This window comes from Peromyscus eremicus, chromosome 6 (genome assembly GCF_949786415.1).
Source record: "Peromyscus eremicus chromosome 6, PerEre_H2_v1, whole genome shotgun sequence".
In the NCBI taxonomy this organism is placed as follows: Eukaryota; Metazoa; Chordata; class Mammalia; order Rodentia; family Cricetidae; genus Peromyscus; species Peromyscus eremicus.
In genome coordinates, this window is record NC_081421.1 from 58,881,902 (window position 1) to 58,984,972 (window position 103,071).

The window sequence follows — 103,071 nt, forward strand, 5'->3', positions numbered from 1 at the left end:
TGGTAAGTATTCAGATCTGAGTGGTGGAGTCTTGGGGAGATTTCTATATCTTCTTGTTTTTAATATCTTACAAATCTCAAATATAACAATAATTTTGTTCTTAATCAGGAATTTTAAAAACGAATCTCTTTTTAAATGTCTGTAACTTGATTGTGGGCCTGCTGCAGGGTTCTCTGTCCGACTATGGCAGGGTGAGGTGGGACACTTACCCTGCTTTTCATGTGTCCACTTCATTTGATTTTGATGTCATCCCTTGTTCTCCCTCTCTGTGACTCAAGGCTGGGCCCTTCTCTGGCCTGATGGAGCAGACAAAGCTGGTGGGATTCTGGATCCTGTGACATCCCTGTGCAGGGCAGTGACATCATGGATAAATACACAGTGTCTTCTCAGCTTGAACTACCAACACTCATTTTTTCTTTTGCTACCAACATTCTCAGTGTGAGGGGAGGCATCAGGGGTCAGAGAGATGGATCCGTGGGTAAGAGTGCTTGGTGCATGAACAGGACTGAGTTTGGATCCCAGCATTTATGTAAAAAGCTGGGTATGGCTGTGTTACCCCAGTCTCTTACCGCAGCACTGTGGGGAGCAGAGACAGGGATACCTCTGGAGTTTGTTGGCCACTAGAATGGGGCTAGGATCAGTGAAAAACAATGTCTTAAAAGAATAAGGTGTAGGGTAATACAGCAGGACACAGCACTTTTCCAAATTTCATAATGACTTCTAAGTCAGGATGCCGTCTAGTTCCCAAGTCTGCTCCCCGCCCCCACTTACTTCTCATGCAGAGTGGTAGCCAGGGCTGGTGTCTAGCCACTGGGCATCAGAAGGTCTCAACTCAAATCCTCCCTAGAACTGGAATTAAAGTCACATTTCCTAGTTACAAACCCTCATTTTTTCTGGCCATGGTGAATAGCAAGAATTAATATAGGAGAGCTCCAGACTGGCGTTCTCGTAAAGTCTTTACATGTTCTGTATGTGACTTACTGCCCCAAACTGGCAGATAAAGTCCTTCTCCCCCTGCCATGTCCGAGAGAGAAAGAGAGAGAGAGAGAGAGAGAGAGAGAGAGAGAGAGAGAGAGAGGAGAGAGGGAGGAGAGAGAAAGGGGGAGAGAGAGACAGAGATAGAGAGAGAGCTGAAGGGCAAAGAGGTCTGAGGTTGGAGTGTAGGAGCCCACAGAGGCTACCTATTAAGACCTTACTCAGGGTCAGAGAATCTGAGCTTGCTTTACCCAGCAGGGCTGCATAAGGATATGATTTGGCCATGGACGTGTTTACCAGGTGTCTGGAAGGGTCTACACCTGGCTGTACAGTGTGCTTTGATCTTGTAAGGGGGAGGTCTTTTGCCTCTCCCCTTGGCATATTATAAAAAGCCCTTTTGAGTAAGCCTCTGGGCTGTTGGGTATTGACCCAGGTCCTCCCGAAGCTATCCTGTGTCTCTGTCTTCCTTCTCATCATCTAGGTCTCTCTTTCTACCTGTTATTTCCTCCTTCCTCTCTCCTCCACCCAAGAACCCTTCAAAAGGTGGGAGCAGGTCAGAGCTGGACTCCCACAGACTCCCAGTGAGGTGAACAACCAGAACAGGTCTTTCTCTTTTTCTTTGGCTGAAAGCAAAGAACATCTAGGCGTGCCTCTACCTGAGTCACTGTGAGCTGGTTTCAGTCTCATGCAGATTTCTGTCTTCTTCATCTCTTGTTTCTGCAGATGTGGTGGACAACCCAGTGAATGAAGAGTAAATGAGTGGACAGAGAGAAAGATGCCTGGGTGGAGAATTCGGAGCGCAAGGTCGACTTGCCTGAATTCCCTCATCTGTCCGTTCCTTGATGTTGGCCAGGCAGAAGGTCCTCACTCACCCAGGCTCTTCATCTCAACCCCTCCCCTCCCAGCCCTGAAGCTGAGGCCAGAGGAAGCTGTCCGGTGCAAGGGAGCCAAGCTACGTTTTCCTTTTTAAAAGACGTGAGTTAAGAGGGTGTTTTCCAAATAGAGTCACATGGGAGAAGGACAACAGAAAACTAGTGAAAATTTCCAAGCAAATCCTCTCTCTAGAGTGTGGGCATCAAGTGAGCTGGGGTTCGGTAGCAGTCAGCCCTGGCGGAGGGTGTGTGGCTCCTTTGCTCTCAGGGACTCTGGTATTCCAGAGTAGGAAAACCAGTTTCTGGAGATCTTTGGGTTTGGTTGAGTGAATTGCAAGCCAAAGTATGCCATGGAAGCTGGGCATTAGGCCACCAAGTCATCCCTTCCAGGGCCTGATATTCTGACCAGGGCTACTGACCTCCCACACAGGAGTGCTCCACGGGATTAAGATGGCTTCCAACTCAGGACCCTCCTGACCCGGCCTCCCCAGTGCTAGGATTACAGGTGTGCAGCACCAGGCACATGTACTTGACATTCTCTTGCTGTTTCTAGTCTAGTAATCGCTTCCTCCAACTCCCCCTACCTGTTGCTGAGAAGGGAACACAGGGCCCAGCAGGCATGTGCTGGATCTCAGCCTTCCTGTCTCAGTGTCTCATCATCCCTGCTCCATTGCTTCCTTCTTCACCTGAATACCCACATGCCAGCAGGCTCTTTTAGAACATCCTAAACCGGGGCTGGCCAGATGGCTCAGATGTTGAGAGAGCTTGCTGCTCAATCAGGAGGACTCAAATTCAGATCCTAGCACCACAGAAGGTGACTCACAAAACCTGTAACTCCAGTTCTAAGGGAAAAATGCCAGACATCCTCTTCTGGCCTCCTCAGCGCGTGCACACACACACACACACACACACACACACACACACACACACACACTTAAATTGAAATTTTAAAAATCCTCAATTGTTCTCACCTTGGACTATCAGAAGTCATTTTTCCTTTTACTATCAACACTTCCAACAAAATAAAACATTACATTTGAGATCTACCCCTCTCTTCAAATAGACCTCACCCCTGTCCTCATATAGCCCCACCTCATCCTCATATAGACCCCACCTTATCTCATATAGCTCCCATCCCATCCTCTGATAGACCCCACCCTATCTCACATAGACCCCACCCCATCCTCATATAGACCCCACCCCATCTTATATAGACCCCATCCCATCTCATATAGACCCCACCCTATCTCATATAGACCCCATCCCATCCTCATATAAACCCTATCCCATCCTCATATAGACCCCACCCCATCCTCTGATAGACCCCATCCCATCTCATATAGACCCCATCCCATCTCATATAGACCCCATCCCTGTCCTCATATAGACTCCACCCCTGTCCTCATATAGACTCCACCCTATCTCATATAGACCCCACCCCATCCTCTGATAGACCCCATCCCATCCTCATATAGACCCCACCCCATCTCATATAGACCCCACCCCATCCTCTGATAGACCCCACCCCTGTCCTCATATAGACCCCACCCCTGTCCTCATAACCATATTCCTTTCCCCTTTCTCTAATACTTCTTGACTGAAATTGCTTCAAATTTTCTAAATTTCAGGGTAACTTCTAAGTCACCAAGTCTGTCACTTCCACCTGTTACCCCCTTCCTGACTTCTGACAACACCTGGCACTGATGACAGGTATCCTCAGGGCAGCTGACTTTCATGCCTTCTGTCCCTGGACAGTTCCCGCTTCCTTCCTCCATCTCCTTCTCTGTTCTCACTGTCTTTCTGTCTCTTTCTATATGTGTGTGTGTGTGTGTGTGTGTGTGTGTGTGTGTGTGTGTGTGTGCATGTGTGTGTCTGTCTGTCTGATCTTTCCTGTTTGCAGAAGTCAGGCATTTCTAAGGGGACAGCGCACAAGAGGTCATAAGTCTCGTTCTCACTGTCCCCTGCAGAGCCTGGCACATCACAAGCACTCAAAAGACACTGTGGCCACCCGAGAAGAGCCTCCTCACTCCATGCCCCATCCCCAGTCCTCCTGTCCTTCCCAGAGCTTTCCTCGCAAGGAAATAAAAAGTCCGTGGGGGGCTGTGGGCACGCCTGGGCACCTGCTCTGGCCCACAGCCTGAGGGAAATGGGTTTCATCACAGGAACAGTTTGGGTTGGCTGCAAGAAGCCCTGGCACTAGGAAACGGAACTTCAGCCTTTCATGGCTTGAGTGATGGGGCCGTAGTCATCAAAGTTGTTTTCTGGGCTTCGTTTCCACTCTCCTTACATAATCACATTGTTGGTGGGAGTTCTCAAAACTATTCTCGTCTGAGAGTTGCCCAATTGACAAATCCAGTTTGCTTCTTTGTACAGATAAACTTTTAGGTACAATAGGCCTAAGAGGTTTTCTGTTTTTAAAAGATTATTTATCATTTATTTATTGATTGATTGATTGTGTGTGTGCGTGTCTGTGTGTGCGTGCACGTGACCCATGTGTGTGCCTGTGTGTACGCGCACATGACCCACGTGTGTGCATGCCCTTGGAGGCCAGAAGAGGCTGAGTCAGATCTTCTGGAGCTGGAGTTACAGGTGGCTGTGAGCCGCCTGATGTGGGTGCTGGGAACCAGACTTGGAATCTTTGCAGGAATGGTAAGTCCTCTTACCCACTGGTCCACTCTGCTCCAGCCTGCAGCCTGGGGGCTTTCTTTTCACCAGCGGGCCTGCCATCTCTGCTGACACGGGGAGGGGGCGGCCTTCAGCAACATGAGAACACAGCGGAAAGGGGCCCAACCCCTGCCTGGCCCTGTCCCGCATAGCTCCGGAGGGTAGGAAGGAGAGTGTGGAGCGTGAGGGCCCCATGTTCCCGCTTGCTTGTCTGTGAAACAGATACAGAGGCACCCTATGGGTCCCTCGGGGTCTGTCTGCAAGAGGCACTGTTTCCAAAGCTCCAGACCAAAGCCCCTGGGTGCAGCTTCATCTGAGTGGCTCGGTTTATAATGCAGCCTAAATTCGCGGTTGGGAGCTGCCACTCTCCCAGGAAGTCTCGGAGCTGGAGTCCAATCACTGCTCTCGCTTTGTCTTTGTCGCAAAGCAGGCGCCCAGTCCCTGCTTCCTTCCACACTCCTGCCCTCGGACTTTCACACCTCACTGGACATGGCAGCATCCTAGCCTCACGGACTCCAGCAGGTGTTTTCTACCTGTAGCCAAGAGCCATGTCTAACCTCTTGTGGCTGCAGATAGCTAGGAATGTGGCCCAACACAAAGTGATAAACGGACTCAAAACGTTATGAGATTTTTTTTCTGTAATATTTTTTTTGTAACTGGTTTCACGGTTACAGAGCATGAACTTGGTAGATGATGAAGTTGTTTCGCAATGTCAGAAGGTTGGGGCACGCCTGAATCTCCTCCATCCCAGCATACTGCCCATGAGTCAGCCTCAAAGCAACATCGCCATTCTGTCACCTTTGTGCCTCCGACCGGCTACAAGTATAGTTCAAGGAGTATCAGGATCCAGGCCCTGTCTTATTAACCCTCCCTCCTACCACTTCTGTTCCTCCAGACAGGAGCGAGCGAGTTCCTTCCCCCAAGACAGTGTGGGCGTCCCCTCCCCATTTGCTCCAGTCACTCTTGCACTGGGATTGTCCTCTCTGACCAGTCCTCAGAAATCTGTCATTCAGGTGTCCTAAGCACCACCAGCTGCAGGCTGCCGGCTGGCCCCTAACACATCCAGAATGCTCCTCCAGGATAGGAATGAGTACACACATCAGCTCTCCCCTGAGAGAAGGGGCTGTATCCATGGTGCCTTGCAAATTACAGGAGATAAATATTCATTTGCATGATTAAATGAATCACCTTATCAAAGCCTTATACCCGGGCATCCTTGATTTCCGCAGGTCCCATTATCAGCTCATTTCCTGCCTGGAAAGGTCGATGATGGTTGGTCCCTGGGAAGAAAGATTCCCTCAGAGTCAGCCCAGGGAATTTAACACTTACTGCACCAGCGGGCCTGACAAGGCCTTTGGAACATTGTCCTTGGGATCAGATTTTAAACCTACAGCATATCTGATGTTCACCATTTATTCCTTGGGCTCCTACAGGATCAAAATTGAGAAAATAATTGATTCCTCCTCATCACCAGTGCCTTGGCTTCCTTTTCTCTCGCTCAGCTCCATGTCTCTCTAAAGCAGGCTCCTGCAGAATCTCAGCCGCAAGCTGTCTTTTCTGGGGACCAAAATGCAAGGTAGAGAAAGGAGAGAAGCAGCAGCAGCTTTGTGTGCTGGAATCTTCCAGCCTCAGGAGTGTCTTGGAACGTTCTAGGGCCCTGGTAGTTAGCAGTAGCTACAGGGCATCTCTGAGAGAGAGGGAAGTCTGCATTAGCCTGCACTTAACGGAGCTTTATAAGCAGCGATGAAATGTTTGTTCAAAAGCAATCATTAATTAAGCAGCCATGACTGGCCCCTCACCAGAGCATGGCCTGAAGTTGAGTAATGCTGAATCTTCCTGGACCTGGCTAGCGATGGGCAGGTGTGGATTCCTCAAGCCTAAAGAATGGGAATCTTCCTTCCACAAGCTCCTCTAGTGATTTGTAGCTACGTCAAAGATTAAAGTTAAGGCCACTAAAAAACAGATTCCAAGAGCCAGTGTCATAAAAAGAACTGTCCGTTGTCCTCTGCCCTGCAGAGACTGTCTCAAAGTACAAATGGCCTCCTCTGAAGCCTTCTTCCATCTCACAGGCCTCCTCTGGTCCCCTCCTCCTGGGACAGCTGTGATCTGAAAGGATGCTGGGGTCAAGGTGCAGAGGAGGTGATGAAAAGGAGGGGTGGAGGAGGAGAGGGACTCTATGAAGATGAAGGCTCTTTTTACACCGACTGCATCTGTGACAGTCCAGGAGCCATTACAGCCCACACAGAGAGCAGCTCCGCTGTCTTCCCAGGCCGCCATCCTGGTTGGCTGACGAGCAGGCTGCTCCCATCTTGGAACACTTTTAGAGTTTCACCCATGATGGACTGATAAACATTTTGAGGTACAACCCTGTGACATACAGCATACAACAAGAGAATGGAGTGAAACATTAATGCATGCAACAACGTTAATGCTCACGGTAGGCATGTTTTTTTTCAAAAGCAGATAGTACAAAAAATTTTTTTTCTAGATTTCATTCATTCATTCATTCATTCATTCTTTCTTTCTTAAAGCAGGATCTCACAATGTAGCTCTGACTGGTCTAGAGCTCAATATGCAGACCAGGCTAGTCTCGAACTCATAGAGACCCACCTGCTTTTGCCTCCCAAGTGATAGGAATAAAAGTGTATGCTACCAGGCCTGGCTGAATATAAACGTGATGGCATTTTATTCAGCCATAAGAAAATAAAATTATGTCATTTACAGGAAAACAAATAGAACTGGAGATCATTGTGTTAAATGGAATAAGCCAGTCTCAGTAAGACAAATACATCTTCTCTCCTATGCAGAATCTAGACATATATGAATATATACATTTATACATGCATGTACCAGGGACATAAAAGTAGAAGGAAGGATGCATGGAAGAGGGGTATAAAGGAAGAGGAGAGATGAAATGAGAGGTTAATGGGGGCAAAGAAAGACAAAATCTTATATGTTTTTCCTCATGCAGAATCTAGACTTTCTCCCCCACCTGCCCCGTGTGTGTGTGTGTGTGTGTGTGTGTGTGTGTGTGTGTGTGTGTGAAGGAGACACACACAAAAGCAAAAGAGTTGGGCATTGGGAAAGGGGGGTCAGCAAGACTGGAGAGGAGGAGCAGGGACGTTAGTGGGTGGGGGAACATGACCAAGGTAAAATGATATATATGTATGGGAACGTCACAATGAAACCCATTGTTTTGTACATTAACAACAACAACAACAAAACTAATGAAAAAAGAAACTGTGCACTAAGAAATTGGTGGGAGGGAGGAGAGCCAGATACTGAGCACAAGGGGGTTCACTGCAGTGTGGGAAGGCAGCGGGACTTTCTCGAGGGAATCTACAAGTGTACATACACAGGGAGAGGTGGTCCTGGGGGAGTGGAGGTGTATGGCATTTTGTGTGCAGAAGGTTCGTGTTTTGCTATACTAGGAGAGCACCAGGGAGACACTGTTTCCTCGGGCCTCCCAGGGGAAGTAGGAATCATAGTGGGCCTTCTAGACGTGAAACATGAAGCATGATGCAGGAAGCAGACTGTGAGTCGAAAATGGCACCTTGGTCTCCAGAGTTTAGACTCTTGTCAAGTATCTCCATCTTCTTGCATCCCCTCCCTCCGTGGAAGTGATGTGTGGGACAGCTGGCGTGGGTCCCCAAACTTCAGCTGTGTTTAGAAAACACCAGGGCCGTGCCAAGAGATGGCATCTGTGGTGCTGACTAGACCCTCACCCCCCACCCCCGCCTGGCTAGTTATTCCTGGGGTCCTGCCCTGCCCTCATGTCTATGGCTTGGGTCAATGCCGACCCTCTGAGGAAGGGTGGAAGACAAAGGAGAGTCACAGGAAAGAAGTTCTTGTGATAGAGACAGGAGACATGGCATGCCACCCAAGCCACCTGGAGGAAGCCAACAGTATGCCCAGACAAGAGACAGGAGCATGGGAAGCATCAGTCTGGAGTCTGTACTGTGGCTTCCTTGGGAAGGCGTGGCAGATGAACCACTTGGGATGCTCTGATTAGCGTGGTCTGGGGGTGCTGTGGGCTCTTTGCTTTGTCTGTTGCCTCAGCCTGGGCGGCCAGAAGTGCAAGTACAGGGTCTGCTAGGAAGGAGTCTGCTCTAGATTGGTTGATTTGTCTTTGAAGGGTATGCATCCTCCCCACAAGAGGTTCTTGCTACCTCTGAGAATCAGCTGCTCCTCTTTTTAGCAGACGTCTCTCTGGCCAGAAAAAAAATAAGACATCAAAACACCAGAATATACAGAAAAATAAATAAATATTTGCAGCACAGAATGGAACACTTAGCCTGCTGCCGAAGAGTTGAACCTAAATATGAATTTAAGTTTCAATAGGAAGGTAGGCTGTTGTTGTTTTTGCTTTTTGGGGGCCTGCCACCCAGCTCCCAAATAAATCACACACAGAGGCTTATTTTCAATTATAAATGCCCAGCCTTAGTTTGGCTTGTTCCTTGTCAGCTTTGGGGGGTTTTGTTGTTGTTGTTGTTGTTGTTGTTGTTGTTGTTGTTGTTTTGAGACAGGGTTTCTCTGTGTAATAGCCCTGGCTATGCTGGAACTCACTTTGTAGACCAGGCTGGCCTCGAACTCACAGAGATCCACCTGCCTTTGCCTCCCAAGTGCTGGGATTAAAGGCATAAGCCACAATGCCTGGCTCTTGTCAGATTTTCTTAACCTAAATTATCCTAATTTTGGCCTCTGGGATTTTACCTTTCTTTATTTCTGTATACCTTTCTTTCTTACTCTGTTGTTGGTTGTTTAGCTGGGTGGTTGGGTGGCTGGCCCCTAAAGTACTCCTCTTTCTCTGGTTACGTCTTTCTTCTTTTGCTCCTAGATCTCCCAGATTTCTCCTTCTATATACTCTCTCTGCCTGCCAGCCCCGCCTATCCTTTCTCCTGCTTTGCTATTGGCCATTCAGTTCTTTATTAGACCACCAGGTATTTTAGACAGGCACAGTAACACAGCTTCACAGAGTTAAACAAATGCAACATAAACAAAAGTAACACACCTTAAAATAATATTGTACAACAGCAGGCTAAGGCCAAGAGCAGAGGCTTTGCACACATGCACACGCACGCACACACGCACACACGCGCACACACACATTCAAACACACATGCACGCCCTAAAAGTTTGCCGTAAACACCAGGCAGTGGTGGCATGTGCCTTTAATCCCAGCACTAATGAGCCAGAGGCAGGTGGATCCCTGAGTTCGAGGACAGTCTGATCTACAAATCCAGTTCCAGGACAGCCAGGGCTACACAGAGAAACCCTGTCTCAAAAAATAAAAAAGGTTGCCTCAAGGAGGAAGCAAGACTGAAGAGGTCAGTTCAGCAAAAGGTCCAAGACAGAATGCAGAAGAAATTTTTTTCCATCATACAGAATGGAAGTAGACCAATTGGTGCCTGGCCAACAGGTGCCTCGACACAGTGGACGTGGAGCCCATGAACCTGCAGGGCAGACACAGGGAATCAGTTTTCCTTTTTTATTCCACTCCACGGGACCATCTGACTGAGAGATATCCCCAAATTGTTTTATTTCTGCCGCTCTTCTGGGGGCTCGGTAGAAAACAACCCTGTTACGCCACTAACCAGTGTCAGGCCAGCAGCCTCTGTGGGCTCCATGAGTGACTTCTTTGTTTTCCTGGGTGAAACACTTCCAGGGTGGGTCCTGCCTGACCTGGGAACGGCTTTCACTTCCCTGGTCCTGATGAAGAGACTTCTGGAATGTTATCTGCAGGCTTGGGGGATATTCTGGTTTCAAATATTTCTTTTTTTCTCACTGCTCCTTAGAAGTTCCCTTCCCCCAGCCTTCCCACACATTCCCAAGAAAGGTGCTCCTTCCCTTTCCCACCCCCACAGCACTAAAGGTCACAGATGTTCCTATTGTTGAGAATACAGGGGAAAAAAAAACACTCCCTTAACCTGGATGCATGCTTTGACAAAGAACACCGGGTGTGGCAGAGCAGGTTCACTGGGGCGGGCACTCTTGTGGTTGATCTTTCACTATGGAGTGGCCTCCGAGAGTCCTGGATCTGAGCCTTGATCCCAGAGACCCTGGCTTGGCACTTCAGAGTGTTCCTCCTGCGAGTCCCCAGCCGGAAGCCTCCACTGTTCCAGGGTTTCCTACGGACTTGCCTGGGGAGTGCTTTGCTAGACAATCTACCGCTCTGTTGTAGCCTCCAAACTCCAGCTATTAATTTTTGAGCGTGTTTAGGTGTTGCTGCAACATAGAAGTTTTGCTCATTGATTTCTTGAAGCACTTATTATGCTATGTATGCTGTTTGTTATGAATCATTTAGATTTATGAGTCTGTATTCCACTCCCTGCTACCCTGCAGAGCCCAAGGATCCTGAAGAAATCATTATATACACTCAATCCTTAGATGTCCTTGAATGGGGTTCTCAGCAAGCATACGAAATGTGAGCCCCAGGAGAGGTAGCCAGCTTTATTTCCCCTTGACCTGGATGTGGCAGGGAAGCTGTTTTACCTTCCTGCTTCAAGGAACTCTTAGAGAAGAACAGAGAACTAAACACTGAATTAGGAGTGTAGACACCAGGAACATGTGTAAAGTGAACAGTGTGAGCCGGCGGCTCTCAGTGCCAACAGTTCTGGTAACTTACTAGAAATGCCAATTCCCAGACCCCACCCAAGACCTGCTGAGTCAGGACTCTGGGGTGGAACCAGTGATCTGTGTTGCAACAAGACTCTGGTACATGCTAAAGGATGAGTGTGGCTAGCACGGCAACAGGACTGAAACCAAGAATTACTCAGCCTGGAGTAATTCTCCAATTCGACAGCTTCCTGTAGACCATACCGAAGTTCCCCTTCTCTATGCCTCTGTTTTCTTATTTAGAAAAAGGGAAGATAATGTCTTCTTGTGACCTCAAACAATTGTTTTATAGACCAAACACCTTCATCAAGATGAAAGGTATTCAGATAAGAAATTATGTGAGTGTAAAATATGCCTGTTATTCCTTGTACTAGTAAATAATAAGAGACCCAACAAAAGTTAGGTACAATGGAAATCAGTGTTTAAGATAGTTTAACTATGACACAACAAAAATATATAATTCGCGCGCATGCATGTGTGTGTGTGTGTGTGTGTGTGTGTGTGTGTGTGTGTGTGTGTATTGCTAGGAATTGAGTTTAGAGCCTGGTGTATGTGAGGATAGTGTTTTATCAGTAACATAAAATCAAGCTCCCAAAAATATTTTTTAGGTAGCTATTTTAAAGGTAGATATTCTACTTCTCTTTAACAATTTAATTTTGTGTGTGTGGGGGGGAGTGTGGGTGTGGGTAAGGGTATGAGTGCATGTCACAGCTCACCTGTGAGGTCAGAACACAGCCAGCAGGAGTCAATTCTCTCTTCCCACCGTGTAGGTTCTGGAGAGCTAACTCGGGTCTGCAGGTTCAGGAACCACTTCACCAACCCTTTAATAATGCAATCCTAAAAGTCAGATGGGAAATAAATAAAGCATCCCTGTTAGAGAAAAGTGCTTCTGTTTTTATTGTGTATTGTGCATTAGAAGAATCGTCTCTAACCTGCTGCTCTACAAGCACCAGGGCACTTTCTCGGTTTTTTCTAACCACTGTCAAGTGGACTCCGTATCTCACGGACACAAGGATGAGTGCATCTTGGGAGGCAGAGTTTTCTAGAGAAGTGAAAAGGTCTTACACAAGTGGGGTGACATTTATTTGTTTTCCTGTTTCATCCTTAGTGAAAATGGAGATGGGCAGATCGGCACCGTGTGTGTGTGTGTGTGTGTGTGTGTGTGTGTGTGTGTGTGTGTGTGTGTGTTGCGCCCTCTACAGGAGTACTGTGACCGTCTCCAGGCTGAACCGTTCCGCTTCCTTTTGCATCCCCTCAAAGGTCCCATTGTCCTCTTCTCTAGCCATCTTTGTTCTCTCCTCTGAACTCTTTCCAGATCCTTCAGGCACAGCCTCTGTTGGCGTTCAGACCTCTCACTCACGGAGCTCAGGGCTGTATACAGAGCCCCAGTGTCCATCAGAGATCAGAGAGGATTCTGGGAGGATGACCTCATAGTCTAGCACCCTTCCCCTCCGACTTCCCAGCAAAGCTCCGCCCTCTTACCAGGGTCAAGGCTGTGGGTGTGCCTGTCATTCCAGGGGTTCCATCCAGACCAATGGTTCAAAATCCCAGCTGCACATTGGGATCACCTAATGAGGCCAGTTCCCCAACCCAGGGATTCTGACTTGTTGGCTGGGTCTGTGGCTCTAAACTGTAGCCAGTGTAAGAACCACTGCTTTTAGTTAATGGAACAGCTGAGGAGCCGAGAGGGCCTGGGAGTGCCTGTTGACATCAGACCTAGTTTTCCCAACTTTGGGGGAGCCACCCTGGAACCTTGTTCCCTCTCATCATGCCTGTCAACTTCAAGTTTTGTGATTCATAATGTTTTTAAATACTCAATGTTTTCTTTCAGATTCTCAAATTTCCAGCTACACTATAATCTCTGGGAGAATTTATTAAGGCAGATCGCTGACCCCGCCCCCAGTTTCTGGTTCAGCTGCCCTGGTGTGGGTTCCCAGATTTGCGTTTCTAGTTACCCCCCAGGCTGCAGCTGTTGTTGCTATTCCAAGAACCATTCTTTCAGAATACCAATCCTAGCTTTTTTTGTCCCCTTGAGTCTGGAAAGCAGGACACACCACTGAAGTAGTAAAAATGAGACCAAGCCACAAACTCAACCAGACCAGCAGGGAACCTTCTCCACTTCTCCGATGGAACCTTCTTGAGAGCCACTGGATTCAGGCTAAATAGAGCTAACACGAACAAAGATGGCCGGGGTGCTTGTTTAAATAAAGGAGGCAGTAAGCTTTGATTTTCTAGGAGACCTAAAGTTTGATACTTGCCCATTAGTCAGGAGTGTGGTCTTTGAAGATGTTCTTTCTCTTACACACAAACACCCTGGCAGTGTGTGTGTGTGTGTATGTGTGTAGGGAGTGTTTAACAGGTTGTCAAGTTCACTCAGTGCTGTGTTACAGGTACCATCATCTTGTGTAACTGTCCTGGCCTCATGGTCTGGTCTGGGTCTTACAGTGAGTCTAGGGGACTGTAGGTGCTCAATCATTGAGAAAGCACAAGGGCAGGGTAGAGGAAGCACATACTTGCTCCAGTGGTCAATAGGCCAGGTCTTGGGGAAATGTTTTCTGTTTTAACCATGTTACACGCAGAGCAGAGATAAACTATGAAGACAGAGGTACCAAGACTTTCATCCCATTTTAGCCAACAGTCAGGTACAGCGAAGCATCAGTATTTTCAGCAAACAAGGTCTTCAAATTTCTGCAAAAGCAACTGCTATGTTCAAAGGAAACATTTGCTCAAAGCTATTGGGAGACTCATAATGCATGCTTACCTATGTGACCTCCAAAATTAGCGAGTTTTAAGCGAATCAAGAGTGAGCAAAGCCAGAAGGCTTGTGTAGGGTTGGCTTGTGTGCTTGCTTTGGTAACAGTCCCTTGTCATTTGTGTAGTCATCTTGAACCTTGCTAGTTCTAGTTTGGTTTAGTACTATTGAGCTAATAGTCTGTCAATATTCTGACTCTGGCCTAATCTGGTGTTTCATAACATAGCTGTTGAAGGCATGATTTTAAGGGGCAAGAGGTTCATGGCCCAGAGTTCATCTGCCTCATGGTCCCTGCCTATCTCATGGTCTGTCTTGCTTTTCTGTATTTAATGTTTCAGTGGGGTCTTCGTTTTCCTCTATTCGTTATGTTATTCGACATCTAAAATGTTTTCTTAGTCTCTTTTTTATCTAGATTTTTCTCATCATCTTTAATTCTGATTTTTTTACTCCATGTTATTTTGCTAGCTTTCCACCTTTGCAAAGCAGTTTTCAAGACTCCAATATGTTTGTTATTAGCTGTAGTCACTCTACTGCATAGTAGATTGTAGTCACCCTGTGTACAATGGATTGTAGTTACCCTGTGTACAGTAGACTGTAGTCACCCTGTGTACAGTAGACTGTAGTCACCCTGTGTACAGTAGACTGTAGTCACCCTGTGTACAATAGACTGTAGTCACCCTGTATACAGTAGACTGTAGTCATCCTGTGTACAGTAGACTGTAGTAACCCTGTGTACAGTAGACTGTAGTCATCCTGTGAACAGTAGACTGTAGTCACTCTGTGTACAGTAGACTGTAGTCACCCTGTGTACAGTAGACTGTAGTCATCCTGTGAACAGTAGACTGTAGTCACCCTGTGTACAGTAGACTGTAGTCACTTTGTGTACAGTGGACTGTAGTCACCCTGCTGTACAGTAGACTGTAGTCACCCTGTGTACAGTGGACTGTAGTCACCCTGCTGTACAGTAGACTGTAGTCACCCTGTGTACAGTAGACTGTAGTCATCCTTTGTACAGTGGACTGTAGTCACCCTGTGTACAGTAGACTGTAGTCACCCTGTGTACAGTGGACTGTAGTCATCCTGCTGTACAGTAGACTGTAGTCACCCTGTGTACAGTAGACTGTAGTTACTTTGTGTACAGTGGACTGTAGTCACCCTGTGTACAGTAGACTGTAGTCACCCTGTGTACAGTGGACTGTAGTCACCCTGCTGTACAGTAGACTGTAGTCACCCTGTGTACAGTAGACTGTAGTCATCCTTTGTACAGTGGACTGTAGTCACCCTGTGTACAGTAGACTGTAGTCACCCTGTGTACAGTGGACTGTAGTCATCCTGCTGTACAGTAGACTGTAGTCATCCTGTGAACAGTAGACTGTAGTCACCCTTTGTACAGTAGACTGTAGTCACCCTGTGTACAATAGACTGTAGTTACCTTGCTATACAGTAGACTGCTGTCACCCTGCTGTACAATAAAACAGACCTTTTGAATTTATTCCTCCATCCAGCTGAAATTTTGCATCCTATTACCAACATCTCCCCAGAATGTCCCCAGTAGAATTTTCTCCCTTTTAACTATATAGCAGACATCTGTAGTTGGTTTTCTTTCTTTTTTTTTTCCTCTTTGGGAGCTCACAACCCAGCTCCCAAATAAATACACAGAAACTTATTCTTACTTATGAATACCCAGCCTTGGCTTGGCTTGTTTCTAGCCACCTTTTCTAACTTAAATCATCTTGTCTACCTTTTGCCTCTGAGCTTTTACCTTTCTTTATTCTATATCTCTTCCTTTCTTCTTACTCTGTGGCTGAGTGGCTGATCCCTGGCATCTTCCTCTTCTTTTCTCACTCCTCCCTCTTCTCTCTTCTTCTCCTTCTATTTATTCTTTCTGCATACCAGCCCCACCTATCCCTCTCCTGCCCAGCTATTGGACGTTCAGCTCTTTATTAGACCAATCAGGAGTTTTAGACAGGCAAAGAAACACAGCTTTAGAGAGTTAAACAAACACAACATAAAAGGATGCAACACATCTTTGCATCATTGAAACAAATGTTTTACAACATAAACAAATATAGCACACCTTAAACTAATATTCCACAACAGACATCCTTAGTTGTCCACTCAAAAATCATTTTGCACCATATCTTTTCATTGGTGATTGTTTTGTTGAAGTAGTCACATTCAGGACCCCTCCCAAATCTCAGGGGAGATTTTTTTTTTGATTTGTCATAAGAAGGGAGGGGTCTCACTATGTAGCCCAGGCTAGTCCCAAATTCATGATCCCAAGTGATCCTATCACCTTAGCCTCCTGAGTAGTTAGTTGGGATGGTAGGCATGTTACCACCCCTGGTGGGGAATAACTCCTAATTTTTAATACAAATTTTTATTACTTTTATTCATGTGAGAGATGGGAGTATGCCATATCACACACATGGAGTCAGAGGGCAACTTTCGGAAGTCAGATCTCTCCTTCCAGTATGGAGATCCTGAGGATGAATCATCTTATAACAGAAGACTGTTTTAAGTGATAGTCCTATAACCCAGGGCCTTGTGTATACTGGGTCAACACCCTACCATTGACACACACATTCTCAGGTCAGGAACATTTCCCCCTGGATTTCTTTTACCATTGTGTTAGAAAGAGAAACGACCATCTGGCATCTACCAAATGACTAGCCTCAGGACCAAGTCACCTTGGAGACAGCAGAGCAGGAAGCTAGAAGAAGCTCACATGCTTGAATGGCCCAGCTCATGGACCAGACAGCCTTGGAATTGTTTTATCTCCAGACTTTTCATTATGGGACTTGTTGTTGTTGTGATTATTTAAACCTTCAAATTTACTTGAAGTCAATAATATATCTCAATATAATCTTAAAAATACACTCTTATCTGTAGATATTTGTGGATATATCTCATAGAAAAGTTGTTCTACATTCTTGAATGCTAGGGTATTTAAGAGAACAAATTAATTTCATTTTCATAAGCATTAAGCTTGTGCTAAAGACTAGGGACATGAAAATGAAATTGAGCATGTAGCCTTTTTGATTGGCCCAAACAAAGTAAGTTATCTGATCACCATAAGGAAAAGGGGCTTTTCTAAGGTTTTATGTGAACCTTGAACCCTTATGGCTCTAGGGCCAACTCCCTGCTTGTCCCAATCTTGCCCTGCCCAGGGTGTGTCTCTTGTGAACTTCCCCTTTTGTCTAGGAACTTGTGAAATCATGCTGCATGTGGTCCTGGGTTTGATATCACACACACGCACACACGCACACGTATGGATATATAAATTGTACTTAACAGGGGAAGGGCAGTTCCTTGCACTAATTGCCACTGTGACATTATGAATAATTAGCTGCTTTCCTTTCTCATGCCTTCTAGGGTGATGGTGTCCATTCCAGAGCTGACAAATGTGACTCCGAGTGCCCTGTGCATACACCGCAGCCTATTTTGGTCCATTTGCACGTGGAGTTGTAGTAATAAACCTATTTGGGTCAGTGTCAAGTGAAAACTACTCATGCGAGTATTTGTGCTATGACTTCACTGTGTGCTTAAATAGGCACCCAAAAGGACAGCCTGTGCAAGATGCTATTTTCATCTGCTCCCACTTTCTCAGTAGGCTGTGCCATCCAAATGGTAGCAAAACACTCAGTCTTCAATGAAAACCCTCCAGCACCACATGCTCTGCTGTTAAAAGCAAACGATGTTATCCCGTGAGCAGGAGAGTGTTTCTTGAAGGAGAACACTATGCGTGGAGTGGACACCCCAAGCTCTAGCCACGCCATCAAGTCCCATCTGTCCCTTCATCTCCAGCAGCTCGGCCCAGCATCCCTTCTCAAGTCTGTTGCCCACCTGTCTGTCTACGAACTACCTGAGATGGTCCCTTTCCAGGCAAGCCAGGCACTTTTCAGATTTGTGCATACCCCAAAGTCCTCCTCCTGTGGGTGTGTGACAAAACGTGACCCCGGCCACTGCCAGAGAAAAGATTCGCCATCCTATTGACTCTTCTTTCATTTTTCCATCTGTTTCTCCCAGCGACTGTGCCCTGGAGTGTGACTTTTCCGCTTTTGCTCCTGCACAGCCTCCTTCCCTGGGCATGGTCTGGAGTGGAGCACATCTTCACCCAGCCACACAGTTCAAGTGGCTGCAGTCATGAGGACAGGGTGTAGAAAGGAAGTTCAGGGTAGCGAGTCCCAAAAGTAAACAGCTTTTCCTTTGACTGAAAGCTAAACCCGTCCTTGGTTCTGTGCGGGGCCAGAGCCCAGCAATGCCGGGAGAGCTTTGGTTCTTCGTACTTTTTCTCCTAACTTCTGCCTGGAAGCTATATATATATAGAGAGAGAGAGGTATGACTGCAACTCCCATCAGTCACCGGGCCAAGAGATCGCCCTACAGAAGGCTGATTCACCTAAAGCCATGCTAAAGAGGTGGGGGGAATAATTATACCTTTATTGTCCTTTTCCTTCCCAGAACTTTTTTTTTTGTTTTTTTTGTTGTTGTTGTTGTTTTTTGTTTTTTTGTTTTTTTTTTTTGTTTTTTTGTTTTTTTTTTGGTTTTTTTCGAGACAGGGTTTCTCTGTGTAGCTTTGCGCCTTTCCTGGAACTCACTTGGTAGCCCAGGCTGGCCTCGAACTCACAGAGATCCGCCTGGCTCTGCCTCCCGAGTGCTGGGATTAAAGGCGTACGCCACCACCGCCCGGCTACCTTCCCAGAACTTTTGCCGTTAGTGCAATTGCTTAAGTGGCAATGGCCTTGCAGCTCTGATAGGTCTGCCCCCACCCCCATCCCCCTTTCCTCTTTTCTACCTCTTTCTCTTGGATAATAGCTAAAGCCTAACCATGTCTTCTCTGTCACTTTGGGCTTTCTCACTCTTCCTCGGAAGCTACCTTGCTTTTACCATGTAGCTGCTTGCTACCGTGACTCTGCATTACTGACCACCATTGCTGACACACTGCCCTGGGTCTCCTTCCTGATTCCTCTTCTCCATCTCTCTCCTCCTGGTGGCTGCCAAAATCTACAGCTTCTCTGCCCTGGGGCTTTCCTTTAAACCCTAATAAAACTGTCCTCAGGCTCCTTCCCGAATCTCCTCCTAAAGTCTTTTATCAAGGAGACAAAGAAGCCAAGGAGGGGACCCCAGTTCCTCAGCAACAGAAGCATGCTGTGCTGGGATTCCTCGGGAGAGCTAGCAGATGGTGGAGCTGAGGCCCGAGGCCTGGGTCCCAAGTGTGACACCCTTGGTTAGTCCCGGAACTTCCACTACCTCTGCTCTCTCAGAGGATAAAGAGACCTGCCCTGCCCACTCCGGGGTTTGTGACAAGGAACAGATGGGTGTAAAGATGCATTTCTTCACTCACATCAGCCACCACAGGGGTTCTCCACCTCACACTGCACTATCGGTGTTTTGAGCTGGATGACTCTTGGTTGTGTGGGGTGGGGGCTGGACCGGGTGTTGTGGAATCCCTCCTACTAAATGCCAGCGGCATCACTAAGTTCTGGCAACCAAAAAATGTGCCAAACACCCCTGGAGGTAACTGCCTCGGCCAAGACTCACCAGCTTTGTGTTCCTGATCACACAGCCATTTGTCCCTGCTGCCCTGCCGTAGTCTTTCCTGGCTATCCGACAAATGAGGCTTGTTTTCATCGCATGTTGGCATGCTTCCCTGTACCGGCCAACGCTCTTTTTTTTTTTTTTTTTTTTTTTGGTTTTTCGAGACAGGGTTTCTCTGTGTAGCTTTGCGCCTCTCCTGGAACTCACTTGGTAGCCCAGGCTGGCCTCGAACTCACAGAGATCCGCCTGGCTCTGCCTCCCGAGTGCTGGGATTAAAGGCGTGCGCCACCACCGCCTGGCCCGGCCAACGCTTTATAATGAGGGGTTTGCAGCCATCCACACACAGACACAGTAGTTTCTCTGGATTCTCGCCACAGAACCTTCTGCAACAGAACTTCATTTCCTGACACCGAGTTAAACAACGTTTCTTCAGACTGGGGAGAACACTTGCCCTGTAAGCCTGAGAACTTGAGTGTAGATCCACAGACCCACATTTTTAAAAAGCCAGGCAGCACAAGTGTCTGTAACCCCAGTGCATCCCTCCCAGGAGGGGGGCAGAGACAGAAGAGCCATGGAAAGTTAGTGGGCCGACTCACTTGACCTATGAAGCGGCAAACGGAATGGAGAGCAGGGGCCAACACCCAGGTTGTCCTCTGACCTCTATTCGGGAGCAGTAGCACACACACCTGCACATACATAGAACTACCACCTCACGCGCGCACACACACACACCTGCATATACACAGCACTACCACCATACACACACATACACACACACCTGCATATACACAGCACTACCACCACACACACACACACATATACACACACACACCTGCATATACACAGCACTATCACACACACACACACACACACCTGCATATACACAGCACTATCACACACACACACACACACACACACCTGCATATACACAGCACTACCATCACACACACACACACACACACACACTTTCACATTACACACACACACACACACACATACACACACACACTACCTGGTATTATTATTATATTTTTGTGTAGTACAGAAGAGTTCTGAGGACACTGTGTCTCCTGGTTTTTTTTTCTCCTTCTTGTGTCCCTCCCCCCAACATTCCATTACCCTGCACAGAGATGCTGTCTGTCCTGGTGGGCACGATCTTGCCAGGATATTTTTTCCCATTGCTTTTTCATGCTAACATTTGTATGCAGAGACAATGCTTTCCTTCTATTCCATCCCCAGGCAGAACTCTGTCCCCACAGGTGGTCAAAGAAAAGTGCTGAGTGCTTCCTGAGCATCTAAAACAGGCCCCGCCCCCAATGGCAGCAGGTGCTGGAGTGGGCAATAGTCTGCCTGACCTCCACTCACTGCAGACCAAACTCCAGGCATTCCCAGACAAAACCCGAAACAGTAAAACCTCCATCCTATGTGCCAGGTTATTTTTCAGGATGAGATGAGGAGGTGTTCTGCAAAGGACTCTGACGAGAGAAGACAAACAGGCTTATGCAGTAGAAATAAACTGCTCTATTCCCAGGAAAAAACAAAACAAAACATAGACCAGCTGTGCAGTGGGGCTCATTCTGGTGAATGCCTCCCTTGCAGAAACTCAGGATTAAACTCCCCGCAGGAGGATGGTGAGAAGCTTTGGTTTCAGTTCATTTATAAATTCAGGTGTGCAAACACAAGGAAAAGATCACACACACACACACACACACACACACACACACACACACACACACAGAGGCATGTGAATAAAGGCCAGTTTCGGATTCTTTAATTTTTCTTCATTATTTCTTTTTGCAGCACGGAGGACTTAAACCCAGGGCCCTATGCATGCTAGGCAAGAACTCTACCCCAGATCTACACCCCCAGGCTCTTTTGTTTTGTGCATTCAGTGTGTGCTAATCAACTGCCGGCCCTGCTGTGGGCCTTTGAGTAGAAGGAAGTGATCAAATTATCTAGACAAGATCCCGCTTCCCGAAGCATATGGCCGATCGGTGCAGAGTTTGTCTAGGTTACACAACCGGAGTATGAGGACATAAAGGTCAGAAGTACAGCTTCAAAGGTTCAACATCACTTTTGTGTCCAGTCACCACCTCTGGGAACACAGGTCCTCCTGCAACTGTCCAGGGACTTAGCAACCGGGGACTGCCATCCACTAACAAAGCATACCTCCACTGTTTGAAACAGCTGGTTCTGGGTTGAGTAGGGGGCTCCTGAAGGAGGAGGGTGACATTGTTGAGTGTGAACAACATTCTTTAAGTCCATGCAAGACATAACCTAAAATGCCTCCAGTTTGTCACCATCAGCATTTATCTTCATGCTCATGATCAGCTGAGCCGGGCTGCCCTAAGTTGGATTCTAGATTTCTCGTTGGAGTCAGTATAACATTCTGGGGCTCATGTTGGCAGCTCCCAGAAGGACAAGGTCACAGGTACACAGCTGGGAGGAGAATTCTTAGACTTTTGCCCACACTGTCTCTTCCACTCATAGTTCAGTGATGAGAGCAAGCCTTCAGCAGCCTGGCCCAACATGAAGAAGCCAGGGCCCGGAAGAGCTAAGGCTCCACAAGGGGATGCATTTGAAAAGGGAGCACCGATCCACACCCTGGAAGGGGCAGCGTTTTCCAAAGAGAGAGGACTTATCACGACATATATAAGCCACTGAGTCCTTGCCGCTCAGGAGAGTTGCAGCTGACCTTTGGGTGCTGAAGCACGGTGTCGCCACCAGGGCTGGGCAGCCTGGGTGGCTGTAACGGAAATGATCACACTGCCCGACTTGCAAACTGGTGTTCTCGGTTTCAGATAAGCTCTGCACCTGTTGCTTCACGAACCGGAAAGGACTCACCTCACAGCTCCTTCTGCTCTGTTTGTTTATTTCCTTCCTCTTCCCTTGGTTTCACAACTGTGAGGTTCTCGGACCCACCGTGTTTATGGTTTTAGGCTGCTTGACTTCCTCCTTTCTCTCGCTTTTATTTCGGGGTGGGGGAAAGCTCTAGATCTTGGTGATGATGGGCAGGCTCAAGAACCTGGCTGGGGCCATCAAGGTGGCCCAGCTTGTGAAAGTGCTTTCACAAACCTGAAGATCTGAGTCAGGTTCCTGGGACCCATATGGTGGAAGGAGAGAACTGACTCCACGTTGTTCTCTGAACTCCACATGTGGGTTATAGTGTGTGCTCCTACACACACACACACACACACACACACACACACACACACACACACACGGATAAAAATATCAAGAGGTAGAGGTAGAGGTGGAGGAGGAGGAATCTGGCTAGCAGGGGTTTGCAGTAAGCCTGTCTAAGCTGAGGGCTTCCTTTCCGCTGAAAACTCTTCTCTGATGACCACATAGAATGTATAGAACGTACAGAACCTATGGAACCTATAGCACCTGGCTGAGGCTCTGGGGTCTTAGCCAGCCCTGTCATTGTAGTTCCAGCTTTGACCTTGAAACACTGCCCCTAGTGTGGCAGCAAGTAACTGCCACACCTGCCTATGACCTGCCCCTGGGGTGTGGCCAAGAGGGACCCCTTAAGACCCGAGATTCGTATGTGTTCACTCTCTTAGCTCCTCATGGTCCTGGAGGCTGGATTTGCAGACCAAGTCAGAGTTCCTCAGAGAACTACGCTGGACTGTACCTCATCTCTCCCAGATCCCGTAATCGACCCCTTATTGGTTGTAAATTACCCCTGAAATAAACCTCTTTTAATTACCAGATAAACTACACGGAATTGCCTCATTAATTATAGCAATATGTCATTTTTCCTTTTTTCAAGGTTTATTTTTATTTACGTGTATGTGTGTCTTTATGAGTATATATCATGTGTGCATGTAGGTGCTCGTGAAGGCCAGAAGAGGATGTTGGATCCTCTGGCGCTGGAGTTACAGGCAGTTGTGAGCCACCTAGCATGGATACTGGGAACAAAACTTGGGTTATCTTAGTAAGTGTTCTTAACCACTGAGCTATCTCTCTTCAGTCCCGCTGTTCCTCAGAAGATCTAGTCAGAGAAAGGAACTAAGACTGAGGCCATGGACTTGTGACTCTCAGTTCTGTGGACCAACAGTGTGTCACTACATCCATTCCTTCCCTGGAAGGAGTTTGCTGGGTTGCTGCAGAAATGACCACAACCACTGTAGCAGGGTGGTGTAAGAGATCCCATAAAGATGGCATGTACTTGGGGGCCCCTGGACACTTTGTTTATACCCAAAGTAGCAAGTGACACCATGTGGTCCAGGGAGAGAAAGCCACAGATAAAATACAAGGATAAACACAGAGTTCATTTGGGCTTTTGCTTTTGATCGTCTAAGGTCGAGAGCTCCATTTTGGAAACCACCTCCCTTGCTGATTCTTTTAATTCCCAAGGCAATCCTAGAGAAAACACTCCTAGGGGAGTGGAGTGTGTGAGTGGACCCCTGAGATAAGTGAAGCTGATTCTGAAACATGGGAAATCAGTGCTCTGGTTGTGTTTGAAAGGGACCCTATCGAACTCATCATTGCAGGATGTGCTGGAGTTCAAAAGGGATGCTGTCAAAAAAACATAGTAAGTTGCTATTTCCCCACACTTGAGCTGTGACAGGTGAATATTGTGTGTAGTGGAGCTGTAATACCAACTGCTAACGGCAGGAATGAGTGCAGAACTGTTACATCACCTGCTATGTACAGGAGAAAAACCCACAAAGATTAAAAGAATGGCTTCGGGGCTGGAGAGATGGCTCAGCAGTTAAAAGCCCTTGCTGCTCCTCAAGAGAACAAGAATTCTATTTCCAGCACCCATGTCCTGTAGCTAACAACCACTTTTAACTCCAGCTCCAGGGAATCTGTTGCCCTCTTCTGGCCTTTGCAGGTACTGCACACACACACACACACACACACACACACACACACACACACTCACACACACAGAGAGAGAGAGAGAGAGAGAGAGAGACAGACAGACAGACAGACAGACAGAGACAGAGATACAGAAAGAGTTAAAAAGAATGAGCTTAGAATTTATGCATTCTTACCATTTTGTTGCAAATATGTCTTATATTTCTTTAAGGGAAAAAAAAGTTTCTTTTATTTCTTCTGCAGTGTTGGAGACAGAACCTAGGGCCTCTTGCATGCTAGGGAAGTGTTCTGCCACGGTGCCACACTCCCCAGTATATTTTGATAAAAACAATCTTCATTCACTACTTTCCACTCCCCTGTCTGTGGCTACAACATCCTCTGAAGTGTGGCTTATTTGTGGCGCTGCCCACACAAGCACTCTGACATTGGAGGTGTTCCTCGTAGCTGCTTCCTTAATTCTTTTCTCGTTTGCTGTATTCCCCAAGCCTTGGCATCTTTCTATTTTCGAGTTCTGTTGGTGTTGAGGATTTAGCTGGCTGGGATGCCCTCAGCTGTAAATGTGGAATGTGCAAAGAAACAGAAACAGGGACTGGGGCAGAACTCTTGCCAAGCATGCACAACATCCTGGGGTCCGCCCTCCCACTGCACACCACACAAACGTTGACAAGAGAAGAAGAAGATGCTGAGATCATTGATCTGTACGCATGTTCCAGAGCAGACTTCGGTATCAATCCTAGGGATGCCTTACTTGCAAACTCATTTTAAGAGACGTGGGAGTCGGGGGAAGACAGGAAGATACAATCAGAAAGGAAACTGAGTGGAAGGAAGCTTAATTCCCTCTAAGAGGTGTGGGAGGCCACGGGTGACTAAGACTGCTGGGGGAGGGGGCGGGTAAGAGATACAACCGACAGATCTTCTTGCTGTATTCTGATGGGTCTCACAAGGAGGGTAGAGGAGGGGGCACGTTGGCCCAGCTTGGAGGCTGGAAGGGAAACTGCGAGGGGGTTTGGGGAGGGAGTTGTGGAGGGGGTTTGTGGAGGGGGATTGTGGAAGGGGGTTGTGGAAGTGAGTTGTAGAGGGGAGTTGTGAAGGGGAGTTGTGGAGGGGGACTGCAGAGGGAGATTGGCAGTGAGGTTATAGGGGGGATTATGGAGGGGGTTGGGGAGGGGAGTTGTAGAGGGGCTTGTAGAGGGGAGTTATGGAGGGGGTTGTAGAGGGAGGTTGGGGAGTGGGGTTGTAGAAGGGGTTAGGGAGGAGGATTGTGGAGGGGAGTTGGACAAGGCTTGGGGAGGGGAGCTGGGGAGGGAGGTTGGGGAGGGGAGTTGGGGAAGCACTTATCTGAAAGTCTCTCATCTTGAAAGATCGTCCAGTAAAAAAACGTGGGCAGATGACAGTCACGCACAAAGTCTCTTTTAGTTTCAAGCTCCCTTTAGTAAAGGCAAACGGGGAAAGAATGGCGCCTATTTAGTTCCTGCTTGTTGAGAAAAGGGACACATTTTTTTTTTTTCCGGGAACTAAAAATGAAACTCTAGAGCAGGTTTCTCAGATTTATTTTTAGTGTACAAAAACCCCCTCAACATCATTAAAAATGCAGAGTTCTGGACTGCTGCCATGGAGATCGTCACTCAGTTATTTCTAGGGTGTAGCCCAGGACTGAACTCTGATAAGTTACCCAATATAACTCTAATGTAAGTGTCCTCCCTAGAAAAGCCCACTTTTAAAAACATACTATCATAAAAGCAAACTTATTCACTTACTCATTTGTCCTAGTGCCGAGGACAGACTGGAGCAGACAGGAAGTCCCAGTCCTTGGGAAGACTAGCAAATCTGAGAGGAACATCAACTTTTGGGGCCAGCTCCCTGATACCCTGCCATGCTGCCCAAGGGCCCCCTGGACCCCAGCTCTGTACTCCACTCCACAGGCCAGCCGCCCCCTTCACCCCTGTTCACAACTCTTTCCCTTTCATTTCGTGGTAGCCAAGCTGTCCTCTCTGCCTTGGAAGATGTTGTACTGAAGGAGGCCAGGGCTGGGGTCTGTGGGGGAAGCCCGGGTGTCCTCAGTGAGCTGCTGTGGGTGGGAGAAACAGTTCCTTTGTGATCCCGGGTAGTGGATCTCTCCAGTTACCACTCTCAGTCTTGGGCCTGAGGTCCTTCTGATTCGGAAGATGTGAGATCTCTCTGGCACCACTCCAGAGACTGGGGCCTGCGGGTTCTCTTCTCTGGCTCCTGACAGCCCCTTACGCTTTTTTAAGCTGTCCGCTCTCTCCTGTCAGCTCTCTGCTTCTAACCGTGTGAGCACAACCATGCACACTGCACAGTAGAGTGTCAGGGTGCTGGAGTCCCATGTGATGCCTCCAAGACCTTTAGCTGTCCAGTGGGAAGGAGGTGTGCCCGTGCCCACACAGCGCGTCCATAGTGCCTACACACCCAAGCCAAAGCCACCACAACTTTGCTGGATGCTTGTTTAGCTGCAAAGCTGCATTCTCTGCCACTGTTTCTGTCTTCTTTACCAGCGCAGCACGCACCATTGAAAGCAGGGAAGGCAAGAGCACTCCAGGCCCCAAGGCTGCAGCGCTGGGGGGCAGCACAGGAAAGCACTGGGCAGCAGACTGAGCTTCAGGAGCCTGCTTTTGTGGCCACAGACTGTAAGAGGGAGAGGGAATGCTTACTCCTCACACTCATTTGTTTGGCCTGTCACAGCTGCTGGTTTAGAACCAACCGAGGTGGTGAAGGCTTGTGTTTTGGATCAATCATGGCCTTGTCTCCCCCTCCCCACCCCCTCACCCCCGCCCCCGAGTCATAGTAGTCCCTCTACCGGGGAAAGTGCTCCCCCTCTGGCCAAGGTGGGAATGGTCCAAGAGGCTTAGTCCTCTGTGGAATGTTCAAGATCACTGGTGCTAGCCTAAGGACGGCCCAGCTGGCTGGAAAACCTATAGTCCGTTTGCTCAGGGCAGCTTAGACAGCAAGAAAGGGTTCAGGACCTGCTAATTAGAGATTCAAATTGTCCCCTGTGTCTTTGCTTCCTTATGGAAAATGAGCTTTGGAAGGCGTGCTTGGAGGCAGTAAGAAAGGGCAGCTTTAACAGTTTTAAAGAATGCTTCACAAATACCTAAGACATGCCCAGAGCCCCGGGAAAAGTTAGTCCCCCTCATCCATCATCTCACAAGGAGTCGGCCACCTAGATGACCAGCAGAGAGTGTGGGACAAGAGGACTGGCAGCCAGGATGTAGGGACAAGGACTCCAGCGGTGCAGCTGGACATGTCAGGAAGAAGCTGGCCATGCAGGGTCAGGTACTGCCCCTCCAAAGGCAGGGAGCAAGCCAGCCTCATCCCCCGCAACAACTCTCCCACCTCACCCCCCCTCCCACTCCCTGCACACGCTGGGGTTTCTTCTCCTCTTGTTGCTCCAGCCGTTATTCCCACCTGTCTTCTCTGACATGTCTTTGGTTCCTGGGGCCTTCATTGCCCTCCCCCGCCCCCCAGGCCTCCTTTCATGCTGCCTTCAAGAGGATTTACAGCCTCTGCTGCTGTCAGTAGCCTTGTCTGAGGGCCTGCTCCTGATTAGGAAGTACCAAGGAGCTGCCAGCCCCTTCTCTGGACACAAAAAAATGGTCTGGAAAGCATGCATTAGTGTGCGTGTTTTGGAGTGTGAGAACACTGCAGAAGTATATGAGTGTGCATGGGATGATCGTAGAAAACCAAACATACAAATGGCAATACCAGATCATATGTGCAAAAGCACTTGGACCTGCAACAGCCCAGGAAACCTCCCTCTTGTCCCCAGCAGCCAGTTCAGAAGACAGCCTGCTATAAAGCGAAGTTGCAGGAAGGTCACTATCTGACGGAGACTCTGATTTTTATCCCACCGTCTGAGTCTGGAGACGCCAAGGGCAGGCTGTTCACCAGTTGCTGAAAACAACAGCCTGAACTTGCTGTTGTCCCTGTGGCCAACAGCCTTCCACACAGCCCGTCTGCATGCAGCCTTTCATTTGCTACGCTGGGAAGCTTTCCCAGCCCCGGCCTGTCTGGAGGTTTCTGCCAAAGATCGGAGCCAGCTCCCTTGCTAGAATGAGCTTGGAATTAATTGGCCACTGTTGGTTCTTGTTTGCTCTGTCCCACGGTGTGCGTGAATGTGTGTGGAGGGGGAGCTGTGAGTGCAGTTATGAGGATGAGAGGGGGAGTGTGCACAAGCATGGTGTGTGTGGTATGTGCACCACTGTGTATGTGCATGAGGGTGTGAGGTGGTCCAGCATGTGTGTAACACTGCATAAAGGTGTGTGTGTGTGTGTGTGTGTGTGTGTGTGTGTGTGTGTGTGTGTGTGCATGCCTGTGTATGTTAGCAAGAGCACAGTGTGGGCAGAAGGGGACTGTGGACAGAAAGCTAGCACGCACAGTGAGAGAGCTCCGTGCTTCTCAATTGTGTCCTTGGGCCTCCTCATCCTCTATGGTCCATGGAGTTGAAGTCAGGACACAGACAGGAAGCAGTGACAGTGGCAGGGAGTCACCTCTGCAGACTGAACGGATGGCTGGAAAAGCCACTCTCTGGGGAAGGGAGTAGGCAACCTTAGAACCAAAGCGAGATGCCGGCCGGCTCACCTCTGTGAGCCCTTGAGCCTGGTGAGGCCTCAGGGCATCTCCTGGACACCCATGATCCCTTTCTTCTTGCCGTTCCACAGCTATCTACAGGCACCCGTGGGCCTGCCAGTCACAAAGATCAGGGCCTCGGGGGTGAGGACTGAGGCCCTGATTTCCTGCCGAGAGTGTACCAGAATTTAATCTGAGGCCCTGGCAGTCACTTTCCAGAATGAATGGTTGGTGAACTGAGAACAAACAGAGGTAAACAGCCCTTTCCTGACACACAGTCCCTGGTGATTTTAGCTGCAGTGGGCGGCTCTCTGGGCTGTTACCACTTTCCGATCAATGATGGTAATTTTCTCCCCCCCAAGATCCAATGCATCATGCTGAGGGTCTTCGTGAGCACAGAGGTCAAAAGAAAACAATGAGCTGTGCAGGGGGTCGCTGAAGTCTTGCTTTACATTGTCCATCATTCTAACAGAGAAACTCTCACGCTGCTCAGAACAGACACAGAGCAGCCTGCCTGTGGAAACAACCCTCTGCCCATGCCTGGGGTTCGGTGGGAGACCCGTAGTTCAGCTCAACACTGACTGGAAGGAGCCGGGCAGACAGCCTCGCCCTTGTCAAAGGCGTGCCTCAGCCCAAGAGCCAAAGCTGTGTTTAAGAGGATGGTGACGGCACAGTGAAGCTCAGAACTCCCGGGTCCCGGGCCTTCTCTTCTGCAGGTGTGTGTCACAGATGAAGAAAACTCACTCCCACAGGAATAATTGCCACCCAAACCCTGCACCACAGTGTCTTGGAGCCAGGGTCCTATTGACTCTTAGCCAGACTGTGATGAACAGTTCCTTCTCGGCCGCTTTCAGATCGACCCTCCGGTTCCGAACACATCTCTTGTCTTTTGCATTGTTCCCAAAGTGCAAAAGTGTGGTGTATCAAGAGAGGCTTCAGTTGTCACTTTAAGACATTAAAACGCATACTGTCAGTCCATGAACACACCGATTGTCATGTGAACCACCACTCTTTATGGAGACAAGAACTGAGGTAAACACTGAAAAGCAATGGGCTGAAGAACAAGTTCATGGCTGTGCCAGGGGCTGAGGAACCCAGGTCACTTGGTATGTTCACACCTAGCAGCCCACCTGGGACAGGATGAGAAGGAGGTGACACTGAAGAGGGATCTGATGCTTGCCCTTCCCTGTCTCTAGGAACCACAACAAATGCGATGAGGAAAGTAATCAGCAGTGTGCATCGGAGCTAATCGACCAAGGGAAGGGCTCCAGGGCATTCTAGCCACTGGAGTATGTAAAAGAGCTCCCCCCCTCCCTTCTTCATTGTTTCACTGGGTAGGATTTCCAGCCTTATCCTAATCCTATCCAATCCTGTTTTGCTGGTTAGCAGCCCCATAGAAACGCATGGCTGTGTAAAAGAAAGGTCAGGAGGTACAGGTCCACTTCCCATGTGCATGCCCCATGTGCAAAGCCTTCCTTGCAAAGATATTTCTCCCAGGGAAGCAAGGTGCAGTGCTGTCTGTAAATCCAAATGGGGCCTCTGGGGAGCAGGCACTGGAGGGCTGAGGCAGGGGAAAGAGCAATTTTCCCGTTTTTTTTTTTTTCAACCTGTGTTGTCCATCCCAACAGCCATTAAGTGTGTGAAGTTGTTCAAATTTAAAATTAAGTTTACTTCATGTAAAAGTTCACTTTGCACAAGGCTCAGCCCAGTGCCCAGGACAATGTGGCTAGTGCCTGTTCCCAGCCAGCGCTGATCTGAGACAATGCCATCAGCACCGAGTTCAGGTCAGCGCTATCCGGGGCTCTGGACAGCTCCAGAGATCGGCCAGAGAGATGTGCAAACCTGCCAGTTAGAATGTCTTTGTGGTCCAGGCCCCCTCCTGATGCTGAATGGCACCTGAGCAACGGACTGGGTTTCTCAGGGACCGAAAGGTGGAGGCCCAGACTCCCGAAGGCTAGGGAGGTGCTAACTGAATCAGTGCTGGGCCAGCAGCTCCTCTGTTGCAACCCTTGCCAGTCTGACAGGCTCCTGCAGAGGAGTTACATCACTTCCTAAAAATCAGGCAAACACCTCTCCTTCAAGTGAGCACCGACCCAAAGGAGCAGGAAACAGGAAATGTGCGCGTCGGAGGGAGACCGGGGCTCCGCAGCATCCTGAGCGCGGGGCGAGCCAGCTGACATGACCGCGCTCTGTGTCGCCCTGGTCTTGGCCCTGGGACTCGCGCTCTGTCACTCCGACCAGGGTAAGCGACCTCCAGCTGGGAGCGAGGATACGGAAGCCTGTGGGTGCCCGCGGCTACCTACGGGACTCTTGCGGGAGGGTCCCACCCAGAAAACCTAATCCTTTGGGTGAAACTTAAAAGCGAAGAAAATGAAAACTGTCTTTGGCAGGGCAGGACTGGAGGATGGATCTTACTTTCCTCCCAGCCCTCTCGCTTGTTCTAAACCCCCGGCTATCTTGGCCTTTTATGATCCTTGTAATTAATCAGCTTTACTGGGCATATTAAGACAATCATAAACTTTTTGGCAGTCCGTGGAAAAGAATGTTCCAGTCTGCTAAAAGACAGAAGTAATGATTTCACTTTAATAGCTGAGAACTCGGCTGGTTCCAAAAACCTCTTGGAGGAAAAAAAAAAAAAAAAAAAAAGCCAAACAACTAGGGCATGGAACTTTACTCCTGGAAAGGATTTGGAAAAAAGATGTAAATGGGAAATAATTATCAGGCGTCCATTCGTCCACTCTCTAACATCCAGATAATTCTTTGATCTGGTTTTCTTTGATCTTGGTACCACGGGGGGTGTTTTCTTTGCACCCATTGTTACTAATGAACATTTGCTTTAAAGGCTAGTATGACTGCAGGCAGTCAAGGTATTGGGAGAGACAGCACTACATCTCAATACTTAAGGCAGAGCAGCCGTTGACCGGCTCTCTCCACAGTTGCTACAACAAGCCAACACTCCCTCAATCGCCTCTGAAGGTTCTGTTGACTTGCCCTTTGTAGATACACTTGCAGTCCCTGGTTTCTGTGGTTGGGTAGATAATGCATGCTTCTAGGGAAGGGCTGTATCTAAAGCAGAAGGAAAATGTGCTATTGTCATTTAGATAGGGTGGTGACATCAGACACTGATGTCACAGAGATGGCAGCTTCCTAGAGGTTGGCAGATACGTCTTTCCCAGCCTCTCAGGCTCTCTGGCAGGGCACTCTGTGTGGTGTGCCCAAGCATCTGAAGCAGCATGTGAGGGGTGTGTATGTGTGTTACCTTCAAAGTGAGATGGGAAGTCCATACTTGAGTAGTGCACTGTGCTTTGGAGCTGGGGGGAAGCTGGAAGGAGCCATGAGCATATGCAGGAAAAAAAACTTCTTTAATTTATCTTTGAATTTCCTAAACTCTGCCAGAGCTTAGCATACACTACGGACTCTGTAATCGTTAATAGACGTTAAAGCCATCCCTGGAAAGACTATGAGGCTGATTTTTAAGAACCACAGAGCCCTGAAAGCAGGCGGTACAGAAGAAAATCAGAAGTCAGAGATGAAAGCATGGTTGCAGTGCTGTTCAGAGAGAGTCTCCATAAGCCACCACGCTGCTTGGGCCCTGCCTGTATCCTCACTGCCTAAAAGATGCAAAAATACCACTTGCAGAAACTAGATGATAAAGGCTGCATACTTGGACATTAGTCCAGGGAAAGGCTATTCCACATTAAAGCTTAGTTTTTAAAGCAATCAATGAAGACTATATTTTCAGGGATCATTTCTATAGTTCGTTAAAGCAATCAATGCATATCCTTTTGAGCCAGTGGTGCTTAAGAATATGAATTAGAGCACAGGTTATTTTTTATGCCTTTAGTTATTAAAAAATAAATTGTCTGTGGATGTTTAGTAGAAAAGTCCAAACTCCTGAACATTTTCACTCTCTCTACTGCAAGCATCTTCTGAGGTCTACCCCAAATGAAGCCTTTATAACAACAAAATATATAGTATTTACTCTTGCAGGAGGTCGGCCTCATTCCCTGTGTGTCAGCCTGTCTTTTGATGGACAGCCAGGGTCAGGATTGAGAACCATCTCAAGTGAAATTATCCCCTGGGAAACAAACAGGAGGCAAGTAGGAAAATAGCTTTCCTTGGATTTTGACCAAATCAATGAGCATAGTTGAAAAGAACTCTGGACAGCACATCTCAGCCAGTGTAGGCTCTTCAGGAGGCTGGAATTAAGGTCTGTATATAGGAAGGCCAAGCTTTGTGGTTTCTGCATGTTAGTAACAGAATGGTATTTGTTTGCTGTGGCCAAGACCTGTCCACAGGAAATGACGGTGAGAGCTGGGTTTATTGTAAGGGAAGTAGGAGCTGAAGTAGGTGTAGAGTGATTAGAGAAGCTGGGGGCTAGCAGAGTTAAGAGCAGAAGCCAGAAGAGCAGGGTTTTAGAGCCGTTAGGTGAGAGGCTTTGGGGTGTGGAAACTGGGAGAGAAAGAATGGCCATGCCCAGCCGAGAACTGACTCCAGGGATGATTAGGGATATAAAAGTACAACAAAAGAAAAGAGGGGGAAGAGAGGAGAGAGAAGATTTAAAAAAGGAAGAAAAGAGAGTGCAGAAGAAAAGACAAATACTGATACTGGTGGTGAATGCCTGTGACCCCAGCACTGGGGTGGGGTGGGGGCTCAGAAGGACCGAGGTCAGTGTTTAATGGGGCCATACAGAGAGAGCCAGCCTCAGCAACAATAGCAACAGAAACAACAGCAAGCAGACCCAACCCAGCAGGGGATGGGGCTCAAAAGTGTCTACAGTTCCAGGTTCCAGGAAACCGGGAGGGCCTTTCGAGATGAGTTCAGTTCTGTGAAGACACAGCGTGCCCCGTACTTGGCCCGCCTGCTCCAGCTTGTACCGCCCTCACTCAAAGGCTGCCCACGATGTGGGGAAACAGGAACTGTGCGGAGCAATCTGCAGCTTAACCCGCCCACTGAGCTTTTGATTTTAGTGATCACTATTTGCATTTCTAGAAAGTCTAACATATATGTGTTTTTCTTAGTTTTTACTTTAAGCTTGGCCTCCTGTTCACTTTATGTCTGCTGTTATCTACCGGATGATTTTCTTCTGATGTTTGTATAGACTGAATCTTGCTACTTGCTACATGGCTTCCCAGTCATGAGGAGAGTCTCGAGGGCACTGAGGGCAGAGCCTGGGCATGCAGGGAATGGCTCACCTGTTTAACTCCAGATTCTCTCCATCAGCCCCTAACTCCTTGAAAGTACAACATCCTCCTCTATACTACACACGAGGAATGAAGCCAGGGCTATGTTGAGTTTAGAGGAAGTTATAACTGGACCTCAGGCTTCACCTCAGCCATGGGACAGACAGACAGTAGGACTCAGTCTCTGAGTTGCATGAGGAGGGTGTCAGCACCTCTGGAAAGATGTGAGTCATCAAAGCAGAGCCAACAGTGAGGCCAGTCAATAACCAGGAATAACCATAGGGACAGGGGAGGCGGCCGGTGAGAAAGGTAAAGATTACTAACAGGGTCGGGGTTGTCCCAGCTGACACTGAGTGCTGAATACTGTTATCCACTCTGACATACCCTTTAGGCCATGGCCTGGTGTTGTAGCTTTAACTTTTGACTCAGTTGTTGGAGAGGGGTCCCTTAAAAGCATTGCGTAGTCTCTCATATCCCCGGAGCCCAACTCTTTGTTTGACGCCATTCCCATAACCGGGTAGGCTCTGGGTTTTCATTTCCTCTATGATCTTGTCTGTATTTAGGGCTTTTTAGTTGTTGTTTTGTTTTTATGAAATAGGGTCTGCCTCTAGCTCAGGTTAGCTCAAACTCACAGTCTTCCTACCTCAACTTTCTTAGTGCTGGGATTACCAGTGACCTCTGCCCCTCCAGACATGGTATCCTTGCTTTCTTGAGATTTCTTTAGACATTTAAAGACAGTTTCTCTTGTTTCATCTGGTATTTCTAGCTGTTGCCCACTGGGAACGTTTTCTTAAATGGATCGGGTTGCTGGAGAAGGGAGGTTTTCTGTGCAGCCTTTCTGGAGGGTGGCTTGGAAATGTTCTTACTCTGCCATCCTGAGGGTTTATTCCAGATCAGTCAGGAATGTGCAGCAAAGAGACCAGGCCAACAATGTTGACTGTGCCATTTGTAAAACTAGGGGAGAAAAGAAAATCTAATGTCCATCCGCAGAAGAAGGGGGAATAGAGCTTTGGGAGCAAGGGATAGAAATGAAATCAAGTCTGGCCACGCCTGTCTTACTGAGCTTTCCGTCAGTGTAATAAAACAGCCGAGGAAGGGCTAGGGATAGAGCTCTGTGGCAGAGTTGCCTAGCACGTGTGAAGTCCTAGTTTAAACCCCCGTCCCAACCAACCGACCAATAAACAAAAGATACAGAAACCAAAACAAACAAATGAGCAAAACCAAAGTAAAATATCCAAAGAAGTGAATTTCTAAGGAAGAAAGACTTACTTTAAGTCTGAGTACAGGGTCAGTTGGCCCATGTTGTCTTTGGGCCTGTGGTGGGAAGATACACTGTGCCCAGGAGTCTCCGGTTCAGAAAACTGCTCACTGTGGGCATCTGGGAAGCGGAGACGGGAGTAGACTGAGTCCCAGCATCTCCTCCAAGGCCGCGCCTGCAGTGACCTAATTTTCTTCTACTGGGCCCCACCTACTAAAGGTTCCCTCACCAGGTGATAGTGCCACAGCCTGGCGACCAAGCCTTTAATGCATGAGATTTGGGGAAACATTCTAGAGCCATACTGCAACAATATCTGTGGTACTGTTTCCTTCAGACGGAAAACATGACAAAGGCCTGGAGAGATGGCTCAGAAGTTAAGAGCTCTTTGTTTGTTTGTTTTGGTTTTGGTTTTTTGAGACAGGGTTTCTCTGTGTAGCCCTGGCTGTCCTGGATCAGGCTGGCCTGGAACTCAGAGATCCTCGTGCCCCTGTCTCCTGACTGCTGGGATTAAAGGCATGTGCCACTAAGCCCTGACAGAGCTCTTGCCTTTCTTGCAGAGGACTGGAGTTTGGGTCCCAGCACACAAGTCAGATAGCTCACATTTACCTGTAACTCCAGCTCCAGGGGATCTAATGCCTTCTTCTGGCCTGTGTGGGCACCCAGCCAAACACAACACCACACATACACACACACACACACACACACACACACACACACACACACACACACACACACACACACGCGCGAATAAAAAGAAAAAAAGAAAAGAAAAGAGAAATTTAAAGATGATAATCCAGGGCCTAGCAAAATCTGAGTAATGGGGGCTATTTGGGATCCATCCTACCCCCACCCCTGCTTTTTCCCCTGGCCATGGAGCTTCAAGTGGCCTTTATACTCGTAAATGTTATATGACTGAAGACAGCCTTCTTCCTTGGGTCTTATGATGTTATTTTTCTTTTTTTTTTTTTTGGTTTTTCGAGACAGGGTTTCTCTGTGTAGCTTTGCGCCTTTCCTGGGACTCACTTGGTAGCCCAGGCTGGCCTCGAACTCACAGAGATCCGCCTGGCTCTGCCTCCCGAGTGCTGGGATTAAAGGCGTGCGCCACCACTGCCCGGCTTATGATGTTATTTTTCGTAGGTCTCCTTTTCAGTTTGGGATTATGAATCTTTCTTTTCCAGTTGCTCACTTCACACTACTGTTGCTCCCCGCTCCACTCTGCCCTGCTCCATGTTCCTGGGCCATCATACCACTGTGTGACTTCATCCCACTCTTAGGCTGAGGTACTTCCTGAATACTCACCTCTACCCAGGCATCTCCATCCATCTGTAAACTTGATTTCATCCTCAATTCCCCTTGGGTACAGCATGGGTGTGGTCAGCTGAGCGTGTTGGAAACAGGACTCATTCTGTGCTCCTGATGGCTTGCACCCACCCTGCATCTTATCTGGGATATCCTGCTGACATCTTATGCAGCCTCATTAACTCTGGTATCATTTCCATGCCATCTCACATAAATCCAGAACAATCATTCTGCAACACAAATGCAGCCACCTTCCTGTACTCACCCACCCGCTCGGTGTTTTTCTCCAGGGCTAGACCCCACATGCTCTGACGTCGTGACAGGACACCATGTGAACTGGGCCTGAACTCTTGTCTCTCTTAACCCTCGTCACTTCCCACCATTTGCCTCATGGGGCAGCCACTCAATGGTGCCAAGTTGTGTGAGAATACTGGGCTTTTCTGTGTGCCCGGCCCTCAGCTCTGCCACCTTTCCCTGTGGTCTTTGCTCAATGGACGATTCAGACGCCATCATTCGCAAGGATGTCCTGAGTGCAGCCCCATATGCACCTATCTCTTTGCCTTCCGTACCCTCATGGCTCTCTGTACACGAACACAGTCCAGGCTTTGTTCTTTGGCCCCATAATTCCCGATCTGGATGTTATTGTCCTGACTTAGTCATTGCCCTGGGAGGCAAGGGCCTGGTCTGCTCTCATTTACTCTAGTAGCCCAGATTTAGTTTAGTACTTGCCACTGGTCCAGCAGACATACAATAAAATGTCATGCCTGACTGGCCGGGTGAATGAACGACATGAAATTTATCTTGTAACCTAAGACATGCTATAATCAACGTCTATACTAGTAATACCTGGCTCAATATTATTTCTAGCTTTTCCAGTTTCCTAATTCTATTCCAAAATGTTAATTATCCTCAGTCTCAGCCAGATGTAGTACTGCATACCTATAATCTCAACAATTGAAAAATTGAGGCAGGAGGATTGTTGGTTCGAGGCCAACCTTGGCTACCCAGAAAGCTCTTGTCTCAACAAGATGGTTGACACTAAAACAACAATCTCAGGGCTGGTGACTTGGATCAGTGGGTGAGCTGCTTGCTGGGCAAGCACAAAGCTAGGCGAGCACGAAGCTGTGTGAGCATGAAACTGTGCAAGTATGAAGACCTCAGTTTGGGTCCCCAGCAACCATGTAAAAGCCTGGCATGGAGGCATGTGTGTCTGTAACCTCAGCGATGGCAGCTAGACACAGGTGGACCCCAGGGACTCGATGGTGAGCCAGCCTCTCCAAAATACAAGCTTCAGGTTCAGTTGGAGATCTTGTTTCAAAAGATAGGGTAGAGTGATAGAGAAAGACTCCTGACATTGACCTCTGACCTTCACACATACGTACACTGGTGAGGCACACACATGCTTACAACACACACACACACACACACACACACACACACACACGTACAACACAACAATCTCAACTCTTCTAATGTGTGAGTTTCCATTCTGCATCTTCAGCTCGGAACAGTTATTGCCTCCTCCACCTCTGAGTTGCATAGAACAAGCCTTTGTACTCACCTCCTTGAAATGGGAAGAATTTCGGACCCAGAGCATTTGCATTGAACATTTTTAGAAAGGACAGTGGCTATTGGCATTTTAGGGGGAAACTTTTGCAAGAACCACACTGGGGTATAAGTTCCAGAGACATTGTGTTCAACCTAGTAAAAGTTGTTTTGAAAACTTGAAATAAAGTGTATGGAACATGAAACGGATGGGAAAGTCTGCCTGGGTTGGTGAGGCATCACAGACATCACGCCTGGAAAATAAAGGGAGATAGAGGAAGAGAAGGACCTCGGTGCCGGGCTCTGTCTCCTGTCTCACTGCGTTTTGAGACAGGCTCTCTTGTACCCCGGGCTGGCCTCCAACTCACGATGTAGCCAAAGATGACTTTGAACTCCCGATCCTCCAGCTCCCACCTTCTGAGTGCGGGGTTTACGGCATGCTTCAGCATGTGCAGTTTCATACAGGGCTGGGCCACAACCAGGGCTTCGTTCAGGCCGGGAGAGCGTTCTACCAAGCCTCATCCCCACCTCTGCTCTGTTTCTTTTCCTTAAAACAGAAGCCATTGGTCTGTCTTGGTTTTAGAATTTCTCTGTGTTAGGTGAAATTAGCCCCCATCTTCCTTATTCCTGCTCCCTCACCCCACTGTGATTTTCAGAAATCAGATCCCAGTGGTTGTCAAGGTTTACCATCAGGTCGTTTTTGTGCCAGGACACCAGTGACTGATTTACTTAAAAATTAACTTACTCTCTCCAAAAAATTGTGCATGTTCATTTATGATTAATATTGCCAGATTTAGAAAATAAAAATCTGAGAGAACCAGTTAAATGACTCTTAGACAGCGTAGCCCAGAGCTTATTACACAAACTAGATTGGTGTCAAACTTGTGATTTCCCTGCCTCAGCTTCCTGAGTGCTAGGATTGCAGACACGTGCCACCATGCACATCTGCACCTTTCCCAAGTGGAAAACTCAAACAAGAGTCAGCCTTAGGTTCCAGGAAAGTCTGGTTAAATATAAGCAAGCTTTCTCAAAAGAAATAAATAACAATAAAATACTGAAAATGAAAAAGGCATCGTTACACTGTGGGTCTCCTGTGTGCCTGATCAGCTCTCCACACCTGACGGCAGCTTCCACACTTCTACCTTGCCTCTCCTCAACTGACTGTGTATTCTGATCACATCTTCTTCAAGGACATGTGTCAGGGCAAACATATTGAGTGACTACTGTCACTTCATAAAAGTTATGGAATCCACAGAACTCCAGAGTGTCCAATGAAAACAGCAATGCCTCTGTACCAGAGGGGAGGGATCACACGGCCTTCACATGGGAGTTTTCTAATGAAGCACCCTGTCTCTCTCACCCCCCAGGCACAAAAGCCAAGGATAACCTTTCATCACAGGGAACTTAATGTTGCTTTAAGCGTTTGTTGCCCGTATTTTGTTTTCTCAGTCCCGGTAGCTTTTGAAAGAAAACCACCCTCAGGCTCTGTTCCTCTGTGATTAGGGACACACCACATGCTTCCAGGAGGAAGGTTATTAGAGTGAGGAAGGCATCCAGCTTGGTAGCCAGGAAACAGGGGTGACTAACAATGCCACCCCAGCCCCACCTGCCCTCCCTCTTTGGCAATGCTGGCCATGGAACCCAATGCCTCACACATGCTTCAAGCGCTCTACCACCAAGTAGCAGTCTCAGCCCTGTGGACCTATTGAACATTTCCTTCAGTCATTCAGTCTGCAAACAGCTATTTATACCAGACTCCCGGGTGCCAGGAAAGTACCAAACAGCCAAAGAGCAGACCATAGAGACATGCATAGTGGAAATCATTTCAGATAATAATAATATATATTATATATAATAAATATAATACATATATATTAAGATAGGGTTTCTCTGTGTAGCTCTGGCTGTCCTAAAACTTACTCTCTAGACCAGCCTGGCCTCGAACTCAAAGATCCTCCTGCCTCTGCCCCCCAAGTGCTGGGATTAAGGGCGTGTGCCACCACCTCCTGGCATGGATAATAATAACTTGGTGCTGCTTTGTGGGCAGTGAACCGGGAAAGGGCAGGGCACTTTGGGCACAAAGGTGAGCTGAGGTAGCCTAAGGGAGGCTAGAAGTGAGAGACTTTAGAGGTTGGTCTCAACTTTGGCTGCAGCCTGTGGCCTGCTGGTGAGCATCAAAGCCTTTACCCCAGCCTTGGGTACAGACACCATGGGTTGGGGTGAGATCTGGGCATCAGGCTTTTAAGTGCTCTGGCAGGGGGAATGTGCAGCTGAGACAGAACTGCCAGAGGTGCCCTTGGATTTTAAACTTTGTTGTTCAAGATAGAATCTCCTGGAGCCAAGGATGACCTTGAATTTGTAATCTCCTGCCTCCACCCCCAAAAGCTGGGATTGTAGGCACGCTTAGTTTCTCCAGAGCTGAAGTTTCACCCAGGGCTTCATGCCTGCTAAGCAAGGACTCCACCAACTGAGCTACATCCCTACCCGCACCCCCCCTCGGTTTTCTCTTCTGTTTTCTTTTTTACTTCTAACACAAATTGGGCTCTTTGCTCTATGCAGATGTCAGGGGTAACACATGAGTCAAGTCTCGGGTTTAGTTTCTTGAGCATCCTCAGATTCACAGAAACGGTCAGTTACTCCAGAGCAGGAGAGAGAGCACAGGGCACCTGGTGTGCATTGTCCCATTTCATTGTCTGTGTTATAAGTACCTAAATCATTTGGGCACACACTCTTGCAGAATCAATAAAGGCAAGAACAGGGCATCTGGCTGATAGCATCTCATGCTATCCTGAGTTAGGAAACATTCCTTTATCAGTGCCTTATTTCACAGGACATCAGCAGTGTGGTATTCTGTCGGTTGGTAAAAAAATACATCCCCATTTCAAAACCAAGAAGGGTTGGGGTGTAACTCGGTGGTAGAGCATATGCTTACATGTACAAGATCCCCAGCACGACAGAACCAAATATTCTTCATCCCAAGCTCTCAGCACCAGTTACACAGCACAGCAGCAACCGCAAAACCTACATCTTGATTACACATTTGTTCCACTTTCAAAAATGAGAAGTTAACTGGCTTGCTTCACCAAGAAGCCAAGTCATTTCCACTTAGTGGCCATCCTCAAAATGGTGACGAAGGCATCCATGTGGCACAGCTGCTGGAACTTCCACATCTCATCTCGTTTCTTCCCCCACTCATGAAGATTTTTCCCCAGGACCCTCACCAGATGTCTGCACGGAGTCCCAGATGTGTTGGCATGAAGACTGTCAACAAACATTTGTAAGGGAGCCTGCAGGACTACCTGGCGATTCGGGGCTTAACAGTCAGATGATGAAATGTAGCTTCGCTTCATCTTCAAGTGACTGACGGCTCCTGTCACCTGGGAAGTTTGTGATGGGGTCACTTGAGATAACCATGACTAGGCCACCCAGGTTACTCTGAGAGCTCCTGTTAGACCTGCAGACGAGTGACAGGCACGGTGATCTCCACAGGGCCTACTGCACTTCACACATTACTTCAGGATTTCCTCTGCCTTGAACTTGCTCACACCTCTCCTTCCTACACCCACTCTGTACTCGCCCCAACCCCGACTTTGCCTATTTTATCTCCCTTCCCTATCACTCAGGTCCTGAACAATATCCAAATTTAGACTATAAATGAGGAAGTTATGGCAGGCAGATGGGACTCCTGGGGGGACAGCTAAAAAGCAAAGAAGGATGGGTAGGAGACAAAGGTAATAATATCAGATAGGCCACCCCTGGTGTGTGTATACTGCAGGGCCAGAAACCACTTGACTTTTCACACTTCACTTTTACCAATTTACCTGCCTTCAGTGGTGTTATGAGAAGGGCAGGGAGAAGGACTTTGGAGGGTGCTTTTAGGGAACAGATTCTAAAATGGAAAGGACTTTTACCAGGACCCATGGTTATAAGCATGGAGTGGGGAAGTCCTGCGTGCACAGGGTATCTGAGGTCAAAAGCTGTAAGCCCTGGGGAGCTTAACGGTGCCCACAGCTAGACTCACTTCCTGAGGATCCTGCATCCTCCCCCAGGGTGCTAGACCCTGTTGCTGGGGAAAATGTCACTGACACCAAGCACAGGCAAGTGTTCCTTAGAAAAGACAAGTGTTCGTGGGGTGCATGAGGCCAAGGAGTGCTTTAGGGGCTCCCCCATGGCCATTGGGTTAAAAGCAGCTTTAACTCAGTGGCTGTGGGAGAAAAACAAAACAAAAAAACAACCCTGTAACACTTTGGCATTGAAGACACGAACCACCCCGTCCAGCTGCACTCATTTTAAAGAAGAAAAACAAACAAAGAAATAAACAAACAAAACAAATCCCTTGTGCATCTTGAGAATGTAGCCCAGGTGACAGGATTGCTTCCCAGGGAAAGACAGTCTCGCCCATTCGTCTGCAAAGTGTGGACAGCAAAGCTTTAAAGTTCAGGTTAGATGACGTCGTGGGGTGGGTGGGCCATGTGTCTGTGAGAAGGGGGTTAGCATACAATAAGCCTTCCTTCAGTGCTGTGGGATGTCTTTCTGTATGCTGTGACTATGTGTGGCTCCTATTGGATAATAAATAAAGCTGTTTTGGCCTATGGCAAGAAAGCTTACAGCCAGGTGGGAAATCCCAGCAGAGATACAGAGAGAAGAAGGACGTTATTGGGGGAGACACCAGACCACTGCCAAAGGAGCAACAAGATGCCAGCAGACCAGTAATGCCACAACATATAGATTAATAAGAATGTGTTGAATTAAGTTGAGAGCTAGCTAATATAAGCTGAAGCCATAGGTCATACAGTTTGTAATTAATATAAGCCTCTTAGTGATTATTTTATAAGCAGCTGTGGGATCACGGATGGGAGAGATTCGTCCTGACCACCGGGGCCAGACAGGACCAGAGAACCTTCTGGCTACACTTCAGCTCATCTACTGTTATTTATTTGGCAGGGGGTGGGTGGGGTAGGGGGGAGCACCATTCATGAGGTTAGGCCTGGCTAGGGCAGGGGGGGAGATAATATGGGAGTCTCTGAAAATGAAGGCCTGCAGAATAAAGAAACAAAAAGCAGAGAGAGAGAGAGAGAGAGAGAGAGAGAGAGAGAGAGAGAGAGAGAGAGAGAGAGAGAGGCGAGGGGGTGGGGAGAGTACAGTGCTCTGGGGTATAGCTTAGTGGTATAGCATTTGCTTAGCATGCAAGTGTCCCCGAGTTCCACGAAATTAATTTAAAAAGCAGAGAAAGAGACAGAGGCAGAAAGAACTCTCAGCTCTCATTTACCTAAGTAGACACTGGAGAGTCTGATGGAAAACATGCTTGAGCCTGTTGCGGTGTGCTGGTGGGAGAGCCTGCCGCCCCTTTACACTCCACAGTGCCACCAAGGGCCACCCGAGACTACGCAGCAGCCCAGGGCCTCCTGGGACACTTCTCTCCCTTTTTCTTCCTTCCACTGCCTTATTGTCAGAAGCCTCTCGTTATTCTTGCCGGCCTGTATCCTTCCCTAGTTTCTCTGGGGCTACAGGTCAAGTGGGACGAGGACACTAAGTGTTCTACTGGGGACTTGGTTCATCGACTCCCTTTGGAGAGAAGCTGCAGAGATGCCGTGCATTCGGGCAGAGCTGCCCGCGGTGCATCGGGGTGAGGAGTCGGGGAGAAGCTGCAGCGATGCCGTGCATTCGGGCAGAGCTGCCCGTGGTGCATCGGGGTGAGGAGTCGGGGAGAAGCTGCAGCGATGCCGTGCATTCGGGCAGAGCTGCCCGTGGTGCATCGGGGTGAGGAGTTGGAGAGAAGCTGCAGCGATCCATGCATTCGGGCAGAGCTGCCCATGGTGCATCGGGGTGAGGAGTCGGGGAGAAGCTGCAGCGATGCCGTGCATTCGGGCAGAGCTGCCCATGGTGCATCGGGGTGAGGAGTCGGGGAGAAGCTGCAGCGATGCCGTGCATTCGGGCAGAGCTGCCTCAGACATTTCTTCATCTGCCCTTGTTCCAGAAAGCCACCCCCTGTTCTAGGCTGAGGGACAAGAACCCGGGCAAGAACCGGGGTCCACGCTGACTCTCTGCCTGCTAGCCAAAGTCCATGGTTATCAGCATCATATTCCCTCCGACTAGAAGGAAAACACGTTACCAGGTTACAATCTCAGGTTCCACCATGAGTTTGTGGGGATACAGATCTTCCCTTCTTCATGTATGTGAGCTCTAATCTTGAGCAAGTTGTGTGAACTCGGTCCCTGTATCTAGCTGCAAACACAGAAAGGATAAAGTGGAATGATGCAGGTAAAAGGCTTGGCTCTTTGTGTGTGTGTGTGTGTGTGTGTGTGTGTGTGTGTGTGTGTGTGTGTGTGGTTTCAAGACAGAATTTCTTTGTGTAGCCCTGGCTGCTTTGGAACTTGCTTTGTAGACCAGGCTGGCCTCGAACTCACAGAGATCCATCTGCCTCTGCCTCCTGAGCACTGGGATCAAAGGCATGTGCCACCACCACTGGACAAGGCTTGGCTCTTAATAAATTCTCAAGAAGCAGGAGTGTAGTGGCACATACCCGCAATCCCAAAAACTCTGGAAGCTGAGACAAGGGGATCCCGTATGGAGGCAAGTGTAGGCTACGTAGCAAGACCTTCTACAAACAAACAAACAAACAAATAAAAATTAGCCTGAAATAGGTTGACCGTACCCACAGCTGCAATAGGGTAGGCAAAAGCAAGGAAAGCAGGCCTGGGACATAGCTCAGGGGTAGAGGACATACGTTGCATGTGCATGCTGCTTAGTGTGGTGCCCCCCCAAAAGAGGGGGTGTGGGGAGAGAATATGAATACCTCTGGTTTCCTTCTTTTCACACAAGGGTACTAACCTCATCCTGGGGGCCCCATCTCCTAACACCCTCACATTGGAGACTAGAGATCAATATAGGAATTGGAGGGGGGTCCACAAGTAGTCCGTAGCTGTAGGTAAACAGTTATTTTCATTGTTGTGAATCAGAGGAATTCACTGTCATGCAATCACAAAGAAAGATGAACTATTGAGAGGCTCCGTGCTGTCCGGCTTGGTCATCCTGTGGAGGCATGGCCTAGCCAGAGTGCAGTTTAAAGCCGCTGACCTCTCCCTGGGCATCACACCTTTCCCCTTAGAAAAACTTTTCACCTACTGATGTGTCTTCTGCCCCTAATATTTTTCCTCTCTTGGACCAGGGTGAGTATGAGGCAGTTCCACACCATGACAGGACCAAGTTCCTCTGTTGTGGATGGCAATTGTAAGATGTGTTAAGTTCATTTATGCTGTGGAATATTTGTTTAATGATGTAAAGCTGTGTTGCATTATTTTATGTTGCATTTGTTTAACTCTGTGAAGCTGTGTTACTGTGCCTGTCTAAAACACTTGATTGGTCTAATAAAGAGTTGAACAGCCGATAGCACAGCAGGAGAGGGATAGGTGGGGCTGGCAGGCAGGGAAAAATAATAGGAGAAAAGAAGAAGATAAAGAGAGAGGATTGAGGGAAGGAGAAGGAGAGGAGGATGCCAGGGTCCAGCCACCCAGCCACACATCCAGATGCGAAATAAGAAGGAAAGAAAGGATATACAGAAATAGAGAAAGGTAAAAGCCCAGAGGCAAAAGGTAGATGGAATAATTTAAGTTAAAAAAACTGGCTAGAAATAAGCCAAGCTAAGACCGGGCATTCATAAGTAAGAATAAGTCTCTGTGTATTTATTTAGGAGCTGGGTTGTGGGCCCTTGTAGAGCAAAGAGTTAAAAAAAAAAACCCACTACATCCCTCCACCCACATCATCTCCACTGGAGCCAGGTGAGGTCCTTTCCCATTCTGTGTTGGGCTTTTAAATTGCACTCAAGGTCAGACAGAGTCGTCTTTATTATACTCTGAACTAGGGAATGCTCCACTGTAGTGGTTTCTCTTGTTGCTATGACAAAAGCGACTTCAGAAGAGAACAGTTTATTTTGGGTCACAGGTCAAGAATTCAGTCCATCATGGCAGGGAAGGTATTGTGACCCAAGAGGGAAGCAGCTGGTGATATTGGGTCCACAGTCAGAACAGAGAGAGGTTGAATGCTGATGATCAGCTCACATTCACCTTTTTACTCATCTGGAGCCCCAGAACATGGAATGGGGACATCCTCAATGGGGGAGGTCTTCCCACCTCAATGAACCTCATCTAGAAACTCACAGACACGTCCAGGTTTTGCCTCCCTCTCGACTCCAGGTTCTGTCAAGTTGACAGTCGATGTTAACCATGACACCTGCCAATGCATTTTCCTAAACCACTATAAACGGTGGGTTTTCTTACTCTCCAAAGATTGCCTTGAGAATCTTATTTCACAAATGAGATAGACATCATGTTTTTTTTACTTAAAATCCAGGAGGATATGTCAGACACTGTCAAGGGCAGACTGTGCTGTGCGAAATGTTTTTACACCCAACACCGAAACCCACGTCATCCCAATATCAAAGAATTCCTTTCCATGGATAAGTGCCCTTTATTAAAAATGAAGGCAGAATGCAGCCAGGCTGTGGTGGTGTACACCTTTAATCCCAGCACTTGGGAAGCAGAGCCAGATGGATCTCTGTGAGTTCGAGGCCAGCCTGGTCTACAGAGTGAGATCCAGGACAGGCACCGAAAACTACACAGAGAAACTCTGTCTCAAAACAAACAAACAAACAAACAAACAAACAAACAACAAAACAAAACAAAAATTAAGGTAGAATGCATTCCTATCTATCTATAATCTGTTTGTCCATCCATGCTTTCATTCATCCATCCTCTATCTATCTATCTGTCTGTCTGTCTGTCTATCTATCCATCCATCCATCCATCTATCATTTTGCGGTGCTAGAAGTTGAACCCAGGCTTTATGTTTGGAAGGCATGTACTCTTCTTACACCAAGTTATATCTCCAAGCCCATTTGTTTACATCTAAATGTTTTTTTTAATGGCATGCATTTCACATCCTGCAAGTGCACATTTAGATTTATTCAGAAACCGTATGACAATATCCTGATACCCTATGGCTTCGGAAATGGCTCATGACATGACAGAGCCTCGAGTGCCCTGTCAGTGTGTCGAAGTGCCTGGGTGAGGCTGGATTGCCTATGTTTGTGGGAGGCTTGCCTCTGGCTTCGGCTCGTGTTCAACACACTCCCAGCTTCAGCTTCATTCCAGCCAAATCAACAGTCCATGTCACACTGAACGGAAAGCCAAGTACAGTGGATCAGGTTCACCACTGAATGCATCTAGGCTATATTTAAAACTTACTGGGGCAGGTGGTGGTGGCGGCGCCTCCCGTCTTTAATCCCAGCATTCGGGAGGCAGAGGCAGGTGGATCTTTGTGAGTTCGAGGCCAGCCTGGTCTACAGAGCAAGATCCAGGACAGGCACCAAAACTACACAGAGAAACCCTGTCTCGAAAAAACTTACCGAAACCCTGACATGTCAGCTTTATCTCCACAGCAGTCTCGATTTTGTTCATGTTCAGGCACTGATGAGGAGTTGGAACACTCAGGACACAGCGCCACAGAAGAAGCAATACTAGACGAGGAGACAGCCACGAGTGCCTTGGCTGTCGGGACCACAGAAGTGTTAGCCACAGACACAAATTCTCCCGACACTGGTCTTGAGACTGGAGATCCCTCAGGCCAGCTGCAGTTTGTGTCAATGGTGGCGGTCCCACTGACGGTGCTGGTCTTTCTTCTGTCGGTGATTCTCATCGCCATCTACTTTAAGAGCAAGAGACCTAAACGAGGTAGGTAACCGGTGCGTTCCCGTTTGCAGACAATGGTTTTACACCTTAATAAGCCACCAGAAACAAAATGCTCTTTTCTTTTATGCAGAGCCTTCTAGCCAAGGATCTCAAAGCGTCTTGCAGACATGTGAGTATCTGCTTGGTGTTGAGGGTAATAGTAACTGATGAGTGATGTATCTCACTGACGTCTTCAAGAAGTTAATAATGCCATATTCTGTGTGTTGTTGTTGTTTTTTTAAAATTTTCAGTCTACATTGAAATTATAATATACTGCTGTTATTGGAGCATGTTTGAGACCAGGGTCCTGGAGAATCTTGGCCACTGGAATAATCTGACATTTTACTTTGTGGGAGGAAAGGGTCAGGCAGGTGACGTGTGAGTCAGATTGGAGTTCAGGACAAAGGGTTGGAGGGTTCATCACCCTCCCGTGAAGAGGGGTCCTTTGTCCACATTTCTAGAATGGATAGTACTTCCCCCAGCCTACATTCCAGTTTGACTTTGAAAAGGGCAGAGAGAAACATTCTTCTTATTCCCACTGAGGCTGTGTCTATATGGAAATTGTTAACTGACTAAAGATGTCTGACTGAAACCAAGATAGGAAGCTCCCAGTCACAGGTGCGCTCTTCAAGTATAGGAGGGAATGAGAGGAATACTAGAATTCAGGGGCTCTCTGGGTCCCAAGCGGACTTGTGCTAGTAAGCTGTGACTGACTCCAATTTTTGTTTGTTTTTTTTTTTGTTTGAAATTGTGTGTGTGTGTGTGTGTGTGTATGTGTGTGTGTGTGTGTGCAAACACACGCACACACATTGGTGCACATGAGGAAGAGCTTGCAGGAATTGCTTCTCTACTTCCACCATGTCGGTTTTAGGGATCAAACCCGTGTCTGACAACATGGCAGCAGGCATCTTTACCTGCTGAGCCAGCTCACTGGGGCAGGCTTCAGTTTGAAATGGAAGCTCTTAAAAGTCACTTCAAGCTTCACTTAGGGGATAGGAACTTCCCAAGTAAGAAGCATAGGCAGGCTCACATAGAAAATTTATCCTGGGTCCTCCAGACCTACTCACAGGGCACCTTGGTGTCCGTGCTCTCTGTCCCACACCGGGACAGCCATGAAGCTCCGGGCAGGTGCTGTAATGACTAATACACAGCCAACAGATGAGGGAAATGGAGCTGGGGAGGAAGTACTGCCCTCTTCTTTCACAGAAGGAACTGGTAAAATAGGAGGAAGAGAAAACCCATTCTCCACCACTTGATATTTTAGAGTAGCCTAGCAACAGTAGTCTCAGGGAGCTCCTCTGTAATCTATAGTTAAAGCAAGACCCAGGGGGGCTGCCCGGACCCCGCCGCCCTTGTTGCCCAGGCTGGACTTCACTCCTCCACTCAAGCAGCCCTCCTGCATCCGTCTCTAAAGTAGCTGTGGGCTACAGGCATGTGACTCTACACCTGGCTCTCTCCTTGCCTCCTTTCTCAGCCTCGGAGGAAGTAGGAGTTCCCTGTGAAACCTCAATACCCAGGGGAGTCCAGAGCTGGGCTCAGGCTTCGGAGCTCTTTGAACTCTGGGGTTCAAGTCTTTCAGTCCCAAAGGCATTTGCATGTGAGGAGCAGCCCCGCCCTCAGTCTGGGCCCCAGCATCCTCTGAGTACCCCACACCCAGCCACTGTCCAAACACCTGGCGGTCCAGAGCCTGACCTGACTTCCGGGTTGCCAGAGGCCTGGTGAAGACAACCACTCCTTTTGTCTGGACTTTCTTCTGGTCCGTTTGGCAAACTGCCACCCCTTCCTTCAGTGACCAGTTCTTGGGTTTTATGAGGTTTGAGCAATCCCTCCTGGGGCAAACTTCGTCCCTGCCCCCTCACGCTGGCTCAGTGCTCCATCCACATTTACCATTCACAGGCTTCATCTGAACGCTTGCAGTTTGTTTTCCGTTCTGTTTTGTTTTGGTCTGTCACATTATGCTCTCGTTGAAGTCCAAAAGAACCAAGGACTTGGCTTAACCCTCTTGCTTGACAGACACTGTGGCATGGAGGGGAGAGAGGCACTAGAGGCTCACTGCTTGGCTGCTTAGCTCCACGAGTCCTCTGACTCAGCTTCCTCACCCGGGAAATTGGTTAATTCAACACCCACCTTGTAGAGCTGTGAGAATTGAGTGATGTCATTTAAAAATGCCTGGATTATTAAAGGCTAACTACCTACTTACTAAAGACATTATGTGTGTGTGTGTGTGTGTGTGTGTGTGTGTGTGTGTGTGTGTGTGTCTGTCTGTCTGTCTGTCTGTCTGTGTGAGCTTATATGCATCAGGTTTATACAGGTGCCTCAGAGGCCAAAAGAAGCTATCAAATCCCCTGGAACTGAAGTCACAGACTGTTGTGAGCTATCTTGTAGGTGCTGAACCCTGATCTTCTGCAAGAGCAATAAATGCTCTTAACTGCTGAGCCATCCATCCTTCCAGCCCCTTCACTTATTATTATTATTATATGTTTACCTAACATAATCTTCCATCTGTGGTATGTTTTCTGCTTGATCCATGCTGTTGAATGATTGAATAAATGGATGACAAGATCCTTTTTAAAGAAAACTTTACACTCTTAGACATAAAAACAAAATTCCAAACCTGCATGGTGAGGCAAGCCTCTCATCCAAGCATTCGGGAACTGAGGCAGGAGGATGTTGAGTTCCAGGGTTATCTGGGCTACAAAGCAAGACTCTGTCTCAACAACAACAAAGGCCAGATTTGCACATTATCCCTACTACAGATTGGCACATTGTCTTAGCTTAAATATGCCTCATTTTAAGAAAATACAACACTTGGAATTCTGAAACAATAGATTTCAGAAGAGTTTTTCCCCATGTGCATATGAATGTGTGTGTGTGTGTGTGTGTGTGTGTGTGCGTGTTCATGTATACACCGCTACACGTGTGTGCAAGAGAATATGGACATGTGTGTGGAGGTCAGAGGCCAAGCTGGAGTGTCTGCTTCGGATACACAGTCTCCTTCCTTGAGACAGTGCCCTACCTGGCTAAGAGGCTAGTCTGCCTGGCCAGCAGGCTCCCGGGGTCCTCTTGCCTCCACCTCTTCAGGGCTGGGATTGCAAGCATGGACCCCCATGCCCAGAATTTTGCCACAGGTTCTGGGTATTAAACTCAACTTCTCATGTTTGTGAGTCAGGTACCTCACTGACTGAGTGTCTCCTCTGCCCCAGAAAAGTTTTTGATAAAGATCTTTATTTGATTTTTTTCTATACTAACCACTACCTTTATGTAAATACAAATTCCCTTTTCTCCAACTAAATGCTGAAAGGTTAAATGCCTCTTATGAAGTCTACTCATTTGCATTTAGCATAATTTAAGTTCAAAGAATATTTAAATATACCAAGTTCCATTTAAATACGTGAGTTTTCAGGAAAAATAAAACTGTCACACTAAGTTTGACAGGCAGGCTCGCTTTCTGGGACAGGTGGACACCTATGTACAGGAAAACCCCCAGGAAATAGAAATGTACATCCTGTTTCCGTTCTGTATGATGGAGCCTGGACCCCCTCCTCCACATCCAGGGGGTAAGTCTTTACATTTGACAGCTGGAGACGACTTAACCAACACTTTTTAAATAGCCCTTTGCTTGACTGGAAATTATTCTATCGGTGTGTTCTGGGAGGGAACTCGGGGCCTCGATTGCACTAGGCGTACACTGTACCACTGAGGTACATGCAGCCCCTAAATCACCTTTTCCTTTTCATGTCCAGGAAGGGGGGACACTGTGTACTGGGACAGTCTGCTGTCCTCTGTCCTCTAGCATTCTGTCTGCAGTTGTTATTGTAATACTATGAAGGGTCATGAATGCCTACGTATCAGAAACATAGGCAAGCACATTTGCGTCTTTTTCACACTGTCAGAATTTACTGAATAATGATAAATTTACAAGGTGGTAGTCTGTTTGGCAACAATTTTCCAATTAATCTTGCTTTTCTTGATAGCCAGTCAAAGCAGGCACAGGTTTTCTATTTTAACCCTTACTATAATATTAATTTTAGTCACATATTATATATCATACAGTAAATCAATAAATCTGTCTATCTATCATTTATCTATCATCTATCTGTCTATCATCTATCTATCTACCATTTATCTATCTACCCATCTATCCATCCATCCACTCAAGTTCCTGAATGGCTGCAGAGGGCTGTGAGGGGCCACAGCAGAGTTCAAGGTGCTCCAAAGAGGACTGAGAAGCCAAAGCTGGCAACCTGACAGGTCCACAAAGAGTGTCTGCAGGATAAAACAGAAGTGCAGGCTGGAGCTCTGCTAGAGAAACAGCCACAGAGTCAGGCTGCAGGGTCAGAGTTGAGCTGCCCAACCAAGGTGCAGGGGAGGCTGTGAAGGTAAAGGGCAGGACAGGGTCTAGGATGGACAGATGGACAGACAGCAATTCTAGTAGGCTCTATCTGTAGTTCTCTGCCTATCAGTTCCTTCTGTCTGTCTGTCTGTCTGTCTGTCTGTCTGTCTCTCTCTCTCTCTCTCTCTCACACACACACACACACACACACACACACACACACACACACAAGCAGTCAGATGACAGTTGGGTAGAGTAGTTGCGGTCACAGTGTCAACCATCCAGTCTTTGTAGTTGAGGTGAGAGACTTCTGCTGTTTCTGCAGCCTGGTGTGTCAGGTAACTCCTCAGGCCCAGTTTTCCTCCTATGGCTTAATCCACCCAAGCACAGCTACAGTCTCAACTTACTTTGATAAATTCATACAGTGGCATCCTTTCTACTCTTAAGATATTTTTCACTGTGTGCCTTATGGGTAGTTCTGGATAGGTGGTGTCATTCCCAGGACCACCCAGGTCCATAGTCATCCTCCACCTCAAAACGAAGGCAAGTTCCTCTGGCAAAATGTAATCTCTGAGGGAAAGACCGTCTGGGGGAAGGAAGTCCTCACTGTTTTAGACAGCCTAGAGTAAGGTAGGGCGGGGCACGCCTTTCTCAGTGTTGTCTTGATGTGCTAGGTGTCTCTCAAAGAACTGCTGCGAAGTATGGGCAGGAAGTCTTTCCTTAGAACAGGCCCTGGCTACCCGATGCCTGGCCCTGCTCAGTGAGTCTCCTGCTCAGTCAGGAAAGTCAGGAAAGCAGGTGGCCTGAGGCCCCTGGGGCTCCTTCCCTCAGCCGCTGTGCCAACAATCCCACCGTCCATGGCACAGAAAGAAGAGGAGCTGGCGAGGGTCTCGTCAAGGCACGCGATTGGAAAGGAGAGAGACAAGGGGGAGGGAGTCATGACATGGCAGGCTGGAAAGGGACAAAATGGAACCCGAGGGGGTGGGTGCACTGAGTCAGTGGCTATTAATAAAGAGATGTAGGCCATGTGGAGTGGAGCAGGCGGGACCTGATTGCTGAGGACAAGTAATTGGTCTCCCCCCTGGCTTAATGCTCCGCTCTTGTCCTTTCTCCCAGATGTGTTTCTGTTGCCATGGTGGCTGGGGCAGAGGTAATGGCCCTGGCGCAGGGAAGATGAGGCCACAGAAGGCTTTTTGCTCTTTTAATACTGATTACAGAGCCTCTCATTTGGTGTTTCTGGAGCACTTTGGTAATGGATTTTTAAACTTTTCCATCATCTGCATGCAGGTCAGCTCCCGCTCACCTCCACGCCCGTGGGGAGCCCAGATGAGAGAAAGAAATCTGTGCTCACGGCGGGGCTGTGGAGTCACTTGCTCCCTGAGAAATTAGTGGGGACGTTAGTAAGCAGGGAAAGGGGGATTGGTCGGAAGTGGAGGGTGATGGAGTCGGGGGTTCTCCTCAGGGTTCAGTCCCCGAGCACTGCAGAACCCAGGGGTGGTGGCCCATGCTTATAATGCCCGTGCAAGAGGCTCAGAAGTTCAAGGTCAACCTCAACTATATAGCAAGTTTGAGGCCAGCCTGGGCTATGTGAGACCCCCTCCACCTCAAATAACAACAACAAAACTGTAGGCCCAAAACGTGTAAGATGAAGCCATCCCACCCTCACCTCAGCTCTTGGAGAGTCAAGCATCACGGGAAGCTTCAGATTCTATTCAGGGGAGGAGGAGAGACCCACAGTGCCTTCAAGGCAAGCAGTGATGGCATGAAACCCGCACCTGCACCAGCCCTCCTGGATTAGCCATGCCACTGAAGCTCGCCAACCAGCAGGATATACCAGCTGTGCCACCCTGAGCTCAGTTCCAGGTGCCTGCTGGCTGTGTTTCCTCGCTGACGACTGTACTTCGGCAGGCTAGACACAAGGTGGCCTCTGATTGTCGGGGTCAGGAGCATCTGACCTATCTGGGGACCTCGACAAAGGTTTGCCTTCCAAAGCATCTGTCTGGTTCACAGGGCACCTACTTGCCATCACTGATTCCCTTCTCAGGGGATGTTGGTCTCCCTGCCAAACTAAACCGAGTTCGCTTGGGCCAGGCAGCAGGCTATGATCCTCGCCACCTGTTCATCTGGAGTCTAATCCGCATTAGAGCTGTTTTGTCAAATGGTACCTGACTCTCACCCCAATCAGCAGCCATCAAAGACAAGCTGGTTGGAAGTCCCGCTATTATAATAACGATAGGTCCCAAAGATCAGATGTGAATTTAACTCCCTTGCTAGACAACTGAGATTAAAACCTGTTCATCTGTCTAGTGAATATTTACTAGGTGTTTGTTAGGAACTGTGCTAGCAGGATGGGGGAGGGGGGCTGGGGCGTGCCACAGTGAACAAGGCAGATGCTATCCTGGCCCTTTGGGAGCTGTGCTGTAGTGGGAGAGCCAGACGAAGGAGAATCAAGCAGATGGTCTAACAGGTGAGACACTGGCCAGTACTGTGAAGGAAGCAAGTGAAGTGCAGAGCCGGGGACCAATGGGACAGCTGGACCTTCCTGAAATAGAGGTGGGGATGACTGACTGAGAAGTGGAGCGATCCAGCCAGTCAAAGAACAGGGTGAAGGGGACTTTCAAAGGCATCCTTTGATGGAATCACCCATGTGGCATAGTGTTCAGAATGGTGTGTCGTAAGGACATGATGCTGGAACATTATTTTATTGAAGGGAATCAGGAACCAACCCCTTAATTTTGTTGTTTGTTTGTTTTAACACTTCCTTTCTTTCCTAACCATGCTTTTCCTCTTCACATGGATGCAAAAATAATAAGGAAGGTGAGCACTCTCGGGGAGCACCCATCTCCAAAGACAGCAGAGTCCGTGGTTCTGTGGGGATTCGGGTCTGGTTTCCCTGTAGCGGTCTGCGCTGTGTGACTGACCTGGAGGCTAATGACTGCTCCTTTAGAAGTGTGATTCACGGGCCTCGAGGTGCCTCAGCGGGAAAAGGCCTTGAATTTTATCTCTGGAACTTACATGGTAGAAGGAGAGAACCAACTTCCACAAATTGCCCCCTTCTCTTCACTCAAGTGCCGTGGGTCGCCGTGCCCAAAATAAATACAGCAAAAACAAGTTTTTAAAAATGTGATCACTCGCTGCTGCCTCCTTCCCATTGCTGAGGAGACTCGGGGTTGTTGCCGTAAATCCCCGCAGGTGACCAGAGCTGGTGTGACTCCTGTGTCTGTTCTCTTTCAGATGAACCAGTTGGGGAAAACCTGAAAGTGTGAGTGAGCCCTCCCCCGCCGTCCTCAGTTCCCCTGCGGTGTGGGCAAGGATACTCAGGATAGTCAGGGGGAAGAGACGACAGAGCCTTCCCCCAGCTTCTGTTGTGACAGTCTGGGTGGTTTCTCTCGTGGCTAGTACCCCTGGACTCAGACAGCCCCCATTGTCACGAGGGAGATGCATCTTGGCCTCCAAACCTTACCCAGAGTCCTATTGTCAGCTGCCAGAAAAGGGTTTCCGTCTGCCTGCTACCAGCGCCACATGCCTGGCAGTTAAAGATTCTGGCCCCAGGCGAACACCAAAGACACAGAGTGATGCCTCTCCTGTCCCACCCATCAGCTTCCCGGAAGTAGACCCTACCTGCTTCATCTCCCAGTGCCACGCCCACAGCGCATTCAGAACTGGGGTCTTCCCGGCTCCATCCATCCTGACCAGAGCTTTTGCCCCTATCCATGCCCTTGAAGCCTGGGAGATGGGGCCAGGGCATTTTTTTTTTTTGGTTGTTTTTTTGTTTTGTTTGTTTTGTTTTGTTTTTCGAGACAGGGTTTCTCTGTGTAGCTTTGCGCCTTTTCCTGGAACTCACTTGGTAGCCCAGATTGGCCTCGAACTCACAGAGATCCGCCTGGCTCTGCCTCCCGAGTGCTGGGATTAAAGGTGTGTGCCACCACCGCCCGGTTAGGGCATTTTTTTTGAGAGCTGCAGCCTCATTCCTCCTAATTAAAAAAGCCTGGGCATTGAAGGAGACCAGATAAAAGTACCCTGATGACGGTCCTCTTGATCTGGGTCAATGATCAAAACTCCAAGAAAAGAGAAGCAACACTAGGCAAGACCAGGAAGCTAAACGAGGCAGCCACTGAGCACCCTGGCAACCACGTCCTCGGTCTCCAGGGAGCCGCTTCTCTTTCAGTCCGCTCCCGGCCCCTGTGCCGTCCAGCTCGGCCTTAGTGACAGATCAGGACTTCTTGCAGACTTTGCCTTTTCTTCCTGTTTGTTTGATATGCCTTTGATTAGGGCAAACCCGGGGCTGGACTGGGGCATCAGACACTGAATCAGGTTCTTGCTAACTAGACTCTTCCCCAGACGAAATGCAGCCTATAGGGCTTGTTCTTTTTTTAAAGCATGCATTTCTGCTCTCTGTCTAGCCCTATTTTTGAAGAGGACACACCCTCTGTTATGGAAATAGAGATGGAAGAGCTTGATAAATGGATGAACAGCATGAATAGAAACGGTACGTGGAAACCCAAAGTATTTGTTTGCCTCTCTGGTGGTGGAAGGCTGGAAGGCTGCCTTGCCTTCACCAACAGCTCAGGAGATCTGAAGTCATGCTCCATCTGGCACAGGGGCTGAATGGTCCTTACATGTCCAGTTTAATCATAACCATGTATCTGTTGTGACCACTTGTTTTTAATTTGTATACAAGTTGAAATGGGACTTTTCAAGCGGAGATGGTGCTGTTAATTGTTGCTTTCTGAGCATGTGTGGTATGCATGCATGTATGTGTGTGTGTGTGTGTGTGTGTGTGTGTGTGTGTGTGTGTGTGTGTTGCTGGGAATCCAACCCTAGCCTCTCACATGCTAGGCTTGTGCTTTACCACTAAGCTGCATCCCCAACCTTCATCCTTCTCCTCAAAAATGGAAATCTGATATCAAATTATCTGGGGGAGGAAACCTGACATGACCTTGTATTTTCTTGAATTTAGAGACTTTCAATTCTGTATGTGGTTAGACAACTTCATCAAGTGCATGTTACATGAATCACTGTCCCAAACAAAAGGTGTGAGGGCTGTGCGCCTATTTAATCAGATAAAAATAAAACAGTCTTAGTAGCCGAATGGTAAACAAATGGTGACCAGTGGGTATGGAATCTGACAAGATGACCCTAGAACATCTCTAGTCAGTAGATAGTTCTGTCAGACAGGACTACTGTAGACAGTAATAGGGTGTTTCCAAACAACACTTTTCAAGTCCTTAAAATGGTATTCTTTAAAAATCAATACATTTTTCTTAATGCTTATATGAAATTGATAAAAAAAAATCCACTATTTATATTACCATGCTATTTGTATTTGTATGTGCTACATCTGTGGGGTGTGTGTGTGTGTGTGTGTGTGTGTATACAGGTGTGTGCAGAGGAAAACATCTGGTGCTGCCCTTTAACACACTCCATTTATACTCCTTTGAGAATTTTTCACTAAACCTGGAACCTGCTGCTTTTTGGTTAGATAGATGGGACAGTAGGTTATCTCTGCCCATATGTTCCTCCTGCATACACACGTGCACATGAACACATGCACACACACACACACACACACACACACACACACACACTGTGAGTGGACTTGTGGGCATGTACAGCCACACTGAGGTTTTTACATGAGTGCTGGGGATTTGAACTCAAGTACTCAATGCTTGTGCACTAAGTAAACATTCTCACCTACTGGATATCTCTCCCGTTCAATCATTTGTATTTTTAAATACAGATTTATTTAGTTATCTACTAACTTATTTATGTGAATGTGTGTTCACATTTGCATGCAAGTAGGAGCATTTATGCATATGCATGATGGCCAGAAGAGGGTATTGCACGTTCAGTGAGAAACCCTGCCTCAAAAAATAAGGTGAAGAGCCATAGATGAGGACACCCAATGCCAAACTCTGGACTCCACATGGCCATACATGGGTATGCATATGACACCCCAGGAATAACAATGCAGCACACACACACACACACACACACACACACACACACACACACACACACACTGTGTGTGATAGAGGAGAAAGGAGCTCCCTGGGAGAAGAAGGAGATCACTCCCCACCTTCCTGATGCCTCTGCTATAAAGTTGTTCTGCAGACACTTCAGGACCCGAGGCACAACCGTTTTATTCCTGTGTCTAGCCTTCAAGAGGCATACTCTGGCTTTCAGAACACAGTGGGTTTCAGGGGACCAGCTAAGCAAGCGATGATGAATGGTGCCCTTTTCAACCGGGGCACAGAACATCGCAGTCTTGTATCTGTGTGATTCCTGCTCTTACCGTTTCGAGAGCCCCAGCATCATTAATCTTTGAACCTCTAGAACTCCCCAGTGGGGCCGTTTCTTTACAGGTAGCCGCACAGAGGGTGTAGTCCATGCTCGACTGTGTCAGTTTTGAGGGTAGAAAAGGCGATTCTGGTGACTAACGTGAGTTTGTTCTCTTCTGTCTTAGCCGACTATGAAGGTTTACCTACTTTGAAGGAAGAAAAGGAACCAAACCTCAGCCCAAGGTAGGTCTGGTTTCTCTCAGAGGTCAGGTAGAGCCGAAGAGGGCCACAGCCACAGCCACAGCCACAGCACAGCACTTACTCACTTTCTCCATGCCTGGCAACTCAATATGTCCGTTTACATGGAGGAATGTGTGGTCAGGAAGCATGTTCTGGAAAATACAAAATATCCCAGTAGCTCTTTATCCTTAGATATAAATTAGTATTGGCATGCCCTTGACCTCTCAAAGAAATACCGTTGAGCTGGCTTCCGTTTTAGTCCTAGAATTTGCTGATTATACCAAATTGAATGGTGAGGTTATTCGCCTTGGATAGATGTTTGGTGAGGAAACAGGTGGAGAGGACACATCCCCAAAGAAGGTGGCTTCAGTAATTGTGATTAGGAGGAATATTTAAAAACAAAAACAAGCCAACAAACAAAGAACCCTAACCCACTGGGTCTGGATTACTATCAGAGAGAAATTAATTGAAATTTAAAAATATATTCCATTCTGCCACTAGGTGGCTCTGCTTGATAGAAAATTTTAGTGCCTTGGGGCCAGGTGTAATTTATTAGCCCTGGATGGTATCATTTAAATGATACTATCTTTGTGAGCAGGGAAATTAGTGAGTTTGGGGGATTTGCGATTAGAGAATTGTTTGCTCAGTATGTGGAGAAAGCTAGAAGGATTTAAAAAGGGGGCTTGCTCTTCAGAGCATGACTATGTTTTGGGGAGGGGGGTTCACCAGGTTATCTGCTGGGGTGACACAAAGATGACCAGACAGCAGAGAAGTTGAGCTGTGACAGTAATGGGACGCTTGCCTTAGAACATACAGAATCTAGCTTGAGAGCACGGCGAATACCCACGAATACACAAGTTATCGATTCACTTGTCACAGAGGCTTCCAGGTTGCAGTCACATGTCACCAGGCCGTCCCCAGGCCACGGCGCTGCAAATAAAGATGTTCTTAGGTTTTCCTTTGGGGTCTTTGTCTCGGCCTCTATTCCTCAGAATCCCAGTACGTTACCTAATAACTCACCACCCTGCATCTGTCTCAGTCATGGACTAACACAGTCCTGCGCAGGCCAGCCTCAGCTCTGACCCTGAAGTCCATGCTTAGAGATTAAGTCCAGTTACCTCTGGGGGTATTTATATGTTCCAATTCATCTCTAGTTTAGAAAATACTCTATCTAACTTAAATGATAGTAACAAGAAGGCAAAAGAAAGAAAAATAATGCCATCATTACATGACCAGGCACATCACAGAGGAATCTTTCCCACATATCTTAACCTTCCCCTCCTAACGAGACAGTGCATAGGTCAGTAGAGATTACCCGCAAACTCCATTATCATTTTTGCTGCACCCTCAGTGTTGAGAAGTGTCAGTAGTTCTATGCACCTGAGTCTCACTCTGAATTACTGACATCACTGAAGAAACCTGCCCTTACAGAACTGTATGCTAATGAAATTTTAAAAATCTTGTTGTTGTTGTTGTTTTTTTAAATATAGAGAGGTTGGTTTCGAAATAAGCTGCCTATAAGACAAAAAGTTCCTTATCTGTTTGAAGAGTTGTTCTATATGAACTGATCATTTTGCAAGTGAGTATCTAGAACCCTCTGTGGGCCTGGAACCATGTGGCTCCTGCCAGGGCTTCACCCCGTTCCCTGTCTGGGCAGCCAGCACTGGAGTTCTAGACTGGCCAGTCTCAGCTCTTGACCACATCCCTTCTAGAGACTTCCACAGGCATGTGATGGTGAAAGCAGAATGAATTTACAGGGACTGTCACATGCCCAACACCTCCCCACGGGTGACACATTTGTTACAACAGGTGCTATGTCGCCATCACGTAACTGTTGGCACTGACCCCTGAGACATCCCTCTCATCGGGTGACCTTAATGCTTCAGAAAGCAGGGGACAGCGAATACGGAGGGGACTTAATGGATGCCACACTGTCCATCCTCCTGGTGAGTGAAGACTTCTGGAATCCACCGGCAATGTCGGTTGTCTTTGGATGTCAGACATCCTCTGGATTCCGGGAAAGGGCAGCCCTGTCAGAGTCCCTCCCAGCCTCGACTTTCCCTGTTCTCATGACTACACTGTTCTGCGCCCCTTCCATGCTCTCCCCTTCTCTCCTTCCTTCCTTCCTTTCTCTCTTCTCTTATCCCCCCCATCTCTGCCTCTGTCATGAGTTGGGATCTTACTATGTAGTCCAGGCTGGCCTTGGGCTCCTAATCTTGCTGTCTCAGCTTTCTGAGTATTGGGATGATGGAAGTATTGACACAGGTAGACATTTTAAGTGTGTGTGTGTGTGTGTGTGTGTGTGTGTGTGTATTTGTTATTTTAGGGTATATGAATTTCACAAAATAATAGATGTCATTATATTTTCATATATCCATATATTATACTTTGATCAAATCCTCCATCACTATTTCTTAACTCTTTACCTCAGAGTGGACATTTTCCTTGAACTATGGAATCTAATTTCTGGTCTAGGAGTCTAAGAATGGAACCCTGGACCTTGTCCCTGCTAGGCTGGTGTTCTGCTACTGTGCAGATGCTCAGCTCCCAAACAGGATTTTAGTAAGGACCTGCTATGTACAAATTATGTCAAGACCTTTGCAGTGAGGTTGTCATGTTTAAAAAACCATGATAGGAAAAGACAACAAAGGAGTTTGGGGGAGAAGAAGTTCTCTATTCTTATTCCCACCTAAGTGGCCTTTCCCCATAATTCCCTGTCATGTGGCTTGCACCAGACAAAGGAATCCTTTCAGGGTGTTCAGAGCATTGGAGGAGGACAGGGGTAGAGGTAGCCCCGAGTCGAGAGGCTCTCATCACCAACGATGTTAGGCTTGCCAACACATGATGTTAAGAACAGATCCGTTTGGTGGGTTTTGTAACCAGCTGTTCAAAGTCTCTAGAGAAAGCATACTCCTCCATTGTCTGACCTCACCTGTACCACACCCCCCTCTCAAATGCCTCCAGATAGTGGTACAATCCAGACAGAGTCCACCTGGTCCTGGCCTCTTATCCAGGCTAGCCAGCCTCTGCCTTTCTCCTGAGTCGTTTCTAGTCAGACATCCAGTGCTTCTGTCTGCACCTTGGACTACATGAGCTCAGACAGGGAGGTGCAAATGTAGCCAAGTGCCGGTTGTCTGCTCCCCATCTCTGTCCACAGGTGGAGAGTTCATACTGTGTAACCGTGCAGAGGAAGGTCAAGGTACTGGGAAATGTCTGTGGCCACTTCAGTGTTTCCTTTGGCAGTTTCTTCCCTCTTTCCCTGTCTAGTCCCTTAAAAAATCATTAAAAGGGGCTGGAGAGATGACTCAGAGGTTAAGAGCACTGACTGCTCTTCCAGAGGAACCCGGTTCAATTCCCAGCACCCACATGGCAGCTCACAACTGTCTGTAACTCCAGTTTCAGGGGGACCCAATACCCATGGCAAAACACCAATGCATATAAAATAAAAATAAATACATTTTTTAAAAGTATCCTTCAAATCAGCAAATATTAAGAGTGAACTAGCCAGGTATAGTCACACATGCTTTTAATCCCAGCACTTGAGAGGCAGAGGCAGTCGGAGGCAGGCAGATCTTTAAGTTCGAGGCTAGCTTGGTCTACAGAGCAAGTTCCAGGACAACCAGAGCTACACACAGAGAAATCTTGTCTCAAAAAAAAAAAAAAAAAAAAAAAAAAAGTGAACTAGTTTTGCTCAAATCTAGGTTTAGTATCACAAGGGATACAAGTAATAGTTTGTGCCCTCCAGACAGGTACCCAGAATGACATTGTTAAAAACAGGTGTGTGAGCATGTGTATGTGTGTGTGAGTGTGTGTGTGTATGTGTGTGAGTGTGTGTGTGTGTGTACCAGGTTATGTCTCCACAGCAGGCACGATCTCTGTGTCCTGGGCTGAATCTAAGCCTCATCTCAGTAACTCCACCCAGGCCAGGCCTCTGTTGGAAAGAAGAGACTTGATGAGAAAGGAGCTTGATTTAATTGTTCCGTGACTTTGTGCCAAACTGAACTCTATACTCTGAAACTGAGTCAGAGCATCACGACCTTCGAAGGGCTTAGTGACGGCACATTACCATTTCCAGAGATGGCTGCATTAGCTGTGGCCGTAACTCAGCGTGGCTGCAAGATAGATGGGTCAGGAGGACGGGAACGACCGTCCAGTCTGGACACACTGAGTCGCAGCTATGAGGTGAGGTATTGGAGCTGAATCTGCCCTCATTCTGCTGGCAGCCTGCCAACTAAGTGCCTTCTTGAAGATTGTTTAACGGTTTGTCCTTCTGTTCCTGTGTATGCTGTGGAAAGGTGTTCCATGTTCTTCACGTGTTTACGTAACACCCCGAGACAAATTACTCATTAATGCTGCTGTCGGAAATAAGTTGCTAAAACTGCACGTGTGCGCATCATGGCAAGCAGGGGAGGTTTAAAGAGGAGCCACTGTTGTGTTGGTTGCAGCTCAGTGGCAGCTCGCCAAGGTATCTTTAACAGGGAACTCCAGGATTTGCTAGAGTTAAAAATGCATGGCTTATTTGATCATTTCCCAGAGATGATGGATAATCCAGAGGCAGCAGGGAGCGCATCAAACTAAATAAAAGAATGGGCCTATGATGGGGGACCACCTGGGTCATTGAGCTGAGGCTATGGGGGGCTGTGGAGGGCTGGGGGGAGGACTGGGGGGGCTGAGGGGAGGAGGCTGCTGACTCACTCACTGGCCTGGTGGACAGGGCACCACACAAAACACCAGGAGGGCAGATGCTGTCTGGGAATGGCCTGATGTCTCAGCAAAGCAGAAGCAGCTTGTGTCTATGCTGGGTCTGTGTCGTCCCAGAATGATGTTCCAGAGGTCATGAGCACTCTGCTTTGGAGGAGTTAAGTAAATGACACCGCTAAGCAAAATGCTTCTCCTTAGAAATTTAAAGTGTGCTTCTGCAGACGTTTTCCTAAAGCCTTTGAGTGTCTGAGGCAATGTTCCAGATAACAAACATTCTCCAGTGCTCAGTCTGCAGAATAAGCATCAATAGGCATGTATCTAAGTGCCAGGCCTGTAACTCGGGGTTTCACCTGCATCTCTCTCCTCTCTCTCTCTCTCTCTCTCTCTCTCTCTCTCTCTCTCTCTCTCTCTCTCTTTGAGTATATGGTGCTCGGGACTGAGGCCAGAGCCTCCCTCATGCTTTAGCTCTGAGCTACACCTCAACCCCTCATTTATGCTTTACAACAACCCTATAAGATATATAATTAGTAGGTGTGTTTTGCAGATGGGTTCAGACAAGGATATTAAAGCTAAGAAAGGTTAACTTGCCCATGGTCACACAGCAAGTAAGTAACTGGGCCCTGATTCAAACTTCAGCCAGATTGAGTGTTTCTTTCTATGTTAAGAATCCATTTGTTAGTGTACCCCAACATTGTAACTATCATAAAAGCCACCCCAAAATGGGAACCACCCAGCACTAACACCCACAACAAGATGCATGAAATCATCGTTTTAAAGGTTCGAGCATTTATTTACTGAAACAGGAGAGGGTACAGTAGGTGGGAGAGGGTACAGTGGGTAAATGTGCTTGATTTTGAGCATGAGGACCTAAGCTTGGATCCAAGCATACACCATAAAAAAGCTGGGTGTGATCCCACACTTGACTTTAACCCCGGCACTGTGGGGACAGAAATAGGAGAACTGTGGTGGGATTGCTAGCTGACAGCCTAGCTCCACACTCATGGAGAGACGCTGTCTTATGAGAGTAAGGCAAGAAGTGACAGACAGGACACCCAACACCCTCTTCCAACTTATATATGCCAAGCACCTACATTCACCAACATAAATGCACACACATACACACATGCCCCCCCATAAGCACAAATTTATTTATTTATTAGTTAATTTATTATTTGATGCTGGGGATTGAACTCAGAAACTCTCACATGCTAAGCACATGCTTTACTGCTGAGCTAAACCTTCGGTCCTTTTACTGAGGGACGTGAAAAAGTTGACCAGATGGAAGCCATAGTGTGCTGCTAAATCAAAGACAAATGAAGGGACTCTAACCAGCCCAGGTCTGGCAAACACGGCTATGGCAGGCCTTACCCTTCTCCCCGATTTCCTCTGCCTTGCTAAAAACCATTAGATTACATTCCTAAAGTTAGAACCCAAGGTCTATTCCCATATTTGGCCACTTCCTCCTTCTAAGGCTGACTACTAAGGTCCAGCTCTCAAAGTATTGAAATCCACCAATCAAAAGTTCCCTCTGGCTCACCTAATTAACATGCCCAATTAAAATGAAACACCTCATCTTAACATGGAGGTTCTCCTTTTACCTTTATAAACTGACATTTTCCCATGTGCTACATCTGTCTCCTCTCCATCCAGAGGCAGTCCTTTCTTCCCTGGGTCAAAGACCCCTGCCCTCTCTCCCTGGTTCCCTTCCCCTTCTCCCTCCTCCTCTGTCTCCTGTCTTTGTATCTTGTTCTCTACCCTTTGCTCCCCTGGGGCAAATAAATCTCCTGTGTGCTGAGAACTTGGTCTTGGGGGTCCTGAGCTGATACTTTTCCTTTCAACAAGAATGTGAAGTTACCATTTCAAATTCAACCCCATCTCTTACAAGTCCCAGTTTTTGGAAACGTGACTGTGCACAGATAGCCAGGATGTGAGCTAGGGCAGGATGCCAGAAAACTCACAGGGAACACAATATGTTTAACATTGCTCCCCTGGAACCAGGTAGGCATCCTTAATGGAGAGCTGGATGTGATCGCTCACACCTGTAATCAGCACTCAGGAACCTGAAGCAGGAAGATCACTGTAAATTTAAGGATAATCTGGCCTACAGACTAAAACCCTGTTTGGAAAAGAAGCAAAACAAAATAAAAGCCTGGTGTGGTGGTACACGCCTGCAATCCTAACACTTGGGAGGCAGAGGCAGGAGGATCACACAAGTTGAAGGTTAGCCTGGTCTAAAGAGTGAGTTCTAAGCAGCCAGGCTATTGTTGTGTGCTAGCGTTCTTAGGAGGTGTGAACAGCATCTACCCGCTCCAGATAGGGAGCTTGATGATAAACCGAAGTAAGGATACCACAAGAGTCCAAACTGGTGAACCAATGCGTTTTGTTAGGGTTATTTATAGGAGCAGAAATGACTCGAAGACAGCCGCATCCCCAAAGCCCACCCCGGCATGGTGACAGCTCACAAAGCTGGGAACCTGGAGCCCACTGCACGGCCTGCAGGCAGCTCAACAGGTTGGAGTGTGGCTGGTCTGAGTGTCTTCCCGTGTCCTTTCTGCTTGACAAGCTTGAGGAGGGAGGGGCCTAGTGAACCTGGTCAGTTTGGGGGACTTCCTGAAGCTTTTGTTAACATCCAGTCTTGATAAGCTTCCCTGCAAGATGGACTGTTTCACCTCCCTCTGGACCATCCTGCCGTCTCCCTCCCCTTTAGCGTGGTCGGCCTTAGCTGGCTTTCCTCCAAGATGGAAGGGTGGTTTTGTTTGTTTGGTTTTGGGTTTGGGTTTGGTTTTTCGAGACAGGGTTTTCCTGTGTAGTTTTGGTTCCTGTCCTAGATCTCACTCTGTAGACCAGACTGGCCTCGAACTCACAGAGATCCGCCTGCCTCTGCCTCCCGAGTGCTGGGATTAAAGGCGTGGGCCACCACTGCCCGGCAAGATGGAAGGTTTTAATCTCAGAAGAAACTGCTACACAACAGCCACAGAGGGAGACCCTGACTCAAAAAAAAAAGAAAAAAAACTATATCAAAATTAAAAACTGAAATGTTTTGCAGTTATAGATAATGAATCAAATTATTCTTACCACCTGAATCAATAGAAAGATAACTGACCTATTTTAAATATGAACAAATTTTATCAATAAGTAACTTAGCTAGAGAAGACATTGAAATTGCCAATCAATGTTTGAAAAAGTATATTCTTCTTAGTAATAAAAAAGTAAACAAAAGCATAGTACAGTAAATATAATAGCTTTCTCACCTAGAAGAAGGACCATTTACCAATGGGCCTGGAGGCGTCCAAAATTCCTCTTGCAGAGAATTATTGCAAAGGGAATGATTGGAAGTGTTCATAAAAGTTAAAAATTAGAAGCAGCCTAAAGAATTAATTATAATAAGCATTGGTTAGAGACAAGTTTTATTGTTGGTTTGATAATCTTTTCCTAGTTGTCCTTTCTTTCTTTCTTTCTTCCTTCCTTCCTTCTTTCCTTTTTTTTCCCTTTCTTTAGTGCTGGAGATTGAATTTAAGGCTTCAGCATATGCCAGCCAAACACTCTACTATTGTATTACATCCCTAAGCCTCAATTTAAAAATATCTAATGGGTTAATGGGTGGCTATGTAGCTACTAAAATGGAAGAGGAGGGGGAGATGGGGGAGGTCCGAATCTGTAGGTTGTAGTGCTGGGAATTGAACCTTCTGTGTGCTGGGAAGAGCTCCACCACTGAGCTGTACCCCACCCTGTGTGACCAGGAGTAGAAAAAATAGATTACAGAACAATGTGCATATTAAGATCCTATTTTTGAACAAAGGAGAAAATATCTTTAGAACAGAAAAATATCTGAAAGAATAAGTGCCAACGTTTTAGCTATAGTGAAGGTTCTGGTGTTTTTATTCTATGTTTTGGGGGGCAGGCTTGCTGGAAGTGGAACCCAGGACCTTTCATATGGTAACCAAGCATTCTACCACTGAGCTACATCCCTAGCCATGTGTTTTCCAATTTTTTAAGAACAATGAACATGGACTGGTTTTATAATAATTTTGAAAGCCGTTTCTGCTAAAACCGTTGGACAGAGCTCAGTGATGCAGATGAAGGAGGGTCTTGCTAGATAAGGCCATAAAAGGAAAAGGTCCCATCTGGGGACCTCTGTTACACAGAGATGGGCATCTGGCCCTTAGCTATACTGTCTTGGTACCACCCTGTTTCCAAGGAATGAAGCCTCACTCACCGACTTTGAGGTTTTCAGAGTGACATAATTAAAGGTTTGTTGGTACCTAACTCTTAGAGAAGATTCCTTCTTTAGTGTGTAGGGGTATTGGTGATCAAACCCAGGGCCTGGAGAGTACGTGTGGCAAGCAAGCTCTCTGTCACTGAATTACACCCCCAGAGGGGGAAAAATTCCATTCATTGTCCACATTTAATAAGTTTGTGTTATAGAAGCCATTTTTCTGTGTATTCCCTGCATCCATGCGTTGGATACAGTTCTGCCCTCCTCTCCCTTTTCCATGCTTCCCTTGTTCCCACAGCTTACACACACACACACACACACACACACACACACACACACACACAGAGAGAGAGAGAGAGAGAGAGAGAGAGAGAGAGAGAGAGAGAGAGAGAGAGAGAGAGCTATGTCTCTCTCCCCTGTCAAGGACACACACACACACACACACATATATATACATATATATGTACATATATATGACTGATGTATCATCTACTGTGGCTGTTTTGTTTGTTTTTCTGACAGTCTCACTGTTTCCCAGGCTGTAGTTGCTGGGACTACAGGTGTATACCCTAGCTAACACATGATGCTTTACTGAGCATCTGTAGGACCAGTCAGAAGGCTGCAGTAGACTGCACCCACCTGAGAGCCAGGGAGAGAGAGCACAGCTGTTCACTGTGCTCATTCATGCTCTTCCTTGGAGACAGAGTTGACTGACCATAGAGATGCACTAGAATGTGAGTAGAGAAGACACCCAACCCAGAGGAGAAGCAGGAAGCAAGAAGCAGGGCTCCACCTGCTCTCCAGGACAGGCAAGTGGAGCCCCTGCCACACTGGGAAAAAGCTGTGAAGTCAGATATTGGACAAAGATAGCCAAACTAGAAACAAACAAACAAAAGGCATGAATTAGTCAACAGCATGGTCATGTTCTAATACCAGGTCTCTGACTTGTAATCATTCATACCCCAAGATACCCATGATGGAATTCTAAATGGTGCAGAGAATGTGCCCTAGCCCCTCTGTGGGCCTGACAAGATGCACGGTTGAAAACAAGCCAGGACCACAAACCCTTGAGGGAAAACAACACATGTGTGTTTTGTTTGTTTGCCTGTTTGTTTGTTTTTGAAAAGACATTTGGCATGTATTCATAGGGAATGGGATTAGATTTAATTAAAGGAGAGAACCTCCAACTCCATCTGGTTCTCTCCCGTCACTGGGGAGGGATTTAAGGAGAGCTAGGGATTGTCTCTTGGTGTGCATGGATTTCCTCTTCAACAATGGAACATAAAATTCAAATTGCCCCTTATTTGGGAAATTGTAAGGTAAACAGTGCTGGCTTTCTGATTGTTTACACTCACCTCTGCAATGCAGGGATCACCTTTCCCTTGCTTCTTGGAAACGTGCTATTGTTCTGTTCTATATTTCTTTCTTTTCCAGTGACAACGAATCCTAAATCTGAGCAGTGTTGATGTTTTCCAAGAGCGCACTCCCTGAGGGCACTTGCTGGGCCTGCCAAGGGAAGATGAAGAGGAGACACGTTTAATTAATTTCAAATCAGTGTAGACACAAGAAGCTTTTGCTGTTTCTTCCACCGCCCCTCTTCAGAAGATGACATCGTGGACTTGGAAGAAGGAAGGACTGAAGTCCTAGGAAAGGTCTGGCTGCCCGCCATCCCACTCAGGGTGCAGGAGCGCTGAGGCGCTGGCTTCTGATCAGTGGCTCTCCCCTCCTCACTCTCACTGCCTTCTCCTCCCTCGTTCTCATCACCCTTAATTTGCCCTCGCTGCTCTGCTTCACCCCTGAGGGTTCAAATCAGGAAGCTGGTCTTCTTCCAGGTCACCTCACTATCTAACAGCTTTGGATAATGTCCTCTCATTATTCATGTCCTCTGACCGGTCAACTCTGTTCATCTGGGGACTTTTCTCATGTTACATTATGCCTTGGAAAAGACACCAAACAAAGCCAAGTGTTTCATAGCCACACCGTCCCAGGGAGTTGTTAAGCTTGTTTCTTACCTGCTAAGAAAACATAGCAAGAAAGTACACAGTCCTCACGGGAGATTCTTGGGTGGCTCGTAGATATGCACCTAGTCACACTCCTCAGCCACGCCTAGCCACCTCTCAGTCACTTTTGGAACCTTTGTGGAAGAAATAGCAATCTTTAAAGGGAGAAGCAACATTGCAATCTTTAAAGGGAGAAGCAACATTTTCCTTCTCCACTAAGATCACCTCCATTTGCAAGATCTCGATGCTGCCGTTCCCACCTTGTCTCATCCCACAGGCCTGACCTGTGTTGTGCAGGCATGGGGCATGGAATGCGTGCAGGCTGAGATCATCTGTCACCCTTCTGCATCATGGAGATCTTCAAGGCTGACCAAGATATAGCTATCCCCGTGGCAGCTGTGGCTCACTGTGCTCTCCAGTCTCTCCTACAGGATACAGCCCTTCCTGTAGGGCTGGGAAGAGTGCCCAGTCCTCAACACAGCACTTCGAGGTGGCTATCAGGCCATCAGAGAAGACATTCTCCATGAGATTACTTGACATCCATGTGCTAAAAACAATGGAGCAAAATGCAGAAGGGCCCGCGAACCTCTTCTCTATCAAGTCAGTCCCGTTTAGTCCTTAGCGTTCTAATTCTGACCTCAGGAAGGCTGTCTAGCAAATCCAGTCCTCCGCTCTCCTGGGATGCTTGGTATTTTATTCCAGGAAAGAAACAGAATGAAAATTTTATTCTGCAAACCCCATATAAACCGAGGGGAGATGAAGTTAACAGAACTTTTTGCTGCTGACTTTGGGGTCTGTGTTTGAAAGGCTGCCTTCACGCTCCACGGAGTGCCTTCTGCCTCCCTGGGGCCCCTCTATTGAGCTCTTACCTTCTGAGCTATGCAGATAATTTTATAGGCAGAGCTGCAGACTAGGGTGGTTTCTCTATCCAGTGAAAGACAACTCTGGTTGCACTGAATCCCGGCTCTCCCACTGTCCTGGGACTGTGCAGTGCTCTGACAGAAGACAGTGTTCAACAGTGTATTCTCCACAGGTTTGTCTGTCATGTTCCCAGCATTCGCACTGACACACCTCTGAGTTCCTGCCCCTGTGGACACTCACAATCGATTTATAATCTTCTCTGGTTCTCAGACATTCACCCGGCAGATGCCACCTTCTGAATCATCGTTCCTCGTCTGTTCTTCTGCCCATGACTGTTATTTTAAATCTGTCTCTCTTCTCTGAAAAGTCTAGTTCCTTCTTTCTCGAACTGTTTAAGATTCTCGCTGACTACCCGGGCCTCTGACCTGGATCTAATCCTGTCCAATATCAGACTTCAGAAGTTCTCAGGAGTGTCTGAGGTCTTGGACTGTTACTTTGGATAAAACAGTGTTTCATGAGATGATAATGAAATCCTCATTCAATATGCTAAATAACCTCAAACTCCCAAAGAAACAAATTCACCAGCATGATGTTGAGTTTACTTCTGAGAACTGTGTTGACTTCTCTAGGGTCACAGAGCACAGGAACTTTCTACAAAGCTAGTTTGCTCTGGCAAGACTCATGACATGAGCATGGCTCAAGCAGTCAATTTAACCTTAGGAGCCTGAATCTTTTTATTACTATACAGTCGGAGCATAGCATATGCATAGGACAATTCCAAGAATTCTTTTTTACATTTTTTAAAGATTTATTTACTTATGTATCTGAGAGCTCTATTTGCATGTGTGCCTGCATGACAGAAGAGGGCATCAGATCCCATTATAGATGGTTGTGAGCCACCATGTGGTTGCTGGGAATTGAACTCAGGACCTCTGGAAGAGTAGCCAGTGCTCTTAACCACTGAGCCATCTCTCTAGCCCTCCAAGAATTCTTAAAACAAAATATTTATCTTTTGCATTATTAGTAGGAAAAAACCCCATCAATTTGTTCTAGCCAGATAGCCAATCAGAACAAATCGGATTTTAAAATAAAGATGTGCAGAGAATTTATCACAGTTGGTGGATTGTTTGCACAGCATGCACAGAACCCTGGATTCAATTCCTCTCATTGCATAAACTCAGTGTGGCTGCAGGTAGATCATTCCTCCAAGCTCAAGGTCATTGTCAGCCACATAGTGAGTTTGTGCTCAGCCTGGAATATGTAAGACCCTGACTCAAAAACAAAACAAAACAAAAACATTTTAAAGAGACATACTTTGGTGTATATTTTTAAGCAAAGTGGGTTGATAACATTGCCTGGCAGAATTCCTTTGGAAACTTGTTTCAATAAATACCTAAAACCCTCCATTTGTGACTCTTTAAAAAAAAACCTGCTATTGAATTTGTTCTGTGACAATTTCCTATATGTGTGAAGTACATTCTGATCACTGTAACCTTCACCCTCTCTAATCCCCTTCACACACCATCACTCTCCCGATATGTCTCCTTTTCACGTGACATGCCATTTAGTTTGGTTTTGAGACACATTGAGTTTAACCGGGATTGTCTGTGGGGCCCAGGGTTTGGAACTGGTGGGCTCCTAAGTGAGTATACAACTGCAGACAATGACTGTCCCTCCCCAGGGATCCATTAGTAGCCAATAGTTTTCCAATCTGTGACTGCCTGTTGATGGGCTGTCTTGTGTAGGCAGTCACAGCCGCTGTGAGGTCATGGCTGCACTGCTGTGCCCCACCAAAAGAGACAGGATTTCACAGCCCTCTTCCTATCTTCCGGCTCTTACAGGCGCAAGGATTCTTGAGCTCCCAAGCTAAAGGAGCTCCCAAGCTAACCTGGAGTATCTGTAGAAACAAATGTTACTCCTAGCCTTAATCTGAGAGGCTTCTCTTTGTGGTGAATGACAGTGAATGCAGAGACCCATGGCTGTTCAAGGTGTTGAGAATAAGTGACAGTTGAGTGCTCCACCCTAAAGAGGCCATTTGCAGTGTCACGATGCCTCTCTCCAGGAGGGCATTAGTACTCATATGCATGGGCACAGTCTGGATCAAGCTTGGCCTCCATGGGTGGCACGTTCCTTTGGCTTTCAGAGCTCTAGCAATGGAAATAATACCAATACAACTGGAAATCTGAAAGAAAAAGAAAAAAAACCTCCGTGTGATCTCGCAATTGGGTTATATAAGACAACAATTTACGCCATCTCTGGAAAAAGACCTTCTGTTGAGCAAACAAAATGTGGGTGCTAGTTTCAGCTCCTGTCAGAATTAGTGCAAACTCTAAGCCTTGTGGAGTGATAAGACATGGTTCCCACTGGGAAGACGATGCTAAAGTCATCATTGTGGGGAAAACATTGACTTTTTATACTGAATTCAATTAACACATGCGACTTCTCGCGTTCTGAAGACACTCAGGGTGCATTCTGGGGTTTTCTTTTAATAGCTACAACAAGCAGCTAGGAGCACCTTCTCTTATAGACACATTTCTACAACCACAATGGCCAGAAGGACGCCTATAGCCCATCGAGGACGGGCACTGGTCTAACCTGCTCGTAACTGTTGCCTAGGCCGTTTATCTCTTCAAATCTCCCATTGACATTGCTTTGGCACTGTGTTCTCTGGTACCGGTTTCCCTCTTCTTGAGACATACTGCTTCTAGGTACCTGGTGTTTCGTTTTGGGTTGTTGTTGGTCCCGCCACCTTTTCTCAATCATACGCCATTCCCGTGAGGTCGTAACCAATATCACTGTACAAAACCAGGACCTCTGTGCACGCTCCAAACTCTGGAGTATGTTGAGAAATTAAATACCCACACCGAAGTGCTTGGTATTGTATGAGGTTAGAAGTATGATTCAGAACTCTCCGACACAACCGAAGGGGGACTGTGTTTCTTTATGATTGGACTGGAACAGGTGCGAGGACTCAGGCAGACACACACTTCTCAGCCCGTCCCACATCGTTTTCCTCTGCCTTCGGTGCTTTATAAGTGGATATGTGAACGGTACCCGAGCACACTCTTCAGTTTCCCTTCTTGGGTTCCCCGGTGAAGAGTGGCCGATGTGCAGCCACCACGGAAGAAGCATCTGTTTTGGTGGAGAGTGATTATTGTGTTATTCTCAGATGAAATCTCTGAAATTATAAAATAGTATCAGAGGCATGGAGACTGCATGATTAAAAGGCCAACTTTTGAAATCACGGCGATTGTGGACATTCAGCAAGCAAAAAAAAAATGTAGTATGTCAGTAATGATTTAACACATCAGTATATATACACGTACATCTTGAACTTACGGGTAACTGAAAAATGTTGCATTCAGTTCTTTCCTTTTCCAAGCAGTTAAATTGCTTCTCTAGGAGGTCAGTGAGGTCAGGTGACCACAGGTTAGAGATGTGCCTCACCTGCCTCTGTCCTAGCAATGAACGTATTTTAGGTTGCTGCCCTTATGTGAGAATTGTCCAGTGCCGGTGGGATGGCTGGGGAGGGGGTAAAAGCCCTCGACAACAGCCCTGACAATCTGAGTTCAGTTCCTGGGACCCACATGTGGAAGGAGGTTCAGAACTGACTCCTGAGAGTTGTTCTCTGACTTCCACATGTGTACCATGGTGCGCACACACACACACACACACACACACACACACACACACAGGCACACACACATATGCATGTACATAAAATGTAAACAAGAAGTGCTTTTGTTTAAAGGATTGTCCACTGGGAGATGTAGTTCAGGGGCAAAGCGCGTGCCCAGCATGAGCAAGGCCAGAGGACCCATCCCAGGACTGCAAGGAAACAGTAGTAAGGGCAGAGGAATTGTCCCATCGCTGCTGATTAGAACTGATTTGCAAAGCCATCCAGGTTTTAAGACTAATTGAAATGAGGTCTTCACTTGTCTTGCATGTCAGAACAATACATAATAACACTTTTTTATGATTTGCGGTTTTATCAGGGCCGGGTATACACGTGTGTATGTGTGGGAATTATTCTCTTCTGAGGGTCATTTTTAAAACATTATTTTAGTTTATTTTTAGTTTATGTGTATGAGTGTTTTGCCAACACATTTGTCTGTGCACTGTCCACGAGGTGCCCACAGACACCAGAAGTGGGCGTCAGGTCCTCTAGAACCAGAATCACAGACAGTTGTCAGCTACCATGTGGGTGCTGGGGATCAAACCTGGGTCCTCTTGAAAGGCATCCAACACTCTTAGCCACGGAGCCATCTCTCCAGCATCTTTAGGGGCATTTAAATATAAAAGTAAATCAAAACACATGGATTTGTATACTAAATTGCTCATTCAGCAGTGATAGGTTGAAAGGAGTTTCTAAGTTAATTTAAGAATGAAGAACTGTGAAATAGGAGAAGGGATGCTTGTCATGACCTTGCTTCCATGCCTACTGATGGGTATCAACACACAGGCTAACACTGTGTTTACAAAATGTGTTGCTTGCAAAAAGTAAAGGGCTCATCGTGCATCTTGCTAAGGAAAATTCATGTAATTTTGTGGCTGTAAAAGGAATGGTTACTCTCAGGACTGCACTGCTTTGATCTACATACCTCTTTAAATAAATGAAACAATCCCAATCCCAAGCATTCTTTCATAACCGAATCTGCTTTATCCAAAGTCATCTAGCCCCCAAACTGAGTTTTCTGCATCTCTGTAAGATAACATTATTTTTTTTAATTTAATTAATTAATTTATTTATTTTTTTGGTTTTTCGAGACAGGGTTTCTCTGTGTAGCTTTGCTCCTTTTCCTGGAACTCACTTGGTAGCCCAGGCTGGCCTCTAACTCACAGAGATCCACCTGGCTCTGCCTCCCGAGTGCTGGGATTAAAGGCGTGCGCCACCACCACCCAGCACATTATTTGTTTTTATCCTTCCTTTCTGAACAGTTTTGCATGAATGGATGAACCTTGTTTATGGGAACGTAATTTAAAATATTTTTAATAAAAATGAAAAGAATCCTAGAGATTAAACTTCTCTCCTTCTTAATGATGAACTGTTCTTCATGGCTTTCATCCTGACCTCATTTTCCACGCCTTGGCCTTGTGCCTGAATGAGACTGGATTGATAGATTCATAACACGTAGGTGGGATGAAGCCATGCTGAATGGGATGCAGGCACAAAGACCAGTCAGATCATTAACAAACAGTGAGCAGGAAGAGTCCTCCCAAAGGTCAATCAGTTACGGCATCGGTCCATCCCAACAGACCCTGGAGTCCTCTGCAGTGTGTTTCCTCCCTATCTCTATCAGACTCTAGTCAACAATGTAACAGGTCAGCCTGCAGATGGCTGGATCCAAACAGCAGACAGCTCCACAGTGAAGAGAAAGGACCAGGACAGAGTCAGGGTCTTGACGAACCTTTACTTTGTTACAAAGTAAGCTTAGTCTATACTACCAGAGGCAAATTAAATTGTTTCCCAGGGCTGGAGCAATGCTAGGTAGTTAAGAACACTTGTCCATCTTGCAGAAGACCTGGCTTCTGTTTCCAGTGTCTATACCTGTTGACCCACAACTGCCTGTAATTCCAGTTCTAGGGGATCCAATGCCTTCTTCTGACCTCTGCAGGCACCTGCACATATGTGGTGCACATGCATACATCCAGATACACATGCATCAGTAAAATCTTAAAATAAGCAAATGGTTTCTTGCACATGAAAGATGAGTCCAATTATCAAGAATCTAGATCCTTCTAAGTATCTCACCTTCCACAGTGCAAGACATCCATCCTCTGGGCTGCTCATGTGCTGACAGGACGGCCTGGAGCTCCAGTCACAAGGAGACAGAAGGAACTGGTCCAAGGGTGAGCCTCCCAAGCAGGTCAGCAGCTGTTAGAGAGCCTGTGTCCCAACGCAGTGAAGCAACTCCTCCTACATCTCTCTGGCCAACCAGTCTGCAAGGTGGTTAGGCACAGAGGACTCTGTGTCGGTGGATTATGTCCAACAGCGGAGGGTTCTGTTTCTCGGAGCAGGTGTCTGATGAGATAAGAGTCCTGGCTGGGAGGTGTTATGTACTCAGTATAAATGATCTCACTTTAGTCGTAGTACTGTGTTTGTAAGGCCACTTAAAGAACCCACGAGCTCAACTTTGCAGCACCTGCTTCTCATTGGAGTTTTAAACACTATATTGTGATTTCTTTCCAACAGTTAACAGTAAGACCATGATTGTCAGTCTAGTCACTGACACCTACAGGGCACAGCCTGAAATAAGTACCAGAGGCTGTGGGATGCCAGAGAGAGAAGGAAGAACTCCAGACCTAGAGGTGTTAAATCATGTTGCCCAGGCTGGATGGTGGTGGCACACTCAGGAGGCAGAGGCAGGCAGATCTCTGAGTTTAAGGCTAGCCTGGTCAGTACAGCAAGTTCTGGGACAGCCAGGGCTATACAAAGAAACCCTATCTTAAATAATAATAATAATAATAATAATAATAATAATAATAACAACAACAACAACTAAAAGTAAATAAGTAAATAAACCATGCTGTACAGACAGCCTCAACTTAGAACAGTGATAACCACAAAACCTAATTCCTGGGGGCTGAGAGGAGTGGGTAAGAGCACTTGCTGCTCAAGTGTGAGGGCTTGGGTTTAGATCCCAGTACCCATGGCCATGTATACCTGCAACCCAGCATGTGTGGGGCGCAGACAGGAGGGTTACTGGGACTTGCTGGCCACTGGCCCAGCTCTGGGTTCAGTGAGATGGTTTCAGGGGAATAATCCCCTGAAAATAATAATCCCCTCCTCCAGCCTGTACACCTGGACACATGTGCATATACACCATAGAACAGGATACCTGATTCCCTTCTCCAGCCTGCACACCTAGACACATGTGCATATACACCACACACACACACACACAAACACACACTCAGAGAGAGAGAGAGAGAGAGAGAGAGAGAGAGAGAGAGAGAGAGAACAAACTAACAAACCCCATTTCTTGGACCTAGACACTATTAGGAGTATGGAAATCAGGGAGGAAACAAATGCCCTCTTCCAAGAATGGAAGGAAGGAAGGAAGACATTGGGTGCAGTGGAGAGGCTTGCCAAGACACTCTCAGGAACGGGTGTTCAGTGTGAGAATTTGCAAGAATTTAAGTAGTGTCAACTAGCATCTCTTTCAAAGTCACAGTTTGGCTTTTAGAGCTTCCAAGGCTGGCTTGTGCACAGGCCTTGTGAAAAGCATGAAAAGCGAGGCTTCATCCGGGCTTCAGGTGCCCTGCCTCTGGATATATTTAGCAGTCATACCTCCCCAGACAGAAAAGCTCAGTTGGTTTTGGGGTCCGGCCACCTGATACTGCTTAACGGGCCACCTCAAAACCTGGTAACTCAGAGTAACAGTGGGTTCTTTTGCTCACAGATGTGGGGTTCAGTGAGGATGGCTCCTCTTCCGCACGGGATCAGCTGAGCAGCTCACTTGGGCCTGCCGGCTGCACTCTCAGATGCCTTACTCACATGGCTGACTGCTGGGTAGAAACCCAGCCAGGGCCTTGGTCCTGCCATATGGGAATTTCCATGCCCTACTGTGTGTCTTCAGATTGTGGCTACTGGATTCCAAGAGCAAATATCTCAAGAGAACAATGTGGAAGGAAGTGTGTAACATTTTAACATTAGTCTTGTGGCATGGCCTCTTCCATACTGTATTGAGGTAGCTACAGAGCCTTACACAGGTTCAAAGAAGAGAAGACATAAGCCAGGACCAGTCAATGAGAAGAGTGTTAAGGTCATGTTGAGAGAAGAGTAAGTATGTATGTGTATGTGTGGGTGTGGGTGTGTGTGGGGTGGTCATTGCCAGCATCTGGGAGAATGTAATCTACCAAAACTGGTGTGTCTTCATGCAGCCTGTAGGAAAGCTATGAGTTAAACTTTTGTGGAGCAGTCAGGGTTATTTGACCTCCCAGGAGCCCAGCACCTATCTGGTTGTCTTTGGCTTGGACCTAGTTTCCTCTTCCAATAACAATCTGCTCCAAGTGGTAGAACTAGTTTCACCAACTGCACGAGGAGGCACGAGGCACGAACCATGGCACGGAAGGGCTGGCGGGTGAACGAGACACAGAACTGCGCTCCCCTCTCGGCACAGAAGGCCCCAGTGCTGAGGACTACTCAGAGCACCTCAAGGGTAGGATCAAGTCTGAGTGGCCTCTGTGTCTTGACAGGTGCATGGCAGAGGGGCTCCCAACGACCATGTGAACACGCAGAGTCTGTGTTAGTTCCTGCGGACCCCGGCAGCCTCTGTCTGTGATGACAGACACCAGTCTCGCATTGCTCCTGATCTCCATTTTCTACCATTTCCTGGTTTCCATTTTCCTTATCTTCCATTTGGATCCTGAAACCATTCTTTTTTTTTTTTAATTAAAAATTTAAATTTGTTTTACATGCCATTACAGTATCCCCTCCCACCTCTCCTCCTGTCCCCTCCCCCCACCTCCTTTCTACACTCCCCACCCCTCCCCATCCACTCCTCAGAAAGAGTAAGGCCTCCATTAACAAAGCATGGCATATCAAGTTGAGGCAGGACCAAGCTCCTCCCCGCTGCATCAAGGCTGAGTGAAGCATCCCACCATAGGGAGTAGGTTCCAAAAAGCCAGCTCAAGTGCCTGGGACAGATCCTGGTCCCACTGCTAGGGGCCCCACAAACAGACCAAGCTACACAACTGTCACCCACACGCAGAGGGCCTAGGTGGGTCCCCTGCAGGTTCCCTAGCCTAGAGTCCATGAGCTCCCAGGAGCTTGGGTCAGCTGTCTGTGGGCTAAAACCATTCTTTATCTCACTGTTAATTTGTTGGTTGGTTCTCTCCTATCTTGTAGGTCCAGGGATCGAACTCAGGTCATCAGGCCTGGCATCAAGTATCTTTTCCTGATGAGCCATCTGCCAGGCCCTGTCTTTCCCTTTTCTTTTTATCTTTCTTATTTTTATGTTTGAGACAGTCTTGTCATGTAGACCAGGCTGGCCTGGTTGATTTACTATGTAGACCAGGCCGGCCTTAAATTTGCAGAGACCTTTTTGCCTCTGCCTCCTGAGTGTTGGGATTACAGGTGGGTACCACCTCACCTGGATCCATTCCTTAGCTTTGTTTGTTTGTTAAGACAGGGTCTCTTCTAGCCACACTGGCCTAGAACTCATCTTGTAACTGAAGTTGACCTTGAGTTCCTGATCTTTCTGCCTCTGCCTCTTGAGTGCTGCAGTTACAGGCATGCACCAACCACTGTGCCTGGGCTATCTTTATTTTAAATTCCCTATTGTGTGTATGGTTTCTCTTTGGTGACCGAAAATACAGTATGGGGGGGGGGCAGAGAATGATTGGAACTAATTAGCAAATAGTAATTAATAAGCGAGGCAATAGAAGCAAAGTGCCCCCTCCCCCCGGAAGGAAAGGGAACATTCAAGACGGAGCCAGAAGATCATTAAAGTGACAAATTTGGCCTCAGCTTTGGACTTCCCTTTTTTGGAGAAATGTGTTTTATTCATTTTTTTTTTTTTTTAAAAGGAGATGATCCTTTTTAGGTAACAGTATAAGCACAAGACAAGAATTGTTTATTGTCTGGGCAAGAAGAGATTTTTTTTTTTTTTAAAGATACTAGCTGAATGTGGCGACACATCCCCATAATCTCAGCTCTTGGAAGGGGGAAATGACACAAAAGGATGGTAAGTTTGAGGTAAACCTGTGCTACATAGCCCGTTCCAGGCTAGCCTGGGTTACATAGCAAGCAAGACCTTGTCTCCAAAGAACAATGACAACAAGATGTCCTTTAAATTGTTCTCACGATGTTGTTTGGTCGCCATCAAATACAGGTGAGACTAAGAGTTACAGCCAATGGAGCAAGACAGCAGCCTGGGAGGCCCTTTCATCTCTTACCTGCACAGCAGTATCCCCAGCTTACCGTAGAGGCCACCGATTGCTCGTCCCGTCTGTGAGTACTCCACCAACTGCCACAGTTGGATTGTGACAGTCCCCAAAAGCCCATGAGCTAAAGTCCTGGTCCCCAGGGAAGTGCTACTGGGAGGTGGTGGGCCCTCTAAGAGGTATAGCCTAGTGGGAGAAGTTTAGAATTATTCAGTGTGGCCTTCCAAAGGGATGGTGGACCCTGGCTCCACCCTCACATTTTGATACTTCTTGACCATGAGGTGAGCAGTGTTACTCTGCTATGTGCCCCTAACATGACTTGTTGTCTCATCACAGACCCAAAGCAATGGTGCCAATCAGTCATGAGTTAGAACCTCCAAACTGTCGGCCACATTAACCTTTCCTTTGCATTAGGTGATTAAGCAGGCACGTTGTTAAAGTGATGGAAAGCTGAACACCTGCCCTTCCCCATTCCATTCTAAATGGACTTGTGCCTTTCCTCTGTCTCACACTGTCCAGTCCCCCGCCTTCAGGCAGCTGAGAGGGATGTACCTGGGAAAGCAGCCAAATGCCTTAACAACACCAGGGTTCATGTTCTGAGTGGAGCATGAGCAGAGAGAGCAAGATGGAAAGGTGAGGATAAATGCTCTTAGAAAGTTCTCTAACTCAACAAAGTAAACTAAGGTTAGATAAAAATCCTTTTTAAAGGGCCTGGGAGGCTGAAGAAATGGCGCAGCAGCTAAGACAACTTACGTTTCTTGCAGAGGTTTGGAGTTTGGTTCCTATCACTTACATCATGCTGCTCATAACCACCTGTAACACCAGCTCTAGACTCTCTAATGCCCTCTTCTGGCCTCTTCAGGCACTGCACTCACATGCGCATACCCACACTTTTACACACACATAGAGACGTATAATTAAAAATAAAGAATAAAATATTTTTTAAAACTAAGGTTATTATTATAACCAAAGGGGGAAAAGTAAAAACCAGAGACAGGCTAGAAGCAAGAGTCAGCCAGAGGCAGAGTGGAAAAGGTAAGTGAGGGACCTTGCCCCTGCCTCCCAGGGGGCTGAGCCAGCCAGAGTCTGCTCTAATTGGTCACCAATGCACAGTGAACAGGGGTCGGCATGGCCAGAGAATGAGATGGATGTCAGGTAGCCAATACCTTCTCTTTGTCTAAGTTCTCCATCTATCATGTTTAACTGGGAAACCTCCATCCAGACGGATAGTGATAAACAGACCCTCAGATGCCACCCACGTTCCCTGTTCTGATTCCTTCTACAGCCATTTGAGGGAGGAGGCAGTGGCATCTATCCAGAGCAGGTGACATGAGCCCCAACACTCCATGTGAATAAAAGAATTATTGCTCCTTCATCTCTCCTTAGAAGTAATGTGTGTGTTTATTTAAGACTCTGGCTTTCATGGAGAAAAAAAAAAAAACTCACTTAAAATAGCACAGAGCAAAAGAAAACTTTGCCCTTAGGGAAGGGCAGTAAGTCGCAGCTTCCAGGGACCAGCGGAAGTTGGTACAGGGGGCCCAGGAACCAGCAGACCAGAGCACACAGGGCAGCTCCTCCCCTTTATTTTCTGAGACAACTTTCCCACAGCACTGCCACGCTGCTGCTGGTACCTCCAGGGGACTTCCTGCTTTTACCACTGAAGTAGAAATGAGTCACTTTCTCTGCTTCAGACTAATAAAAGTCCCCAGGAGGGATTTGGTTGAACTATCTAGGTTTCAGGTCTTCCGTGGTTTGTCTCCACCAAAACTCATGTTAAAGCATAATTCCTCAATGCGGCTATGATGGTTACTCATGACTGTCAATGTGACAGGGTACAGAGTCATCATGGAAACGAACCTCTGAGTGTATCTGTGAAGGATTTGCTGGATTTGGCTGACTGAGGAAAGAACCACCCTAAATGTAGGTGGCACCATTCCACGGGCTGGGACCCAGGATTGAACAACAAAGAGAAAGCCAGCTGAGCAGCAGGACTCATGGTTCTGCTTCCTGCCTGGGTATGCAAAGTGACTGTCTGTGTCCAACTGCCACTGCCATACACCTTCCGGCCACTGTGGACTGCGTCCCTTCAAACTGTGAGCCAAAATAAATGGTCTTTCCATCAGTTGCTCCTGCTGGGCACTTTGTTCCAACAACACCTAAAGTAACTGAGACAGTGGCAGGATGGGGAGGTGTGGCCCAGGGGAGGGCTTGATGATGAGACTGCAGCCCCCATGAGTGATTGACACCTTTCTCCTGTTAGTTCCTGCTTTCCTGGGACAGGATTACTTGAGAGCAAGGGATTACAAAGCAAGTCTACCCCTTAGAATTTGTCTCTTCTTCACACATCCACTTTCCCTTGGGCTTTTCTGCCACGCTGGGAGAAGCACAAGTCTATTAGCCCAAGCAAGTGTATGCTGGCACCATGTTCTTGAACTCCCCAGCCTCCAGGATCAGGAGCCATGTGGTGGTTTGAATAGGTGTGGCTCCCATAGACTCATGTATGTGAATGCTTGGTCCACAGGGAGCGGCACTATTAGAAGGTGTGGCCTTGTTGGAGGAAGGTGTCACTGTGGGGGCAGGCTTTGAAGTCTCATATGCTCAAGCTACGCCTTGTGGGACAGTCTCCTTCTGCTGCCTATGGATCAAGATATAGAACTCTCAGCTCCTTCTCCAGCACCAGTTTGTCTGTGTGCTGCCATGTCCTGCCGTGACGATAATGGACGAAACCTCTGAAACTGTAAGCCAGTCCCAATGAAATGTTTTCTTTTACAAGAGTTGTTGTGGTCATGATGTCCCTTCACAGCAATAAAACTCTAACAAGATAAGTCATAATAAATCTTCTTTCTTTATAAATGACTCAATCTCAGGTACATTGCTTTAGCAGCAGAAAGAAAACATGGTAAGACAATGACTAACCTTGCAAAGCATTGGAATTAGTAGACTGACGTTTGGGTGGTTAGGTGATTGGTCAAGTGGTTGGCTGAGTGAACGGGTAGGCGGTCTGGTAGTGGTTATGGGGGAGAGAATGCAAGAGGAAACCATGTTTAAAGAGTTTGAGAGTACTGTGACCAGACGTCTGGCATTAGGACCAGACAAACACGGAGCCTTCTCCTCTACACGTGTCTCTCCTTCCCTTTCCACTCACTTGTCCACATCCAGAGTTGGAATTGAAGGCCGGGCCAAGTGTTCTGGATCTACTGATGCTTTTCCTTTTCTCCTTTGTGTATGCTTAATACTTTCCAATGCCCTATAGTAAGTAACTTTTACTTCTGCAACCTAACAACAACAAAAAAGAGTACAAGGAGTTGAGAGATGGCTCAGTGGTTAAGAGCACTGGCTGCTCTTCCAGAGGACCCGGGTTCAATTCCCAGCACCCACATGGCAACTCACAACTGTAACTCCAGTACTAAGGGATCCAATACCCTCACACAGACATACATGGAAGCAAAACACCAATGCACACAGAATAAAGATAAACACATTACTTTTAAAAAGAATACCATAGGACTGAATACCAAGTAAGGACCAAAATTGAAAGGAGAGGAATCCAGTTCTAGATGTACTATTCCTGCAAGCCTGAACAGCTCTAGTTAGGTATGTGCACTTTTTAAAGAGAAAAGATTCTGAAAGGAGAGGCGGGACCCTTCAAAGATGCCTTCCAGATTGTGGGAGGTGTCCATGCTGTTTCTTATAAACACTCCAGTAGGGAGTGAGGGAAGTCATGAGTGAATGTGTATTATGGGCATGGGCACAGCCATGGCAAGGACGCCAGTGCTTCTGGCTCCTGGGACAGCTTTCTCTGGGTAAGACTCAGAGGGATGACACAGCCTTCTAGTGGTCTGAATGAGAATGCTGACAGAGTGTGGAGGAAATGTCCATCGTAGCTTTCTCCCTCTGGATGGTTACTGCCTAGAGTCTGCTCCCCTACAGAGACGGCTCCTACTGAGATTAGCTATGCCTGGCTCCTTGTTCCGCTGTATATAATAACCCTGCCTCACTGTTCAACTGTATGTAATAACCACCACGAGCTTCTGGTGTGCTGTGGCTTCTTCATCTGAGTGCTCAGACCATCTGATGCCAGCTTTTCCGTCTGTATGTCTGTGCATCTGTCCTTCCCTCATTCCCTCACTACCGTAGGTAGGTCAATTGCTGGGTTACAGGTATGGCACTCCTGTAATCCAGACTACACTTGGATACATTTCCCCCCAAAATCCTTGTGGGAACTGTGGGATGCTCAAGGTGGCTTCTGGACATCTGCTTTTACCTTGTGGCTCTCTTCACCGTCTAGGACAGCAGGGGTGTGGAAGAAGGGATTTCATTGTCAAAACCCTGAGAAGTTGAATGGGAGCAAAGCTGAATTGGAAAGATTTTTGTCTTTTTTCTCCCTGAAACACATAATATCTAATCACTTGAGTTCCTTTCTTTTACTGAAAGTATCATTTAATACAAAAGAATATTTTGAAGAGAGCAAAAAAAAAAAAAAGTCCTTCATTTTAAATTCTTTTTCTCGTGCATTTCTGTCATTGCTAAAATTTCTGTAACTGACATTGTACGTTTTTCATAGAGTTAAAAAAGACATATTGAAAATAAAGTTCAGAAAAAAAATTAGTAGGGGGAGGGGAGCCAAGGTGACCCATTAGAAGTGAGCAATGCTTCCCAGCTGCTCAGTCAGAAGACAGCTTCTCAGTTAGGTGGGTGACTATTGGCAGCAGAGTTAGAGAGCCCCCAAGAGTGGTTAATGGGACAGAGGAATAGTGAGCCTGTGGGCCATGAGTCCACCCTGCCCCTGCTGAGAAAGGGATAGATGTGGAAGGAAGCTGGCTTGGACACAGATACAGAGCAGACCATTTGATCCTGGAGCTCTTACATGCTCTCCATCTGGGGTGCTCCAACCTTCATTAGAAGGTCACTGTCCAAGCTTGCTATTTTGGGAAGCAGATTCCTGACATATTCCTTCTCCCTGGATCTCCTGGCAAGTATTGCCAGGTCCTTCTAGCCAGAGTCCACCTGTGGACCTTGTGACCCTGGCAAAATGCCACCGAAGCAAACCCATTGAGAAATAATTGCAGTAAAATTTGGGTTAAAGACCTGGAATGAAGTGGCGTCCACTTTCCCTTCACGTCTTCATTTTTGGCAACCAGCTGAAGATGGTCAGCAGTCCCATCCGGGCTGGTGATTGCAGAGGAGATTGTGCCGCAGAAAACCATAGTCACTGACAGTAGGATGTAAACGACCGCAGCACCCCCGCACCAGGACAGTTTCCTGGAGGCCCTCTTCTCTGAGGCACTGGTGGTGCCTGGGAGTGGGCTGGCAGGTCTGTCTGGATTGAGGTCTGGCTGAGGAACACATCTGTACCACACCTACTAACAAGGAGGGAAGCTGAAAGGCATTCCAGTCAGCTTCCAACCCAACTGCTCCAACTGACTGACTGGAGAGTAACGCACACGACAGGAAGCTGGCAGTACTCCCTGCTGGAGAGACACAGAAAGCCATGCCTATTGGCAGAGGGAGAGAACAGCCACTCCTGCCACCTCTGCTGTCCCAGCAGAGGTGATGCTTTCATTTGCAAAACTTAGGGGTTTGTTGTTGTTGTTGTTGTTGTTGTTGTTGTTGGTTTTTTTTTTTTTGTTTTTTTACTTTTTGCTTTTGTTTGATTGGCTTTGGTGTTTTGTTTTGTTTTTTAACAGGTCATTCAGATGTAACCCAGGCTGCTCTTTTTAGGCTTTTTGAGACAGTTTTGCTCTAGGCCAGACTAGCCTAAAACTCACTATGTAGTTTAGACTGTCCTCAAACTCTAGGCAATCCTCCGTCCTGAACGCTGGAATTATAAATACAAGCCTCTGTGCCGACTTTTTTTTTAGTTGTTTGGTTGGGTTGGTTAGTTGGTTGGGTTGGTTTGGTTGATTTGGTTGGGTGGTTGGTTTGGTTGGTTTGGTTGATTTGGTTGGTTGGTTTGATTTGGTTGGTTTGGTTGGTTTGGTTGGTTGGTTTGGTTGGTTTGGTTGGTTTGGTTGGTTGATTTGGTTGGGTGGTTGGTTTGGTTAGTTTGGTTGATTTGGTTGGTTGGTTTGATTTGGTTGGTTTGGTTGGTTGGTTTGGTTGGTTTGGTTGGTTGGTTTGGTTGGTTGGTTGGTTGATTTGGTTGATTTGGTTGGTTGGTTGGTTGGTTGTTTGTTTGGTTGGTTTGGTTGGTTTGGTTGGTTGGCTTGATTTGGCTTATGCATTTTGTTTGTCTGCTTTTATTGTTCTCATCGGGTGTCTCTGTTACTTGTTCTCTCTATGTCTCTTTCTGTCTCTGTCTCTCTTTTGTGTCTTTCTCCATCTCTACACCTTCCCTTCCCACCTCTCTCCTCTCTACATTTCTTTCGCCTTTCTATTACTCTTTTGATTTCCATTTCCTTTTAATTGTTTTTTTCTTCTTTTCTTCTGCTCACTGCTGGATTCCTGTGTCCACCCCACCCTGTCTGTTCCTATGGTTACAGATGCTGGAGCTAGTTCTAGCTTCAGGTTCTACTTTATCACACCCATTTGCTGCTCTTACTGTTCTCCTTTTCCCACTTTCTACAGGGTCCTGCGGACCAAGCCACTTGTGTGGTTCCAGGGGAGCCCTGCTGTTGAGCTAGACATTCAGCTCAACTAAGAGTCAACACACATTGCTCCACCCACAGCCCAACCCCTGAAATGTCAGGGAACTAACTCCAGGAATAAGAGCAGATGTGGAGGGTCTGAACACAATCCTGGAGATCCATCCCTACAGCAACAAGGAGATACAAAGAAAACACCATGTGCACCGAGCCCTCCAGGGGCTACAGTGTACGGAGCTCACTCCTAAAGCCTTCAGGTCATACACCTTTGCAGGACTGGGAGTGAGTCACAGATCTCAAGGATTACACTGTCTGCAACACATCTGCCTGATGTACTAGAAGCGACCAGTCTTGTAAGACCTTCAAAGAAGGAGGGTCCTCAGGGTCAGATGCAATATGTGTTCTGTCCAACAATAGCCACCATCAAAGAGGAGGGAAAGCGTTCTAATTTCCTGGCAGAAGGAAACGGCACACTTCATGACAGTCTGATAGCTCACCACACAATGTCAGAGAAGGCCCTTCCATAAAGAGATCTAGACCAAAAAAACGTGCGAATCACAGCGGAGAAGTTAAAAATAAAAACCTGAAAGCACAAGGTAACATGACCCCTCCGAAAGTCCACAATCCTATAGTGACTGACCGCAAAGATACTGAAGTATGAAATACTAAAAAACTGAAAAAAGCATTTTGTAAAGGATGGGGCAAGTCCTAAGAAAATACAGGGTGAGGGATTGACAAACTAAAGATGATAAAACAGTCTAAGAAAGAGATAATGATTTTAAAGACAAAAATCCTGGAGATGAAAAGCCCAACACTGTAGGATAATCATTCTTTTCTGATAGTTCACAGAAATTTCTCCAAAATATATTATATTTTAGGTCATAAAGCAAATCACAACAAATACTAAAAATAAAAAAATAATTTCTCGAATCTTACCAGATCAGAAATGGGATGGAGGCAGACATGCAATGAAAAGAAGAGAAATTCTGCAAACATGTAAAAACTGAATCATATAATCAGAACCATCTGTGGGGCAGGAAGTGGAAAGAGAAGGAACACTTCCCAACTCACTCTAGGAAGCTTGTATTACCCTGACACAAAACCCAGATGAAAACACATCAAAAAGAATTATAGACCACTATTCTTAATGAACAGAGGCAAAAATCCTCAGCAAAACATTTGCAGATGAATTCAGTAACACGTTAAAAGATCACATACCATGTTCATATAGGTCTCATCCTAGGGAGTCAAGGATGGTTCAACCCACACAAATCACACGTAATAGAGCATATAAATAGAATCAAGCAAAAAGAAATCACATGACCATTTTACGAGATACAGAAATGGCATTTGACAAAATTTAACATCACTTCGTGATAAAAGCCTCTGGAGGAAATAAGTTCAGAAGGAACATATCTCGACTCAGTAAAGGCCACATCTAAGAAACCAATGCACTTCGTATGGAATGGGGGGAACTGAAAGCATTTCTTCTAAAACCAGGAACAAGGCAACTCAAATTCTCTGTTCAAGCCAAGGTCTCGAGTAGCTCAGGCCAGTCTTGAACTGAATATGCAGCTGAGGCTAGCCTTGTACTCCTCATCCTCCCACTTCCAGCTCCCAATTCTGAGGTCATGGGCACACATCACCATGCACACATCACCATGCCCTCCCGCTGCTCTTGTTTAACACAATACTTGAAATGTCAGCCAGAGTAACAAAGGGTGATAAGGCAATAAAAGAGACACAACAAGCAAAAGCCAGATGATCCGTATTCAGAGGATATCACACACACACACACACACACACACACACACACACACACACACACACAGACCTTGAAATAATAAAAATAAATTCTTTTTTTTTTAAAAAAAAATGCCGAGTAGCAAGAAACAAAATCAACATACAAAAATCACTAGCTTCTTTTTTTACACTAATGATGAATGCTCTGGGAAAGAAATCAGATACATAATCTCAAACACAGGAACCTTAAAAAAGATAAAACATCTAGGAATAAATTTAACTTAGAAGGTGAAAGAGCTCAACAATGAAAACCATAAAATATCGTAGAAAGAAATTGAAGATGTTAGAGAAGGGGGGAAACTCCCATGTGCATGGACCAGCAGAATCAATACTGTGAAATTAATGTAACCCCCACCAAAATCCCAACAAGATTCTTCACAGAAATAGAAAAAACAACAACAACAACAACTTAAAATTCATGCAGAAGCACAAAGGTCTCTGAATGGCCGAAGCAAACCTGAGCAAAGAGAGTGAGGCTGGAGGTATTAAAATACCAGACTTCAAATTACACTATAGAGCATAGTAACATAGTAGCAACAAGAGCTGTGTCCCAGAAAATCAGACACATAGACCAAAAGAGGACCCAGAAATAATCCATGCAGCTGTATCCCCCTGGCTCCTGGGTTCCCAAAGAGGTTCCCAGAATATACAGTGAAGAAAAGACAACTTCTTTAACAAATAACACTGGGGAAACTGGGTATCCACCTGCAGAAGGCTCAATCCATATGTCTAACTTGTGCCAATGTCAATTTAAAATGGATTAAAGGCTTTAATGTAACACTTGGCTGTTTGAAACCACCAAAGGCAACAGAGGAGACACACTGGAAGACACCGGCATTGGGGGGGGGGGGGTTCTGACCAGCTTAGGAACACAGTCCAGAACTGACAAATAGGATCCCGTCAAGGTCAAAGGCACAGCAAGGATGACAATGAGTGTGAGGAGAGAGTGTCTACCCAGTGGGAACAGAGCTCTGCCGCTGTTCCTCTAGAATTCATACCACAGTACAGAAAGAGCTCAGACCAAAAAGAACAAATACACCAACCAAGAAGTAGGGAAGTAAACACCTTTCAAAACGGGTACAAATGGCCGGTGGTGGTGGCACACACCTTTAATCCCAGCACTCGGGAGGCAGAGGCAGGCGGATCTCTATGAGTTGGAGGCCAACCTGATCTACAAAGCAAGTTCCAGGACAGCCAGGGTTACACAGAGAAACCCTGTCTCGAAACAAAACAACAACAAAAAAGGGTACAAATGGTCAATAAATACATGAGAAAAAGTTCTGGGGGCTGGAGAGATGGCTCAGCAGTTAAGAGCACTGACTGCTCTTCCAGAGGTCCTGAGTTCAATTCCCAGCACCCACATATCAGCTCACAACTGTCTGTGACTCCAATTCCAGGGAATCTGACACCTTCACACCAATGCACATAAAATAAAGCTAAATAAAATTTTTAAAAAAAGTTCAACATGGCGGGAGGGGGCGGGGGGGGGGAACGTTTCCCAGCAGCGAGGTACAAACTCAGACTACACCGAGATTCCACCTCAGCCCAATTAGAATTGCTGTCATCAAGAAAATGAGGAACAATTGCTGGCCAGGGTGAAGGAAAAAGAAACTCTTTATCCACTGTTGGTGGGAATGTAAATTAGTGCGGCCAGCATGGAAATTGGTGGGCATGTTCTAAAAAAAACAAAACATGAACAGAGCTGTGCTACAATCCGGTTACTACACTCCTGTGTGCACACCCAAAAGATCAAAAGCAGTGCACAATAGAGGTGCCTGCATGGCCATGTTTATTGTGGCACCGTTCACAGCTGCCAGGTTGTGGATTCAGCCTGGCTGCCACGCCACAGAAGAATAGATAAAGAAAACGTGGCACATTGTACACAATCAGGCATGAAAAATAAAAACCACGTTGCTTGCAGGGAAATGGATGGAATTGGAGAACAACAGGCTAAACAACAGAGGCCAGACTCAGAAAGACAAATGTCCCATGTTTTCTCCCATATTGGATTCTGGAGGGGAAAAGAAAGCCATAAATGTAGAGAAGACTAATAAGGAAGACAAAGGGACTAAAGGAATGGGAAGAGTTATGGATAAGAGGCAGTGATGGACTGTAAACACAGTCAAAGTATGCTATTTACTATAAAAATGTCACAGTGTTACCCATTCTTTTGTAAAATTTGTATATGCTAATAGATGCTTCAGGATTTATCAACCAAGAAAAATCTTACATCATTGAAATTCCATTAGCCCAGCAAAGCACTTTCTATTTTTAGGGATCCTTGGGAGGTTTTACCTCTAAAGAAGAAGTAGGAAGTGGCCTGGGAATGGCCCACAAGTGAAGTTACACAGAGAACTGTCCTCCAGGAGCCTGGTGTGGGGACTCAGGCTTTCTCAAAAGACCAAGGTGTGGACCAGCGGCTCTGACACCACCAGAAGGATGTCCTAGGTGTCCTTTTATGTTGCTGTGACAGACAGACACCATAACGAAAAACAACCTGGGGAAGGTTGTTTCGTCTTCCAGGTTACAGGCCATCACTGGAAGGAAGTCAAGGCAGGAATTCAAGACGGAAACTTTAGGTGGAGACCGCAGAACACCGCTTACTGGCTTTCTTACTGGCGCGCTCAGCTACCTTTCTCATAGAGCCCAGGCCTCACTGCCGAGGGGTAACATTTTCCATCATGGGCTGGACCCTCCTGCATCAATTGGCAATTGAGAAAAAGTCACACAGACAAGGCCAAAAGCCAATCTGACCTGGTCAGTTCTTCGGCTGAGGCTCCCTCTTCTCAGGTGACACTAGATTTATGTCAAGTTGACCGATCGCTGAAGCTATGGGTCAGTGGCAAATAAGCTGATAATAATTCTTTGATGGGAAGTGCTATGACGTGTTCCTGAAGGCAGCACTGGGATTCTCACTCAGGAAACACTATGTACGTCCCTGGTGTGAGAGGCATTGAGAGGGGCTGAAACGCCCACCGCGGCAGGAGCCTGTGTGTAAAAGCTGACGACGCCTCTTGGCAGTTCACCTGACCTTTGAGGCCGACTTTCCCTAAGTTCTTTGGGAAAACTGCAAGAGTCAATTCAGCCGTGTGCTGTAAGAGGGTGTAGTGTGTGCTACGGTTGTGTAGTGCTGCGTTCTGTTTTTTACGTTAAGAAACTGACAGTCGTTGAAAAGCACAGCGGTTTGTGAAGCATGGTGAGGAGCTGGCTGTGTTCTTTGTATCGGTCTAGAGGAGCTAGGTGCTCTGCTCTGAACAGTCTGTAAGAGACAATGTCACTCAAGGCCTGGTACTGTGTGGCAGGCCACCAGGACATGGAGGCATTTTTTCACGGTGACAGTGATCCTACATGGACATGAGGGAATGGTGATAAAGACTTAGTGAGTGCTTACTGTGATAAGCATCTTCTTCTGTTTTTTTTTTTTTTTTTTTTGCTTGTTGGTTTTTGTTTTTTCCTTAAATTTAAGACAGGGTCTTGCTAAGTTCCCCAAGCTGGCCTTGAACTCACTATGGAGCACAAGCTGGCCTTGAAGTCATGATTCTTCTCCCTCAGCCTCCTCAGGGGCTGGGAGCTTAGACATGATACACGATCCACAGTCTTTGAAGTGTGTCATGTGAATAGCTCACTCAGCTCCCCAGGTTACCGGGGCGGTTATCTCCACTTTACAGAGGGATGAGACAACTTAATCGTGGTCACACAGAACTGAAGTTTGAACCCAGATATTCCCTGCTCAAAGTCAGCCTGCCTGTTCCCAGGCTCACTTACAGGAACACCCTGACAGTGACTGTGTGTGGTTGGACACTACATGCCCACTTCTGGGGGCATCATTCGTTTGCTGCTCTCTCTGAGCCCTTTATTCGGGTACAAGCCAGGAGTAGAGAGGAAGTGAGAGGCTCCCCTGCTAGAAACTACTTCAGACCGTGAAAGTGAGGGGAATGATGGGCTCCCCAAGGAGCACACACGGCCCTGTATTCCAGAGGAGGCATGTTTGAGATGGGTCTGAAGGGACAAGTGGCCCTTCAGTAAAATGGCATTCCAGCCCAAGGAGGGAGACTAGACAGGAAAAGTGCAGTACAGTGTAGAACAGGCAAGGTCAGGCAGGGCGTTGGGTTAGCAAGAGAGAGCTCATGACTGCAGGCTCCACAGGCAGCTGGGGGCTCCCTGTGGAGGCCTTGGATGTTAGCTTTTATATAGAAGGGAATGGTGGGCTTTGCGGGAACTGGGGAGTTGGAGTGGAATGTCGGCCACTGGGTTTGGGAATAATGATCCTCAAGGCTGTCTGCAGCGAGGACAAGAAGGCAGGTCGAAGAGACACGAGAGGAGGAGAAAGGAAGGGAAAGGAGAGACGGGAGACTCTGCGGGCCCTGCCCGCCAGCCCTTTACCACCACACCACCCTGCACTGCCTTCCTTCCCTCTGGCCCTTGAAGAAGTCCCAAGTCATGCTCTGAGCCCCGCATTTGCCCCTTGGACTCATCCTTTGTGGGCACCTGGTGCTTCAGCCGATGTCCTCTTTCAACGTCGTGGGATGCACTCTGACCCTTCCTTCCTCAGCCTCCTCAAGTGCTCTTTCCACTACAGCTCCACCCCTCCCCAGAGTCTCCATCCTCCCTATTCTCAGTCACACTCAGTTCACATCTCAGCTTAGTCACACCCTTCCCTGCTCCTCTTTATGCTGTCTCAGCACCTCCCATGTGTAGCATGTGACAGTTACCACGGTGCCTCTGTGTGGTTATCTAACTGGTGTCTGTCTCGACTGTAAGCCTCCCCGAAACAGTTCACCATGTTCTGCTCATCTCTCCTGAGACCTACGTTCTCCCGGTGTTCTATGAGTGAATGAAGGACACACAGGGTTTGGAAACTGATGGAAAGAAAGAATAAAAGCTAAACTAGGCTTCTGGTCATCAGTGACAGGGAAAAGATTGTTGCCTTTTGCAGTGATGGGGACATGGGATACGACAGCCCAGGGATGACTGTGAGGCATCCATCACCTTGAATGTTGATTGGAAGTGACTTAGTTGGGCCAGCCAGAGGACCACAGCAGATTTACCACTTACAGCTCTAGAGAGCTCTTACAGCCAGAGAAAGGAAAAGTGGCGATTCTGAAGGTGTAGGAGTGAAAATTTGTTTGTTTGCATACAGCCCAATAAAATGAACAGAGGCTTAAACATGGAGGTATTTATTTTTCTCTCAAATAAAAGAAATCGGGGGGTGGGTGGGGTAGGGAGTCCAGCCCTGGTGAGAGTGGTGTTCACCTCCGCTCCCCCGTACTTAACACGTAGGTCCTGTCCCTTGCTTCCTGTGGTCTGAGATGGCTGCTGGGGTTCTCGTCATCAAACTTATCTTCCTGGCAGCTAGGGAGAGAACGGCATGGGGTTGTGGGGAGTTAGTGATAGTTCTTCTACTCACTGTGGCAGAAAGTGCAGCATAAACAAACGTGGGAAGATGTGTTTTGGCTCGTGTGGTCTGCCCATGCTTGGTTAGGGTTGAGCTTGACTACGATGCTTGGGGAGAACATTGTGGTTGCGGGAGCCTGCGGTAAATAAGCTCTTCACTCAAGACCGGACTAGAAACAGAGGGAGGAAGAGACTGGACCATATATTAACCCTCCAAGACACATGCTCAGTGACCTACTTTCTCCAGCGAGGTCCCATCTCCCAAAATAACCCTACCACCTGCGGAACTAGCATTCCACACGAGAGCCTATGGGAGATACTTCACATTCAAACCACAGCAAGGCAAGGAGGTGAAAAGTATCCTTTGAAGGCCTGCTCTACTTCTTTCCCAAGGATCAAGACTTTAAAAAGGGCAGCATCTTGCTAAGGAAATCTGGGAAATGTAGTCCTAGAGGGAGCCTATAGCTCCTTTGAACAAGGTCAAGGGTTCTGCGGCCACAGAATGATGGATATGAAATGGATGACGACTAGAAGAGACAGTCAAGGTCATCAGAGAGATATGCAGTCACATCAATGTTGTCCCACCCAGAAGGAATGACAGTGGCCCCAAACGCATACCTAGAAGGAGAGAAGGAGCAATCTCCAAGACGACTAGGCCACAACCTGCCTCTGGCTAACAGAGAGACCCAACTCAGAAATGAGGAGACTTGGCCAGACTTTCACGGCACATGAGCTGAAAGCTAGGACTAGAGTCAGACCCCCTTGGTGAAATGGCAGAGCAGGACTCCCTGGGGAGGCTGCAGCAGGACTCCCAGCATGTCTGAGTAGGCTTACTGCATACAGCATGGCGGTGGCGGCAGCTTCAGAGCTATCTGGGATGGGAACAGGCTTGGGTTTGATAACCAGCTGTGTCCTTAGGAGAGTCCCCAGCTTCTATGGGGCTCAGGTCCTCCCTATGTACTATTCAATGGCATAAGGTAGGTAGGTGTCTTAGTTGGGGTTTTATTACCATGAAGAGACACCATGACCACAACAGTTCTTATAAAGTAAAACATTTAGTTGGGACTGGCTTACAGTTCAGAGGTGTAGTCCGTTGTCTTTATAGTGGGAAGCATGGCAGCATGCAGGCAGACATGGTGCTGGAGAAGGAGATGAGAGTTCTACATCTGGATCAGCAGGCAGCAGGAAGCGACTGCTCCACTGGGTGTGGCTTGAGCTTCTGAGATCTCAAAGCCCACCCCCTAGTGACACACCTCCTCCAACAAAGCCACACCTACTCCAACAAGGCCACACCTCCTAATACTGCCACTCCCTATGGCCACGCATTCAAGTACATGAGCCTACAGAGACCATTTTTATTCAAACCACCACAGTAGGCCATAAATAGTCATTGTATTGCCATCGTGTTTAAAGGACAACAAATTTTTTTTGAAGAATCAAATCCGAGAATAAAGTGAATGAATGAAATTACAACAGAAAACTGTCTCAGCTGGGTTTGCTATTTGCATGCCAAGAGATCTAAAGTGGGTAGGCAGGCTCGAGAATACCCTTAATTTCAGCTCTATTGCTCCAGCTTTCCATATTTGCTTCGTGAGCATCTGTGCCTCCCTGCCCCCACTACAGTCTGCTTCCCCCATGCCCCCGAATACTGGATCCCCTTCTAAGCACATGGGTCCCAGAGGAGCAGGTAAACCTAAGGCCCCCTCACTGGATCCATGTTCTCTGCCTCATCCTCATATGTTCTCATATCCCCCCATCTCACCTGATTCTACCCCCTCAGCATGTGCTTCCTCTCTCATTCCCAAAGTGGAGTTGACAGACAGTCTAAAGGTGATGATAGCCATGGACTCTGTCCCTGAATTGCGCTGTATAAACTAATACATGCACAATAATGCTTTACGGGGCGGTGGGATTAGAGGTCAGGCAAGCTCTCTGTTCTGTCAGTATCCCATGTCATCTTCTCCCTTTACCACTGCCATTTGCCCATCCCTCTGCTGTTACCTACTCTTCTCTACTGTATCTGAGTTTTATCTCGTGGAATTTAAAAGATGGAAAATAGTTATATTTACAGTCTTTTCCTTGTTGTCTTAAAAACACCTCATCAATTTGATATCAGCACTCAAGGCAAAATCGCATTAAATTACCAGATGAAATATGCAAAAGTCCGTAAACACCGTAAGGGAGGGCCTTGTTAAAATTAATTTATTTTCACTGGGCATAAACTGCATTCTGGCTTCATTTGGAAATGTAGAATTTATGCTTGGTGTGAAATATGTCAATAAGTCCTACATTGCTGTAGCCAGGTCCAGAGCCAGTTGGAGAGGAAATTGAACTTGGCATTTGCTTATCTGTGGAAGTTTCACATCTATACACCCTGAACTGTCCTTTGCTGAAAAGAATACCTCTGTATTTCCTCTCCCAAAGACCTCTAGCTAGCTGGTGACATAGGGAAAGGTATTTCTCTTATCTGAGCCTCAGTTTACCCACCTACAAAATAAATATGCTAAGTTAAATTATTTTGAAGCCAGTTCTCAGGCTGAGGTGTGTGTGATAAAGACCAAAGAAACTTCTAAAAGTTGTCATCATCCCAGAAGCTAAAGAGCAACCCAGGGTTTGGCCCAGGAGTCAGTGCATTTAAGGAGACCTCCCAGATAATTCTCAATCAAGGAGTTTGAGACTCACACTTTCTGAGAGCGACATTAGTCTCTTATCTAGCTCCATAAATTCTAGAAGAAAGAAGAGGAAAGAAATCACAGAGGGAGGAGGAGGAGGAGCGAGGGGAGGAATTAGGTATTGTTTAATCTTCAGTACAGTCGCTGTGCCTTAATCTACTGCTATTTCAGCCAGCAATTGCAGCTTGACAGTTTGCTAGCCTGTTCTGTTCCCCCAGGCACCTGCTCTGTCACTGCCGCTAAAGGTAGCTTTAAACTAAGCCTCTATTGTTCTATTTATAAATAAGACTCGAGATTCAAAGGCTGGGGTGAAAACCTGCTAGCTCAGAGAGATTGAGTAGCAGCTGGCTAACCTTCTCTTCTTGCTGGCGTCTCCCAAAAAGCACGTCCTTCTGCTCTACCAAAACAAAAAAAGCCACACCACTCAAAATCGCTCCTATTACTTTTGGTGCATCTCTCTATCTTTTTCTAGATACCCTCATGTGCTCTATGATTATTTTCTGACAACTAGCTGCTAACTTCTGACCCAAGGTTAATTTTATTTAATTAACAGAAATGCTAACTCAGGGTTCACAGTGTGATTGAATATCCCCCAACGATTAAGGGAAAAGAGCTGCGAAGGGCAAATGTCATGGAGACTGGGCGGAGCTGCGTGCACTAACCCCTCTCCCCCTGAGTGTAGTATCAGTTCATCCACACAGCAGGAAACCTGATCAATGGTTGCCTTGTGTGCACTCTAACTCAATGGTTCTCAACCTTCCTAAGGCTGCAGTCCTTTAATACAGTTCCTCATGCTGTGGTGACCCACACAATTATTTTCCTTGCTACTTCATAACTGTAATTTTGATACTGTTATAAATCGTAATGTAAATATCCCTGCTTTCCTATGGTCTTAGGCAACCCCTTGGAAGGGGTCGTGACCTACAGGTTAAGAATGGTTGCTCTAACTGTTCCCTGAGAATGAGTCTCAGTCTCTGGAGTCTGCTTTGACCCATTGAGAACTTGTAGCATTCCCTGCAGAGTGTACAGTGAGCCCCCAAAGAATCAGTGCAACAGCAGAACAGGCAGGGTGATGGCTGACTTCAAGCCCTCCCAAAGGAGCTCTTTCTGGTTTCTAGCTGCGGGACATCCAGTGTTCCTCTGTCAGTATCCAGGAGCAGTGAACGTCAATAGCCAGCCCTCTTCCCTGTGGATCTGAAATAAAGAGACAGTCACACATAGTCCCCCCGACAGTCCTCTTATTGCTAGCACAGTATGGTAGGGCCATGTGGCAGAGAGTGCCTGGTTTATTTCTTAGAGGCTCGGAAGCAAAGTGAGAGGGAGAGACAGAAAAGGTCTAGTGTCTTAACATCCCCTTTGAGGGCATGCCCCCAATGACCTAACTTCCTCCTAAGAGGTCCTGCCCCCTAAGATTTTACTACCTCCCAAATAGCCACTAACATGAGCCTTTGGGGTTGGTTCATTTTAGAAAAAAAAAAAGGGAACAATATACACATTTTAAGAGTTTCTCAACAATTTCAACACTTCTGAAAAAGTGTAAATCTAGAGCCACACACACACACCCCAAACCAGGAGATCTATGAGTGCCTGTTAAAAATCAAAAGGATAAGTTAAATGCAGACAAAATGACATTGGATAAACAATCTCATTCCAAAAGGGAGGGAGAGGGAAATAATGATGATAAAGTGGACCAAAGTAAGGTCCAAATCCAGCAACACTAACACCAAATCCTGTAGCTCCCCAAATGGCACCCAGGACACATGGAGCCACGTCATGAGTTCCAATAGGCTGTGGCTTTGTTAGCGGCAGCCCACATGGCCTTTCTCTTGGGCTAGCTCTGCAGGCTTTGCTGGCTGCTCCCAGCAGGTGGTCAGAGCTCCTGGTGTCTCTAGCATCCTTGGGTCTCCATGGCAGCTGCAGCTTCACCCTCACAGCCTTATTTGTTCCCAGCTCAGGGCCTGCTGGTGGAGACTCTGGAGTCTGCTTTGACCTCTGGGGGTACTTTCAGCAACCCCTCTTAGTACACTGTGAGTCTCCAGAGATTCAATGCAACACCAAAACACGTGGAGAGATGGCTGGCTTCAAGTCCTCCCAAAGGAGCTCTTTGAATTTCTACCTGTACTGTCTGGCCTTCCTATGGAATCTCAGTGGACTCCTCCATGCCCCCAAACCATTTCCACTGTGCATGCCTGCAAACCTAGCCCCATGTGGTCAATGCAAGGACTATTGCCTGTGTGAGCAGAATCCCGTTCTTTTTTTTTTTTTTTCCTGGAACTCACTCTGTAGCCCAGGCTGGCCTCGAACTCACAGAGATCCACCTGCCTCTGCCTCCTGAGTGCTGGTATTAAAGGCATGTGCCACCACCGCCCGGGCGGCTTCAGAATCCCATTCTTGATGGTGGAACTCCAGTGATTTAATGATTTCCCAGAGGCCGGACCTTCTAATCCCATCATTTTGGTGATTGCATTTCAGGATATGGATTCGGGAGAGACAGGAACATTCAGCAAACAGCACCAGGCAAGGCTCTAAACCGTTTACCTTCATTTAAGCCCCAGAACAAACCTATGAGAGAAACAATAGAATTATATCCATTTTCCAGAGAAGGAGGCTCAGAGAGATTTAGTAACTTGCTGAAGGCCACACATGCAGTCAACAAGAGTCCCAGGCAAGGCGGCTTGCCTCAGGAGCCCAAGTTCTCAGCCACTTTGCTTTATTGCCTCGTCTCTGACTTAAGGAGTTTGCGGGTTCCCTGGGCTATAGTCGATCGTCTGGAAGAGGTCATCACCCATCTCTTCCTCAGCTTTCCCACTTGCCTTTCTCCCAGTGTTCCTCAGGCAGGTTGTACACAGAGAGGGACCCTAACAGGGAAGAGTAAATGTACTTTGAAGCGACAGAGGATAGGCTTGGTGCCTTTTTGTTGGCTGAACACTCAGATACCTTGAGGAAGTAGGGGCCTTGATGGGCAGATAAAATACAGAAAGTACTAGGCTGTGATGATCAGACCCACCAAGACTCTGCTGCAGTTGTCCATTAAAAGAAGCTGAGCAACTGACAAGGGTGTTTCCAGATCTGTGAAGACAAATGCCCACAGATCGGGGGTACAGCTCACAGCAGAGCATATGTTTAGCTTGCGTGGATGGGGCTTTGATCCCTTCCTCTGCACCCAGGAAGTGACAAAGTTCTGGTGCATTTCCCTGTGAGGGCTGTGCTTCTTTGCCCGAGTGCATATGTTTTTATTCTTTGGTTCATTGGATGAGCAAGGTCTAGAGTTTCTTCCAGCAGGAGGTAAGCAGATAGCTTCCCTGTCATGATGAATCACAGCCTGGATTTGAAACAAACTTACCATGAAAACACACAGGGTGTAGACTCCGTAAATAACTAGCTGACTGATGCTTCTGAGGCCAATTACTGCCCCTGACTTGTTATCTTGATTTTTTTCCCTTCTTCTTCTGTTTTTATATGGGCTGTCCAAACCAGGAGCCTCCTTGTCCCCCCTACCGCCCCCTACTCAAGTCCCCCACCCCCTATTCAAGTGCACAGCTATCCTTTCTCTACTACCTTCGAAATCCTGGGACCTGAACTCAAGGCAGAGGTGAAAAATGAGGACAGGGCTAAAGAGGAGGCTATTTAAAAAAATGAATGAGTAATTCATAAAAATGAATATTCTCACCAAAAGGAGCCGTCTGCCAGCTCTCCGTGTGTATATCAGCTCGGCTGCTCTCGCTGTAACAACTTGGAATGGAGTCAATGCGTCATCTTTTTAGTGGCTGCTCAGCTGATTTACCATTAACTTTAAACAACCCAGTGTGCGACGGCCACTTCACTCTGCCATAACGATGATGAGATTTCGCCCTGTTCTACTTTTTTTCTTTCTTATTCTGCAAGCCTCAAAATTGGTTGAATTAATTCAGCTGTGTTTAGTATGCTCTTAACAGTTATACCTAACGGAGGCAGGAGACACCCAGGTGGGGAAAGCTGCTGCTTAATTTCACCAACCTCTTGAAGTCATTTCCACAAATTCTTTTCCTTTAACTTGGCATACCTTTCCCAGAAAATGTGAGCCGTGAAGACGTGGGACTTGTTCAGTCTCTTCATGAGCGACAACAGATTGCTTCTTTGGCTTCCCATATTGGACCCGGAGGCCTGCAGGTGACATGAAAGACATCTGCAGTCTTCATGCTGACGGGGCATCTGAGGGCCTGAGTCTTACCCTGGCTCGGTTTTTTTCTGGATTGCTCCTGTCTTTTTGTTCTCAGCTTCTCACAGCTGGAGTTGGGCTCTGCCCCTCCTGTAAGATGTGACTCTAAAGAAAGGCGGCTGATTTCCACATGGGGCTTGCAGAATGAGTGTCGTTACATTGCAGCCACCCCTTGTAACTCTCCACAGGCTACAAGCCTGTGTGTGTCCCCTGTGGTTCCGAGAACAATCCACGGGCGAACACTGACGGGAAGGGCCATTATGGTCACTGATGTTCTCGCCATCTGGAATGGTTACAGTTGTCAGGATTTGAGACGACTCACTGTGCTGAGGAATCGTTTTTTCTAATGGCAGCACTAATCAGGAGGGATGAAGCCGTTGCTAAGAGCTGCTTGGAGAAGAAAATCGCCCGCCAGATGAAAAGGAAGGGCCGCTGATTTGTTTTTACTCATTTGGAAATGAAGTAGCTCAGAATGCCATCCTCAGCTCTAAAAGGCCATCCTTCACGTCAGGAGCCCATGGCTCTGGCCAGCCTTCGGGAGTGTCACGCTGTTTTTTACGGGCAGAGGACCTGTGTCCGGCTCTTTGTCCCTGCTCTCTGGCCAGCTGTGCCATGTGGAGACTGGGCAATTCTCTTTTAGAGGCTTGGCAGGTTTTTATGGAGAGGGCAGCACAAACAGGTGTGGATGCAGATTTTTTTTTTAATGCCATCTCCTCCCTTGTCTGTCCCATGCTGTACTGTGCAAGCCCTGGCCTTGCTACTGGGATTCCCCTTCATCAGAGCTGGCCCTGTGGAGATTTCCTCAGGCAGCTGGAGAAAAAGCTGGGGACCAACAAGTGTATGCTGAGCCTCAGTTGTGAGCTGGGCTCCAGACAAACACGCTGGGGACTGAGGAGAACCCAGGGCAAAGCAACAGAAAAACCCTTGGGAGCTCCACCCTGACCTAACAGCCTGCCCTCCTCAGAGTAAGCAGTGCATCCGTTATGTGAGAAAGCCTTCTACGGAGGGAGCGATGGGTATTAGCCTAGACTGTAGGCCCTACAGCAATGACAGTCTAGTGGCCCAGGGGCTAAGTCACTCTTCCCTAAGGATCACCAGTACTCTCCATCCTTAGTGGCTTCTGGAAATCAAGAGGGAATCAGCCAGAACCCAACTCACTAGGCTGCTGCTTCTCCCCGGCCAGTTATATGACAAGCCTCCTTAGCTCCCAATGACAGCCAGAGGGCACTTCAATTTCAGACTCCCTGAAGGCCGCACAAGGGATGGATTCCAATAAGTCACCCCTCCCTAAGGTTAAAAATGTTCTGTTTTACAGCAGTATGACCTTAGGCCCAGGCTCTAAGAACATGTGGTATGCCATTCACGAAGGAGCTGTTGGAAGCCCTTAGTCCCAAGGGAAGCCTGTTTAGGTCTCCCCTGAGTGTCTCTTGTGACAGAGAAGGCCTAGGGCTTCCTAACAGATTATCACAAACTGGGTACCAAAAAAAAAAAAAAATCAAAAGAAAACTGTTCACTCACAGTTTTGGAGACTGGCAGGCCATAATCAGTGGGCTGATGGGGTTAATCCCTCATGGAGCCCCTGAGAACCTCATCTATATCTGTCTCCCAACTTCTACTGGTTGAAGGCAACCAAACCAATCTCTGGCTTGTGGGAACACAACTTCCTCTACCCACTTCTTCATGGAGCCTTCCTCTGGGTCTCCCTGACTTCTTTTCTAACAAGGACACTCATCTTTGGACTTGAGGCCCACTCACCCATATCAGAATAAGACACCTCTATGCCTTCAATTATGTCTTTCCAAACAAGGTCAAATTCACAGGTGCCAAGGCTGGGGGCTTAGACATATCTGAGGAATCAGAATTCACCCTACTATCTGTATAATTTTTCTGTGCCAGGTTTTGCTGGGATGCCTCCTGGATCTTTAAATTATTTAAATACGTCACTAGAAAAAGATGCTGCCCACTGACTGCCCCGTCCTAGGAAGAGACCCCAAGTCTCCTCAAACTCAGCTTTCTAATCTTGTCACCCTTTGCCTGATCACTCTGGGTTCCTTCTTG

General features: G+C 47.1%; 1 protein-coding gene across 1 annotated transcript; it reads left to right on the forward strand.

The window, feature by feature from the left end:
- The first annotated feature begins 30,942 nt into the window (after nt 1-30,942).
- Nucleotides 30,943-71,769, forward strand: Tmem154 (transmembrane protein 154). The gene is made up of 7 exons (XM_059264767.1): nt 30,943-31,074; nt 47,579-47,845; nt 47,934-47,972; nt 55,410-55,437; nt 56,579-56,664; nt 58,642-58,699; nt 69,048-71,769. The coding sequence occupies exons 1-7, from the start codon at nt 31,011-31,013 to the stop codon at nt 69,061-69,063; spliced, it is 558 nt and encodes a 185-aa protein (XP_059120750.1). The 5' UTR covers nt 30,943-31,010; the 3' UTR covers nt 69,064-71,769.
- Nucleotides 71,770-103,071: the final 31,302 nt, after the last annotated feature.

Excerpts from the sequence above, each read along its gene's own strand:
- Tmem154 (XM_059264767.1), top strand. The coding sequence starts at position 31,011 with ATGACCGCGCTCTGTGTCGCCCTGGTCTTGGCCCTGGGACTCGCGCTC. Across the intron at positions 47,846-47,933 it reads GAGCAAGAGACCTAAACGAG|AGCCTTCTAGCCAAGGATCT; the intron begins GTAGGTAACCGG and ends TCTTTTATGCAG. Across the intron at positions 55,438-56,578 it reads GTTGGGGAAAACCTGAAAGT|CCCTATTTTTGAAGAGGACA; the intron begins GTGAGTGAGCCC and ends CTCTCTGTCTAG.